Raw genomic sequence first — 128,342 nt, 5'->3', positions numbered from 1 at the left:
AATCTGGCCAGGTTTTGGATGGTATCCATACACTAAACACAACCTGAGTGCATGCTCTGCAAGGAGATTTCTCCAAAATATTTTCTTTGATTATGACCTGTGGGAGGACATTGTTAATTCAGTGAAGGGTCAGGGAGCTCCTGAGCCAGTGCAGCCCCACCTGCACCCTGTGCAATGACCCCAGGGCTCTCCCTGTGCTGAGCAGGCACAGAAGTTCACCTTAGAGGCACACAGCCAGGATTTTTCATTCAGAAGCTGCCCCTTCAAGAGCGCTTCAAATTTCACTCCACAGCAGCAGTGACAGCTTAATCTTGAAATTTAAGTCCTCCTGCCAGACAACCTGTTCTTCCACCTTTCCAGACACTACATGGAACACCCCAGGAAAGCACAGCCTGGACCAAGAGGCTTTGTTTTACTTTGTAAACAATTTTTCTGCATGTGCTGACTGCCTGTACCTTCCCCTGTCATGCAATGCCTTTTCATTTCTCCCCAGATACAACATGATTTCAGCTGACCTCACATTGCTGAGCTGTAGGAAACCATTGCTGTGAGAGCAACAGCTGGAGGCCAGTGCCAAACTAACTGCAGTGAAATTGCTCCATTTTTTCAGTCTGCCTGCCTCTCCCATTAAAGCAGCACACAAAATTATGAATATGAGAAGTAACTCTTGCTCCCAGCACAAATTAACATCATTTCTGGAAGAGAAATAGGACAGTGAGGCAAGAATACTCATTATTCCGTACTTCTCAATATCAGGTTAACAGTCTGGAAGCTGTGTGTAGTATTACAGCAAAAACAAAAACTACAACATGCACTCACAAGATTTCAAGCCTTCATCTGGACAAAGTGGTGTTTGTTTTGTGGATGTTCAGAGTAATTCAGATGTTGTGGTAGCAGTAATGGGCACTGTGAATGATGCATGAAAAGATGCAATTTCTGTGCAGTGCACAGAGGGAATACAGTAATTACTTTATTAGGCTTTGTGCCAAATTTTCCAAACATACCCATCCCTCCACTTCCATAAAAGTTTACCTGATCTCAGAAGTTCACCATTAAAATTCTGTGTTTGTTGCAGATTTCATTGTGGTTTTATGTCTTCCCTTCCAAGAAACCATCTCGTAACCTTCCAGAAAATAAACTTTGATTCTCACACCATTTTCCCTCAAGACTATTCCAGGGCAGAGGAGATTCTAGGAAAACAAGAGGTTGCTGGCTAAAGCCAAGGATGGGGAATTAGAAGGAAGCAAGAGGGCACATAGAGCCTGGAGTCCTTTGCCAGAGCTGGAGAGCAGGCAGGGAGATCTTTCCTGGTGGTTTTATAAATTGCTTCAAACAATTATGGAAAAATTAATTTTTCAAACATTAAGGGAAGGAAATCAAGCCTTGAGCTTGTTGTCTCACATGTCAGCAGCAAAATTTCCATGAGAACAGCTGCAAGCCATGGAGCAAAAGGCTAAAACTGCACTTTTCATCCATGGGCAATTCTGAGCAAATCAGCCTAATGCTGAATAAAATCTAAAAATTGTTAGAAATTGAGTAACTGGGGACAAAATGTCCCTGATTCATTCAAGCATCTTTAAAAATATCCCCAAAATAATTTCTGTTAGTCATAGTCTCAAGGAGGGTGGTACACAAAAGACAACTGAGATGTATTTAGTTTTTATGTGAGCAGGTATCAATGGAGCAATTTGACCTAAAGTAGAAAAAAATGTTAATTCAATACCATTTTTCCCCTTCACATCACAGAAGAAACAAAGTACCATTTTGGCCTTTTCTCAAGACTTGAAATACCTACAAAACAATGTGATATTTGATATCTCTTGAAAATTAAAATTTTTCTTATCCTTGGAATTCTTCAAGACCAAACACTGATAATGAAATCACAATGATAAAAGAATAATAATTTAAATGATAAAACACAAAGAAACAAACAAAAAAGCATTTATAATTTTTTCTATCAGCTGTCAAACATACTTTCTATGAATTATTTCTCAAATACCAAAATGTGTAGCTGGATATATTTTCCAAGTTAGTAAGGATGCCTTCTTCCAAATTTGTTTTCCTCTTTAGGAATACTCTTTGTGAATAGACTGGGAAAGAAGATTATTGCCAAAGATATTTTCTCTCCTTTAATTGTGATAACAATCACCCCAATTCAATCCCAGTTAATGAATAAAATTGTTCTCAATTTTTTGCTTTTATGGCTTTGTCAACAGTTATAAAAAAGAGGTGAAAAATGTTGATTATTCCTGTGTTCAGCATGACAAAAATAATTAGTGTGATCAGAGTGGCCAGGATTACCCTATTTCTTTTCATTTGTTTGCTTTTTTTAACTTGGCAGATTGTTACTATGCTTGGCTTGGGCTGTATTGCATCTTTCTGCACCTGAATTTCCAGAGGAGAAGTCAAATTTTTCTAGAACTAAATAAATAAAAAACATAAGTAACAGGAGATCAAAGTTTCTGTAGAACTGTTCTACTCTTTCCCTAAAAACGTTTCTGTGCTTTGAGGCAGGTGATTTAATCAAACCAAACTGACATTTTCTTAATGGCTCTTAAGATATTTAACATATTAAAATAACACTTGCATCTTAACATGTGTAACTTTTTAATCAGAGAATAATTTGGATTGAAAGGGAACTTAGGAGGTTCCTCAAAATGGAAAAATCACAAGGTCAGGGCTTTACCCAGACAAATCTCCAGGAACAAAGTTGGCACAACCTCTTTGAGTGACCTGTTCCAACACTTGACTGTCTCAACCCATTTGGATCCCCCTTGTTTTAATTTATCCCTCTTGCCTTCCCTCTATATAAAACTGTCACAATAAAAAGAAAGAAAATACTGCATTCATAGAATAATTGAATGGTTTGGGTTGGAAGGGATCCTTCAGACCATCCAATTCCAATCCCCTGCCATGGGCTGGGACATGTTCCACTATCCCAGGGTGCTCCAAGCCCTGTCCAGCCTGGCCTTGGACACTCCCAGGGATGGGGCAGCCACAGCTGCTCTGGGAACCTGTGCCAGGGCCTCACCACCCTCCCAGGGAAAACTTCTCCCTAATATCCAGTTTAAATCTCTGTCAGTTTAAATCCATTGTCCTGTCACTCCATTCTCTTGTCCAAAGTCCTTCTCAAGCTCTCCTGGAGCCCCTTTAGGCACTGGAAGGAGCTCTGAGGTCTCCCTGGAGCCTTCTCTTCTCTGGGCTGAACAGCATCAGCTGTCTCAGTCTGTCTTTTATTTGAAAGGTAAAAGGCAGCCCCCAAAATGCTTTTCTATAAGGAGAGCACACATTACCCCTTCTTCAGCCCATTTGGCTGCTCCTCCATTGCAGCCTACAAGGAACTTCTCCCAGGTCTAATTTCATCTAATTCCATAAATTTCCACCATCCTGTGTGTGCAGCCCCACTGAGATTGCCAAGGGAAGCAGACCCTACACCCTCCTTGAAATCAGCAAAACTGTGAATTCAGGGCAGCTAATGAAGGGTAAACACAGAGATTAACATACACACATGGAGAGTACCAAAAAAAATGCAACAAATTTTTCTCACTAGTGTGAGATAAATCCCCACTCTTTAAACTGGGATTTACTGTTCTGGGCTGGGGAATGAAGGTAGCAAACAGTGTGGAGCTTCACAAAATAATTCACCTGATAAAGCCAGTTAGCATTCATCCAGAAAGCCCCTCTGGGTGGGATTCATTTCACCTCAATGCAGACACCTTGGAGTTACACAGCTACACCTCCACGAGCTCCCACACTGCCTGGTGAGACCCCTTTTCACATTTACTTCAGGAAAGAAATGCCATTTGACTACAACTGATGACCTGAGATGTCTCAATGAGATAAATTCAACTCTTTACACCCATTACACCTACTCTTCTCACTGCCCCTGCTAATGGGCACCTGCTAAACTTCCAAAGATTGGTGATTCTACAGTCAGTGGTGGGACTGGGCAAACATCATTATTCACCAGCAGACTGTGAACACATAAAAATTCCATGATTGCCTAATTCTGAATTGTCTCATTAATGACTACTTCCAGCACGAGCCTTCTTAGCAATTAGTGAAGCGTTAAGTCACATTTTCTTTTGCCTGGTAAGGGGGCACTAATTTTCAGCTACTTTGCCATCATAAATAATTTAAATCTGTGCAGAGATCACTTTCTGTAAGTGCTTGAGCAGTCAATTGACAAGTTGTCAAATGGCCAGTTGCAAGCACTGAGGAAGCACAGGAACTCTGTGGCAGCACAGGAGTAAACCTGAGAGAAAAGAGCTGAAAAGCTGTTCATGACCATTGCTGCTGGAGTTAGGATGAGTTAGGTGTAATCACCTGGCCACCAACATCAGCCCATGGACTTTAACTGGTGGCTTTGGTGTCCCCAAGGAAATAGCCAAAGCATGGAATCAACCTGTTGGTCATCAAGAAGCACAAAAGCCTCCAAAAGTGGCCAGAACAAGATTGTAAAAGCCAACAGCAAATGTGGCAATGTGGTTTGCACTGAGTCATCATCATCCAGGCATTCCCTGCCCATCCCTGTCCCTAAGGAGAGTGGGTGTAATCAGAAGACAAGAAAAGATTGCTTGGAAAGTCCATGAGCCAACAACAGGATTTGGAATTATCTCTCCAACCTCTGAGGAGCCCAGGGAGTGGAGAAGACCCCAAGGAACCCCCACAGCTCCAGGACTATGGTTGGAACTGTTTTACAGGAAAGTTAACTCATAAGATTGCATGGATTTGTGGTTAAAGTGTGATAATATCTGAATGCACTGATCCTCCACACTGTGGCTTTACATGGTGGCAACTGCACAAAGAATTGAGATCATCTCTTATTGAGATTAATTGAGATTAATTGAGATACTCTCTTCTCTGCTGTTATCAAGCAAACTGGTCAGGTGCTGGTCAGATGACAGGAAAATAAACCTCAGGTGTGAGGATTTACAAAACAAAGAGAAGAAACAGGACAGGACCCAGCCCTCTCCTAACTTGAATAAGAAATTGAATCTATCTTGATTTAGAAGTGCCATACCAACAAACATCAGCAGGCCTCAGGGCAGATGTAAGAATTGTGACCAGACAGTGTGAATCATTCACTTTCATCACTCTGAAGTGGGGAAGAGGAGGAGGAGGAAAAGGAGAAGGAGAAAGGGAAATTCATTCATTTCACCCAGCTTGAAAGGGTGCTGCCCAAGGAGGACAGTGGAAGGAAGGAGAACGTGCTGCAGGTGACACTGGGCTGCAGGGAGGGAGGCAAACTGTGATCTTTAACCATAAATTTTCTACAGTGCTGTACTGAACCATCTGCAGATTTTATGGATACTCAAGCTCTGAAGCAAACAGGGAATCTGAGTTGTCTTCAACCCTGAGGAATGAGAGCCATGCTCTCCTTGCCTCTAACATCCAAGAGCTAAAGGACATCCATGTAAGAATTGCAATTGTTAACTTAAGTTTTTTAACATCTAAGATTTAGGTTTTTACAGGTTACATTAACAGTAAGTCAGATTTTTTGTCTTTCCACAGGTAAGCAGTGTTTCAAAAGTGGTTAATGTGATTAATATTTCTATAAACTTATATTAACATGACTTGATTACAACAAACAAAAGCTGTAGATAGTCATGGTTTGGATTTTGGACTGTTGCCATTAACAGAAATTAGTAAATGCACCAGAAGTATCACAGACTTGTAATTTTGTCATTTTGAAGATTCCTTTAATTGTGTACATTTTGATACAAAAAGGTCTCTCAGCAGCTAAATATATGGAGGAAAAATCTTAGGACAAAATGCAAGAGAAATATTTCTCCAAAGACCATTACAAAATTTAGCTGGGTCCATGAAAGAACACCCCTCATCTGTCACTAAAACACAGTGAAAAATGCTTTTAACTATAAGTTTTGATAAAAATGATTTTGAATGCACAATCTCAATTTTAACTTGGATTGCCAAAGGTTTAGTAGTTCCATAATTTAATGAAATTTTCAAATTACATGGTTTTTTGTCTGACAGTTTTCTAAATATATTAAAATGTATCTAATCAGAAGTTAATTCTGAACAAACCATTTGCACTAGGTGTATCATTTAATAGTGTCACTTAATAAGGACATGCATAATGTCATTAGGTTCCTCACTTTTCTTTATTAAATTCACTATTTTCCCTTTTGAAATTTTGAAAACTCAAATTTCAAAAAACTTTTTTTTGTGGATATGAAAAATAATCTCAGTCAAATAATTACAAGATAGTCAATTAATTACAAAGAAATCCAAAATGTAATACAACAAAAAAATTTAAAACCTTTGAGACATGGAAAAGGAGCAGCACCTGTACCACAGGGGGAACCTCCAGAACATCTAGTTTTCCCAGGTTTCACTTATTAATTTATTTTACCCCTCAGTTTATCATGATAAAAGCAATCACCAGGCACAGTACAGCATATTCCACAAATAAAACTGATGCAATTCTGCCTTATTCACACACACAAAAAGTATTTAAAATGAGATCCATTCTTAAGTCTCAAAACCGAATGTGAGTCTGTATCAGAACAATATTACTAAGCATAAACCTATGTAAAGGAGAGTAATGTTACAAAACTTAAGGTTATTGAAATTTTTCTGTCTTTGCTTTGAAATAAATATTATAACTAGAAAATCTGAAGTTTGTAGATAAGATATATATCTACAATTTTCATGCTCAGAAAAAAACTTCCTTATATGCCTATTCACTTTTCCAGGATTCTATTTTTGATCCTAGTTAACTTATTTCAGCCAAATAACAAGTCAAAAACACTGGGTAAACTCCTGTGTAAAGGAATAAATAAATATCCACTCCTCCCCAATTCCAATTTTTTTCATGCCACTCAGGAAGAAAAATTTGCTGCTCAGGTTTTTTAATGATTTTTAGGCAAATAAAAGGTGACTGAATCCTATAGAAGAGTCTACCACAAACCACCTTGGTTTTTTTCCTAAGAAAAGAAAGTGCAGTAAACCACAGGACTTACATTATTTTCCATCCCTCTAAGTGAAGGTTCAAGGAGTCACTTCTTTCTGTGCAAGAGCAGCATTATCTCAGCCCAGTTGAATCCCCAGAAATAGTTGGAAAAACCTCCCCGCTGCCTTTACCATCCCTGTGTCCCCTTGAAGCACTCTGGAGATGCTGTTCCTCCAGGAACTCTGCTATTTGTACATGGGGGTGTTGAGGGAGGTGTCTGTGAGAGCCATGGAAGGAGCTGAAGTGATTACACAGGATCTCCTGGGAGAGGCAGGAGCCTCAGCTGGGGAGGCTCCAAGCTGAGCATTTCTCTGTGATCCTGTTTCATCCCTGGGTTTCTGAGAGGCTTTCGCAGAAAATCGGGAGCGAGGCTGGGCAAAGGGGGTGGGAAACACGGAGGAAAATGTGTTTGTCAACCTCACAGTGGGGGATGTCTGCACTCTAACAGTCTGAAAAAGGTGCTGGCCTTTATGTTTCCTTTTATTATCTCAGTTTCAATTTTCTGCTTTGGTACAGTGCAAAAAATACAAGGGTGGATCTATGAAGTTGTGGGGGTACCGTTTGTCAGTTTTTCTGGGTCTGGATTGAAGGCACTTGAGATGCTGGTTCATGTTCAGACTCAAGTGTTTATTATTTCTTATCAGTAAAACAGTCTCACTGCTGTGAGTTGGGCAGCTTTTCATTAGAAGGCACAAAATGGCCAACAATCTCTTGTTCCAAGGGCTTTTCAGACTAAACTATCCAATTAAGAACTGACACCTGGATTATTTTCCATTTTAACCCAATCACTGATCCCACAGAGCTGCAATGGGGACTTTTCTGCCCAATTACAAAATGCCACCCAAACCCATGGAGAAGGAGGAAGAAGAAGCATGGAGCAGAAACCCAGGGTGACACCCTGTGCCCTCCATCTTGCTGCCATCCACAACACACTAAAACTCCCAAAACCTCAATTTCTCACCAAGTGACACACCTGCACTGCTCTCTATAATCTATTGCACACTTTTGTGGATTCCAGTCTATCTTGAAGTCTGGGAAACTTTCTCCATGGATGAGGGTCAAAGTCAGTGCTGCCCTGGGGGTCAGGGCACCCCAGAGCAGACAGAGAAACATTCCCAGTGCCCTGGGTTCACATAAAGTGAACTAAACAACTTTGACTGAAGCTGAGTGGAAGACTGGGAAAACTGGTGGCTGTTATCTTTCTGTGTCTGTGTGTGTACATTTATGTGTGTGTGCGTGAACATTTACACATACATAACCAAAATGTCAGTGTATATGTAAGATTCATATATATGGGTTGTTCAGGGTATATGTGGTTGTTCTGGGGTTGCTCAGCCTGGAGAAGAGACGACTCCAGGGAGATTTAAAGCCTCTCTCAGTGCCTAAAGAGAGCTGGAGAGGGACTTGGGACAAGCGCATGGATGGGACAAGGGGAAATGGCTTCACACTGAGAAGGGGCAGGTTTAGGTGAGATATTAGGATGAAATTCTTTACTGTGAGAGTGATAAGGAACTGGAACAGATTATCCAGAGAAGCTGTGGCTGCCCCATCCCTGGATGTGTTCCAGGCCAATTGGATGGGGCTCTGAGCAACCTGGGATAGTGGAAAGGGGCTTGGAATTGAGTGATCTCTAAGGTCCCTTCCAACCCAAACCATTCTAGTATTCTGAGAGTCATATTAATTTTATACAGATGATGATATTAACAAGAAGTGAGTCAGAAGCCTGGGAAAATTCTCTCACTCCTAAGACCTGCAACTCCTCCCTGGCTGAAGCCCATGTTGGGTGGGATGGGAGAGATCTTTGTCTTTACGGCTGTGCCTGCTCTCCAGGAAAAATGGGATGGGGCTCATTCCCTGGCCCTGAAGTTAATAGCATGGTAAGCTTCTGCCCATACAACTAAGTTTTCTTATCCTTCAAAAACAGGGAGGGAAAGCAAGAGGCCACCTCTCTGAGGAGGAACTCCAGCAATTTTAGAGGGTCCCCCCTCTCCTGCAAGGGAACCAGGGTTTCTCTTATCATTTCTCCATGTGGTTTGCTTAGGGACAGGGAGTGTGATATCATGATTAGTCTGGTCCAAAGGATCTCCATGTGGTTTGCTTAGGGACAGGGAGTGTGATATCATGATTAGTCTGGTCCAAAGGATCAGTATTTCTGAATTACACTGGCTGATGAACTTTTAAGACAGAAAGAAGGTATCGGATTAATGGGGCATTCAAATTCTCTGATAAAATCCCTTCACCCAGGAGTTTTCTCCTGGGAAGCTGAAAAACCTCTGAAAAAAGGAATACAATTCTTATCTCATTTGCTTCTCCTGTGTTGTGCTCATGTGGAATGTGTTTGGAGATTGTTCACCCACAGGTGATTGTTTCATTGGATTCTGCTGGGAGTTCTTTTTACTCATTGGCCAATCAGGGCCAAGCTGTGTTGGGACTCTGGAAAGAGTCACAAGTTTTCATTATTATCTTTTTAGCATTGAGTAAGTATCTTTTCTATATTCTTTAGTATAGTTTAGTATAGCATTCTTTAATATAATATAGTATCATAAAATAATAAATTAGCCTTCAGAGAACATGGAGTCAGATTCATCATTCCTCCCTGCCACAGGGATCCTTGCAAATACAATAGATTAATTATTAGATGCTAAAGAGAGAAGCTAAGAATGATACAATCATTGCAGATCATATTTCACTTTCAGGATGTCAGCACTGGTTAAAATGAGATGTACCCAAGAAAAGCCAACTGACCTCTGGGTGGAATTTGAGATTCTCCAGCAAGAGAATGCATTAAAAATGTGAGCACAGTTGTGACAAAGAAGATCATGGTGCTGGATCCTTCCCTATAACAAGTACTCTAAGAATCAATAAAATAATTTGTTGATTCTTCCTTATTTAATCCTTGGCAGCTTTGAAGCAGAGGTTAAGGTAGGAGAGCAACTTTCAAGGAAAGAAGTAGCCCTGCAATATCCTGAGAAAAATTCCATTTTTTTTTTTCTGTTGAATTTCAGTTTCTTGCTGAATCTTTAAAGTTACCTTCTTTCAAAACAGGCAGGGCTGTGAGGAATGGGGGAAAGAATCCATGGTGGAACACCAGATCTCTGCCTTTGATGTGCTGGTGGAAAATTGCTGTCTTTTGTGCAGAGCTTTGCTTCATTAGGCTCAAAATGTAATGAGTGTTGCTGTAAAAAGTTCAACTCTGTCTTGGAGGCTTTGGGCACAGAAAGTTTGAGTTCACTGGAAGATGCACATGTGAGATGGTGAGGAAGACCACCCACAAATGAAATTAGGAAATTTCATGGCAGGTGAAAGAGATAAAACACTTATTAATTCTTCTGACTTCCAAATTGTCACCACTATCCCACTTCAAAGTGGGATATCAGGTACAGAACAAATTAAATTCATGTAATCTCTTGTTCCCTCCAAGCTATCTTTCTGTCATAGCTCCAATATAGCTTTTAAACCATCTGATATTAATTTTATGAAGTGTGAGCTGTTTGAAGCTTAGGTATCAATGAAGGTGGGTGAAGTTCACCTTCTTTGTACAAATATCTGCACCTTCCATTCATAGGAAATGAACAGACAAATAATAAGGGAAGATTTTAAAATATGTTTATGCCCCCCAAAGAAATACATAGATGCCAAATTGGATTTTCAGTGAGAATGGCATTGCAATCAATGTGACTTAAGCTCCTGAACACTCTTGAGAATGACACCATAAAGGGTCTCTAGCACCAGTTACACAGACAGCTTTCCTGTTCATCTCCAGTGCTAACTTCAAATTACATTTAACATAAATTTAGAGATTTCACCTGAAGTTCATAAGTTCAAGTTCATAACATTTCATCCAAAGTTAGAGATGAATAGCAGACTTGAAGCAGCAGCTGGACTTGGCCTCCTCTGTCACTGTCCTATTTTCTGAAAAATCCCTTTGCCAGGATTTCTTCTCCTGGGAAGCCTCAGAGAAAAAGAAAAACAATATTATCTCATTTGCTCCTCCTGTGTTTTGCTGCTTTGGAATGTGGTTGGAGATTGTTTATCCAACATGTGAATTGTTTTAACTTAATGACCAATCATGGTCCAGCTGTGTCAGGACTCTGGAGAGAGGCAGGAGTTTTTCATTTAGTATCTTGTTAAGTCTTCTGTCTGTATCCTTTCTCTATTCTTTAGAATAGTTTAGTATAGTATTCTTTAATATAATATAATACCATAAAGTAATAAATCAGCCTTCCAAGAACGTGGAGTCAGATTCTCAATTCCTCTTCTGTCTAGGGACCCCAAAAATACCACACTTCTCCCCATGAGTAAATCTCCTGTACTTGAGGGGGAAATAGAACCTGCACTTTCAAGAGGCAATAAATAATTATTGTCACCCCTGGGTGAAGAAAGCAGGAAGGCATCTCATGTTTATCTCCCCCAGGTCCTTGTGCTAACCAGGAGATGGCCCAGACTGAATCAGAGATAAGATCAGCTCTCAGAAATTAAAACCATCCCAGGGTGATTCTGAAAGGAATTTTCTTTTACAGGTTCCTTTCCAGGCACATCCTTGTGTGCACTGAGCTATCCAAGCCCACTGGCTGCTCGTGGTCACTAAATCCTCCCTGGCAGCCAGCCTGGTTTATCCCAGTGGCTGCTTGGAAAATCAGGTATTTCCTGTTCTCTGTGAGGCAAAGTAGCTTTGGGTCACAGCTCCCTGCAAAAGGCAGCAAATGCATAAAAAATGCAGAGTTGTTGAATTGCAGGAGCTGAAAAAAATTTAGTTGAAGGTGAGAGAAGCAGAATTCTGGGCTCTCCTGGCTGTGCTGATGAAATCTGCCTTGGGAATAAACTGGAATTTAGATGTGTCCAACCTCCTCTTAAATGTGTGGGGAGAAAAGAGACAACCCCTGCTGGACAGGGAAGGGTGAGGAACCTTTGGCATTGACTTTTCCTTCCCTGTCCAAAATTAAATCCTTATATTTTCCTACTGGACTCAGGGCAAAGCTGTTTGAGTCCCCTTCACCCCATTAATAGGAAAAGTGAAAAATCTCCTCCACCCCCAGCAAATTCAAGTCCAGAGAGCAGCTGGAGGGGAATAAACCTCAAGCTAAAAGAAACTTTAAAAAGTAGAAATGTGAATGCTGCCATCACAAAATCTAAACCTTGCTAAATGAAGAAGAAAACCAAAATGCATTCCCCATTTGTGAAGAATAAATATGGAAATAGTCCATTAGAAATGAAGGTGTTTAGAGGGGAAACATGGAGAGGTATTTAAAGAGCTGAGAGATGTCTGCATTCACAAATGATACAGAAATGGCTTAATGGAAGGGGGCAAATATCTGATAGTAATGGATATTTGAACTTAAGAAAAATTAATACTTAAAGACAAGTGAAACATTCATGTGATGTGTGCTTGCTATTAGAAAAGAATATTCATTTCATATAAAGCAGTTTAATCTAAAATAAATAATCTCTGGTCAGCTTCAAGTGAGAGTCAAATTGTCCTTCAGTTTTACCCTCCACAGCTTAGCAATAACTTTGAGGTAGGGAATGGTTACTTAAAACCAATACAAAATAATTTCATTTCTTGGTTCTTTTAAAAATAACTGCCAACTTATTTCTATGTGATTCCTGATGCTGCTGTAATTGATATGTGTGTACACACCCATCTGTTATGATAAATAATGCTATTTTATGGCCATTTAGGAAGTAAGGAATGGAAGGTAGATTGTGAAAAATTAAATATGAAATCTGTATCTCTCCAGGTTCCTACATAGATTTCCTCACTATAGTAACAGAAACACAATGGTGAATACAATGGCAGCTTTCATTGGGAGAAAGAGGATAATTTTCATTACTGAAATATATTAAATTTATTTCTGAACTCTTACAACATCACCAGATTTGGTAAAGGTTAATTTCTGGCTTTTCCTGAGAAGTTAGATATGATTTGGAAATCTCAGCTGTAAAATCCTTTTACATTTCACAGTCCCCTTCTTTTAAGGATACAGTGTGGGGTTTTCTTTGGTAACTGATCCTCATTTTTCATGGCATAAGGATTCATCAAACAGAACCATTTCAGCTGCATGGTATGGGAGAAAGGAGATGAAAACCAAATAGGAAGTGTTAATGTCCAGTTTGTAAAAACAGATCTGAATTCTTCATCTGGAAAAGGAAAAAATATCAGTGTCATGATGCCTTTCCTTCACTGTTGGCTATTTGGGATATGCAATGTAGAATTACAGAGTCCTTAATCAAAAGGAAGCTTTCACATTCTGAACAGCATCCCTCTAACTAAAATAATAAATTATAGCTTTTGAATTGAGAGCATTGTAATTTCCAGTGCCAACCAGCACAGACTGGAATGAATTATTTCGCAACTTCAATGAAAGTAATATTTCAGTATAAAAATTATGGTAAATTTAGAATTGCTTAACTGACACAGTTTAACATAGATAAGATAAAGAACCTTATGCTTTTTTCCCTCACTAGGATGAGGTTTATATAATAAATTTCCATTTTTTTAAGATGTATTGTTGATTTTATTTGGTAATGAAGTCATGGTATGAAAACTCACCTCCCAAATGCTGCCTGTCAGCTCAGGAGTTATGTTCACCTGTGCATGTTGAAGCTTTTCAGTGTTTTGAGATTTTTTTATAACACAAGAGAAAGTGAGACCTCCTGGCCAAGAGGGGAAATCCCCATAAATTGCTGTTTATGAGTATTAACATCTGTGGGATTTGTGGCCCAATGTGAAACTGAGGGAATGCTGCTGCAGAGAGCTCCCAGTGATTTATGAAGGCTGTTTACTGCACAGAGATTGGAATAGCTTTTATCATACATTACACTGCTACTTTGCTTTAAAAGAATAGCTGAAACCCTTTTCTGACCCACATAATAGTGAAGTCTTTAATGGTATAAAGTAGCTAATTGACATTTTTGTCAAAATAAAAGACCTAGGATAAAGGAATCTCATTTCCTTTTGTCAGAGGATGAAATTATGTTTAAAAAAAATCATGATGATGTAAAATTCAGACTCTTTTGTATGGATAATAGTTATTACAGAGTAACAGGAAATTGCTTTCCCTGTAAGTATGTATTAAAATCATTCTGTTACACACAGTAGTCTCCAGCTTGCTAAATGGTCCAATGCACGTTTCCATCAGGAAAATTTGCTTATCACCTACTCAGATGGAGAAATATGGATTGCTCTTCTCTCTCTCCTCAGTGGCCTATCAGAATAATAAATAAGAGAATTGGAGTAGTGAAGGAAATAAAGTTGTAATATTAATATTCCTAATATTGCTTCATCAAGCAGCATTAGGTGTATCTGGAAATTTCTCTCGCTGTCCCAGACACTGGATATTTACATGTTGAAAATCCTTCTTTATTTTATATCCATTTTTTAATTAATGAAGAGGCAAAACCCAAAAATTTGATTATCTGAGGTAAACCAGAGGCAGCTTTAGGTACTTGTAGATATCACACCCTGGAATTAAGGTCCAGATGGGTCAGAATAAACCACAGCCTTCAGGAGAGGCAGATTTTAAGGACCTAAACACAGAGTACAGTGGATGAGCTATTTAATACATAATAAGATGATTGACTAAAGCATCTGTTTGGCAGAGTGTGGTTTTTTAGAGTCTGTATTATTTATCAGACAGGAAGAGCTGAAAAAAACTCCTGAGTGTCAGGCACTGTCTAGAAAATGAGGTGCCTGCCCTCTTTTACAACACAAAACAATTGTAAAGAAAGATCTAAACTGCACAGCCCCCAACAGATCAGTGTGCCAGGTGATGCACTGAGAACCACACCCTTTATTCTTTCCACCTTACCTGGAACAGAGGAGTTTCTCCCTGCCTGCTCTTTTCAACAGGACTTTTTCTGCAGGAATTTTCATTTTTTCCTTAGTAATCTTGATATTGTAATTCTGCACCTATGGCATGTTTCTGTGAGGTCTTTTTTTTTTTCAGCATCTCCACCTCTGGTTTTGTGGTTTCCTGTCCAGTTGTGACCTTGCTGGGTCTTGTAGTTTGTGGTACAACAGAACTGAGTGTATGTATTTTTTAAAGATTTTTTCCCCCAATTTTTGTATATTTTCAGTCTGTCTTTACACTTCTTGTGTAACAGGAGTGTTAAAAGAGGCCAAATTCATGGGCAAGGCATCAATTCATTACCACAAATCTTTCCAATCCAGTGTCTCAAAGCAGCTGAAGAGGCCCAGCCAGTGCTGCTGGTTTGAATTCAGCAGGTCTATTCCAGGTGGGATGTGCAAATCCTCCAAATGTGAGCCCAAATTCCTGCTGTGCATAATCTACCATTAAATCTGGGAACAGCAGCACAAATGGTTTGGGAAAGGAGAAAAGTTTTGTGTACAAGAAGCCACCCTAATCAAAGGATAATCCTCTGGGTATCTGCAAATTGTTATGTCCTTGGAGCCACAAAGTTTAATTAATGATATTAAAAATAATTAACTACCTTTTAAAATATATGAGGATGTTTCCTGTCTTTTTTTTTTTTTTTTTTAGTTATGCTTATGTGGAAATTAAGACCTTTTAAACATCAGTGATCAAGAACTTTCTTTAAAGAGCAGCAGGAAATGACTAATACAAATATACAGTGAAACCATCCAGTCATTTACACAAAGGAATCTTCCTGCAGCTCTTTAATGGACTAATGCAGGCTGGATTGTAATGGGGCTAATTTGCTCCACACCTACTTAAGGAGAAGATGCTGGGGTGCTTGATTTTTTCCCCTCTCTTGGGTCTGAAAAAGCAATATATTGCCTACATGAAAGCATCCGTGACACTTTGATAGATGCAGTGAGCTGCAGCCAATGCATAATTGGATGATGCTAAGAGAAGTGTCTGAAATTGCCTCTCAGAAGCCAGGCTTTAAAAGTCTATCAAATTCAGCAAACAGAATGGGAAAAAAATGCCTAGAATTTGTTTCATCACTCATCTCACTCTCACCTTTTCAAGCTAAAACTGGAGCTTTGAGTCTGTGGCAACAGGAACACACAGCTGGAGGGTCAAAGGGATTTTCTCCTGCTATGAAATATGTAATGTTCAAATCACCTGCTGCAAGAGTCTTTGTGTCAAAATAATATAAAAGCAGGAGGAAACAATGATCTGAAATAACATCAGTGTCTCAGCTGTGTCAGCCTAATATTTCTTAGGAAATATTTGGGCTTCACTGTCCACCAGAGGAGAAAGTTCAAGGCTCCTGTTGTCAATACCTGGTATAACATACTATGGACACACGAGACTATTTACACCTATAAATGCCAAAACTGGGTGTTTTCTTCCCAGATAAATCAAAGGCTGTGTAGTTGTGGGCACACTTTTATGTTATGAATATTGTTATTCTTATATACTTGCATTTGCTGGGTGCCAGACATGAAACACATTCAACAAAAATTTGTAGAGGTTGGTTTGATTCTCATATCTTGTCCATCAGGTTTTCATCATGCAATTTCTTGCAACACATAAAATATAAAGAAATTAAGGCTGGAAAAAGGGAAAAAGATGGTAAAAGGTGAGAGGGAAAGGGAAGGAAATGCTTGTATTTATCAACAAGCTTCATACAACATCCCACTCAGTTACTGAGCCTACTCAGTTCTGCTGAAACTGGATTTAGTTTCTTTTTCTCTGGGTGTGAGGTTGACTTTTGACATAAAGGATCTTCTCCTTTCCAAAAAATCATCAATTCACAATACCAGAGCTGGTGCATCAGGGATTACTTTTTAAGGTAGTAAAATCTGATGGTTTTCACAGACACACACACACACACACAGAAGGGTCCATAGGAACCCTTACAGCAATGTTAATACATTGTTAGTACATAAAAACTTTTATTTGTGAGATGTTGGGGCCATCAACAGTATTTGGTTTAAAATTCAAGCACAAGCTAAAGGTATGGTCTTAATAGCTGGGTTTGATTACATCCAAAAATCCCCAAATTATTGCAATTTATGGGAACATGCAAGCATGCTCCCACCTTTCATTTACAGTGCTGGACAACTTTAGGAATCTCTTTATTCATTTTTTGGGGTACATTATATATAATCATGTGATTCCTAAGTGCTTGGGAAGGGCAGACTTTGCAAGATTCCTGGGGATTTACTTTTCTGCCTGGAGTCTGAGGCCAGGCAAAGACTTTCCTCTCTACTTGGGTAAAGGACTTGAAAATTCAACTTTGAATTTAGCAGAACTGGCACCAGGAAAAGGCCACCAGCCTTATAAACTCAGTAAATTCCTCTGTGCTCTTCCACACCATAGAAAAATTGAATTAGACAAAAGCCTTGCAAGCAGGATGGAATAACATTTGGTTATGCAGGGAAGCGGGTTTACTAAATCACCTTCAGAAAACCAGAAGGTGTTTTGTGAGAAAATTACCCCTCACTTACCATTTTAATTTAAATTTAAATTTTATTACCCCTCACCATTTACAGAGATCCTCTGCTTTAACCCATGAGGGATGGGCACTGTGGCCACAAAGCCAGGTTTGAAAATGTGATTTTCCAGTGAGGAATGGCCCACTGGGCACTGAGATGAGTGGGGCCATGAGGTGGCACCTGGAAATGAAAGCCTCTGCCAACCCAGCCCGTTGTTTTCCCTTTACTACAGCTGAGTGTGGCATTCAAACCCATTAATTCTCATCACCAAACCTGGAAATATGGAGACAGATTTCAATTTTCTTCTTATATATTATTCAAGGCGTGCTATGAAATATTATGGAGTTAATTTAATTGCACTGCAATTAAAATACCTGTTTCTGTGTACATAGGTAAACATGCAAAATTTAAAACCTTAAATGAAGACAGTTGTTGTCACTGTTTCCATAAGCATTGAGATGAGGAAATAAGTTCTAAAATAATAATTTTTGCTTTTACCATTTCCCTGTCTTTAACAAATAGAGAAGCTTTGCTCTAAATGTTTGCTCATTTGTACTCTTGACCCTGGATCATTTTAGAAAGAAGAACAGCCATGCCTGGTTCTCAGAGACAAATAATCCAAACAAATTCTTTCAGCTGTTCCAAGCATGGAGCATGAGATGTTTAATGTCAAATTGATTTATTTCAATATATTTAATTTTACTTGGGATTTTGATTCAGCTGAATGATACATAATATCCTGAAATCTGTTCCCCTCCCACTCCCTCAGGCTGCACTGAGATCTCAGAAATGCTCGTTAGGGCTCAGCCTTGATGAAGAGCTCCTGGAACACTGTTGGGCTCCCAGGAACTTGGGCTGCCTAATGAGCTCCTGCTTTTTAACCAACAGCCTTGGAAACTTATTTATCTTGCCTGGAAAACAGCCCAAGTGGAACAACATGTTTGCTATTGAACTTTCCAAGAAAGTTACCAACCCAAATTTTGTCCGGGACAGAAAATCATTATGACTGAAGGCAAAACTCGTGCAATCTTCTAAGCAGTGTGGCATTTTCAGGGTTCCCCGTAGCAGGAAGGAAATGATGAATCTGACTCCATGTTACTAGAAGGCTAATTTATTATTTTATGTTACTATACTAAATTATACTAAAGAACAGAGAAAGGATACTTACAGAAGGCTTAACAAGATACTGATGAAAAACATGTGACTCTCTCCAGAGTCCCAACACAGCTGGACTGTGATTGGTCATTAAGTTAAAACAATTCACACGTTGGATAAACAATCTCCAACCACATTCCAAAGCAGCAAAACACAGGAGAAGCAAATGAGATAATCATTGTTTTCCTTTTTCTCTGAGGCTTCTCAGCTTCCCAGGAGAGAAATCCTTGCAAGGGGATTTTTCAGAAAATATGATGGTGACCAAAGCAGCATCCAAAGTGAGACCCTTTGAGCTCTCCTGGTCACAGATGGCTGTGACCAGAATCTCCCCCTGGAGTTTGTGGACTCTCAAGGCTGCTGTGCTCAGAGAATCACTGCTGAAAGCTGATGATGGAGCCTGGGCTGACACTCCCACTCCTCAAGACTCTACATTTCATCCTCTGAGAAGATGCAAAGGCATCTGCCCTGAGCACTTCACTGAACCTGAGTGGGAATTTTCTCCTTGCACAGACTCCTTTAGGTTTGTGTGTGTGTGAGTGTGAGTCTGATGCAGAAATGTGCCAGGAATGGTGCTCTCTTGCATTCATTAGAGTCCTGAGTAGGCCCACAAGTGAGTTACTGTTGTGCTTGGAGCAAATTCTATAGAATCTTTTGTTAAATTGTTTAAATTAGGTTATCAATTAAACCCTGCTAAATTCAAATATTGTTGAAACCTTTAGGCCTAAACTGTTGGTCAAGTCCTGGGCTAAATTTGGCAGGATGAGTCACTGTGAACCTTGTGACTCAATAGGAGAATTTCTCTTATTCCTTTTTATCCTTATGCTTTCCCAGCTTACTCTTGTTCTATCCACACAGGTCCTTTTAGGTTGATTTTAGTTCTGGACTGATTGATTTTGGGTTTTAGCCTGATTTTTCTCTGTGTGTTTTAACCACCCAGTAAGTAGTAGAGAGAACCTTGCTAATGAACTTCATCACACTTTCATTTTCATATTGAACCTGCTTTTGCCAGTGATTCTTTGAGCAGCCTAAAACATTCATTTATGGCAAAATCACAGTACAAACATAAGTTTACACTTAGCAAAATACAGCAACATAAGGTTTCAATCACAATACCTGTGTAAGCTCCATTGCCCTCTTGTTGGTGGATTCCCAGGTGTATTAGAAAGTGCAGCTTACACTGATTTTACCCAGTCTTGTGCATTAATTCTCTCTTTCCTATCTGGATTTATGGGGGTGTGTATTATTGGCTGTTTGTCAAGGGGTGAGCCCCCCATTTAGGAAAGGATGGGACATTAACTACCACCCATCATATTTGATGTTCTGGCAGCCATGGGCTTTGTCTTGTGCAGAGCTGGCAGAAAAAACAATTCATAGGAGGAAGCTGAAGATAAGTGCAATGGACATAATGGACATAAGCACAAGTGTTTTATTGAATGGGATGTCAAGAGAGCCTGATAAATGAGTGATGGGCACCATGTACGTTTAGGAAGGAAATGTCATTCTCTAAAGATGCTGTGGTGGAATCCTGTTGTTGTTTTTATTGAAGCTTACTCTTATCTCATTGAAAGGGGGAGAAATTTCATGTTCTCTCTGTTCAGGATGGGACTGGGGGGGAAGGAACAGCTGGAAATATTTTGGTGAATTTCTGTGCACAGATGTTGGAGAGTCTGTCTTCTCATGCAAACACAGGTTTCTGGCTGCAGCAGTTACAGGCTTCACTGGTAGCAGCAGCAAAAAAATGTACCAAGTGAAGAACACAAGGATGGCTTTTTATTTGCCTCACCATGTCTGTGTTATTACCTCAGCCACAAGCACAAAAAAGAGATAATTGGAGTAAAGCTATGAAATATTTGCTGATGAATTCTGCAGAGATTGCTGAGACTGGTAGCATTACTAAAATACTACTTCCAGTTCTACCCTCTTCATTTCAAAAAAGGTATGAATATATAAAATAAAACTTAAACAAGAGTTGTTCTTCCTGGTGACCACTTTAAATTGTCCCTAAGGACAAATTCTACCCAATGTTAGGGCAGCAAGGTAGGGTGGCTGTTGTCTGAAATCTAACCTAAGGCTATCTAACTTTGGAATGCTCCTGCACAAACCCAACTTCCCTGGAAACTGGAAACTTCAATTGCTCTCAGTCTGCCCAGAGCTAGAACAGCTCTGCATTAAGGTAAGGACTGTCATTAAAATCAGCTTGGCCTGTCTTAACTCCATGGAACCATAAAGCAGAGAACTGCAACAGATTTGCCCAAACAGCTATTTTTTCCTGAGGAGTTGCCAAAACATCTCTATTGCTCTTTCAAAAGTCTCTGAAGATCAATAAAACCACTTACTAAGTTGATGCCTTCACACATTTTCCCTGGAACTGGCAGAGAAAAGAGTCACAACTTGTGCCACCACATTCAGCTCTGACACTGCTCAGTGCCTTCATCCAAATAGATTTAATGGATGAGGGTGCTGAAGAAACTTGGAAAAAGAAATCTGAAATGATGCTGTAGATGTCACAGAGGACTCATAATTTAGTTTCTAGAGATGGGCAGGTGAGAAATCTCTCGGTAATTTGCCCTAGACTAGAGAATAGAAGTGCGTGTCCAAATATCAATATCAATATCCAAATATCAGTATCAATTGATAGACCCCCAGGTTGTTGATTAAAGTGTCTATTTAGCCATAATATTTAAGTTTGAAAAGCATCTGGCTGCTGTCAGGCTTGCTTTTAGCTGGTGGTAGCTAACAAAAGTATTTAAACACAGTTCCTGCATCTTTGAAACTTTCACCATAAATATGGAATAATTTGTTCTGCTTGGTTCCAACACAACAGATCTCTTCCCCACCACTTCTAGCCATGACCCTGACCTCTGCCTAAAGCTGCTCAGGTAGTTTGGTGTGCTCTTCTTATGGGAATATTCACTATAAACATGATTTACAAGAGCATGTTTTGGGATGTCTTCCTGCACCACCTAGGTGGTGAGGATTTCTCATGTTGAGAGAGAATGTTTAGCTCACTGATGGCTTTGGACAGTGACATTGCAGATGACACACTTGTCAAGTACAACAACCTCTGGTAGGTTCAGGGATAAGCTGAAATGATGAGATTCTCTTTCTGGTGCCTTTCATAGAATCACAGAATGATTTGTGTTGAAAGGGACTTTAAAGATCATCCAGTTCCCACCTCCCTGCCATGGGCAGGGAACCTTCCACTAGAGGATATTTCTTTTCAAATAACTTATTTTTTTACATCTGGGGTTTCTTTTGAGTCCTGAGGAAATAGTGGATAGTGCAAACATTGCAAGGTGAGCAGTAATTGAGGAACTCCAGAAAGTAAAAGGACAATTGTCACAAAAACTTTGGGGATCCTGCTCTGAGGGATACAGTACTACCACAGAAGTGGAAAAACCTCTTATTTCCCAGGGGTCTGTTTCATTCTATCTTGACAAAGGAACAGTGACACATGGAAATGTAAAACAGAGAGCTGCATCAGCACTAAGGAGGCAATGCTGGTTTGTACTGTACTGCTGACCCTCAGAAATTCCCTGGGAGCTCCACATTCCCAGTATTTCCTCACTGGAGGGACCTGATATTCCTTTGTTTCTGCTGTTTTCTGATTTAAGTATCAAACTTTACAAACAGAAAGGAATATTCTTCCTCTGTGTTCCAAGCATTCCTGAATTTCTCACAGAGTTCACAGAAATCCAGGCAGCTTTATCAGGAGGAATTCACATTTCCAGAGTAACAGAAATGTCAAAAGCTCCCACCTGTTCACTGCTTTAACTCATCACCATTTACAGACTTATTAAAGAAACTCTACATTCCTTCAGGAGCTGAACTGGCTTTTGGACAAATCCAGCAGGAAGAAGCTGCAGCAGCTGGATATCACCATTCTCCTTCCAACTTCCATTCTCCTAAGACAATTTTTAATGCTTAAGCAATGCTAAAGAATTAGTCAGACTTTTAAATTAGCCCCATGGTGAATTCAGGTGGGTTTGTATGTTGCTGAGGTGACACAATCACTAACGATGTGTTCAGGCTAGGTGTGATTTTGCCAAAATTTCTGCCCCTGCAACAGAAATGAAGTGTTCATCTTTGAAGTATTTCTAGGTATGGACAGAGAACCCAGTGTTGCATTCAAACAAATATTTTTTAATTGCAAAGATCAGAGTGATTAATGTTTAAAATCCTCTTACATAGTTTTTCCAATCTTCCCTTTTTTTCCAATATGCAAGAACAAAGCAGTCTTACCTCTTTTCTAAGAAACATTTCCTTTTACAGTGCTATAGAGAAATGCTTGAACTACCCATCTGGAAAGTCCAAGCACAGGAGAACAATTTTATTTTTTTTTCTCAACAATTAAGGTCTATCAGACACCAGAACAGTCAGCAAACATGCACTTACTAAGACCTGTGGCTAACTTGAAAGCCCAGGACAGGAAAAGAAGAGACTTGTGACACTTCTTCTGAACAATTTAGAATTAATTTAGTACCTCTATGCTGTAATGTGTGAGTTTCACCTGTTTCACTGAAGACTGGCCACATCTTAAACCACAGTAAATGCTGCCATCTAATGGAGCCTGATCGTTGAACAAAAGCTGTTGGCTCATTCCAGAGCTCATTCCAGCTCACACTGAAAAAAATTTATAGTTTCACCTGAGCAGCATCACTGTGCATGAAACAAGCCAGGCTGGACAGGAGACAGACCCACCTGGTATCTTTGCATCTCCTGAGATCTCTGCAGATCATTTTTTATGAACAGAAGCTGGTTCTGAAAACAGTCATAGAATAATTAAGGTTAGAAAAGACCCCCAAGATCATCAAGTCCCTCTGTTAGCATTCAGGAACACACAGTCACAGAATGATTATATGCAGGTGCTTTTGTTGAAGAGCTCTGGGTGTCAGGGGTACAGACCCAAATCTGACTCTGACATGGGTTCAGGATGAACACGTTTTTATACCCTTATCATTATATAGCTGCATATTAATTATTAAACTTATATTGTTCTATTGTATACATTGATTTCGTCCAAGCACAGATTTTGTAATTTCCATCAAACCCCCCCCAACACAGTTCCTCGTTATTCTTGTTGGGATTAAACAATAGTTATATCCAATTACCAAAAAATCATCACATTTAACAATCATATCAGTATCATAGTCATTAAATTACCATACAGGTGCAGCCTAACATTTTCCCATGGCCTACCAGGCCTAGCCTTCCTTTCTAACTCCCCTGACTATCCCATGATTTTAGAAACATTTATCCCTATACTATCACACTCTTTGATTGAACACCTCCATGCCCACCAAGCCACAGCACCAAGTGCCACATCCACTCATTTTTTGAACTCTTCCAGGGACAGGGACTCCACCACTGCCCTGGGGTGGCTGTTCCAATGTTTGACCATTATAAATCTAGTTCAGACTTTACTGTGTCTGAGCTCCTTAACTCTAAGCTTGCCTGTGCCTTTATTTGTCCCGAAAATAGCTTAGTCTTGACTAAATCTGTCCTATTTTAATAGTATTTAAAAAGGTAAATGACAATTAAAGTTCATTACCTTATTGTTCTTTATATTCTTGGCCTGAAAAATGCGAAATCTTTTCTGACTCCCTGTGAATAGCAAAATATTTTCAGTTTTCTTGTGCTAATAGGTATCTGCTTCGGGGAAATTCTATTACAATAATAGATTGTCTTGTAATAAATGAAATTGAAGATACTTCTTAAAAAATGGACAAAAACATATTAAGCATCTGAAGTCTTTATTGAAGAATTTAAACCAGTCATATTCCAAACTGCAAAATAAAAAAAATCAGTAAAATATTATTACACATTGTTCATATATATTTTTTCAGAATCAATGAAATAAATGCTGTCTCTAAATTTAATAAATGCTACCTCACAAGATACACCAGGAACTTCTTTTAAGATTAGTAAGTAGTGCTTTCTAGGGATAAAGTATAATGATGGAATTTTATTTACAATTATTCCATTCTGGAAACAATATTCTTTGATTTTAATTATGATTACAACAATTTTCATACACTGAAAGATACAAAGAACAAATTAGGTACAACTTTCAGGCACAGGCAACTGAGGATGATCTGTTAAATCCCTCTAGGTGGTTGTGTAAAGACACCTCAAACATTCTTAGACATAAATCCATTCAAAGATAATAGGAGGAGGATTGTCCCAAAAACATCAAAATTAGAGGCTGATTATACTCAAGTGTCTTGAGTGAGTCTTCTACAGAAGTGCAGTTATTACTTAATTTTGCTACAATAAAGCCTGTTTTGAAAAATTGGTTCTCCCTAAAGACATATACCTTATCCTATATCCTTGTGAATTTATAAATAAGTGCTTACAACTGATCTTTTACAGACTTCTTCTGTAAACACATGAACTCATATAAAAATGACAGCTGAAAAAATTAACTCACCAACTCCAGTAGCTGAGGAAAAAAATTCCATGGTTAGAGATTTTCCTCTAATATTTATGACATAGTTGTTCAAATCTTAAGTGTTTTAAGGAGCATTTTGCAAATCTGAACAATTACAATACTTGAAGTCTGCCAGTATTATTCTAAATTTAGAGTATTTGTGGGATCAAAATATGATCTCCATCTGAAAATAAGTGACATTGGTTTAACTGGAAATGCTGCAGCCAGGGGTGACCTCATGTGTCAAGCTTATTGCTGTCTGTCTCAGCAAAGCCATCATAAAATAAAGGGAGGGATATGGAAGAAGCAGGACGTAATTTATCTGCCTTCCTACCATGGTTTTCATTAAGCAGTGATTCAAGAAGACTTTGCTTGTCCTGTATTTCTCGTCCAAAGACAGCACTGTTATGTTTACAATGGTACAAGGATGTATTTTCAAGAGAACGTTGTCTCAAATACCTCCTGAAGGCCTTTTGAATAACAAGAGCTGACACTTCCTCTTGTTTTCTTTTAAGGGTAGAAGAAATTGGGCTGTAAGAACTTTTAGATGGATTGCCAGCTGTAATCTTTTCTTCCATGTCTAATTCAAGACCCTCCGTATCTCCAGCTTCTCCCAAGACCCTTTTAGTGAAAGCCAGCAGGATATCCAAGCAGTGGATCTTATCTCCACTAACTATGGGGATGTCCATGGCTATGAGCTGGATTTTGTTGGGCTTTGGGATGCGCAAGGGGTCTGCCAGAGCATCTGCAAAGTCTGAGAGAACAGAATAATCTATAAACTGTGTTGCCAGAGGGTCAAACTTTGCCCACGTCTCATAAAACATATCAAAGTCATCCTCACAAAGAGGATCTGTGCTCTCCTCAGTGGCAACATTGAAGTTCTCTAAAATGACAGCTATGTACATATTTACAACAATGAGGAACGATATAATGACATAGCTTACAAAATATAAAATACCAAAGCCCTTATTTACACAATTATTTTTCTCTGTTCCTTTTACATTTAATTGGAGAGCACATTTATCAGATTCCTTTAGCACAGGGGCCAGAAGACTATCCCAGCCAGCTGATGTGGTAATTTGGAAGAGGCAGAGAATGCTGCCACAAAATGTTTGGAAGTTGAAAATGTCATCAATCCCACCATCCTGAGGGAGACAGGCAAAGTTTGCCATGCCCACGATGGCATAAATGAACATAATCAGGAAAAGCAAAAGGCCAATGTTGACTAGGGCAGGAAGGGACATCAGCAGTGCAAAAAGAAGAGTTCGAATCCCTCTGGCTTGGCGAACTATTCTGAGGATTCGGCCGACCCGTGCCAAACGAAGAGTTCTCAAAACCGTTGGGGAGAAGAAAGAGCGGAACACTTCAGAAACTCCAAGACCTTTGAAAGGAAAAGGAAAACAAAATGTTGCCAGGTCAAGTTAGTCAAATTAATGTCTGTTTTGTTATATTCTGTGCTTTAGGTGTTGGCAGTAACACTGATCACGTTACAGTGGTCTCAATATAATCAATTCTGAAACTGCTCAGATAAAAGCTTAGGTAAAAAAAGAAAAATTGTAATAGCTTTCAATATAAAAGAGGCATCAAGATTTCTGCATAGTTTGGAAGCTGTGCTCTTCCCAGTTTCTCTAATTTGGGGAATGAATTTATGCATTCATTGCTCAAGTACCTAAAAAAATCCTTTAAAATCCATTCAGGTCTTGTGCTGGAAGTTCTGGGACTGTCTCTGAGCCACTGTCTGAGTGCTGCTTCTTCTTTAGGCCAAAGCCTAAATGTGAGACTTTGACTAATGCTTGGCACTCAGATGAGATCAGAGAAGAGCAAGAAGAAATAAAAGGAAAATTGTCTCTCAGTGTTTATCCTCCATAACACCTCATTCTATGACACAGTAGCAATGCAAATGATTACAAACACAAGAGTTAAGAAGTCATAATTTTTCTGGGTTGTACAGGATGGCAAAAGGCTACCATGCTTAGGCAAGAAGCAGAGAACTCAGAGCAGTTTCTTTCCCATCCTTTATTATATGATATGACCTAGGCCTGAGTAGGAAGGACAAAATAAATTGTACAAGAAACTAGAGTTGTATATGACCCTTTGCAGAGTCAATGATCAGCCTCTAGTCTTATTTAAATAGTCAAAAAAATACAAGCCAGTTTTAATAATTTTTTCAGTCAAAAACATTTGCCCAGGTTTAGTATGGTGTTGAGCAGCCAAATTTTCCTTAGCTTTCCAAATCTGCAACTGGACTCTACCTTCTTAAAGGGAAGTCCTGGAAAAATAAATTAAACCCCATTTTTGAAGCAAATGTATTTTTAACCTGAATTTTCTTTTCCTGTGACAACGTGTAAATTGAAAGCATAAAACCATTAGACAACAGTTTAAGTATGATAACTTTAAAAAGATGTCACTGAATTAAACTAATATTCTGTTAATGCCTTAATAAAAATCATACTTAAAAAAATTCAAAAACTCCATTTACCTTTTAGTACTCTGCAAAAATATAAGGGAAAACAAAAATGCATCCTTTTAGAAGGAATCACTTAGCAGATAGTTTGAAGTAGTACAATGGATCTGGAATTTGTTTATCAAACATATGTAGGTGGTTACTTCAAACTAGAATTTGCTTAATATTAGTAAGATACTTTACCTGACCTAGTGGTTGATACTTACTCACTATTGAAAGGATCACAACACTGAAATCAAACACGTTCCAGCCACTTCCAAAGTAGTAGTGCCTTAAGGCCAGTATTTTTAAGACACATTCTGCAGTGAATACAGCCACAAAAAAATAGTTGATTTTATTAAGAACTTCCTTGGTGCCTTTGTCGTTGTTTTCTGCCATCATAACGATCATATTGAGACAGATGAAAATCACAATGGTGACATCAAAAGCTTTGTGATTTACGATGTCAAACAGCAATCCTAGGAATGCATTCTGTGGAGAGAGAGGAGAACTACTAAATGCCAGTTCTGAGACCCAGCCTGCATTCAAATGTTAATCAGTAATTTGTGCTTAGAAAAGGAATTTAAGATAATATAAATTAACAACAAGCTGCTAGAAGCATTTTTTGATGATTTCTTTAGACCCTCAAAGAAAACTCACCACATTTTCAGTTTTTTCAGGCATTGTGCAAACACATTGGCTTAGGAAAAAATATGTAGCAGGAAAACATTCAGAGTACATTGTGATTGCTCCTTTAATAGAAATACTTATTGAAGCAGATATTTTAGGATAAGCAATTCTAATTAAAATGTCATAAGCAGGAAAAACTCTGAGTAGTTACTGTGCAAAGACAGGCCTGGAATTCAATTTAAGAAAATGTAAGAAATAAAGCATAAGATTATTTAAAAGCAAATAACAGCCATGGGGCATGTGCTGCTCTCTATTCATTCTAACCTGCAATAATCCAATCTAGTTGCAGAAGCAACATCATGCAAATTAAATAACCAAGGTCATGTTATGAATATCAAATATTTAATAAGAACTGGTTTTAAAAGTTTGTACATTTGAGTAGGTGATAAATAGGTTGTAAATTCACTTAATTAATACCCTCAAAGATGACTGTGTTGGATAGAATTTTTAAATAAAAGAGAGTAAAATCTAAATACTATATTGACTGAGGAAGATGAGGGGCTCTAATGTAAGGTTTATTTCCCAATTCCTGGCTACTGAGTTTAAATATCATCCTCTTTATATCCTCTGTCATATTCTTCTTAAGGTGGCCTCACCGCTGGTCTTGGGATGGGTTTTTGGGGTTTCTTGGATCCAAGTTTTTTTAGGGCACTATAGTACTTTTTCTGTTCCTCAGTCAAAAACAGATCTTTCCCACCTAAGTAAAGACAAAAAAAAAAATTGTTGTTCAGATGAAGTCAAATTAATACTGACAAATTTATGTTAAAGACAGTAAGTTACAGTTGTCATGAGTAGGACCTAAGAGAGCACAGAGACCAAATGTGTCTTCACCATCTCTCCTTTTCCCCTTGATCTTTGATCTGATCTGAGTTGATCATGAAAGTCAAGTCCAGGCAGTGATCACAAGTCAGTTCCCTCAAGTGTGAGAGACTTTTCAAAGTTTTGCAAATCTAGTTCCTATTTTAAAAATTACGTAAGATTAATTAAGAAGAAGAATATTTTATATTTTTGGGAAAGGCAGAAGCAGAAGTAGATTGCTGGACTAGCAAGTAAATAGAGTATGATGAATAAGAATTTTGGGACCAAGTTCTGTGGGGAGTTCCTGGCAATGAATTTCTTATTATCATCCACACCACCTGTATTACTGAGCAACCACTTGGAACCCAGTAATCAGAAATCACTCATCATAAAAGCATTGAGCGATCAGCACTTTGTACAACAAACACAAAACAATGTTCAGCAGGGCACCTGCAATTGGAATCACTCCAGCTAAACCTCTGAAAACTCTGCTTAACTTCTCTACATGGAATCTCATGGAAAAGCCCAAAGAAGCAGAAAAGAAATGAAAGAGAAAAATTAAAAAAAAAAAAAAAGTCAGTTACAGCATGTGCTAAGAAAAAAAGTGTTACATTCACATAAACTTCTAGCAAATGTTCAAGCTTATCAACTACTTAACCTTTTTATCTATTTGGATTATTGTAACTGGGACTTTGTTATAAAAGGATATTCTTACAGTGAAGTTGGACTGCTGTTCCTCAATCCCTACACATCTTTTCTCTGTCCAAATTCAGAGAACAGAAGAATTTCCTGTGGATTTTATTTCTATTTCTCTCTACCAAAGGCAGTGATGCTTTGACACTTGGTGCATAAATCAGCCTATGGAAACAATAAATTATTCCAGTACAAATTCTGTCTTCCAATGGGAACCTTGAAATTGTAAACCTCCTGTTGGGGTCTGCTTTTCTGTTATTTTTTCAATGAGCAAGATGCTTATTTGTTGTAAGACTTCCAAGTGGATTAATTGACCCAATTTCCCCCGATATTCTGGACACTTTAAACCCATTAATGAGTCAGGACTCAATTGATAAATAAACTTGGCACAAGGAAGGGGAAGTATTCCAGGCAGAGATGATTATTGCTTTTCTTTGCTGCATTTTCCATTCTAAGGTTTTGCCTTCCGGTTCTTACTGAATAACAAGAACAGGGAATATAACAACTAGGAGGAGAAAAGTGGAAGCAGTCATTGCTTCATAGGCTTTAAGCAGCCTTTAAATTTCTACTCAGCTTCCTCCTGGGGTCATGGCTTGGATCCCAATGAAGAATTTTTTTAAAACTTCACTAAATTAATATGTAGGTTTATTTTGTAGATGAATGACTTTGTAAAGTGTAGCTAGTTTTAGAAGAAATTCTATCGACAAGACCTTTTCAAGGTTCTTTATCAGGAAAGCAGAGGTTACTCCTTCAATGACTGCTTCTTCCATGACTGATTACCCTACTCACATTTGTGAGGTGTTCACTCTCAGCAAAAAGGGGTTTTCTGTTCCCCAAAGCAAATCTTCAAAGCAGAAGAAAATAATTCCACTCTCCTGTAGCAAAGTCTAGGTAACTTTTTTGATTTCTCATTTCTAATGCTACTCAGTGGCAACACTGAAGTTCTCTCCTTCCTCTTTGTCCTCTACTTAGAACAAATTCAGGACTTGGCAGGAAAATAGAATTCACAGGTAAAAACCTTGAGGAAGAGGGGATTCCTGTTTTCAAAACTTGGTTTGAAATGTTATTTTAAATTTATCTAGTCAAACACTTATTTCACAATGTTAGACCTCTAGATGTCAAGCCAGCATTCACTTAATCAAATTGGGATTACAGGACACCATGGGTTAGACCATGTAGTACTTATCTTTTTCCTTTGCTGGTTAAAATTGCTGATAACCACTCCAATGAAAAGGTTCAGCATGAAGAAAGATCCAAAAATAATGAAAACCACAAAGAACACGTACATGCTTAAGTGTGCTTCAAACTGTGGCTGTTGACCAATCTGTTAAAATTAAAAAAAAAAAAACAAAAACAAAAAACAAACCAGAAAAAAATATTGATAAAAATTAAATAATCTCAGCTTTAGCATTTCCAATTTATTATAGCAGATTTTTTTGTTATCATGAAGGATAAATTATTTCTGCACATTTAAGCCTTTATCTAGATGTATAAGTAGAACTGTCTTGCTCTATCTTGTTACTGTTTGTAAAGATAATGAAAAACAAAGCCAAATCCTGTTCTAGCAATTTTTTTTTAGTAATAAATAAACAGTTCCAATTAGAAGGGATCCTGTGAATGCTCTAATTAGAAAAACAGGATTAAACCTAATGGTGAATTCCCTCCTTTGGGATGCCATCCTAGGCAAGAAACAATTTAAACCAGCCATACAAAGAACAATATTGTTATTTAGCAGCTATTTAACTATAGTCAAGAGTACTGTGATGGAATGAGCAAGAAAATAGGCAAAGTCAACTAAATATAGAAAAGTTAAAACTCACTGCTAGTATGAGAGTGAGAAACAGGACATGCAAATGGGGAAGAAACAGTGAGGGTGTCAAATGTAGGGAAGAAAACCTCAAATAACTGATAAAGCTGAAGGCTGTTTCAGTTCTACTGCACATGTTTAAGAAGGAAGAGAATTTGCTTCAGAGGCACAGTCATATTCTGTTTCCAAATCAGACTTGTAAAAAATTATATATTATCTTGCCCTCTTTTTGTGTGGTATCACTCTATTGAGACCAGTTTCTTTTACCTAAGTTTCAGATATTTGGTACTCCAAGGATTATTGTTTCACTGTGCAGCTGGATAAACTCATCCACTTGTATTTTTGACCTGATGTTGCAAACAAAGCTGAAAAATTTACTGTATAGATAGAAAAGGGAAGAAGGAAAGGGAAAAAACTAAAATTTCATTTCAATGATATACCTCACGTGAATCCACTGCTGCATACATAATATCCATCCAACCTTTAAAAGTTGCCTGAAAGAAAATGCATTGTTTGTTACAACTAAGAAAAAGAAAAGCTATTGCTAATATAAATGTGTTAATAGTTGTGGAAAAAATAAGAAGTGTGCTGTAAAAAGTATGCATCAATTCTAAGATATGTTTGGAAGTATGATTCACTGGAGTTTATTGCAGAGACAAAATTATCCTGAAAAGAAAACAAAAGAAAAGTCATGATTCATGTCAAATGCTTTAATGCTAACTACTGTTAAATTGAAATTTTTGTAAAAAGTTTCAGCTCAACTAGCAAATATAACTTAAAAGGAAAAAAACAATTTCTAACAAAACAACAGATGGTTCCATCCTGCAATTTTTATCAATCATAGAACATTCTGAAGGATCCAGGTAAAGAACTTAATCTAGAAAAGATACAGGGATAATGGAAACTTTTTAACAAAGCCTTTCTCTCCTTTGTTGGGTATTAGGGAGCTCAGTGAATTAGCACCCCAACACTTCAGGATTTTTACAACAAAAGAAGACACAGAATTCTAAATAAATTGGTCCATGAGTTTTCTTTCTTCTCCACTATGAATTAGAGAAAACAAGAATAACTTTAAATACAGTAACAGGCGGACTATTTCGGGCTTATTTTGTTAATCAAAATTAAAATGGAAGTGAAATTTAAAACAAAATTGAAAAGCTGTGAAGGAGTTCTTGGTTTTAACATAAGGCTGCATGTGCCCAAGTGTTCTTTAGGAGGAGGTGAGCAGCTCATAGATGAGGAAAATATTAATGGGAGCTAAAAAAAACCCAGTTTCAGTGAGATAAATAGAACCACAGTGGTGTGGCCTGCTCAAACCATTCCTTGAGAAAAACAAAAATGAACATGTTTTTACAGAACTTACCACTTGGAGAAGGGCCAAGTAACCCATGCCAACATTGTCAAAATTTACAGCACTATTTGTCCATGTCCCATTGAAGGAAAGACAATCATTTCTGCCATGAATGTGATCAGTACTTTCTTCTTTGTGTGTGCATTTCCAAAATCTGCTTCCAAGCCATTTGACTCCTAGAACATTAAAGAGGAGCCAAAAGACAACACAGACGAGCAGAACGTTGAAGATAGAGGGGATGGCTCCAAAGAGTGCATTCACAACAACCTGAATGAAATTAACAAAAATAATTCATTAATTGAATTCAATAGATCACTTTTCCCAAGAAGCTACTGATTTTTACTTCTTCTGTATCTATTAAAAACTCTCATCCATATAAAAACCCAGACCTCCCCCTATATATTTACCTTTATCCCTTCAAATCTTGACAAAGCTCGTAGAGGCCGCAGTGCTCTGAAAGTCCTGAGAGATTTCAGGCTGGTCCCAGAAGAACAAGGTGAGGAATTTTCAGAAACAGAATTTCGTCCCCAGGAAACAAAGGACAGCTGTGTTCATTGAATTGGAACTGGCATCATTAAATGGCATACAAAATTTTATTTTGTCTATATTAGTAGACAGTCCTGAGATGAAAGTTACAGTATATTTCACCACTAAGTCAAATGAAGAAAATACATATTTAAAGTTGATATATACATAACAATATAATTTATAATAGAATATAATATATTATAATATAATATAATATATAGATAGATATAATTTTACCTCATTCTTTTCTAACATAAGAAAAAAATGGAATTAATTCTAATTTGACTTTTTTAAAAACAGTTGATATAATTTTGTTTAATACTAGTATAACAATCAAATTGGTAACTATGATATTGCCATACACTACCAGACCAGAAAGGTTTATTCAGATAAAATACTCTCATTTTCTACATAGTTATTCTCAAAAGTGTATACAGGAATTTATTATTATAACAGAGGATGGGGATGTGGAAACAATTTTTTTTCTAAAAAAATATATCTGGTTCATTTTTGTTATTTCTAAGAGAGAAATGAAGACATTAAAATAATTTCAATAATTAGGTTTTTTCATTGTTCATGATTTGTCTCTTCCTTCTTATTTGAATTTGCTGCCTCAATGTTCAGCCATTGGATATTTCCATGCTTATCCTCTGTTTTGGACTGCTATTCACATTAGAAAACTGTAACTGCTCAAGCATTCTTTACAAATAGTCATAATATTAGATCTTTCTTTGAAATTTCCTAGTACTTCACAACTTTCAATGCTGACTATCAAAAGCTACTCTGATGTCACAAGTTAGCAGTTTAGACATTCTTATTCTAAAATATTTAACTTCAGAACAGTCCCACTGTGATGTTGACAAGAAAAATGTTTCATTTTTATACAGCAAGATTATAATATTTAACATTTTCTACATTCAGAGCAAATGTATTGAACACTGCACTTACCTCACTCTTGGTAATTCCAGCATTTGTCTTTAGGGCTATACAAAGCAAAAGATACTTCCCTATCTTTAATTCCCTGGTAAATTATTTTTCCAACCATGTTTTTCAACTGTCGTTGCCATCTAAATTTCTTCTCCTTCAAGGAAGGAACTCTTTCTTTTTTTCTCTTTCCAAATGCCAGCATCCCAGATTTGGTTTGGGTTAGAAGGAACCTTTAAAATCATCTAGTTCCAAACTGTCATTAGCTTCACATTTTCTATTGTCTTAATCAATTTATTTTAATTTTATTTCTGATCCCTAATTGAACTCTCTCTCTACAATTGAAAAGGTTTTTAGAACCATCATGGTCCTCAATGATGGTGATACCGAATAAAATTTCCTTCAGCAACTTCTTGATTATTGCTGACAATTTCCATTTCAAGTCCTAAAACCTCTTTTGGATTGAAGGTTTTTATGTTTTGGAAACTGTCTTTAAGACATGTATTAATTCATAATCACAATTTACAGGTAGTTCTCTATATAGAAAATATCAAAAATTAAAATGTATGACAAGCTGAGTATAATACTTACACACACAATGATGAAGTCAAGCAAACACCAAGAATTTGTGAAATAACTGTGCAGACCAAAAGCTACCCATTTCAGAAGCATCTCCGTAAAAAAGGTGTAGGTAAATATGATATCAGCATAATCTAGGATAATTTTCACTTTTTTCTTTTCCTGCAGGTGAACATCTTCAAATGCCTGTAATTTCAGAATTCAGTTTTAAAACAGGTCAATAGTTTTATGAATGGAAGATTATTTTTGAATTGCACAAGAATAAATAGTTTGGCTTATTATAACAATTTCATATTAAATTATTGACAACCACCACTTATTTTTATACTTAAAAGTAAAAAGGTAAATTTTTAAATTACTACAATCTCATTTTCACACTAATTGAAAAATCTCATACTTTCAAGTTTTTATGTTCAACACTTCAAAAAATGTCTAACAAGGGTCAGTTGTGGCTAAAAAATTTTGACTTCCCAATGTAGTTGATAATTTTGAAAAGGTTGATCTAAAACTCTTCACAAAAAAGCCTGAATTGATTACATTAACCTTGCATTATTTTCTCACCAAGCCTTTGGCAATGTCTGTAATTTTCCTTTCATCCACATCTCCCCTGCTTTTCTGAGCATTCTCCCATGATTACCATCTCATTTATTTTGACTACAAGCCATGGACATGTGGGGTGGTCTGGTGCTCATTCATACTCATTCAGAAAATTTCATATCAGTAAACTTTATAAACTTGTAAACTTTGTAAAATTAACATGTCCCTTTCTGAAAGAGATCAAGTGTATCTTAGAAATGGGAAAGTTCTCAAGACTGCAAATCATCTTTGATGACAAGAAATTGTTATTGTTTTGTTATTTTGCACCTGGGTATCAACTAATTTTTTGTTCAACAGGACATTAAAAATAACTCAGGTTCCTTCCTTACTTCACTTTGGTTCCCCATGAACACAAAGGAGCCCTCACTGGAATTCCAGGTGTCTTAGGTTAGAAGATGTGGCTGGTGTGTATTCTATTGCCATCTGTCAGAGCTGGGGCAGTTCTCTCTGTCCATGGGGCAGTTTTTTCTTGATCTCTCCCACAGCCAATCCTCCCTGCAGGAGATCTCTGCTGTCCATGGCCACTGAGTGTCCCTGCAGGGCTGAGCCAATCCCAGCATCCCATGGGGAGATGCTCCGCCCAGGGGAGGAGCCAAGCATTCCTCCCTGGATCCAATCTGCGCCTGGCCCAGCCCAGCAGCCTTTGCCCAGTGCATTGCCAGAGGAGCAGCTTCTGCTGCCCTGCATGGCCAGAGGGAGCCCAGGCCCATCTGCAGCAGCCCTGGAGCTGCAGAGGAAAACTCCCCCCTTGTGCAGGATCCCTGCTCCAGCAGAGCCACAGCTGGCACTGCAGGAGGGCTGAGCCCCCATGGGATGGGGCTGTGCCACCCCCTGACACACAGGGGGATGGCTCCTCTTCTGACTCTGGAAGGGTTGTTTTGTATCACTGCATTTTTATTTTAATTTTCCTATTAAAGAACTGTTATTCCTATTCCCATGTCTTTGCCTGAGAGCCTTTTAATTTCAAAATTATAATAATTCAGAGGGAGTGGGTTTACATTTTCCATTTCAAAGGAGGCTTCCTTAGCAGACACCTGTCTTTTCAAACCAAGACACCAGGGAGTTCCCCTGGAGGTTTTGAGACTTTTAAAGCAGACAGTTCAAATTTACAGTTCATGGAACAACCTCAATGTAATGTACACAGAACTGACTTTAATTGGAAATTTTGACATCTGCCACATAGTTCACCTTCAGACTATTTGGTTATGTTCCTTCTGCATTATATAATATTTTATTGAACAAGTTACTCTCAGTAGACAGTGAATATACTTTCAAATAAAATAATTCTTCCCTTATTCTTCAGTAGAAATTGATATGATCAGGGTAGCAATAAAACACTACCTCACCTGCCAATTTACAGCCACCTTCACTTTTGGCTTCTGATCATAATGTTTGGATGATTTTCAATCTACATTTTTTCAGAGTAGTTAGTCTGCTTTACAAATTTAGAAGTGCTATTATTTTTTTCAAGCTATCCCAAGTAATATCAGACTCTGGTTTAGCTTTGTAATTAACACAAAAGTGTGAAGAACTATGTTCAATGAACAACTATGATTCCATATATTTAAATCCATCTATTTAAATATCTTATCCAAGTGAAGGAAAGCACTATAACTTCTAAAGGTTATATTTATTACACTCTTGTCTCTCCCTGGGGAAAGGAATGTCAGAGTAGGAGAAATCAATTCAATACTATTCCTTTACTGACAACAACTAATTCAAAAGTGGAGAAATTAAATGAAATTTACCAGTGCTGCACTGCTCAACACAATCATAAAAACCATAAAATATTCAAACCCACTATGGTTCACGATTCTGTAGCAGGTTTTTCTAAAGTTCCACCAAGTTCTGCCTGGAAACTTGGTGGTATCCACTACACAACATGGGAAACACTCAACACAACCTGAAAAGAGAGAGAACAGCATATTGGTTCAAGGGAAAATGTTGAGATACAGATTTAAAAAGTATAAAACATCTAAAAAAGTCGTTTTACATATTATATGAAGAATATGTTCTTTTATATATGAGGAGATGCTGTTATTGAAATGATCTGAAGCCAAAGAAAAGGTTTTTATGCCAAAATAATCTCTTTTAATAAAGCAACACATCCATGGAATACCAGACATCTTTTTGTGTCCTTCTGCAGAAAGGTTTGTGGGCACAAAAGAAGCCTTTGCTTCTATCTAAAAATGTGTTTATTTTCTGCATTTTTTCCCTTTTTTATTTTGAAAAGAAATATTGCCTTACTAGCAGGTCAGTAAATTATTATTTTTACTAATTATTTAACTTTATTGCACTGCAGAGACATTGCATCTGGACTCTGTTCACTGCCCTGTGCCAGAAACACTCTTCATTAACCTGTAAAGGCAGCAGGATTAAACCAACAGAGTCCAAGGAGAAGCTCAGGTGATCAAAGGCAGATATCCACACTGGGATGAGCAGACAAACAGTTCCTGATAATCTGGACATACTCCAAAGGGATATTTTTGAACACTGGTTCATTTGGCATTAGTGCAATACCAAAAAAAAAAAAAAAAAAAGACTCCTACTCTCTACAAAGCAGTCCTTAGGCAGCTGGGAGTTTTTAGTCTGGGAAAACATCTCCAGAAGAACAACTGGATCCACAGTGCTGGCTTCAGAAAAGCTACGAACAGAATGATATTTCTGCAAAGGAGAAGAATTTAAGAATTAAAGAATTTAGGAATTCAAGAAAAGAATTTATTTGCTTTTCATTAATAAGGGTAACAAACCTAAAATAAATGAAAATTATAATCTCCTCTCCCTCTCCAAAAGAAATTTGCAGTGTATAAATTATCTTTATGTTGCTGAACTGCCAAAATAAATTATAAATAATAGGACAGAAATAGCCAATCCCTACTTTTTGTTTCCATCACTTTATTTTAACAATAAATAATAATAATTTTCTTAGTTTCTTTAAGTTATCTACAGTGGACTTGAAGGAAGGTAAATGTTTAGAAAATATTATGCTACAGTTGTAGAGAAAATTCTGATTTCTTCAAGACAGTTCATCTTTAGAGATACAAATCATGTATCAAAAGGCTTGAAGAGGAGAAGGCCCAACATATTAATACAAAATGATAAAATTTATAATTACCTCTTTTTGATCTTTCTTTGGGTGTGTTACTGTGGATGAGTTTGCCGTTTCAGAAGTCCCAGAACTCTGATTGAAGCTGTTTGAATTCCGCCACTGTTCTCTGTGTCTTAATTTGTCTCCCTGCATGAAATGATGCAAATGATGCAAATCAGTTGATTTTCCACGTATTTTTTTTTCCTGACAGTGATTCTTGAAAGGCAAAATTATTTAACAGAATGTAAAATATCCATGAAGTTTAGACACATATAATCAAAGAATTATTTGGGTGTTTGGTTTGGAAGGGGCCTTAAAGATCATGTAGGTTCAATGAGAAGAGAATCTTTCACTAGTAAGTTTTTCTTTTTACAAATAAATGAATAATTTTCCTAAAATGCTTGTAAAAGATTTATGCTTTCAGTTATAGACAGAAGATCTAAGTGATCAGAATCAGTCCTCAGTCCTTCTGACCCTACAAATTCCAAGAAATACCAGATTCCACTGCAGCAGGGAATGAATTTGTGACATCAAATGCTTATGGGCAAGACATTTGAAACAGCCACAGATGATTCTAGGGTGATCAGTGATTTTTGCTTCTTTGACATTTTGTCCAAAGAGACTGCACTGATAATGCTTCCTAATATGACCAAAACCATACAAATCCATCCAAAAAAGATCCCTCCAACTCTTACAATTCTTTGATTCTGTGAAAAGAGTTCCTATATCTTCTGTTCCATATTTGACAATCCTGTGTGGATGTGACAGACACCTGAAATGTCTCCAGTATTCCTAAATGCCTCTGCACAGCTGTCATGGAAGTAAAAATGTCTCACTCACATGCAGAAAGACTTGAGCTTTATCCTGCCCAACACAACAAAATCAAGAGATATAAAGGGGAGTCAAAAGTACCATGGAGGTGAGCAGGTGATTAAAAAACCCCCAAATAATACCAAGAATTTATTTTTTAAGGTATAGCTTTTGTTTACATTCTCTTTGGATTCCATGCAACTGAGAAGCAACATATAATGAACACAAGAGGCCTGCCTTCCAAAAAATCCAGGTGCAAGGCAAAGGAGACAAAAAGAAAGAATGTCTTGATCGAGCTTTGTTTATCAATTGACAGAAATAAATGGAAACAAAACAGTCAGAAGCAGAATTTTGGCTGTCATTGAGGAGAATGATGAAAAAGTGAATCTTCAACATATCACTGAATAACCAAGACTATTTGGTAGCCCTTTTACTGTAAGAAGAAAGTAAATGTGCAGAGATGACAGAAAGGATAATATTTACTGTTGAGTCTTTGAGATTGTATTTACAGATGCAAGTTGTGGCATTCACATTCTCTGAAAAAAATTCCTTCACCCAGGATTTTTCTCCTGGGAAGCTGAGAAGCCTCAGAGAAAAGGAAAACAATTCTTATCTCATTTGCTTCTCCTGTGTTGTGCTCATGTGGAGATTGTTTACCCACAGGTGATTGTTTCATTGGATTCTGGTGTGAGTTGTTTTGGTTCTTTGGCCAATCAGGGCCAAGCTGTGTCGGGACTTTGGAAAGAGTCAGGAGTTTTCATTATTATCTTTTTAGCATTGTGTAAGTATCCTTTCTGTATTCTTTAGTATAGTTAGTATAGTATTCTTTAATATAATATAGAATTATAAAGCAATAAATTGGCCTTCTGAGAACATGGAGTCAGATTCATCATTCCGTCCTTCGTCGGGGCATTCCCTGCAAATGCAATAGCAAGTCACAATAATTTTTCAAATATCAGTATTCCTTACCTGTTTCCTGTATTCTACAGCTGTGTGCAAAATGTGCCCATCATCACCTTCCTTGAGGTAAGCCTCTGCTGCTGTAATGGGAACACAGGTACTGGGGCTGGTCAAAATTTCTTCATATTTCCTTGCTAGTGAGGAACTCTCTTCCATATGGCCACACTCTATATCAAAGGAGCTGTTGTCTATGTATTTCCTGACATCTGTCATGGGACAATTAGTAACCTCTATGCCCTTCCCAGAAACTTCTGCCAAAGTCTTCTTTTTGTCTGCTCTTCTGAGGCTTCCCCTCATTCTCTTGCAGCAGTGATCCCAAATTCTGTCTTTCACAGCCTTCAGGCTCTTGTGAATCTGTGCAATGGCAATCTGGTATTTAGTCCCTTCTCCAGGCTCCTCTTGTCCCTCTGGGCCATCAATGTTGAATGAACTCAGCAGCAAAGCAATGAACAGGTTGAGCACCTTAAAATAAAGTAAGTTGGAGATGCTATTGCTAACAGAAGAGACACTTCAGACTTGCTTTCATTAACCCCTAATAAATAATGAAATTATTTACTATTACTCTAGAATATTGCAATAGCATGATATGGCTCCTTCTGGAAGGAATGGCAGCAGAAAAAAAGGAGGGAAATGAGAGTTTGTGCATATCAAATATATTTTCACATGCTTTGATGTCCATATTGTATGAGGAGGCAGTTGTAGAAAAACAGCATGCAAAGATGAATTTTAATTACATCACCATCAAAAAGGATCTGATATAGACCAACAAACCAAGCAGATGAAAAAGATTTTGTCTGCCAGCAAATTTACAATTCATCTAGTAAAAACCCAAAAATCTGGTTTCTGTAAACTTTGATAACATAGGGGCAATGTGTTAAGCATTGAAAGAACTCAAAGAACTCAGAACTCATCAAAAGAACTCAGTTTGGTGATTTGGTCCCATCAACACAAAAGATGAAGACATCTGACACCAAATTATGATAAGCTCTGCACTCCTATACTCTGGCTAGAAGGAATAATTTTATTTTCCTTCTATGTCTTGTGTGAGAAAGAGAACGAAAGGGGAAAAGGGAAAAAAGGAGACAGAACAAAACCATATGTCAAATGACACCCAGAAAAGAGAATAAAGTGAACACTTTTCAAAGAGTTAAGTTTTCCTCCAAAGAAAAAAGTAACTGGATGCATTCAGTAGGGACTGAAAATGGACTTGAAACTCACCACCAGGTTTCCTAGCACCAGGACGAGCAAGAAAATGGTGACACATTTCCTTTTTCCAGCCACTTCCATGCATTCCCACATCGTTTCAATCCATTCTCCACATAATATTCGGAATATAATGAGGATTGAATGACTAAAATCTATCATATGCCAGCGTAATTTGCCACTGGAGCTTATTTTACAGGCATTTTTGCCATAATCACCACCCAAAATCTGCATTCCTACTACAGCAAAAATAAATACAGTGATTGCCAAAACCAGAGTGAGGTTACTCAGTGCACCAAATGAGTGTAGAATTATTTTCATAAGAGTGTTCAAGGCTGGCCAGGACTTTGCCAATTTGAAGATCCTGAGCTGTAAATAAAACACAGGGGAAAAAAAAAGTTAAAACGGCCCAGATAGCACAGCACACAAGAAAGCCAGACCCCACATTTACCATGATGTCTTTACTACAGTAATATCACTATTTTTCCCCAAAGAAAGCCTTTTAATTGTTTTGATGCAATTAAAATCACTCCAGTTAAAAGCTCATGTTGTTTTACCAATAAAGAAAACAGATTTAACATATTCATCAGTAAAATAATATGAGGGTATTTCACTATATAACACATGTACTTTAAAAAAAATAATTTTTTAAAAATAAATAATTACCAGCCTGAAAGGTGACAGATTTGTTCCAAAGCTTGCTAGGCCAATTAAAACGACCAAGCTATCAAAAACATTCCACTTTTCCTGGAAATAGTAGTAAGGATCTAGAGCAATGATTTTCAAGATCATTTCTGCAGTAAAAATCAGGGTGAAGACCTGGGAAGACAAAAATGAAATTCAGAAAAAAAGTCACTGAACAAGGCTGTCTCCTCATGGGAGTGTCCCAGTATGAATACAGGGTTATAACTCAATTTTTAATCTAATACAGACTTAACTTACCTTGTCACTCAGAGAAATCAGTTGTTGGTATTCGTCTTTCATGCCAGGGTACTCCATAGCCAGGAACAAGGTATTCAAGATAATGGAAACCACAATTAAGAGATCAACAAATGGATTCAAAATTACCAATTTCATCTTCTCTTTGACTGCTCTCCAGAATGGACAACAATTCCAAATCAGATACTTTTGAGGGAAATTTTTCCAAAATGTAGGACAGTTCAGTTTTGACTCTGTCAGACAAAGAGGGAAAGTGACATGTGAATAATCATTTGTAGAATATCACAGAATGAAGAATGGGATGATAATTCATTAAAAGGATTGAAAAGTCAATCTCACATGAGCAGAATGGCATCATTGAAAAAACTGTTTAGCTCATTCTGCACAAACTAATCACAGACTAATAAAGGTCAGGCAAAATTTACCCTTGGTAATTGCGAGTTACAGGAGATATGAGAATATTTATTTTACAGAAATTTACATTTGGCAGCACAATTTCCCCTAGTGGCTTTGAAAAGAACGGTGTTTGTGACAGTTTGATCTCTCAGGTCAAGTTACACCATCACCACAGGAACAACAGGAAAGAATCACTTACTTGAATTATCTGTAAGAATTGTGGCTGCACTCATTAACCTCTGTCTTCGGACAGGATCATTGATAGCATCCATTGAGACCTCATAGTCCAGCAGGATCTGCCTCTTTGGTCAGAAAGACAGCAGAGGATAATAGAACAGGGGACCATGAAGATATAATAATTACAATACAAATATTACAAAACTTGCAATACAAAAATTACATCCAGCATGAGATAAGTATGCCTTTTCAAATATACATTATAGCAAAGCTTTTACTTGCTGAAAGAACATAAAACAAAAAAAAACAAAACACTTGTCTCTTCTTTTGGAGACAAAGAACATGTCATCACAAGCAGTACAATATTTCAAGAATTTTTTTCTTTCTGAAGATATTTAATTAGCAGTTATATTTCCATTATAAAAGAATGTCAGAAACTTTAACAGGGGGCAAGGGAAGATAATCAATCTGTCTTTTCCAGTGAATGATAAAAACAACAGACAAAAAGAACACTGACCATCAGTTTGAATAAACTATTGGCTATTTAACTATGAACTACTGATTATTAATAAATAATCATGTATTAATATGAAAAATAGTCACTTAGTTAATACAAATTATTGGGATTTTTAGCCCTATTAAGCCTATCAAGATCTAACTTTGAACTGCATTTGAACTCAAGATCTAATATTGAACTGCCTAAAACCAGGAATGGGACTACTTTTGTTTTCATTAGAACTACCAGATGACAAGGAACCTGACAGCCTGGGAGTGGACAGACTGACCACATCACAATGCACTGTATTTTAGTATTCCCTCTCAGCAAAACTGGATTTACATAATTTTCTTTTTTGGGAAGGATAAATGAATAAAAATATATCATAATGTTACCTCAAACTCTTATGATATTATGATTTTTATTAACTTACTCTGTAAAACTGTTATTCAAGGAATGAAACTGATATCCTTGGCCTTAAAAGATTAATAACAATTATATCTTTTTTCACTCTGATATTTTAATGAAAATCTAAGCAAAACTTAGCTGATAGAGCTGCCAGAGAACAAACCTCTAAAATGAATTTATAGTACAGTGCTAAAATGCTCATTTTCTCCTCTTTTGTTCTGAATCCAAGAGGCTCCAAAGACTCTTGTAATCATGGCCCATGCAAGTCACCCTTCATCCTTTTCTCTAAGATTTGGTGTCCCAGAAAACAGAAACCCAGAATAATTTGTGTGCCACCCTGACTAAAGTTCTCAGTCTTCTTGTTGAAATCCACAGGTGTTAAGGAACCTTCAGAGTTGTGGTTTTGGAAAGGACAAGGAGATTCACTCACACTGAACTGGTTACTGCTGCTCATTGATCTTTAGCTGAAGGAAGTAACTGGGCATGAGAAGTCCTCTGACAAATTGGGATTTAAAATAGGGATGTGCACTAGAGAAATAATGTTTATAAACTCATTCTGTCCTACCAAAAAGCTTCTACCCAATGTGCTTCTCTCTTTGACTTAGCACCTTTAGCCTCTTTTTGTGATGGAAGTAGAGAAGACATTGTTTGAGGAGTCCTCAAACAGCAGAGCTTGTACTACCAGTAGTTGTCATAACACGGAATAAATTATTCTTATTTGACTAAAGGTAAAAATCTGCATTGGAGGAGCTCACACTGCTTGGATCATGCTTTAAGTTTTCCTAGAGATCTTTAGAACTTTGTCATTCCCTGGACACAGAGAGGGGAAAGGACCTTGGAAAGGTCTGAAGATGTTATTTCTGAGATATAAAAATCCAAATTACATTTGGCATCCATCTGTGCAGACTTTGTAGCCTTGCCAGAAGTAAGGTCTAGCAAATAATCCACATTTATCTCCTGTCTCATACATCTCCTGCAGCACAGTCACAGACTTAGAAGAATAAAGTTAAATAGAAATAAACAGCCATAAAAATGATTTTTATACTTACAGAAGATATGACACCTATTATGAATTTTTTTTTTTTTCTGAATAGGTACAATAAAACACTACCATAGGCTGTGACACAGCCTTTCCTTTAAGTGCAGCAGAACCAAACTAGGTCACAAAATTGAATTATATTCTTAACACAGCAGGGGAAACATTATTGACACAACAAGAAGCAAATGCTTTACTAAAGGAGTTGACAGGTGGTTGCCAAGTGGGTGATTTGGATTCGTTCAGCTCAAATATAGAATTTATTATAGCTGGGATTATAGAATTTAGAAGAAATTCTGACCATGATGACTGTCAGAATGAGACTTTAATCAATTTTAGCTGGGACTATATGCCTGAGAAAGACTCCCCTTCAAGGATACTTTTCAAACAGATGAAAGTTGGAACATGATTTCTCTTAGCTCTGCTATTGGAAAATTTTCATTTTCAGTAAGATGGGTGGAACACTTCTGATGCTCTCTCAGAAGCAAAAGAGAATCTGTCACAGGATGAAACCAGTATAAGGGCATTAGAAGCTTTCTTTTTAGATATTGTTGAAAATAATTAAGATGGATAATTGCCTGAGAATTATTTTGAAAGATTCAGCTCAAGATTAAAATATCTAAATATAGGTATCTAAATGAAGATGTTGACAAAGAGCCAGAGAAAGAATCAAGCTGGGATGGTCTTCTAGAAGATACAGTATTTTGTCAGTGGCAAAGGTACTGTGGAAAAAAAAATCTCCAAAATTAAGCAAAGAAAGAATAATGAGTCTTATTAGAAGTTTCTTAATGGACTTAAAAATGAGTGGTCAGCAGAGGAGCCAGGAATCACTGCTGTAAACAAGATGTGAAACAATATGTGTGGGATTCAGCCTAATGTTTTAGATATCCATGCTTAATTTATCCATGTGTGCAATGCATTTAAAATCCCAGTATATGGGACACATGTTTCTGATAAGTTTGATTCACATAAATAAATGTTTCTGAAGCCATTTGAGATGGACTATTGAGACATTTGGTAGCTGAGACATCCACAGCAGCAGACATGGCACATAACATCTGTGCCCTTCCACAGAGGAGGTGAAAGCCAAGTAAGACACTAGAAAAGCTCTAATGTCACTAGGTATCAATTTGTGACCTGAAGAATTAAATCTCCACTTGACTCTGGGAGTTTAGAACCTAAAACACACGGAGAAACCTTAAAAACCCCAAAAATTCACAATCTAGTTGCATAAATGTAGATATTTAGCAACATTTTAGGATGCTGTAAGGTTTATGAGATACCCACAAAGTGCTGGAAGATGTGCCACAGATATTAAAGATATCTAGAATATCCACCATATGCAAGAGCATCTACACTGGCACCAGATGCCTAAAGTCAGCAAGTGAATCCCATCCCAAAGATCAGAAATCTTCATACTGAACTAAACCCTACCCCAAATATTTCAATCAGAGAATTAGCTGTCTGTAGAAAGGAATAATAATTTAAAAAAATAAAATTTAAAAAAATAGTTAGGTCTTTAGGAAAACTCTTAAACTTAAGAATTTTATACATTTATTTCTGCAGCACAAACAGAGATATTGACAGATTTTACCACAGCTCTCAGAGCACAGGTCTATGATGTGCCATAAGTGACAGCCACTTCCAACTTCCCTTTCAGGTGCAGGTAATGCTGGCTCCCTCTGCTCCCAAAATCTCATCCTTGAATTGTCATATCACCTGCAAATCTAGTGAATGTATTTTCTATTTCAAATACTTACGAGCTTCTTGTGGCAGCGATCAGGCTGTGAACGAAAAATTTGCTCCTCATTTTCGTGGTCATCTGAAATTAAGTTTTGTCTTGAAGTAGGTGTTTCTTTATTACTCTCTTTTCCTTCTGAATTTTTCAAGTCAGCAACTGGCATTTCAGATGCAGCATGCAAGGCCTTACTGCTTTCTTCCACAGCCAACATCTGTAACAGGAAAAGCAGAACATCTGTCTATTAATTCAAGGTAAATTCCAATGCATGGACTAAGATCATATACATGTAATTATTATGGTATCTGAATTATTTGCACTGACAATTCCTAGGTTTCAAATGTTAAACTGTCACCAAAAGACAGGAGCACAAAATGCTATTCACAATTCTGAAAGACAAAGCAGGGTTACCTGTGAGCTACTCTAATTAAAGTCTGCCCTTGTCACTTTAAATATTGTATTTTGTATCTGATTTACAAAGTATGAGGGCTTATCCTTTCACTCTCCTTTTTTGCTTTGAAAAGGACCTTGAGTCCAAGACAGCAGAAGACTAAGGGCTCAAACTAAATCCTAAAATGTTAAATTTTCCTAAATCCTAATCCTGTTGAAAGAAAAATAGAAAGAAGAAAAAAGGAAAACAGAAGGAAAAAAAGCCTGTCAAGGTGGAATGTCAGGCACAGAAACATTACAGAGCTGTCAACAACTGTAGAGGAGGAACTTGGTAAAATGGTGATGCCTAACACTTAAATGATGAAATTTGATAATTGCTAGAGAATATTTGTTTGTCCTCTCACAAGTCTGACCTTTCTGACTGTGAGCAGTAAACCAGGGAAATCTTTCATTTAAGGTAGGAGATAAAATGTATCCACCAATGCTTCCTTCCTGCAGTAATATCAGGAAGGGATACCCAGAGAAAGGATTTTTTGGGCACAGTAATAATGGTACTGTACAAGAACAGGGCAAACTATGGAGTGCAGCATTCAAGCAATATCATAAAAATTACTTTCTTGCCAGAAAGACATTCCTGTACAATGTCAGGTCTGCAAATCCTAAAACTTAGTATATTTTAAGTTGGATTTATGATGGGTTTTTGTATCACAGGAACGTTTATGTATTTAAACATATATATACATGCATATACGCATTTGGAAAGACATAAAGAGAAATGCAGTGTCAGAAAGTATTTTAAGAAGCCCATGTTCAATTCAAAACATTATTTCCCTAATTCACAAACAGAAGAAAACAGAAGGAACTACAGATCATATATGATCATTTACAAACCTGTTCCTTCTCTATAATTTGTCTGGCATCCTGAAGCAGTTTTTCTTTTGCCTCTGTTTCAGCACGAGTAGCTCTGTTTTCCTCTTCATATGCCATAGTTACCACAGCCAAGATCAGATTGAAGAGATAAAATGAGCAGAAGAAGATGACTGCCATAAAAAAAAAGATGCAGGACACTCCAGAGGTACGGATGGTCTGTGAGGAAAAGGTAAAGGTGGTAATAAATTCCAAATAAACTAATATTTACAAAGCAATTTCAAAATAACTATAAATAATTTATTTTTCTGTGCAATACAAAAGGTTAATGCACCACAGTGTTTTCAATGAACAACAGTAGGATCTGCTTCTGGTCTAAGTCGTACATGAAAATGTCGCATACTGGAGAAAAGAATTAACAAATCTCATTCTTAAAATAAATCAAATATCTTCCAGCAAATCAGGCTAATGACCATCAGAGTTTAAGCTATGAGAAGACAACTTCATCTATAATGACATAGGTGACTGTGGAAGAAATTAATAAAATTCACTAATAAAGATGAAACCTAGGATTTTTTATATAATCATGACAGATGTTTTAATTACAGAATCAGAGGCAACATTTAGACTGATTATCTTATTCTTTTTTTAATGGTATCAGAGGAGATGATTCAAAATTAAGCTCTGAAACATTAAAAACTAAAAGTAACATGACCTGCAAATGGCAAAAGACATTGCATCCATTTAAAAAGTCCCAGTTAATAAAGGCTGATGGAAAAAAGAGCTAAAATGGATCAATATGAAAGGTACAGAACAAGGCAGAGAATATTGCTCCTGTCTGGAAAAGGCACTGCATGCATGTAGGGGATCCAGGAAGTTCTCTACAGGTATTTTTACATCATTTAAAAAAAAAAACCACAGAATTGAAAAGTTACATTCAACTCTCAGAATTAAAATATAAAGTCCCCAATTTTTTTAGTACCATGTTGTCAAAAATGAAAGTGTATACGTTGAGCCAAAAGGTTTGGTGAGGAGTCATCACTTAAAAGGAAGACAAACAGAGAATGTGACAAATCCTCACATTCCCTGCAGTAGCAGGGAGCTCCCTGGCTGGATCTGCTCCATATCTCAGTCCTTGGGTAGTTACATACAAATATTTAACTCTTATTTAGCTCTTAACCACCTGAGCGTGTTCTCCAACAAAACTAGGAGCATTCACAGCAGGGTTGCTCCCACCCAAGATCACTTGCAGAAGGTGCTACAGCTCAGTCACTTGATTCTACTTCCTTAATACTTACATTGATTTTAGGAGAAAATTGGTGTCAGTAATGTTAAAACTAATACAGACTTTTCTAGTGGACATAAAGCTCTGAATTGCACATCCAAAGTCATTCCAGCAGGTAAAAGAAGCACCCACTTGTCTGTAGAGACGCTCCCAGTAGTCCTGGGTCATCAGCCGGAACACAGAGAGGAAAGCCCAGCCAAAGTGGTCAAAACTTGTATAACCAAAGTCAGGATTTTTCCCAATCCTCTCACAGGTGTAGTTCTCTGGACACCCACTTCTAACCACAAAAGAAATGTTAAACAATACTTATGTGGAGATTCAATTGAATTTGAAAGAATCCAATACATGGCAACAAGTAAAGATTTGTTCAGTTTGTCTGAAAAGAGGTTTCATTACTCCCCAAAATATTCCTGCCAGAAGGGCTGATTCATATCTGACCATCCCAGAAAACCATTTGTCTAGTAAAGAAAACTAGACAGAAACCTTAGTTTGGGACTAGACAAAAACTCTCATTGATGTAGGATATGTCCTAACAAATACAGAGAGTGGGGGAAAATGGAAATACCTTTATTTTTAAATAATTCACCAAGGTGAAGAGAGCAGAATTTATTAATATCTAAAAAGTCTTTAGTGATCTGTTCCCCTTCTCATTTTTATCATTCTACCTTATCATTATATCCTAGCAGTTAGCAACAAAGTACATATAAAATTGGCTGCATTCTTGTTCTTCATTCCTTTTCTGGTGTGAAATATGTGGTTTTTAATTTAATTGATCCATTTCTTCCTCCTGAAAAATCATCACCATTCCTTTAGACCAAAAATAAAACCATAGTTCATCTGAAGGAAAAAATGAAGAAAGTACTAAAACTGCTTTGTTCACTTACTTGAAATCTTCACTGTACTCACACAGCAATATTTCAGAAGTGTCTTTCAATCTGAAGCATTGCTCTAATAAAAAAAAAAAAACAAAAACAAACAATCAAAGAATCATAAAATTAAAAGTTCTCAGTTGCCACAGCTTTCTGACAGTAAACCAAACATTACTACACTTTATAAACACTCTCATGGATCAAACCTCTGTGAAAGATCCTTTCCCAACAGGACTGAGTCTCAGCAGATCTGTCTCTGGCAATTTAAAATAAATAGTAACAATTTGCTGCACAACTAACAATGTAAGATTCTATTTGATCTTGGGTAAAAATAAGAATCTCTATGAAAAGTAGACAAAATCCATTAATTACAGAGTAATTGGAAAAAATCATTCTCTGTGCAGTAACACTAAAATTAATATCCCTGTGCAATGCACAGATAAGGAAGAAAATGCTTATAGAAAACTCAGTCCCTCTATCCCACAGAGTGCTGATCTTTCTCCAAATCCAAGATTCACTAATCTCATATTCAGTTGTCCTAGAGACTTCATACTACTACTTGTGCAAATGGAAGGACAAACCTTCTTGGCAGAAATACATTCAACTATACATTAACATGTCTGTGAAAAATCAATACAAACCTTCTTGGCAGAAATACATTCAACTATACATTAACATGTCTGTGAAAAATCAATACAAACCTTCTTGGCTGAAATACATTCAACTATACATTAACATGTCTGTGAAAAATCAATACATACATAGGAAGATACACAGATTATGTAAAGGGAGAAAAGAAAAAGATTTACCTTCATCATTTGGTACATATATCTTGGGATCCTTACATAATGAGTCATCGTACAGAGTTTTATTGAGGATACATTTGGATTTTAAATTGCCCATGAAGAGCTGAAGGCCTATTAGTGCAAATATACTCAAGCAAAATACAGTCAGGATCAGCACATCCAAGAGCTTCTTAACAGACTCAACAAGTGAATTTACAATGACTTTCAGACCTAGGAAGATAAGATCCAATAACATAGTAAGTGAGAAAAAGATTGTAATGATATTCCTATATGACAAGTCATGACAGCTGCAGGTTTGTTAAAGACAAAGTATGATATGTGGCTTTTTGCACTAAAATTAAACACCTTCAATGCTTCATTAATGCTATAATTTCATAAAAAATCAAAATATATTTGCAATTACATGGAAATGATAAAGTTAATATATATTATGACCATGAGATTGTAATTTATACATTTTCAAGCCAATTTTTGCAGTTGGACTCAAATCATTCTTTGGTACCCTAATTAAGGACACAACTTACAAAAAATATTAAATTCTGAATGGCATATGCAACACACTGTTGAAAGTATTACACACAATCTAGACAGTGGCTGTGGTCAGTAAGGAAACAAATGAAAGTCTCTCAAATTGTGAAATCAGCATTCTGGGAAATAAACCAGACAAGGATTAGCTAATGAGGTAGAACATGAAACCAGAAATATGGTGGTTTAGATATATTATGTTAAGAAATCATATTACATACAGTGGGCTGCTCCAAGAAGACAAATTAAAGAAACAAAGGCACTGGGCTAAATAAAAATGTACATCAGTAATGGGATAAAAAAATAATAAAATAATAATGCAGAATATAAATTTGCCTTTGTCAAAACCATTTGAAGGAAAGATGATTTAAAAAATTATGTTAGGGTGCTGCTGAGGGTGCAAAACTGTCACACCTTGGGGTCACAAAAAGTGACCAGAGAACTGGAAAACAAGAACAAGAGTGGAATTAGAATTTGCATTCTGGTGAAGCAGAGAGAAAATCAGTAAGGTGTATTGTTCCTTACCTGGTATTACTGAAATAGCTTTCAAAGTCCTCAGTACTCTGAAAGTTCGAAGAATTGAAACATTGCCAACACTATGAAACGCAGCCATGTACCTGCAAAATTAACCCATACTCAACTGAATGACAAAGATGGAGCTTTTCAAAGCATTTCCTTATGGAGCAGGCAGTAATGAATTCACTGCATAAAATATATCCTAAGATACATGCCTAAAATTAGGAATCTAAGTCAATTTCTAGGCATGGATCTAAAGTAATGGGGCTTTGGAGCAGTGCCTCTGAAAAAAAATACAGTAAGTTCCTACTTTGGGTGGATGTGGATGCTTTAACTTTGGAAGAGTTTATCCATCAAAATTTCAAATAAATATAAAACTGCCAATGTCATAATCACACTCTTACACTGAGACTTCTCTCATGAAAATACATGTTGCTGCTATCTCAAAACAAAATACACACTTCAGGAGAAGGAAGTTGAGCAATAGTGGATTTATAATGTGTTTATTCTGTACCACAGGGGCTCTCTAACCTTTAACAATCACTGAGAACTTGAGTATTGTGACTTGTTTCAATTTTAACATTTCAACAATTAGAAAATTTCATCAAATCAGTATTTTAAAGCATTGCATAGTCTATACAGCACTTTAACAGGTTACCCCAAATTTTCTAAGACTTCTTTATGTCAGATAGGACATGAATTGTGACTCATCTCATGACAAGCTCATAACTGGTAACAGAATTCCTTAAAATATTAAGTTTCTATAAAAAAATCCAAGACAACAATGGTTGAAAAGGCAACCTCCCCCTCAAAGCATGACTTTGTCAGCAGCAGATCAGAGCACATTGGCTTTGCCTATGAGTCTGTAAGACTGAATAATTATTAAGTACCCTAAGCAATAATGACACTTGAGTTAGCAGTTGAGCTAATTTCTAAATAGTTTTTATTGTTGTACTATAAGACATGGAAAAAAACAGGTGGAGGTACTATATTGTAAAGTTGAACATTAATTAATTAGGGATGCAGGTAGGGGAAAAGGACCATAATTTAATTTTTCATGCAACTGTTGGGCTGTCTTGTGATAGTTGTAACTATCAGTAACTATCTAGTGATAGATGCTGACAATCAACAGTATTCAAGTTCCTTAGCAGTTCATTTTTACCTGTAAGATTAATTGTTCATATACATATTGATGTGTGTGATGACACCTGGGTACGTATCATCTATTACTTACAAATGAGGAAAAACCTACCTGTAGTGCTACAAACTACTCCCTTCTTTTTTATTCTGCCACCTGACAACTTCATTTGGTGCCTTTAGCTCTCATTGTAGGAAGAAAAATATTATTTTTTCTCTTTTTGTCTCTGTGCTGTACACTTCAAGTGTGTTCCTGCTCTGCGATTGTCTTTTCATGCCAGTTTTTCTCTATGTAGTTTTTTGGTATGTGGAATTGCAGATATACATATTCACTGCAGCTTTTTTAATTCTGACATCTTTTGACATGTGAGGAACAAAACTACACAAGGTCCTGAATTAAAACACAGGCTACACAGAGAAATAATGTGTGTTCTGCTTCTTTACTTCTTACCCCCAATGTCTTCATTTTCTACCTCCTTCTCTGACCATGACTGCATGCTGGAGTGGTACTTTTACAAAACTGTCTGTTTAAACCCCAACATCATTTTCCCAACAAGTGGAGGCTACTCCAGAGCCCATTAATTTGCATGTAAAGCAATATGTGTTGTTCCTTGAGCATCATTTGACACTGGGATTTCATCAGTTATTTACCACCAAGTCATTCAATACCTTGTGACCCATTTTGGAACCTTCTCAAATGAGTTTCATCTGATTCAGAGTACAGCTAAGACAACATAAAGGGGCTGGCTTGGTTTGGGCTGTTTATGCAATTACCCCCTGAAAAAATTCAAATAAAGACTAAATTGAGAACAATCACACAGTTCTAAGATGAGCTTTTAATTTAGGTCTTACTTTAAAGTCTGTTTTTCTCATTGCAGGCATGCAAAATGTTATTCAAGCACAGTTTAGCAGAGAGGAGGCCAACAACTGTAAGGAATTTTAGCAACATCAAATGTTATTTTCTCTTATTTGTCCCCTGAGTGTAAAAGAAAAACTGAGTTTTACTTACATTACAATAATAATAGAAAAGTCCAAGCAGTTCCATGGATCTCTTAGAAAAGTAAATTCATTCCAAACAAATCCTCTTGCTACTACTTTAATCAATATTTCAGTAGAATAGACAGCAGTGAAAACATGTCTGAGGAGGAAAGTGTATATTAAAGTTACACAAATAAAAATATCAATGAGACTGATACACATTCAGGCACATTTCTATGTTTTCTCTGATTTAGTCCCTGCATGGAGATAAAAGTAGAAAATGTGAAGCAAAATAGGACAGGTTGCATTACTTTCAGAAGCATCATGGGAACAAGATGTCTTCCTGAATTTTAGTAATTTTTCCATATAAATCTACAAACACAAATATTCACATAAGCATATGATGCTATTTCTGGATGAAAGATAGCTCACATTTCCTTAGGAAACATTTTCAAGACTGTGTTTAAGTTCTAAAGCAGACTGGGAAAGTTCAAAGCCTCAGGCAGAACAAAAACAATAAAGATTTATTTCAGCCCGTAAAGTTTGCACATTTTATATATTTATTCTGACAAATACACTACAACTGAAAGAAATCCTACAGAAAATTAAGTTCTTACCATGCTTACTCCAAAATAAAAGGAATTAAAAATTACAGAACTTCTGAGGCTCCAGGCACATTTTCCAGATTTAATTCTGGAACATGAACTCAAGTTACACTGGATACAGTGCTCAAGTACCAAAGGAAGCAAGACATTACAAATAAGTGGCTTCCTAGTGGGAACAACAGACTTAGGAGTGTCACCAGGAAACAGAGGAAAGAACAGAATAAATATTTATTCCTTTATACCTTTTGCATGAGGCAACTACAACAGGCATTCAGGTTATTGCTCTAGAATGAGAGATATTACTGCAAAGTCTCTCAGAAAGATTTAATCCTCAAAAGGAAAAATGGGCCAACCTCCTATGTTACACCAGATGGCAAAATTAGGCCAGACAGAAAAAAGGGCATATGGTGAGAACCTCTAAGAAAAGGCACTGAATCTCCACAAAAGACTGGGTGATATAATAACAATCCTCAGCCTTCCTCAGGGGTCTATCCAAGAATTTTCAAGCCCCAGAATTAGACCACCACATTATTTAAATTTTTCAGTCCTACATGTTAGTATCCTTGGAAAAATAGTGAGCACATAGCCATTGAGGTACTTACTCAGTCCAGTAGGCTTCTACAAGAAGGTGAGGGATAGTCATAGCCATACAATTGAGTAACACAGTAAATGTAATAATGCCAAGAAAAACTGTGAATAGTAAGTCAAGGGAAAAACCTCTATATTATACAAAATGAGGTTCATGCAAGTTGCTGATTTCCACACACAAACACCACACAAGCATTCAAAAGATAACTTTTCATTTGAATATATTCAGAACTTATCATGTGTTTTCCAAAGAAAATTATAACAGAATCACAAATTATCCTGAGTTGGAAGGGACCCGCAAGGATTACCAAAATCCAATTCCTATTCTTGCTAAGGACCATCCCAAGAACCTCCCACCAAGATCAAATCTTCTCAGCTGGGTAAAATTCATGTTTTAAATTGAAAAATGAATTATCTGCACATGAAGATGGTTTTGGAAGTTAGGACACTAGTGGGGACATAACATGTCTGACATGTTCAGGTATGTTCACCTAAAAAGACCAATTTCCACTCATTAATAATTCCAAATAAAAGCAGAAGAAGCAGAAACAGAGGGACAGAATGACAGAAAATGGCACAGAATATTTTAATATTCAAATCATGGAAACCAATGAAAGGATATGAATGGATCAGAATTTTAATTGCCTTTTTTCTGACTGGATTAAAAGGACCAAATATAAACAAGGCAGGTGTGGCAGTAAACCGGAAAATAGTCCTCCTTTTATTTAACACCATAAAAGTCTATTAAAAAAAAAAAAAGATTCATAGTACATGAAACATTTGAATGAATTAAAAATTTCTGCAAAAATTACATGTTCAGTTTTTCAATTCTGCATCTTGAGCTATATCTAACTGCAGTTAGGAGCACAGCTTTCCTTTATTCTGACTTGGAGCTGTGACCTGATTATTCACATTTTGAAGGAAAGCAACTCTATTGAAGTTCATTATTGCCTGAGAGGAAGAAGCCATAATGGGAATGAATATGAAGAGCAAGTAATCATATTCATTTGGTCAAAGTAATTAAATTACTACTCTGGGACTGTAACAATGGCCTTAATACCTTACTCTTGGACAGTGTTACATGCTACAAGAGATTATTTACAAGATGCAGATTGTGCAGTACTGTCAAAATCCTGGACAGTCAAAGCAAATTTTTAATTTTGAAATATCTCTATATTGTCACATAACACTCTAAATTCCTTCTAAGCTACCTTAAGGTCCATGCAGCTCAGCACATTTGCCATATAGTAAAAATGAAATCTCTTGAATGAAAAACACAGTTTCCTAACTTTAATATAAATTTCTTCAACTCAGTCAACCTTAGTTCTTCTTCATCAATAGTATCACTTTGATTACTTTAAGAAAAGGGTATCTGGAAGATCAAAGTCTAAAGCATGTTCTCTGATAAAATTATTATGCTCCAATACCTTGTTGGCATACATTAAAACAGCAACTAGGACTGGATGGAACCTTCTGCTCTTCATATCAAGTCTTCTTTGACAGTAGTAATAATTTAAGTATTTAATTTAGAAGGGATTCCTAGACTATCTGCTTTATACACTGCTATAGTCAGCATCACCAACCACTTTGGAATAGCATGGAGTATGTGCAATATAAAGATGGAACAATAAACAAAACTCGTGAGACATAAAGTTACAGAAAATTAATTTAAGACAATGAAAGTACATAGGTTTGCTACACAGAGTAATGGAAACATCTCAAATGTGCCTCCCTTAATTTGTATAGTATTTGTAATTCAGTGAGAGCATCTGCAATTCCAGCGTGACCGACTGTTGGGCAGGCACTGTTTACACAACAGGGAGCTCAAGCCCACAGGCATCAGAGAAACTGCTCTGGAAAACAAAGCATCACTAATCCCAGAATATATTTACTATTAAAGTGCACCATTAACATATCATGTTTTCATAATTAACTTTGATTCTTGACTGGAATTTAAAATACCTCTTCATTCCATGATGCAGAACATATCTTAGAACTCCCCCCCAAAAGCTGTCAGTAATGTTCAAAGCTCTGTCTACAGAGCAATCAAACCCCAGCACCTCCTGAAGAGAGCTTTTACTATCCCTTAAGAGCTCAGTGGGCAAAAATTAAAAAAAAAAGAAGCTTTGGGAAGTTTTAACCTTGTGATCACTGTAGTATGGATCAAAATCCTCCAAGGGTTCCCCAACCAGCTCTGCAGGAATGTCTCCATACAGAGATGGCAACGTTTTGCAGATTTTCAGGTCAAGCTGAGGAGTAAGTTTATCTTCTTCAACTCCTTGTTCCTTAGTCTCCTTAGTCTTCTCTTTAACTTTGACTTGCTCCTTTTTTTTGTTGGCAATCCTTTCCTCGATTGCTGCCAAGGACTCGGGGGTGAATCGTCGAAACCTGTTAGCTTCTGACGGCCAAAACAAGGGATCCATTTTTCCTTCTGACTGTTTGTTTCCAGTACTAGAGGTAACTTAAGAAAGAAACTCTTGACAATTACAGAATACCAGAAATAACACACTGCTTTAATATCTATTAGATAAATTATTTTTTACTTGTCTGAAACTCCATGTCAAAATAGAATAAAATAGAGTAGAATATGAATAGACTATTTAAATTGAAAAGAATCTACAACGACCATCCAGCCCAACTGCTGACCAGTTCAGGGCTGACCATTGAAAGGTCTCGGGCACTGCCCAAGTGCCTCTTAAACACTGACAAGCCTGGGGCATCAACCATCCAGATGGTTGATGCCCCAGGCTTGTCAGTGTTTAAGAAGGAGCTGACAGGAAGCCTGTTCCAGTGTTTGACCACCCTTTTGACAAAGAAATGTTTCCTCATGTCCTATGTAAACCCCCTGCAGTGTGGCTTTGGACCATTCCCACATGTCCTATTGCTGGATCCCAGGGAGAAGAGCTCAGCACCTCATTCTCCACTTCCCCTTCTCAGGAAGCTGTAGATGAAGTCACTGACAGCCATGAGGTCACCCCTCAGCCTCCTTTTCCCAAAAGCAGACAAGCCCAAAGCCCTCACCAGCTCCTTGCAGGGCATTCCTTCCAGCCCTTCCACCAGCTTTGGTGCCCTCCTCTGGACACACTCAGGGACCTTCTCATCCTTCTTAAATTGCAGGGCCCAGAAGTGCCCACAGTGCTCCAGATAAGGCCACACCAACACTGGACACACTCAAGAACCTTCTCATCCTTCCTAAATTGCAGGGCCCAGAAGTGCCCACGGTGCTCCAGATGAGGCCACACCAACACTGGACACACTCAAGGACCTCCTCATCCTTCCTAAATTGCAGGGCCCAGAAGTGCCCACAGTGCTCCAGATGAGGCCACACCAACAATGGACACAGCAGGACAATCACCTCTTCTGAGCAGCTGCTCCTGCTGTGAGGCACCCATGATGAAAGGCAAATCAGGATATATATGAGGCACCCAAGATATAAGTCAAAACCAACTAGAATACATGGATTCAGAAGAATAAGTAATGAAAACCAGACCAAATAAAATCAACTACTTCATCTGGATCCACCACGTATGATTCAGGTTACAGAAGAGATACTTTTTTTCCTTTGCTTTTCCAGCTTGGAAGCATCAAGATCACACCTCTATCACAACTCTGACAATCATCTAATTGTTTCTCACTGTAAATTAAAGTACCAGCAGCCTTGCACCTCAGCTACTGCTCCTCTGTACTTCCTGAAAACAGAATTTAGTTCCACATGTCCCATCTTTAAGGCTCATCAGATCCATCCCTTCCACAGCAAGGCCAACACCAAAATCAGCTCAAGGCTTTTTCCAGTTGCATTTTCAATTACTCTGCTTGAGGTTTAAACCCCTGACAAAGGGGAAGGGTGGCAGTGAGAAGCACTGAGGTGACAAGGCAAATACTGTAAGTATTCAGTTACTAATGCCCAAATTTACCACAGAACTGTAGATGACAGCAATTTACATGACACCAGTTCTCATCCACAGAAGATGAAGAAAATTTTGACCCATTACAGAATGATTTGTCCTTTGTGACTCTCGTCAAAACCAATTACTTCCATTTAATAAACAATTTTGGTCACTGCCAAGTCTTTAAAACACTCTGCATTTTTGATTGCTGAGGTCCAGCTGTGCTGCTACTCCTTGTGAGCTCACATGTGGACCATGTTAGAAAATCAATATTCTCTTGCAATTACAGCTCTCATCTTTAGATGCAGATATATTTATTTTAAAAGAATATGCAAGCAAAAATGATTGTGTAATGATTTTGTTGGGGTTTATGGGACTTGGGAGGGTTTTTTTTTCTCCTCTGGGACCTTCCAAGCATGTTCAGATCTGACCAGGAACCACAGTCAGAGATCAGAATTCACCATGGTAACAAAATGGAAGTATATAACCAAAGAACTGTTACTTTGCCAAACCACACAGGCCCATTTCCAATTGAAAGCTCAAAAGATAAATTGAAATCAAGATGTTCTTTTTTTTTTTAATTTGCAATAACTCTAAGAAGATCAATTTTATCTTCAAAGTAGTTTTAAGGACAATAGAGAAACTCGGCTTTTAGGGAACTACGTCAGCTGAAATAAATTAAGCAAAGAAAATGGTTTTAGCAAATGCAAATATCAGTTTTGTACTAAGGATTTCAGAGCTGAATTTAAAAAAAAATTAAAAAAATGAGACAGAAGTATTGATCAAGAGCAAAAAGATGCAACACATTCCCTTCAGTAACTGTGACCAGAAGTCATAATTGGATAAACTTCCGTGGACATTCATGAGAGGATTTCTTCAGCAGACCTGTACCAGAAATGCACTGTGCTCACATGGAACAACAGAGTTCCTGGCCTTTGATCAACTGCCAAGTATTTATAGATTGTGACTTGGGTTAGGAAAAAGGAAGGTAAGAAGATGTACTGAAAAATCCTTCTAATACAAAGGACTAAAATTATATTAAAAAGACAGAGTGACAACTTGGGATTCCTGAGGCTCAGCTAAACTCAGCCACCTACCATATTCTGCTGAATTAATTGAATTTTTAAGGCAAGACTCTGAGGTAAAGTATTACTCTGAGAAATAATTTCAATTTTTGTGTGGGAAACAAAAACTTCCCTAGTAACTGATTCTAGGAGGGAAGATACAGAACAAGTTTTCTTAGTAGTAGCATAAGCACCAGCTTTATTCTAGAAACTGAGAGAAGAAACTTGGGTGTGTGACTACAAGCTAGAAAGAAATTGTAGGTCAATATGCACTATGTCAAAATGTTGCTGAGGCAGATGCAAGACTACTGATCTGTTAATTTCCAGTATAGAAAATGAAAGAAATTTGCATTTAAATTAAATTAAGAGTTGGAAATCCTACAACAGGTTTTGATATCTCTGGTCCTGTAGCAGAGACCAGTCCATCAATAACAGATACAAATGCACTGGTACCTTCAGTTACTAAAGGACCACTTTCTACAGGATCAGGGATGCATTAAGACATTTCCATTTTTAATTAAAGTGGAAATGACTTGGTTTTCTCATCTTGAGAGGAATTGCATTCAATGTGCAAAGTTAGGCATTGTTTGAGGTTAATCTAGTTGGTTTAAGGATGCTGTGAAAATGACACAGAATATTTTTATGTCAAAACCCAAGGGATTCCAGATATACTGATGAAATTTACGGAACAAATGACCTGCAAGGTACTAGAAAGGGATGAACAAATAGTCATTAAGTGAAACAGACACTGGGCACTACTAAAGTACAATTTGCTACTAAAATTTCTTAAGATAAAGAGTTTTTCTAGAATAGCAAAGCAATGCCAAAAATGAGTCTATTAATACAATGTTTTAGAGACATGAATTACAAAATGCTTGCTGGGGTACTGACTAAGTAGAGATGATAACTAACAAATTTAGACTTTTGGATTGAAAAGCAAAATACAAATTCAAGCCTTATATACAACTCCTTGATTTGGCTCCATTTGTATGAATTTCAGAACTCTTTTCAGCTCCCTAAAAGCACAGAGTTCCTTTTAAATGCAGCCACCAAACTATTGACCATAAGATATCAAAAATCCCCAAAAGTAGAATTGAAACTGATAAAACTGCTCAGTAAAATACTATAAAAGTCTGTAAGAGGCATTTATGAGATGTTTCTCAAAATAGGAAAATTAGTAGGAATGTAAATATAAAAATGTCCCTATTAGTGTTTCAATCTAGTTTTAGCATAGATTATAACCAATTCTGAGTGTCAAATTACTCAAATCAACTCCCTTGTCAAGGGCCACCAATTGAATATTTCCTGTGAGCACCTGGATCTGGAAAAAAAATAAAGAGTAAACCAACTGTAGTTTGGTTTTGGTGTGCATTTGGTATAGTCTTTCACACAGGAATAAAGAATAAAGATGTGTTCACCTCTTCACCTGAAATAAGAAAAAAAAAAAGAGAAAGCAGCTCACAGCAATACCTTATGAAACAGGACAGGAATTCCCTGTTTTCTATTCTGTACCTTGCCAAAAGCTTCTGCTATCATCTACTCAGTTTCAATAAGCAGAAAAAAAATTCTGTTTCTGATCACGATTTTCTTCTATTTAACTGCCAGTGATGGTGAACAGATCTAACAGATTTTAGTCCTTAGTAAAATCCAACTTGGACATTTAGAAGACAACTGCTGTTTCTAAAATACAAGGCCATTTCTTCCACCCAGCACTTTGTCCCCCATTCTCCACTTCTCACTCATCATCCCATCTCAAGGAAAAGTTTATGTTTGGATGGGTTGGATAAATATCTACCAATGCAGTTTTTGGGGGATCTTTTTCCTACCAGTGCAGTTTTCAGTGGGTTTTTTTTTTTTATTTTCTGGAGGGTTGTTTGGGGGTTTTTTTGGTGTTGTTTGGTTTGATTTTTTAACATGTGTAATAGACAAAGTTATTCACAATATCAATATAATATAATATAATATAATATAATATAATATAATATAATATACTCACTCATTACTTCCAAATTCAGAAATCTATGCAATGGGCTAGACTGTGCATTACTTAAACATCCTGAAAAAAAATCACTCACCAGTATTTTTGTGAGAAAAACATTCCAGACTTGTGCAGGTAAAGAAATTTTAGCATGTCAAGTTCAGTGTAAATAAGATTTGATAATAATAAAGCAAATTTCAGGAATACTCTGCATGAGGTGATATAACAACACAGAGCAGTCAGTAATTAATATGATAATAATTAACATGACACTAATTAATAGTAATTAATATGACAAATATATCAATGTTCAGTAAAATGTTTCACTGAGACATGTTAATTATAGGAAGGGCTACACGTTCACAGCAATGTAGTGGTTTTACATTCATGACAGATTTTCTTACATAGATGCTCCCTGTACCTAAAATAAAACCACATCTAATACTTGGAAACATGTCTGCACATATTTTATTTATATATAGACACACACATGTATACATATATCCCCAAATATTTTGATCAACTAGACATAGAATTAAATTAAGATAATCAGCAATTGAGATTTCTCTAGTATACAAATACTTAGCAAAAACAAAATACTTACAATATCCCCTTCAAACTAGACAAGCCTTCACACAGATTTCTGAAGGTAATGTTGGCTGGCTGTTATCTCCAAGGACACACAAAGTCTTGGTTTTTCTCACCTTCACCTTTCCATTCCCAACAACATCATTTCTCCTGAGCCAGCTCCCATGCAGAAAGTTTTCTTTGTAGCGGGATGCCTGTGGGAGGGATGGAGGGAGGAGCTTGGTTGCATTTCTGAAAACAGTAAATGAAATTTTGTGCTCTCACTGACAACACTGTAAGAAAGGGAAAAGCGTTTGGGTGATACTTTTGAAGAATAATCACTTAAATATTAATTAATTATTTTCTTTCTGCTGAAATCATAGTTACATTTATTAAAAGCAAAGATGGATTTTTGTTCAGTTGGAAATATATGTGTAAAATGGTAAGAAAGCAAAAGGTTTCCTATCTCACGTTTCATTCTAAGCTTTTAACCATGAAGTCATGCATTAAATATTGGCACAAAATTTGTCTTTCATTAAAACCTTTTGTTTAGAAATTAGAGTATGTATTACTATTTTTGTTCATTAATTTCCACTTTTTTATTATTCCCAGTCTCTGATATATGTTCATTATATCTTATACAGACAAAATCTGAAATTCAAATATACTATCTGTAATACACAAGACCAGAGCCCAAAATACATTCAATATCATGTCATAACCTCCAATAAAACCTACAAACCTTGTCTGAGCAAAATAAAAATCACAGCATTTATTCTCATATCTGAAATTACTTATTTATTTAAAAGTGATGTATAAAGCCTGCTAGCAACAAGTACTGGACAGTAACACACACCCACATTCATGGTAAGCCCTAATGGTAAGTACAGTTATTTCTCTTAATTACATCAACAGAACCCATTACTGTCTGAAATTTCTTTTCTTCTTTATTAAGTAGAATATAAATCTTTCCTATCATCTTTCCTGATGATTAGAGAGCTACTCTGGGTTTTGCATGAAGAATTCTGCTGGAGGAACTACGCTGTCCTTAAAAGCCAGGCAGCACTAATGCATGCAAAGAAACAAACAGTGATTAAAGACTATTCTGGATAAGTACAACTGCAGATAGTTTTAAAAGAAATAAAACTCCAAGTGTTCTGTGGTGCAAGCAGCATTAGGACATTTTAAGTGCCAGTGTAAGTTGTTTTTCTAGAAAGCAAGATTATGTTCTCAAGACAAGTTCAATTAAGAGAGCAAAATTTTCAAGATCACTCAAGCATCACTCTATAAAAGGTACTACATTTACAATGCTGTACCACTAAATGCAATAAAGATCCCTACCTGCATGTATTTATGCTGCTGTATCTTCTCCATCCATCTGGCCCTGTGAAAAATGGGGCACAGGGGATCAACACAGACCTCAGCACAGCAAAAAGGATTCCACTCCTTCTGGACACTGTAATGTTTAAAATCAAAAAAGGGAGAGCTCAGAAAAGAAGATTTTTTATCTGCAGCAGCTTAGGACTTGCAGCTAACCACAAAACACTCAGACAAGTTACTTCTCTTGTGCTACAGTGGAAAATTTCCTTTCTCCCATTAGGAAGACAGTTTCTTACAGTGGGAGAGGGCAGAAAACCAGCCTCAGAATAACAACACTCTGTTCTTCCCTTTTTCATTCATTATTCCTGTGGAAATAGGAGGAGGAAAATTGAGGAAATAAAAAAGCTGACGTTTAACAACAAAAAGATAATGTTTGTCATATAAGTTACTAAAATTAAATTCATTACAGAAATTACTGTTAATTTATTCACCATGCTCTTGACGTGGATCTGTTTCCTCCATTAACTGCAAAGTACAGCACTTTTCTTGTTCCTTTTTATTGCCAGAGCACAAGACAAATATTTCTTGTTGGTAGCATTAGCACACTACCATTAGCTTAATGACTAAGAGTGTACAGATGTCAAGAGCTGAATAAACCAGATTTTTGCATAATTAAATGTATCTTGTAACTGTGCCATAACTCTAAACATTAGTTGCTACTTTAAATTATGGATCAGAAATGCAGTCATGAAAGATTTCAAGGCATCTGACAGCTCATGCACACTTCATGACCCTCTCATCCTCAGGTTCCATCCAGCCACCTCCATCATTTTTCCTGTGTGTTTGAGACTTTCCCTCAATAGCTTGCTGACCATGGGACCCCTGCTGTGGGACACCTGAAATTCAGATCATCAAAAATCTCTTTATCACTACATAATCCTCCAAGATATATCTATATTATTAAGATACTCTGTCTCAAATTGGCTAAAATCACAAGCTGGACACAAGATCCCAGATGGATAAAAGAGGGAATGGAACAAGAATTTCAAACAAACAAATCATTGCCATCAGTTGATGTATCTGTAAACCTAATCCTGAAATGTGTGCACTGACCTTTCCAATAGTCTCTTTGTATGATTCATACAAGCACAGAAAGTTTGAGTAAAGAAGTGTTTTACAGAGACAAAATAAATACATTTACCAAAGATTTAATGGAGAAATCAACATTCCTTCACTTGCAAGTTAAAAACATCCAGTAACTTTGACCATAAGAGTTGGAAGGAAAACTAATAAAGCCTGAGAAACATATTTCATATTTTGAAGAAATGGCTCCTGCAAAAAAAAATCATACAATCCATAACTAGATCATGTCATCCATTGACAAAGAATGCTATTATATTTGATATAAAGTATCATTTTGAGTGTTTTAATTTAGGTCAAGATTCTCACAGAGGCAAATCACAACTGTTAATTACAGTTTATGGTTATGAGTTTATGGTTATGGTTCACTGTCCATTAGCCAGCACCAACCACAAGTGAGTCTGAGACAAACACAACGATGCCAATGATCTCCATTAGAATCAGCAAATGGAAATCACTCTTCACACAGAAAACCCCTCAAAACACAGAAAATTCAGCTGTGCACATAAAAGCAAAGAGGTGTGAACACAGACACCAAAATAGTCTCCTGAAAGCAAAATCTCAGACTCTGGAGAGCAGGGAATGGAAATCAAGTCAGAGCGAGCACAGGCAGATTCTGAGTTTTGTTAAAGATAGATCCACCACAGGAATAGAAGTTGTTTTCTTTGGGCATAATGAAAATCATAATCATAGTAAAAAGCTTTTATTAACAAAAATCAGTTGTTATTTTTGTCTCCTTACAAAATGCAAGGAAAAAATATTTCCAAGTAACTTAAGAGGTAAAAATCAGAAAGTTGCATTAAAGAGAAGGAACTGTTTAAATGTTGTAAACCTGAATAAGTGATTTTGTGACAGACAGAATTTCTCAACAGAAAATCATAAAGACTTGCAGATGAATGAGAGCTTTACTATTGGATGGCTTTTCAAGTTGAAGTTAAAACTAGTCAATGCAGACCAGTAAAATGGCACCAGTATTTAACAGGATGGATCATTTCCTACCAAAACAGCTTGTGAGCACCTGGGGCCTTCTCAAATACTCAAAATCAATGGTGTCTAATGGTCTTTGTTTTTGCATCCCCACCTTGCTTTATGTAGACAAGGAATTCACAGCTGATTTTCATAGGGCAATAATTCGTTATAACACAGATCTTGAGCACTGTGATACCTTAAATTTTAGCTTTCATATTTTCCAGATTCTGTACTGCATTGGTATATAACTCTGAACTTCATATCAAGTGTTAGCAAGTTGTCCTCACAGTTCAGTCACACAAAACAATCCTTTTCCAGTCCCAGAACCAAGGACACCGTTGAAGCTTCAGGCCCAAAAAGTAAAAACAAAAGTGAATTGAGGAGAGCAAACTGGGAGGATGGGACTGCATAACCTGGAGCTGTAATTGGACAATCAACCCCAATATGGAAATGGACCAAAACTTATAAAAGTGTGAAAACTCATGACTCAGAGTCCATCTTGGGTCCATCTTAGGTAGAGCCATGGCCAAGCTCTTGTCCTACCCAAGGTGTATCCTTTGAAGGCCTTTTATAAATCCCTACTTTATTCCTTTAACTCTGTCTAGCCTCTGTTCTAGGTAGCCTCTTTAGGCATCAAGTGTAAAAGTTACTAACTCAGATGCTAACAGCTCATAAATTATATTTATTACAAATTTATGTTTAAATATTCCTTGGTAATTCAAGGGTTTGCATTGGAGACACTTGCAATGAAAATTACCTGCAGAGATTTCTGTTTACTCTGGCTGCAGCTTCAGAGACTTTGCAATCCTCCTTCCTGTCTGTAACTGAAACTGGCACACAGGGAATGCAGTGCCCACAATTTGGGAAGCACTATAACCTCTGGAATATCACATTAAGAGTGATCTCTAAGTAATGCACACACATTTGTTACAATGCAAACTCAAATGTATCCTTTGTGGGCTGAACTAATTCAGCTGCTGGCCAGAAGTTTCGGGATTCCCCTTAATTTCAAGGGTGACTAATTTCAAGATGTAGAGGAGATTCCTGGAATGTCTTCTAAAACATCATAACCCTGGAACAAGAACAAAAGTAATAGGGAACATCAGGGAAAAAAAAAAAAGACGGGAAAATACAGAAATACATCTGCTTTGTTACACTTGAACACAGAATAACTAAATATTACATACACAGTAAAACCAAAACAATACACAGAGAAAATAGCATACAAAATCTCCAAAGGCACAAGTCCAGAAAAGAGGGGCTTTGGCAAATTATCTGTGAGATAAACAAAATGTGCAACTCAATCTTTCTTAGAAAAGATTCTAAGAGTCTAAAGGACATGCTGTATTTATCTAGACAATAATTTGCATGATTGCCATTTCCCTTTTCTCATGCTGCACAATGAAATAAGAAATCGACAGACATGAAATTTGGTATTTGGTAAATAGCTAATTGACTTTACAGAACAACAGGAAATAGCTTTTATGGTAAGTACACATTAAAGGCATTGTTACACAAAATAGCTTTCTGCCTAATGACCTAATGTACACTGAAGAAGTCTGAAAATGATCTCAGTGCCTGAAGTTCGAGTTATTCCGTCTGTTTCTTCTTAGTGTTCTGAAAAACAGGATTAGTATTTTTGAAGCATTTTACATTTCTCTAGAGTCAGATGCTAAGAGCAAAGTACTGCTGTTACAACCTCTGAAAGGTTTCCAGCATTCCTGATGTAGTCTCGTTAACACAGTTTATGAAGTCTCCCCTTCTATTGCATGGCCTCCAAACACAACCACGAAATGAGAAGCACCAAGAGGCCAGCAAAGGTTGAGATATTTGGTTTCACATCTATTTCTTACTGTACCTCCCTGTATGATTAAAGTCTAAACTTCAACATGTCAAGAGTGCAACTTGTAAAAAACTAAAATGGAGATGTTTTTGTGATTGCTGTGCAAGGCTTACACAGAGCCTGCTTTTCATATTGCCACACTGGCAGAAGAGGCTGGGGATGCATGGGAGGTTGGGAGGAGACACAGCCAGGACAGGTGACCCAAACTGGCCAAAGGGCTGTGGGAATCCTTAAAAATTAAGAGGTTTTTGGGAGAGCTGCAAAAGGTAGGACTCAGAGACAGCAGGACTGTGGTTAGAGCTAAGCAGTAGCCATGAGATAGGTCAGCAGAAAAATCATGTAAGAAGTAGAAAAGTAAGGACAAATAGAACAATGGTCTGTGTATTAACACTTGTCTAGAATAACTCCCTAAGCTGCAGAAAAGTTTATCTAACGAGATATTAGGAAGTTCTAAGCTTGATAATGGAGCTCTGTGCATTGTGTTTTAAGGCTTACAAGCAGGTATTGTATTCAGAATAAGCAAGCATTGTTTTAACCAAAGGTACCTGTGCTTATAGTGGTTGGATAGAACTACTGTCAATGTGCTTTTGCTTCATGTGATTGGTCAAAAAACTTTTAAAGTAAATTGTAACATGAAGTTCTTGGTCTGCTGCCTGGGATGTGAGCTGCTGGCATCTTCCCATTGTCATAACCATGTAATGAGGCTGATGCTGGAAAATAAACAGCTCAAGGCACGTTCCTAGCAGTCCCATCCCATTCATGATTTGCACATGGCCCCCAGCCAGTGATAAGGGATACTTCAGCCCATGTGACATCATGCTCAGGAAAAAGTGAGGGAAGAAGGAGGAAGGGGGGAACACTCAGACTGTTGGCATTTGTCTTCCCAAGTCACTGTTCCACATGATGGGGCCCCTCTCTCTTGGAGATGGCTGAACACCTGGCCAACCATGGGAAGCAGGGAATTAATGCTTTGGTTTTCCTTGCTTGTGTGCATGGCTTTTGCTTTCCATGTTGGACTGTCTTTAACTCAACCCATGAGTTTTCCAGCTTTTACCCTTCTGATTCTCTCCCTGATCCCGCTGGTGGGGGAGTGAACGAGTGGCTCTGAGGGGCTTTGGCTGTTGGCTGGGGTGAAACCACAATTCCTTATTCACCAAACACTCCACTCACTGAATCCATCTCTCTCCAGTTCAGATGATGCCTTGCCAAGGCTGCCCTAGAACAGAGGCTAGATGGAGCTAAAGAATAAAGTAGGGATTTATTAGGAGGCCTCAATGGATCCACCTTGGGCAGCACAACAGCCCAGCCAGGGCTACACCCCAGGTGAATCCAAAATGGTCACAAGAAATGGATGCCCAGTCATGGGATGTCTCACTTTTTTAAGTTCTGCTCCATTTGCATATTGGAGCTAATTGTCCAATTCCAGCTTTAGCCCATGCAGTCCCATCCTTCTTGTTTTTCTCTCTTCAGTCCACATTGTTTGTGTTCTTGGGCCTGAGATTTAGATCATTTGTCCTTGGTCCCCAGTTAGAGAAGGAATTGTTTTGTCTCCCTGCTCTGTGCAGAGAGCTCACCATCCCCTGAAGTGAAGCTCAGAACTACACTCTAAAGCAGCACAGAATCTGAAAAATATAAAAGCTAAAACCTGAGGCATAACAGAGAAAAGAATGTTGTGGGGACCATGTCAATGGCTTTACAGAAATGACATCCAGAGCCCTTCCCTTGTCCACTAATGTGGTCACTCCATCACAGAAAGCCACTGGGGTGGTCAGGCAGTGTTGTATCTGCAGGGTGCCCTGATGAAAGAAGGAATGATGAATCTGACTCCATGTTCTCAGAAGGCTCATTTATTATTTTATGATACTATATTAAAGAATACTATACTAAACCATACTAAAGAATACAGAAAGGATACTTACACAATGCTAAAAAGCTAATAATGAAAACTCATGACCCTTTCTAGAGTCTCGACACAGCTTGACACTGATTGGCCAATGAGTAAAAACAACTGACTTAGAATCCAATGAAACAATCACCTGTAAGTAAACAATCTCTAAACACATTCTACATGAGCAAAACAGAAGAGAAGCAAATGAAATAAGAATTGTTTCTTTTTTCTCTGAAGTTTCTCAGCTTCCTAGGAGACAAATCCTGAGCAAAGGGATTTTTCCAGAGAATTTGAATGCCACAAGGCAGGGCTTGCCCTTGGTGAAGCCATGCTGGCTGTCCTGAGTCACCTCCCTGTCCTCTGTGTGCCTCACTGCAGCTGCCAGGAGGATCTGTTCTGTGATCTCCCCAGGCCCAGAGGGAAGGCTGACAGGGCAGGAGTTCCAGCAGCCTCCTTTCCACCCTCTTTAAGGATGGGGGAAAATGTTTCCCTTTTCCCAGTTACTTGGGACTTCACCTGACTGCCAGGACTTTTCAAATAATTAGAGAGAGGCTTGGCAACTACATCAGACAAATCCCTCAGGCTTTGGGAGGTATCCCATCAGGTCACATAGACTTAGGTACATTCAGGTGTCATGAACCTGATTGTTACTCACACTGGGAAGCATTTTTGTTACAGCAGTGGGAAGATTATGATTTAAAGTATCTCCTAAGACAAACTTGAAATGTGTTCATTGTTTATTTTTTTTTTAAATATTAAATGAAGGCTTGTTTTTTTCAGTTTAGATGTGTGCTGGCTTCAGGCTAAAGGTAATTGCTGAAGTGTTTCAGATGCTGTCATGCACAAAGCATGGAGATTTACTGGATTCTGGCATGGAAAAGAATGAGGCAAAGTGAAGTTTTCCCTGTAAGTAAATACTGAGCAAAGTGCTTGACTACATTTCACTATACATTAGTCCATTAAGAAGCAGATTACTTCTTCTCATAACACAGTCATTTTCATGCATACACTTAAGTGATTTCTTGTCTTGTCTTAGAGGTAGTGAAATTCTGATGTTAATTTTGTGTTGTTCTTTGATAAAATGAAGTACTAATTTCATTCATAAACCATAACTTCATTATCCATAATCACCAATGGATTATTCATTTAATAAAGATAATACTGTGTCTTTAAGAGCAGTCAGCATCTTTTGCACATTTGATCTGAAATGGACTTTGCTGAAGTTTGCTTTTTACATTTCTATGCAATTAAAAAATGGGCTTTCCTCTTTTTTTTTTTTTTGTGCATCAAGGAACTTTAAGTATATTGTGGCTGCTATTAGTGTATATAATACAGTGTTTGTTCAACTTGTCAGGCCATTAAATTTAAGGAGAAGAAAAAATGTACAGTGATGCCTTTGTATCACAGAACCATTGTGGTCAGAAGAGATCTCTGGAGATTGCCTGCTCCAACAAAGATCACATAAAAAATATGATACTCATATTTTTACTGAGGGCAGCTAAAAATATGAGTATCATAATAGTGATAATTTTCTGGTTTCTGTGTGTATGTTTACCAAACCCCAACTAAAGGCAATATTACATTAAAAAAACATGGTGGGTAATGACTTCTTTGTTATGCAGGAAACCTTGCAGCCTTTCATCATGTTTGTGTCATTTCCTAGTAGGAAAGGGGTAAGATGAGCTGGTCTATAACATTAGCTGTTTGCTTTAGGTTTTGGAAGAGAAAGAATATGATGTTTATATGAGTCTAGGGATTATTTTTCAATTACCATGAAAATCTGATCTTCTTAGGCTAGATTGTGAATCTCTGAGAACACTGCAGTGAGCAAACTGCTGCTGAGTCAAAAAGGAAGTGGTGGAGAGCCAAACAGGTCTGGAGTGAAGCCAGGATGTTGAGACAGGGAGAGAAGGAAGAATGGAAATGCCCAGAATGTCAGCATTGAGTGAATAAACATTGTAATGAAGAGCAAGCAATGTAAGTAAGAGTACAGAGATTATATTTCCTTAATAACAGTGACTTCTAGAACACTGTGGAATTTCCCAGCTTCCTCTGTGTGCTGCTGCACTCTCTCTCATAAAGCTTGACAGTCACAGAATTAAAATGTTAAAAGATTTTAGAAATACAAGAATGCAAGAATGATTTGTAGCCTGAGAAGTATGATTTTATCCAGTGGAGAGAAGATGGAAGGAAACACAACAGCATGACAAATCATTAAGAAGAAATGTGGAACAAACTCATCTTCATGTCCACAAGGAGTGAACCAAGCAGTAACAGGCTGAGACTGCAGCTCAGGAATTCAGATGAAGCACAAGAAAACCCTTTTTTGGCAGTGAGAACAGTGAAGGAATAGAATATATTGCAGATGAAAGTATTGGAATCACCATCTGTTGCAACTAGGGACTAATCAGATATCTCCAGGAATTACATCAGTGGAGTTGATGCTGTTTTGGGATAAAAGAACTAATTGGTTTTAGGACATCACTCCCAAACCCATTTTTAAAAGGCATAATTATACAACTACAAGTAGAAAATATTTTTCATAAAAAAGGCCTCTCTAATCCTCCAGGAAAAGCTGTAATAGGTTCTCTACTTGGGATAAGAGCTACACAAATTCAAGAGATAAGACATGCATTTTAAGATCAGATAATCATGGAAAAATTACCCAAAGGAATGGTAGATTCTTCATAGCTTGAAACCAAAAGTGTTGTAGACTATATATAATTTATGGCATGACTCAGATGCAACTGTTTGAAAATACTGTATTTAGGTTGTGCTTTATGGGATGTGAAACTTGGTGAGCTAAAATATGATTTAAATGTTTTGTGTGACTAAAATCTCCTGAGATATCATATTCTAGTCTGCATAAGCAAGGCATTTGAGTAAAACAACCCACAGTTTTAGACTCCATCATGTCCAAAGTCTGCTGTAAAAGCCACAAAAATACATTCACATAACAATGTACAATGAGCCCAGTGTTTGCAGTGGCTCTCTGGAAGTGGTGTGTCAGTAACTGCAACTCTTGCTGCTGGATTAAAGGAGAGAAATTACTATTGTGGCATTAACTTTGTCTTAAATTTGCTTAATCTCACCAGTAAATACTGGATTCTAGTTCAGTGATTAGGAATAAATTCTTCCCTGTGAGGATGGTGAGGCCCTGGCACAGGGTGCCCAGAGAAGCTGTGGCTGCCCCTGGTGTCTGGAATTATCCAAGGTCAGGCTGGATGGGGCTTGGAGCAGCCTGGGATAGTACTGGATGAGCTTTGAAGTCTTTTCCAACCCAAACCATTCCATGATTCTGTGAAACACTGCAGTGAAGGAAGGGCTTTGGCCAAGGCAGATCTCATGTCACAACCCCACACTCCACCTGCACCTGCAATGAGGACACTGCGTTCTGCACTGCTAGCAAAAGTGATCTGCATAAAAACAAAAGTTTAAATCAGCAGAAGTGATAAATATCCTTATCTTCTACTTAGCCTTGCAAACAGCATTGAAGAATAGGAATACCTGAATGCATCATTTCATTCCTAACCCCTTACATTTTACCTCTCACAGCATTCTTTTTTCACTGATTAACTCTTAGCACCCCCACTGATCTACCACAAAGAAGTAGCTGGTCTAAGAAATGGTGTGCTGAGAATAGAGTCTTGCACACAACTTCATACAGATCCTCACCCAGAAGATACAGAAGGAGATACAAAATATTCTGAGTTGGAAGAGACCCACAAGGATGATCAGTCCAGCTTTTAAGAGAGTGCCCCATATGGGGATCAAACCCATGGTGAGTTATCAGCACCATGCTCTAACCAACATCCCTACTTCTTAATTGATAAGAATATCCCACACAGAGAAATCTCTGACTATTATTAATGAAGTATAAAACTACTGCTAAAAGACTGTCTGATTATTACTGTGAAAAATGTGCATTTTATGATTGGCTTTTCACAAATATTAAAGTGAATATTATATGTTATGTTAGAAAGTAATGCTGTATTAATTTTCTTAAGTAGTGTGTTAAATATAGTTTTAGGTTATAATATAATGTTAAAATAGAAACTATGCTGTGTAAGATACTTTTTTTAATGAAAGGACTCACAGCGAGATAGCAGCCACAGGACACCTGAATCTTTCAGAGAAAGAGAATTTTTTGCCCCATTATCAGGAGAAAAGAACTTCCTGCCTCGCTCATTCATGAAGACACCGTTTAGGATTAAGAGGAAGTTGACACTGCCCAGACAGAATCCTGTGTTTGAATGGAATTTATGCATCATGTATGAGATGTATGAATATGCAACAGGCTATTATTTTAAAGGGTTAATCCTCTGTTAATGTGTGTCCTTTTTGGGCTTATGCAGCCCAGAAAAGGTACCCAGACATCTGTAACTCTTTGTTTCTGTTGTCTCATATTCTCCTAATCCAAATTGTCCAAATTATTATTACTCTAATTATATTGCTATTTTTATAACCATTTTATTATCATTAAACTTTAAAAACTTTAAAAAACAAGTAATTGGCGTTTTTCACAATTACCGACAGCTGAAACTGCTGATTTAGTTTATTCAAGTGGGCCTTTCTTATTTCAACATAGACATTTCGCCACCACTCGAGACGAAGCAAAGCGGGACGAACACACCTCAGGAGCACCAGGACGCGAACAGGGACGAAGAAAGAGCAGCAGGACGGGGAAGGAGACAGACCTGACCCGCCCTGGGGCCGGGCTGAGGCGGTGCCTCATGAGGCGGCAACATGGCGGCCACCCCGTGAGGGCGGGAGCGACGGCCTCGCCCCCATTGGCCACGCCCCACTGGCCACGCCCACCCCTGCCGCTCGCGTATAAAAGCCTCGCGCGGGCCCGGTGAGGGGGCCGGCACTTCCGGTCGGACATGACGCCACAGTGTCAACATGCAAGATGGCGGCGCATCACCGGCAGAACACGGCGGGGCGACGGAAAGTGCAGGTGAGGGCGCGGCGGGGCCGGCACGGCTCAAAGCGAGCCCGGAGCCTCGCGGGCCGCGCCAGCGGCTGCAGGGTGTCAGCCTTTGGGGGTTTCTATGGCAGCGCAGTCGCCTCATCTGGCACAGCCGCGCTGCGCTGAGGGGAGGCAGCGCCGCACGCCCCCGGGGTCTCTCCCCCGCCTCCGCCGGCCGAGGGGGCGAGCGGCCGCCTGAGGCAGCAAGGGGGGGGAGCTGCTGCTCGCTGCCGGACCGGGCCGGGTTCTGCAGCCCGCAGGAGGCAGAGCTGAACCAGCTCGGATCAAAAGCGGCGGAGCACGGCCGGAGAGCGAGAGAACGGTGCCCCCAGACCTGCTTGGGTGGAACGGGAATTGCCAGCAGCGACAGAGCTGCGGGTTCCTGTCACGGCTGTGTCCGGTGCCAGAGTACTTTTAGGTTAGATAGTGGGAAGAAAGTATTTGCTGTGAGCATGATGAGACACTGAAATAGTTTTCCTAGTGAAGCTCTGGATGCTCCATCACTGGAATTTTTCAAGGCCGGGTTGGACGGGGCTCTGAGCAACCCGGCCTAGAGGAAGCTGTCCCTGCCCAGGGCAGGGGGTTTGAACTCGGTGATCTTCGAGGTCCCTTCCAGCCCAAACCATTCCATCATTCTGTGATCTGCTTTGCATCATGTTTCTGCTTAGTTTCTGTAAAACACTCTGTCCCTTTGCACACGTGAGCGAGGAGCAGGATTTTTTTCCTCTCAAGTTTCAGAGATATTCCTTGCCAGCTCCAGGCAGCATTTGTTGAAGGAAGCCCGTGGCACAGGCAGTCAGGTGGGTGTAGACTTTCTCAGCACACTTGAGGAAGAATTAAACCCTGTGGTTTGGGCCCAAGTGTAGCTACAAATGGGTTGTTGTAGCCTTGGTGGAGACTGGAATTTCCAAAGTGTGTATAAAAAGTCAAGACTTTCACAGTTAAAGTCATTAAAATTGGTTTATTTTATGGTTCTCAATGCTTTTCTTCTTGTTTGTGATACTGCCTGCCCTTTAGATGTTCTTACAGCTTTCACTATGGAAAAGATTTAATGCATTATCAATGTGCCAAGCTGCCTAGTGGCAAATGCCAGTTGCAGCTGTACCTATCCAGTGTGATCAAATGAAATATTGATTAGGCTTGAAATAGCATTAGGAGCTTTCAAAACAGAGGTGGGTTTGATTTTTGACATATCATTTATCACAGAGAGGAAATGGCCATCTTATAGAGCATCTAGTGTTTTCTGTGGTTAAGGGAAGCACTCTTTCAATTCTATATAAAGAATTCCCTTGCCTTGACAGAAAAAAAACTGGATATGATTTAAAATGTAAAGAATGCTTGTGCTGTGAACAAGTTTTTGCAGGTTACACCCCTAAGCAGGGGGTTTTTATTATACCTTGATATTTGTTTGATACACTCCTATTTATGAAGTAGTATTTCCCTGACAGCAGCATGCATCAAAGAGCTCACTGTTTCCTTTTGTCACTACTATTTTTTGTTCTCCAAGCATTGATTGGCTCAAAAGTTTGTTTTTACAGGTGGTTTTGTGCTGGTTTATGATGTTTTGTCTGTTCTCACTGTGCTGTGTGGTATTTTTTTCACCTCATGTACTAATGACACTTGATGTACATGACACTGGTCTGTGTCTCAGCAGTGCACTGTGATTTAGATCCACATTGGTTGTGTTTTCCAGAGAAGTTTCCCAGCCCTGGAAGTGTTCAAGACCACCTTGGACAGGGCTTGAATCAACTTGGCGTAGTGGAAAGTGTCCCTGCCCATTGCAGGGGGTGGGATGAGAGCATCTGTAAGGTCCCTTCCAACCCAAACCATTCCATGATAAACATTTATAAAGCTTGACTAGAAGCTGGATTTTTTTTTCTTGACTCTTATTATTTCACCTGCTTCATTAGTAACAGGACTTTGTTCAAGTAAATGAGTTTTAAGTGTCTGTTTTATCCATCAGCTGCAAATGGAAAAATAAAACCACTCATGATTTATTTTAATTCCTAATGGCTGAGCATTTAGGGTGCTTCTACAGAGTTTTTGGGAGAGAGACAGAGTTGGAGAAATTTGTTCCAAGCCTCTGAGGATGGAAGAAGAGGCTTTTACAAAAGACACATCTCAGGCATGAGGGAACATTGATTCCTTACATGGCAGGAGAGCTGGTTGAAATTTATGGAAATCAGAACTATTATTAGCTTGGATGCACCTGTTCTACTGGTAAGCAAAGCCATCCAAAATAGTCAGTTTAGGGTGCTTCTGCATATCATTTTAGTTTCTAATGGTTTAGTCAGAGTGGATGTTTTAGGCCTCAAAATAAATTCCATGCATAGAAAAAGAAGAGTAGTTAAACTCTTTAAATGGGGGTCAGGCATTTGAAGTGTCCAGGGGCAGGTGTTTGTGAAGCTTAGCCCTGCCTTTCTGAAGGCTGCAGGAGTGAGCTTGAGTGATTTGGGAGGCAGTGAGGGTGCAGGGCTGTGTCAGACACTGATTTGGGAAGGCAGTGAGGGTGCAGGGGTGTGTCAGACACTGATTTGGGAGGCAGTGAGGGTGCAGGGCTGTGTCAGGCACTGGTTTGGGAAGGCAGTGAGGGTGCAGGGGTGTGTCAGACACTGGTTTGGGAGGCAGTGAGGGTGCAGGGGTATGTCAGACACTGATTTGGAGGCAGTGAGGGTGCAGGGGTGTCTCAGACACTGGTTTGGAGGCAGTGAGGGTGCAGGGCTGTGTCAGACACTGATTTGGAGGCAGTGAGGGTGCAGGGGTGTGTCAGACACTGATTTGGAGGCAGTGAGGGTGCAGGGGTGTCTCAGACACTGGTTTGGAGGCAGTGAGGGTGCAGGGGTGTGTCAGACACTGGTTTGGAGGCAGTGAGGGTGCAGGGGTGTGTCAGACACTGGTTTGGAGGCAGTGAGGGTGCAGGGGTGTGTCAGACACTGATTTGGAGGCAGTGAGGGTGCAGGGGTGTGTCAGGCACTGATTTGGGAAGGCAGTGAGGGTGCAGGGGTGTGTCAGGCACTGATTTGGGAAGGCAGTGAGGGTGCAGGGGTGTGTCAGGCACTGATTTGGGAAGGCAGTGAGGGTGCAGGGCTGTGTCAGACACTGGTTTGGAGGCAGTGAGGGTGCAGGGGTGTCTCAGACACTGATTTGAGAAGGCAGTGAGGGTGCAGGGGTGTCTCAGACACTGGTTTGGAGGCAGTGAGGATGCAGGGCTGTGTCAGACACTGGTTTGGAGGCAGTGAGGGTGCAGGGCTGTGTCAGACACTGGTTTGGAGGCAGTGAGGATGCAGGGCTGTGTCAGATGCTGCTGTTTGCCATGTGCTGCAGTTTCAGATGTTGTCCTGGCAGTCAAGTCAAGGTGAAGCTTTCCCAGCAGGTGCCTTGAAGGAGCTACCCTGGAGGAGTTGCATTGTGACTGCTCTCCCAAACTTGCTCCCTGGCCAGAATAAATTTACCCCCACAGTCAAAACAACATGAGAGTTTTGCCATATAAGGATCAGCATCCTTATAGTATGATTGCATGAAGTTTAAGCACTTTTTAGCTTTACATCTTGTACAGAGTAAGAAAATCTCATTGTCCATTCCTGGGAGTGTTCAAGGCCAGGCTGGATGGGGGTTTGAGCAGCTTGGTCTAGTGGAAGGTGTCCCTGCCTGTGGCAGTGGTTGGAATGAGATGATCTTTAAGGTCCCTTCCAACCCAAACCACTGTGATCTTTTTGAACTGATTTTGTCATATTTGTGCACTAATACTGCAGCTTAGTAGGTGTGATATCTGTTGTTTTATATTTCATATATAATAAATGTAAAAATTAGAATTCTGAATATTTATTTATTTCATGTAATGCTTAAGCAAACACATAGCCAATATGTTGATTCCCTTGTAAAAAGATAAAATGAGCTTCTTAATGCCTTCCATTACTTTTATTCTGGAACCTAGATAAAAATTCAAATAGTCTCCTTAATTAAAAGCCATGTTTTTAGGAATACATATGCTGCACTAAGATATTAAAGCAATGTTCTTTTTTTTTCCTGGGTATTTCACTGCTGTTTATCTCATTCTTGATGCAGTTCAGAACCCTCTCATAGAACCCTCCCATTATTTGGAGAAATACCTTTTTTTGTTTTTTGCTCACTTAGAAACAAGGAATGAGTGTCCTCAGCTGGTTTCTATTTCCTCCATGTGGTTTGGTGGGATGTTTTAAAAGCAGATTTTACCCATCTGTGAAGATAAAGTCTGTTATAATGCATGTAATGTAACAAGGGTAACATGATCCCACATCAGTTGATACAAGTGTTTCCTGCACGGATAAGTGTAAGTCCTGCTAGAAATTCATTTGGCTTTGTGTGCCAAAATGTATCTGTGGGCAGTAGCTTTGTGTCTGGAGCTCTTAGGTAGTCATTAAAATGATTACTCCTGATCCATTTAGGCTCCTGAATCCCATAAACCCTTTCTAATGAGTGGATGTTTGTGCACTGCTGCTGTGGAAGATTCTTACTCATTCTGGGAGCTTATAAAAGCTGCAGCAGCGTCCATGGCAAAGCTTTGGTTGTTAGTAAAATATTTCACATGCCACAAGGCCTCTCCTCCCAGCCAATGAGGCAGTAAAGCAATGCTGATCTATATCCCAGTTTTTGTGTCTGTTTTTGTATCCCAGATTTTGCCCCTGGCTCTGTGCTCTGCTGGGAAGGGCACAGCAGGGATGTGCTCCAGCCTGCTCCAAGGAGCAACGCCCCTGAGGTCTCAGAGCCCTCACTTCTGGGGTCTCCACCCCACTTTCCAGTGCTTTATCTTCAGTGATAAGATCTGTGTTCTTCAGGAGCAGAAGTGAATTTTATTCACAGCAGTTTCTCCTCAGACACAACTTCACTGCATTTATATTGTTTAGATATGTTTGTGTACACACAGACTTGAAAATATACTTTGTTTTTGTATTTTTGCATACTTACTAAATCTTCTAATATTTCTTAAGTCTATGCTAAGTGACACTCAAAAACCCAACCAAACAAAAAATCACTTTCTCACCTTTTTCTCCTCAAATAAGAACATAATGGACAAACTCATGTGGGTTTTCAGCAATCTTCCAGTGTTCTTATTAGTGAATGTTTTGGTTTTGTGGACTTGGCTGTGTGTCCACCACTCTTACACAAGTTCCCCATGCATTTCAGCAACCTTTCAACAGATTTTTTGGGGCCCCTAATTTTTCCTTCTACGTTAATATGGAGTTAATGCATTTAAGTGCAAGTATCTGGATGCTTCTGGTGTTATACCTCCCTTTCCAAAGGGTTCCATGTGGTGTGCAACAAATGTCTCCTGGGGTTGTTTTTAGTTCAGCCACATGTGCTGTGTGTCTTGTTCTAGTTTTGTTAATACACAAGATGTTTATTTCAGCCCCAATGCCTGGTTACCAGGAGCAGACCAGTCAATATTTATTATTTTGGATGAGCAAATAAATTTATTTAAGTATTTTCAGTGTAAACAGCTGACAGTTTCTTGGATATCATTTGGTCTCCAAAATGAGTTGGAGAGTGCATTCTTTGCTGTAGTCCTTTTCAGCTCATACTGTTTTCAGGACAGATGGTTTGCCTTGTCCTTAGCCAGCTGCTCAAATTGCAGTGTTCATTTGAAGTGTTGGTGTTGTGTCCCATCAACTTGCTGACCACAGAATAATTTTCTTTGTTTGTCCTTGTAGTATCATAAATTTAAAAAAAAAAAAAAGAAGTCTGTATTTAATGTGGATTAGAATTACTTTTATGATTGAAAAATGTCTGTCATGGTTTCTCCCCATGACATGGAAGAAGTTATCATTACCTAATTAAATAGGAATTTCTTTTTCTTATTGTTAGTCCTTCAATTTTTAAGCAAGTTTATCAGGACAAGTATACTTGTCCTGATAAGTATATATATTCCAAATATATATATTCCTTCTGTGGGCAGTAAGTAACACTGTAAAATTCTGAGGAGAGACAAAAATAATTGTTTGAATTCTGTGCACAGTAGCCGTCACTGATGGGAAATTCTGTATCAAGCTCTTTTTGTTGTTTTGCTATATTTTTTTGCATCAAAGATCTCTTGTATTTATGCCAATAAAAGAAACACAAGATTTTAATCTTGTTTAATTCAGTTGTTACAGCAGAGTTATTTAATCAAGTTTGTCACAGGGAGAAAGAAAGATGATGTTGGATTTCCTGCTCAGCTTCTGCTGAGATCCATTTCAGATCTAGAAGGGAACAATAACACTGAAACAATATAACCCCTCTCTTTATCCCAGTTCTTTTAAAATAAAAGCAATACTTGCCAAGAGATGTGTGACTGAATTAATATGTGGAAGTCATTAAAGGCAATAGAGGGCAAATTAACTTTTGACTATTTCTGTTGATAATGAGAAATGGTTGTCAGTCTCCTCTGATCATGTCTTTTTGTGAGGGAAAAACAGCATTTGGTTGAGCTGACTTTAATTTCATCAAGATTAATGTAGAAATATGACTCAACTTCCAAAGTCCTGTGAAAGTCTTAATCATACATGAAAAGTACCTTACTTGTTAAAGTAAGCCATCATTTGGGGATTTTTTTGCATTTTTAAATATTTATGCCTGTGTTTTTCTTGACTTCCTTTAAACTAAAAAGTAGCATCATTATGTGCAAAAAGCATCAGCATTACCATGCTTAGGTGACTAACATAGTTTGACAATCTAACTTATGAGTGGAATGAAGAACTCTTAAATTATACCTGAAAATATAACAAATATGGGAGGTAACTGACAGAGGAGGAAAAAAATCCAAAAATTGAGCATTTCTCAAAGAATATCCTGGTAGCATTTGGGAAAATGAGAGATGGAGGGCCCTATCATATAACAAATATGGGAGGCAACTGACAGAGGAGGAACAAATCCAAAAATTGAGGATTTCTCCAAGAATATCCTGGTAGCATTTGGGAAAACAAGAGGTGGAGGGCTCTGCTGATCTTGAACCTGATACTGTGTCAGGAAAATATTGCTCTCTCTAATGAATAACATTAAATTTGATCTACTGGTTTGTGTCTTAGCTGGTCACATGTAGTATTTTTAACTGAGTGTATTCATTGGTTTTATGAGAGTTTGATAGCAACATGAATTTGATGGGCATCCCTTTGCCTTGTGTTGGAATCATGTTAAACCTTGAGTTTTGTGCACATAATCTGTGTGGGTCTTTCAGCAACAGAGCCATGATATGATTAAGCCCAGGTAAGGATTGGCACACATCTTGCTCCCTGCATCTCACAAAGAAATAATACCTCAAGTGCTTGAAGTGCTTTAACAGAGCACTTCTGTGTGGTTGATGGTGTCTCCTTGCAGCAGCATCTCTGGAGCTGTGTGTAGGTGGAAACTTGAGCATGGAGAGTGAGAATGTTATGGATGAGTCTGGAATGGGTGAGAGAAGCTGAAAGTATTGGAAATGAGGATACAATCTAAAACTGGCAGAGCTGTGGTACTAAAAGGCTGAGAGTGGCTGACAGAAGTTCTTTAAGAGCATTGGGGATATAATAATACACTTATGTGTATTGTATATATACAATTATGTATCATGTACATCACATTATTAAGTGTAGTGAAGGACTTGTGGAATGATAATGGAGAGTGTTGAGGCAGGAGGATTCAGGAGGCTCCTAATTTTGGCCCTTCAGTGTTGGTCTGTAAAGCTGCTGCAGCTGTTTCTCAACCAGAGAAGAGCACTGGACGTGTGTTTTTTGGAAGCATCAGTGCTCTGTCTGTGCTGCCTGAGGATGGGATAATTTGATGGAGGTGTTTCCCACATTCACCAAATGGACCTGTCAGCTCTCATGGTACAGAATCTGAGCTGCTGTAAAATACTTCTGTGATAAGGACCAGTGAACATCTTAATTTATTGGATTTATTTGGTGTCACTGAGATCTGATCTGGAAAACATTTTCTTTATACTACTTTAATGCAGTTACTGGAGTGAAAAATTGATTTCAGATCTCTAGCCCAGGACTACTCCTTGTAAGCATTTTCAAAACACTGGTGCTTATGTGTCCAGAGGATTCCTGTTTTGAGCAGGTTTGATTACACCAAGCATGAAATTTTACCTTGTTCTGGTTATATTTTATAGAATCTGGCAGGATGCATAACTGGCATCTTCCCCTCCTTTTCCCTCAGTGTGAGGGCTTTCCTCAGAGCAGTGTGTAAACCCAGGGATCAGGAAAGTGAGTGCAGGAGCTCTGAAGAAACTGCAGTGTCTTAGAATTGTATTTACTGAACACTAATAATGGAGACTGCTGTGGTCTTTCAGGGTCTCCTGAAATTTCCCTTTAGTTTTTCTGAGCAAACCCATGAAATAACCTTTACACACAGTGCTGTCAAACACAGAAGGAAAGAAACTAATGGAATAATTTATCTGAAAGAGCACCAAGAGTTTGAGTTTCTTATTATATTGGCAGGTAGGTATTTCTTAAAAAATTGGTTTAAAATTAGTAGTGACACCTATTGAATTTGTATCTGCAGTCTTTCAGTGCTTTGTCAGCCATGGTGACCATATCCTCTCCTTTGTGAGGCTGGGAAATACTGGCATTGCAGCTATGGAAACTGTGGAACCCCCTTGGGAAGTGACACACAGACCCAGTGTGTTGTGTAAGATCACCCAGAATATGCACACCCAGCAGGGAATTGAATTGAGGATTCTCTGGGTCTAACTCAGCTTAAGTTGCAATGATTAAAATAATCTACTGGGCTCCAGTTGTATCACTGCTAAATCTTCTCTGACTGTTCCCCATTTTTGAGGGCAAATAACTTTGGTGGTGCTGGTAACTCTCAAACTGACAGACAATGCTTGTAAAACTCTTTGTGTTTTCTGCTCAAGAACCTTACAAAGATGAAATGAGATGTTCAGATTTTATGGCCATGTCAATATCTTAATACCATAATTGGATTTGTGCAAATTGTTTTAGGTTTCCTATGTGATTAGAGATGAAGTGGAGAAGTACAACCGCAACGGGGTAAATGCGCTTCAGCTGGACCCAGCATTAAACAGACTCTTCACGGCAGGGCGGGACTCCATCATAAGGATATGGAGTGTCAATCAGCACAAGGTCAGTCAGGACAGCCTCCCTGGCTCTAAAACTACTTTTTTTCCAAGTTATTCTGCTGGTAGGCTGCCTACAGGGCTGTACCTGATGCTGTTTTTTAACAGCTGCCAATTATTGTGATCACAGAATCCTTTTGATATTGGTTGTACTGTGGCGTGTTACATAACTGTGTAGTTCTCACAAAAAGGGTTCTGGGAGAGTGATTTCAAACAACTCTGCACTAGGAAACTTTGAATCCATATGCAGGTTGAAGAAGGTACCACAACAGGATGTGATAGTCACAATCTTCTCCATTGGTGATGAGCTTGTTTTTTCTTAATTTGCAGCAAGACCCTTATATAGCATCTATGGAACATCACACAGATTGGGTAAATGACATTGTGCTCTGCTGCAATGGCAAAACATGTAAGTACTTAAAAGTTTCAGAACTGCAGTATTTAGAAACTGTATACAAGTAAATTATCTGCTGCTTTAATTATTTTGCATCTTCTCTTAGCATGTAAAATTAATTTTTGATGTATATTTTAATTTTGGTAAATAGTGTAAGCAGCTGTTCTAATGAAAATTGAAATGTTATATGATTTTTTTAAATTTCTTTTGAAAAACAAATTAGACTAGTACAAATATGCTCTAAAGTAATATATAAGCCATTAAAATTTAGTCTTTATTCTTTCCAATTTAGTGATATCTGCTTCTTCAGATACTACTGTTAAAGTGTGGAATGCACATAAGGGATTTTGCATGTCAACACTAAGGACGCATAAGGTGAAAAACATTATCTGTAAATACTGTGTGTGATCAGTGCCATTCTTACAATTATTAAGATGTGGACTTCAAAAGGATAACATTGATTCATATTGTTATATTTATTTTATTGTAGGACTATGTGAAAGCCTTAGCATATGCAAAAGATAAGGAGCTGGTAGCATCTGCTGGGCTGGACAGACAGATATTCCTCTGGGATGTAAATACTCTCACAGCACTGACTGCCTCAAATAATACTGTCACAAGTAGGTACCTGGGGAGGGGAGGCAAATGCAATCCGTTTTATTGAGTAGCATAATCTGTGAGGTCAGTGTACAACTACAGATGCCTTTTTCTGTCTGTACATAAAAAATGGGCAAGAAATTTGAAGGAGGGGTTTGCATGCATTGAGTCCATTTGTTGTGTTATGTAATAGCTGGAAATCTAGAGCAGCCAACAGTCATGGCATTTAGAATAGAGGACAAATCTGTGTGAACTGTTTCTCCTGAACTGTGACATGCTGGTTTCTCTGAAACTTGATGCAACTTTAACTTGGGAAGATTTTAACCTCTCAACCAGCCTTTTATAGAAATGTTCTCTTAGCTTATTTGTTCCTACATTTTTCTGTGTTTTGTGATTTGGGGTTGGTTTTTTTCTTGGTATAGATGCTGAAAAACAGGAAGTACAGCTCCTAAAGCAGGACTTGATACATTTGTCAAATCTGTCAGAAGAATAAGTTACTAGATAAACTAGACTAAAAAGCACACAGAGTTACACAAAGCACTGATTACATCTAAGGATAACTGACTGGTGAGATCTAACTCACTTGAGAATGGAAGGCAAGCAGAAACTGTCAATTCTACTCATCAGGGTTAATTGTCAATGTCACCCTCATCTTTTAGGAAGTCACCTGTTCTGCTTCTCTCCCAGAAAGGCATTGTAGAATATATAGAATATATATAGAGTATAGGGTTATAGAATATCCTGAATTGTAAGGGACCCTCAAGGATCATTGAGTCCAGTTCCTGGCCCTACATGGGACAGCCCCAAAAATCTCAGCCTGTGCCTGAGACTGTTGTCCAAATGCTCCTGGGGGCTCTGGCAGCCTTGGGGCTGTGACCATGCCGTGGGGAGCCTGTTCAGTGTCCCACCACCCTCTGGGGGAAGAACATCTTCATGATTTCCAGCCTAAACCCCTCTGACACAGGCTTCTCCATTGTGACAAAATGTGATATTAAATTATGATATTAGGTTACAAATCCTGTGTCGAAAACTTGGCTCCATCTTATAAATAAATCATTGTGTGAAGTTTCACATTTTTACTGGCCATGCAGTTTGTTGCTATTCTCAGCCTTCTTGGCATACTGATGGTATGGATTTGAGGCTTGATGAAATGCCTGATTGTGCTCTCTAAATAGATGATTTTCATTTGCTGTGTCTGTGCTTTTCTGAGTTGAAGGACTGGTACTTTAATCTCCAAAAGAGGGTTAGGCTGGTTGGTATAGAATTCCTCAGCTCTGATGGTAGGTGTGATGCTAAGGAGCTGCCATATGGTTTTCACAAGTGCAGAGGTAGCATCCCTGCTCAAATAACACATTTCAGTGCTGCAGAGTAACTTCTCTGCATTTTTGCTGAACTACAAGAGGCTTTAATACAAAATGTAGAATTTTACTGTTACTTGGCTTGGAAAAAAATCTCTGCACTTGAATCCAAATGCTGTGTGTTACAAGATCACAAAGAAGTGTCATATTCCAATGACACAGTTGAGCAAGAATAGCTTCATGGCCCTGGCACAGAACTGTGGTGCCAAAAGGTCACCAAAATTGTAATGACCATAAATCTGAGGGGTTACTTTGTTTTTATGCAGCAGAAGATTAAGAATTGGAATGGAGTTTTCCTAGCACTATGCTCACTATAGTCTTTCTTAAAGCAACTCTTTATATGGGGCAGAGTGGCACTATTTTCATGAGTCAAGGAGTATTAAAATACCAGTTTTGAGTCAATAAGTATGTGTTTCAAATAACAGCATTGAAATTGAAAATGTGAATTTTATTTTGAAATAGCTTCTTCCCTGAGTGGGAACAAAGACTCAATCTACAGCCTTGCAATGAATCAAATGGGAACAGTTATTGTATCAGGGTCCACTGAAAAGGTAAGCAAAATTTGGTGGGGTTCATTTCACTTCAGTTCAATTTCAGTATAAAGAGACAATTTTATTCATTTTCAATGTCATGTCTGTAGCAGCTTTTATGTTTTCAATAGTGAGGGCAGACACTTCTCTGAAGTGGGAGTGCAAGTGTAGGATACAAATCCTGCCTCAGTCAGAAGATGTGATGTATCCATAGAGCTTTAATACATAGGGGAGACAGTCAGATCATCTTGTGTAACCCTCTTTGTCAGGGATCATTACATTTCCCCACAAGAGCTCTGATTTTGAGGACAGATGACTCAGATGATTATCAAAACTGAAGCAGTTGCTGCAGGTAGGAGAGAAGGTGCCAGCAATTTGCAAGATCCCTGCAGGAGGTGGGAAATGAAGGAGCTAATGAAGCTCAAGTGTTCCCAAGAGAAAGCCCTTGCTCTTTGTTAAGGAAGGTAAAACAGGCTTATATCTCTGAGTTGGTTTTTTTTACCTAATCTAACCTTGAGAAAATTTTATTTCCAAGACAATATAAAACAGAAAATAGGATACACCAGTGGAGCATCTTAGAGGATTCTCAGAAGCATAGTTTATGCCCACATGACACTGTCCTGTTTCCAGTCACTTCCATTCCTTAATTTCTTTATGACAGAAGAAGCCAGAACAAATTAATTTAAATTAGGAAAAGATCACATCTGATTATTAGAGCTGCATGAGATATAGTTATGTCTGTCTTGTTCAAACATATATTTTCAGTGATGGATGTCCACATGTTTGGAATAAGAGTTGATTCATTTGGAAAGATCTCATTTCTGCAGAGGTAGCACATTGGTGAGAAGAATGGTGTTAATGTCATTTATCCAATGTCTGTTCCCATAGGTTCTAAGGGTGTGGGATCCAAGGACTTGTGCAAAACTAATGAAACTCAAAGGGCACACAGACAATGTCAAAGCTTTGTTGTTGAACAGAGATGGCACCCAGGTATGTGCTTTAACCTGAGACAAAGGCATTTTACAGAGAGCAGAAAAAAGTCATTAGTCCATTTCAATGTAATTATTTAATGTCATAGATTACAGATATTTAGTGGTTAAGGGGGAGAGGCTGATGGGTGAAAGTTGATTTTATTACTGTTCATTTAAGTGTGCAGTGGGTTCACATAAAATACATAAATACAGGATTTAGCACCATTTTAGAGGAAAAATATAACTATATGAGTGATCAAATCTTTTTATGGGGAAAAATGTTTTGAAATCCTTACCTAAGTGTTTGATTGAAGTGTGCTGGTTGTTGCTCAGTGTCTTTCAGGCAGCTCTGACGGGACGATCCGCCTGTGGTCCCTTGGGCAGCAGAGGTGCATAGCCACGTACAGAGTCCATGATGAGGGTGTTTGGGCTCTGCAGGTCAATGAGGCCTTCACTCATATTTATTCAGGAGGAAGAGATAGGAAGATTTATTGTACAGATCTAAGAAATCCTGATATCAGGGTGCTGATCTGTGAAGAAAAGGCACCAGTTCTTAAGGTAATTGAGTTTAATTCAGTGAATCGTAGAATGTCTGAGCTTGGGAGTGATGGCTGAAGATCATCTGGTCCATTTCTCTGCCCTGCCCAAGAGCACTGGATGAGTTTTCAACCAGTTTTCTACCCCCATCAAGATGGGTTTTGAGTATTTCCAAGAGTGGAGAATTCACAACTTGTGCCAGTGTTCTGTGACTCTCATAGTATAAAAGGATAATTGCATGTTTTCTTGTGAAACAGTGGCTTGAGGTATAAATTGATTAAAGAATTCACATTGGCTAACAAGTGTTTACTACACCACATCTTCAGCAGATTGGCTCTGTCTCCTAAATTGCATCTGAAGTTTAATTGCCTGAAGAAGATGGATGCCTGGCAGCTACTGAAAATGTGCAAATTTGAACATTACTGAAATTGAATATGCTTCACACATGAGAAGTTGGGTTTATCAGGCTCTAGTACAGTTTTAAGAAACTCAGCTGGCATTGCCAAGGTTTTATACAAAAGGGGATTTTTCTTAGCAGCAGCATATGTGCACAGGACTGTTTTAGAATCTGTTACATACTCATGGGAACCAGGAGTAAAGTTGTTTGTGGGTTTTTTTGAACACCTAAACATGATATTTGCAGGCACAAGTCTGAATCTTTCAAAGAGGCTGTTTTTTTAATTTTTTTTTCTGTCTCTGACTTTAGTGACATGACTTTAGAACCTGCAGGTGTATAAGGAGTGTGCAATTGAAACATATGCTAATAGATATGAGCAGCCTGGCTTTCCTTGGGAGTGAACTCTAGCTTAGAGTGTTAAGATAAAATCCTGGATACATTAATTTAGTTCTGGAAAAGTCAGGATGTGAGATTTCAGTTCAAAATGGAAAATGAAAGTGCTGGTCAGCTGTACAAAGGTCAGAAGGGGCCTCTAATCTTGGCTACAGTGATCTGAGAAATGTAATGGCAGAGCCAAATATATAAAATTCTGCTTTTTCTATTAGAACTTCTTACATTCTCATTTTAACCATATGAAGTGTCTGAATACAAAGTAATTCAGAAAATCCTGTACTTAGGAAGCTGTCCATAAGGGAAGACTGCATCATGCTGGAAGTCACTCTAGCCACTGTGTTAATACACATTGCAACTATTATTGCCCAAGTCTAGAATTCATTTGTTGAATACTTGTAACAATTCCTCTGGATTTTCAAAGTTTCATTTTAGGTACTTTTCATTTAAACTTTGTATTTCTGCAATAAACTGAAAGTCATGCTGTTTCTGAGATACTCTGTTATAGGAGTGGGTCTATACAAGACAATACAAATTATCAAAGGGAAGCTAAGTTAAGCATGACTGAAAATTTGTTCTATTATTTAGATGGAACTGGATAGATCAGCTGATCCTCCTCCAGCACTTTGGGTAGCAACAACTAAATCCTCTGTCAATAAATGGGTAAGTGATACATTTTACAGTCTGTGAATACAATGGAGTAGTCATGGCATTTGGATGTACTGTGATGTGTAAGTTTTCTTTAGACTAAATCATAAAATACTAACATTAAAATTGCTCAAAATGTATGAAGCTTAGAATTACTTTCTTTGCTCTGTGGTTATGATGCTTTTAGAAATAAATTCTATTCCTTGGATCTGAGTAGTTAACATCTAAATATCAGCATGAACTGGCAGTGGTTACTCACAGGTAACAGCCGAGTTTATGATTTTGAATGTGATGATTATGAATGTGTCATTATTTTCTTTCTTTCTTTAGACTTTGAAGGGAATCCATAATTTTAGAGCATCAGGAGATTATGATAATGATTGTACCAATCCCATACCACCCCTGTGTACACAGCCTGACCAAGTTATAAAAGGTAAACAGCTGTTTTGCAGAGGACCTTGTAAAATCTCTTTTCTTTAGCACAAGTGATTGAGCTTTAAGATTGACTCAGTTTTTTAAAAGCTTGATACTATGATTTCAACTAGAACAATGTGATTATTGTCTGTCCACTGTTGGTTACAGTTAAAATCATGTTTAAACCTTGGTGGTAGCCAAGGTTTACACAAAAAATTGAAACCAAAGAACAGCATATGTCATGTCATGCAATTTAATTTAATGTGATATTAGATAAAAATGACAGCAGTAACCTTAATTCTTGTTTGTTTGCCAGGGGGTGCTAGTATTATTCAGTGCCACATTCTTAATGACAAGAGGCACATATTAACCAAAGACACAAATAATAACGTGGCATACTGGGATGTCTTGAAGGTAAGAATGTAATTTCAGATTTTCTACTGTTGGATGATTGATTATTTTGTGCCACTTTTTTATCTGTACACTTTTACTGTTTGAGATTTCTGTGGTAGAAAGTAAATCATCTTTCTGTCTCAGGATTTCATGAAAGGTTTGCCTTTTGAAAAAGGAGGGGCATTTCTGAGCTTTTTTGTAGCTTTCCCTGAGGTGAGGTTGATATCTGCATTCACCTGAATTCAATCCACTATTGACATCTGCATTCTCCTGAAGTTCAGACCCTTGAATTTGTTCCAGGAAATACTAATGTATGTTTTGATGCAGTTTTGTTTCAAAGAGGGCTTATGTTTGCTGGTACCTCAGGAAGGCAGGAAAATGAACAGAAGGAAGCCTGGCTCCTGCCTGGTGTTGCCTGGGGAGACTTGGTGTCACATTTCTTTATGTTGTTTTACCCAATGATTGCTCAGAGGAGAGGGGAAAGAGTGCAGAGAGAAAGGACTCAAATCCCACATCAGTGAGGTGGTCAGCAATTTCTTCTCTGGCAAAAGCCTGTTTAAATTCTAAATATTTTCTTGTTCTTGAGCTATGCAGTGCAGCAGCCAAGATCAGTAATGAGGTAAAGCATGCTCAGCCAACTTACTGAGTTGTTGAATGAAGTGAAAAAGAAATTAAGTTGGAGGATACAGATATATACTAAAAATTATCTAGATTATTTTTGGAAAAGTTTTCTTTATGTCTGTATTTAAATGTGCAATGTTTGACAAAAGTCAAATGGTAATGGTAATTTTTACTTTCATTCAGGTATTTTTTTCTTTGTAAGGCTGTGAGTCACTTAATATATGTTTAAATACATATTCACTGTAGAGGTGAGATGATTTGCTAGGTTAGTGTTGCTCCCTGCACTTGAAAGCTGAGACTTTATTGAGGGTGCAGGAGGAAGAGAGGGAGGTTTTCCTACCTGAAGCTGCACCCTTCAGTCTTTGCTTCCTGTAACTTTTCCTGGATTTTGAGGGAATAAATTCCAAGGTTGCAGTCCTTAGTGTTTGCCTAAAACAACTATTTCAGGATGACTTTGCGGGTGGATTATAATAATTTGGATTTTAACAGAATTACTTAAAGGACTTTTAAAGTAAAAGTATGATAAAAACAGAAATAAAGCATCTGCACAGAAATTCACTCACTGCTGTTCCCATTGCAGTAGTTGAGCTGAATTAGTTGCTAGATGTGCTGGAAATACTGGTGTTTGATGGAGTACTGAAGTATTGGTACTGATGGGGAGAGAAATGACAGGGGCTATTAGAAGACAGCATTCTACTCAGTGTAGGGAAAATATTTTCTAATAATCTGAAGTAACATTTCCAGACCTCTCTACTGGCTTCATTCCACTCCCTCAGAGATAAATGAAGAATAAAAATGACTTACAATATAAATAACTGTTTGACTTTTTAAAAAAGATTGAACCTTTAACTTGGATGTTTTTGGACTGCAGTGTTCAGGAGAGATCATAAGTCACAATCATTCCAAGTGTGTATGAAAATCAAGGAAAAGTCTTGAGTGTTGATATGACTCAGTACTTGTACATTTCTTTTGGTGAACAGGCATGTAAAGTTGAAGACCTTGGGAAAGTAGATTTTGAAGAAGAAATTAAGAAGAGATTTAAAATGGTTTATGTGCCAAACTGGTTCTCAGTGGACTTGAAAACTGGGGTGAGATACAGCTCCTTCATCTGTTGTTTTAATGTCATGTTTTGCTTTTTTTCATGTATTGTTTGTTCAAAAAGGTTTTAGTTTGTTAACTTTAGGAGAACATTCATTGCTAATCTGATGGATTAAATTTATTTTCAATGAAAACAGCAAATTTTATTTCTTAATAATTGGAGTAACATATTTTTTAATTAATTTGTGGTATAGTCCACCAATACCAATTATGAATTAATATACAGTTTGGTAAACAAAGTGCGCTGTCATGCTTTCAGAAATTCTTTGATTTGTAGGAGCAAAGTTAGAGATTTATAGACTTACTTAATCCCAAACTATTACATTCCTCATGGTCTTTTGCCAACAGATGTTGACAATTACTTTGGATGAAAGTGACTGCTTTGCAGCCTGGGTTTCAGCAAAGGATGCTGGATTTAGCAGTCCTGATGGTTCTGATCCAAAATGTAAGTTTTAACTAATAATAAAGTTTTATTTTAACAAAGAAATCAGAACAAATTCCAGTATATATGTTTTGAAGTATTCCAGTGCCACCCATGTCAGTATCTGGTTGGATTTTGAGGCTTACTTTCTTAATATTAAATTCTGTAGCATATTCTCCAAAGAAAGTATTTCCTTTTTTTCTGAAACAGTCATGTTCAGGGTTTACATCTAATTTTGTTTTAAACTTTTAAGATGCAAAAGGGAAAAAGTAATGATAACCTAACGTAGAGAATGCTAAAGCAGAAGAGTGATCCAACAGCAGGGATTCTAAAATCAGCTTTCCTGAAACATTGTAACATGCAGCTCTCAGATTGTGACAAGCAGATTTCAGTGCCCATAAATAGTTTGCTCTGGGAACAGGCCTGCTCAAACTCATGGGGAATTTTCAGCTGTGGATCAAACGGACATTCTTGTATTGCCCATGTTTTTTTGTGTGATTGAAGTTCTGCCTCACTGTGTGTTGACAGTAAACCTTGGAGGGCTTCTGCTGCAAGCACTTCTGGAGTATTGGCCTAGAACACATATCAATCCAATGGATGAAGAAGAAAATGAGATAAACCATGGTTAGTATTTTAATATTTTCCTTTTTTATTACTTGTCCATGCATTGTTTGTTTATATGTTTCTTAAACAGAGACATTTGTTGTCTTACACCTATTTCTCTGTGCATTATAGACTTCATGTTTATTAGCACTTCTGAATTTGCTTTACACTAGAAATGTATTGTACTTCTGAAATTATCAGCAAAAATCTTAGATCTCTCTGTAAAAAAAAAAGTAGGGGAATAAATGATTCTGAAGTTATAGAAACATGATGAAAAATACTGATGAAAAACAGTTACTGGCAAACTGAGGCTTGACTTGGAAAAGAAACACTAGATAATGGCAGTAAATAGTAATAATTCAGTTATCCAACATTAGCAAGTATTCTCTTGACTTAATTCCAGTTTTCTTCTAGGTATTGTGAACAAAATAAAAGCTTTATTGGGAAAAATACTTTCAGTGTAATAATGCATGAAGTAATTCCATAGAAAACTCCTTAAAGTCGTGTTTAAGGTAATAATGCCAAGTCTAATCAGGCCTTAGATGAAAGCCATGTGAAATGTAAGGTAGAGGCTGAATTTGGCAAAATAAGAGACTCTGTAAGTCCTGAGTTGGAGCTCAATTCAGCCCAGGTCAGAGTTAACTAAGTCTCATTTTTGGTGATTAAGAAATTACTTTCTATAGATAGATGATGCAATTAAGAAAACTGCACATTCAGCATATCTCACTGCTTTGTGACAAGACTGTGCCAAGAATTGGTTGCTTTCTTCTTTCAAAACTGGCCTCCAAGGAGGTTTAGAGCTCTTGGCAGACTCCTCTGGATCCAGCTGCTGATTCTCAGACTGTTGTGGGTTGGCAGTTGGCAGCTTAGAGCCAGACAAGGTTTGAGAAGTGTCACTCACAGGCTTCTGTAGTGTTGGATTATTGATGCCACACTGCTTGTTCCTGTATAGAGGTGTGGATTAGTGGAATGTTTGGAGTATTCACCACAGAATATTTTCTTTGCTGTTCCAAAAGAAAAAAATTAGGAGATTGTCACTGAGCAGTGACTTGAGAAGGTGAAGTGGATGCTGGCATTTTTGTAGAGATACAAATTTAAATAAACACAAATTATGTGCAGTGTTGTTCCTCTCAATTGTTCAGAGAAGTGTTATGAAAAAAATCTTTCAAACTATAGGAGTTTTCAGTATCATGTTTACCCCTTCCAATACAGATTTTCTTTTTTTGTTTCTTTGCTTGTTACAATTTCTGACCTTTCTTTGCCTACATGTTTCTGGTTAGAAAGCTGAGGAATCATTCATCTCATCAGTCTGTGCCATTTAAATTTCTTAATGTTGCTTGAATTCAACATCTCTTCAAATACAGTAATGAGGTGCTACAGTGTAATGGAGATGATTTTCCCAAGTGCAAGTCAGGCATCCAAATTCTTCTACATTGTTTCAAGATACCTACTGATTAGAAGCTGCACTGTTCAAGAGGTGTATAAATAATGCTGATTTTTCTTTAATCTTGTCCTATCCCCCTGATATGGAATCAGGTTTTTCAGTCTTTGAAGACCATACTGCTGTAATTAGCTATAACGAATTGAATTTATAACACAGGAAGTTCAAGGCACTGTGAGTCTGAGCTTTACTAGTACAGTGTTTTGACATCTGGCAGATCCAGGTAGAAGAGCAGTGCAAACAACCCTTCAAGAGTTCTGTACTGTCACTCTAGAGGGAAAACAGTCTTGTCTCAGCAGAGTCTCATTAGTTGATTCCTAATTTTACTATTGTTCAGTTTGACAAAAGAAATGGGGGAAAAAACTCATAATTGGGTTTTGACTCCTGGCCTTTTTCCTTTTTTCACAGGCTTTTGAAACTGGCCTGCCTCTCTTTTATATACTTGCTGTATCTTGGAAATGGGGATTTTCTTGGTTTTCATGAGGTTATGAGTTTATTAATTTACAAAATGTACCTGCTGTAGGTGGAATGGGTGCCCAGTTTTAAGGCCTAGTGCAGTCTCACTGCTGTTTTATGTGGTTTTTTTCCAACAGTGAATGGGGAGCAGGAGAACAGAGTCCAGAAGGGAAATGGATACTTCCAAGTGCCACCACATACACCAGTTATTTTTGGTGAGGCTGGAGGACGCACTTTGTTCAGGTATAAAAACTTAGAAATTCAGTGGCTGAGCAATCCCTTTCTTAGTGGAAGCAGGAATGTTATCAAAAATGTTATTTTGCTCTCTTCTGTGTACATTTAAGACATAACCTTGCCAGGCAAAATAAGCAGCTGTTGATGATGATTTGTCCAACTGAGCATGTGAGTTTGAGCATCAGCAAAGTGTGGGGATTTAAAGCAGTAAGAGTTGTGTCTAGTCCTTAGTTGTGTGTGATATTTTTGGGTGCCCTCTTTCTGCAAACTGATAAATTAAACTGTGTTTTAGGATGAAATTGTGCTACTTTAGATTGTGTGTTGTGCTGATCTCTGAGGATGAATTATTCAGGAGCTGCTACTCACTAGAGAATTGGCTTCTGCTCCCAAAATTAGTTGATAAATCCAGTAGAAGGTCCTAATCTCTGGCAGGCAGGAACACAGGCTCTGTATTGTAAAATGTGTACTGGTTACCATTCTATTTCTTCTTGTTCTACATTGAAAAACCCAACTGTGATATGTGATACATCAGAGACATTTTAATAGTGCTGCAAAACAAGTGTTGATCTTGCAACACTGTAAAATTGTTTGATATTTACCGAGGTAGTGGATTTTAAATTTAAGGGGTGGGGCATGTTTGATTTGTTGGTTTTGTTTCCCAGGCTGAACAGGCCCCAGAATGATATAACTTTTAGTCAGTGAAACAAGGAAACCATTTTCAGCTTGGAGAACTGACTTTTTTCCCTGCAGTATCAATGTATTTATGTTACACCTGGGGCTTAGTATTTGCCTGCATTGTGTTCTGGTGGATCTTCCCTCTGATGCAGCTGCTCCTCCTCCTCAAGAGAACACTGGAAAGGCCCCATTGGAGGGAGCAAGGCATATTTATGGGACCTAAAAGGTGGCTTGCAGGACTCTGCCAAAATACCTCATTGCAATTTATAAAATGAAATGTGTCTTTTTTCCATCATTGCATGTGCACATTTCCTAAAACTGGTTTTATTCTTTCCTTCAAGTGAGAGCTTAGCAGATGCTTTACATGCAAAGCTCATTTTTCTCAAGAGGAGAGAATTGCTTTATGCCAGGTGCCTTTCCCCTTCTCCTGACAGTTCTGTATTTTAACACACAACCATAACACAATCCAGAGCAAAGTACTTTTATCTGTTTCCTGTGTCATAGCTGTAGTCTCCTGAGATCCTACTCTCTGTTTCTGGGATTTGTCTTCCTACAGCTCCTTCTGCTCTTTACAGAAAATAAATAATCTCTTCCCCAGTAAGTTCATGATCCTAACAGAGTTCAGGCTCTCTGCCCATTAAAAGGGCAGAACCTCTCCTGAAAGCTTTTTAATGGAAATGGCAATAATTGTTGTTACAATAAAGGTTATTTCTGTGTGTCTCAGGTTGCTATGTCGGGATTCAGGTGGTGAAACTGAATCCATGCTTCTTAATGAAACAGTGCCACAATGGGTAATTGACATCACTGTGGATGTGAGTATTGGGTGTATAAGTTTGGCTTGTTTTAGTTTTTTTTTTTAAATGTAGTACAATTAACTTTGCAGTATCTGAAATGACATTTTAAATTTTCGCTGTTTGTATTTAAAACAAGTGGTCTCAAGGTCTGCAATCAAGACCCTTTGAGATGCATCATTTTTTGATGTGTCTAGTTAAAGTACTTCTTGCTCAATTTCTTTTGACAGACTGTCTTAGATAAAGAATTCAAAGTCCTGTGCATAATTGGTATCCTTTCCTGGTGAGGAGCTCAGGAATAGAGAATACACTTCATATTGCTGCTGTCTTTTGATACTATCTAATTGCCTTTGAAATAAATGATAATTTATATTCAAAAGCTAGATGATCTGTGCATCATCTAAATTGAAGTGTCTCAGGAGTATGAGTAATTTGGAAGTTAGCTGTGGTGGGGATGTTGATTAGGAATCTCTCATGAGTTTTGATAATTAGGAGCTGAATATACTTCACATAGCAGCTGCTGCAAATAGGAGCTGATAATGGTTCATCCTAAATTAACACTTCTAAAACTTGTTTTCTTCTAGAAAAATATGCCCAAGTTCAATAAGATTCCCTTCTACCTCCAACCTCATTCATCATCAGGGGCAAAAACTCTAAAAAAGTAAGTAATGCAAATAAGACTATTAACATTGAATATCTAAATTGCAGAAAAAAACTGCAAGCTCAAGGGGAAAAAAAAAACCAAACAAACAGCAAAAAAACCACCAAGCCAATTCACTGATTCTTCCAGAGAATTGTTTTGTGCTCGATGTATTTGTAGAAGTTCTTAGTCATTTAGGAGCATTGCTCTAAAGCACTAAGTTATGTCAGAATATTTAAAAGCACTGTGGATTTGGGTTCAACAGGCAGTTGTTCAAGTTTATGCTAAGAAGTGTCTAAGAACTGCCTACTGAAATGGGACTTTGTCTTTTGTGGTATTTAATCAGAAAACAGATGAATTTATAGATTGCTGCTCTGTTCAGAACCACAGCTTTGTTTCCTGTTGCCAACAGAGATGAATAATTGCTTTTTGAAAGGAAAAGGACAAAAACTGCCAGTAGGGAATGCAAACTAGTTTGCCAGTCACATGAGCTGTAACTGGGAGCTGGGTTGGTTAGAAATCAATACAGATTTTTATCTGGCCTTTTGAATATCTCAACTCCTTTTTTGAGTTATTTGCTGTGTGACTCTTTGGCTAAATTGCTGTTATGATCATGGCATTCTGGATGATCCTGATAATTTACTACCAGACAATATAGAGATGATCTCTCTGTAGTTACATAGTTTGCTACAGCTAAGGAAGGGGTTGTGAAGATAAGAAACACAGTTTGTTTCTCAAGTTTTTTCCTGACAAACTCCTCTATCTCCTGCAGAGACCGGCTGTCAGCCAGTGACATGCTTCAGGTGAGAAAGGTGATGGAACATGTGTATGAGAAAATCATCAACTTGGACAATGAGTCTCAGACAACGAGCTCCTCCAACAATGAGAAAGCAGGAGAACAAGAAAAGGAGGAGGACATTGCTGTGCTAGCAGAGGAGAAGATTGAACTTCTGTGCCAGGACCAGGTAAGTTCCCTGCGATCAAAACCAGGCTCTAGCAGTGAATTGGTTGTGCATTTTTGAGTTCTGAGCTTATAATATGCTACAGATTACCTGTTAACTTTAAAACTAAGTAAATGTTTTGACAATGTTAACTTAGTGCTGACACAAGTTTCTGACAGTTGCAGATAGGCAGATGAAGGAATTTTCATAATAAACCTGTTTAATTTGGTCTGGCATGGGGCCCTTACAGGGTTACTTGCTCATGGTCAACAAATGGCCTTAATACAATTTCATACAGTTGTATTTTTAACATTTCTGGAATTTTTGAGTTCTGCTTTTTTGGCAGTTTTCAAGATTGGTCTGAAACCACTAATTGCCTAATAAGTGTAATGGAGATTAGGCACTGAGGAGTAATCTGAAGTTACATGTTACTCTGCTAAAATCTTTCAGTAATGCCTCAGGCTTAGTTGCTAATTGAAAAATCTGAGCTTTTGCATGGTGTGGCATTTTCTGGTGTCCCCTGTGGCAGGAAGGAGTTGAGAATCTGACTCCATGTTCTTAGAAGGCTAATTTATTATTTTATGGTATTGTATTATATTATATTAAAGAATGCTGTACTAAAACTATGCTAAAGGATACTTATAGAAGGCTTAACAAGATACTGATGAAAAACCTGTGACTCTCTCCAGAGTCCCGCCACAGCCTGACCATGATTGGTCATGAAGTAAAAACAATTCACATGAAACCAATCAATGACTAGTTGGCAAACAATGTCCAAACCACATTCCAAAGCAGCAAAACACAGGAGAAGCAATCAGAAAATCATTGTTTTCATTTTTCTCTGAGGCTTCTCAGCTTCCCAGGAGAAGAAATCCTGGTAAAGGGATTTTTCAGAAAATGTGATGGTGACAGCATGGCTCATCTTGGTATCAGTTTTCAGTTTGGTTTGCTTTGTATTTTTTTAATTTCTGCCAGCCCAGCAGAATTGTTGAGTAAAAGCTGTCTTTTTGCTGTGCAGGTTTTGGACCCCAACATGGACCTTCGGACTGTCAAGCACTTCATCTGGAAGAGTGGCGGGGACCTGACGCTTCACTACCGCCAGAAATCGACGTGAGGGCAGCGCGGACCCAGAGCAGCCATCTCTGACTTGACCTTGCTGTGCTGGTTCCAAGAGTAGTTCTAGAGCAGCCCTGAACCCCTAAGGTAGAGGAGACTTCTAATGCCTCAGTATGGATGGGAAGTAAACATTTAATTGAAGTGACTAATAGACCTGTAATATAGAGGAAAAAAAAAATCTATATGACTTAAACTAAAGTCTGTCCTAGTCTCAGTCAATGAGATGGGAGGTCCCTGAGTGGTTTGTGTTGTGTGAGGTGTACAGAGAGTGGATGATAACCCAGTGCAGACTTTTGCTTCCTCCTTTTTGCTTTTGGTTTTTTTTCCAGAACATAATCCCCTCATCTGCTCGTGTTCGGTATCAAACAGGTTTGGCCGTATTAGTCACTCTTCACAATGTCATTAAGAACTGCACACGAGGTGTTTTTAGTACATTCCATTCATGAAGTTCCAGCAATGATTTCTCACAGGTTACTTAAACATTTCTACCACTAAAAGAAATTTGGAAAAAAAAAACACCAGAAAATAGGTATTGCATACTTGAATGAATGGGCCCATTTAATTGCAAACCAAGGGTTAACATGAGAATTGTTTTAATTGCTTTAGAGAGCTGTTGACATGCAAGATAAGAACACTAGAAAAATATCAGAGCAATGTGAGTCCAGTGATGCTGTGCATCATAATAGAGTGAACATGCTTTGCAGCAACTTAGAGCTTTTTTTTTCTAAATATATATAACTTCTTCCTGCACTGTGTCCTAGGTGTTCTAAAGACACACTAGTCTAATTTTTGGTAACTGTGCTCCAAAAGTATCTGACATTTTGTTAAAACTTCAAACCATTCTGATTATAACTTCATATGTTTAATGTTAAACTTAAAAAACTTCTTAGCAGATTTCATATTCATGAGATAAAAATATTGATTCTTCTTTTCTGAGGTTTTATATGCAATTGTTCTTTTGTTAGAGATTTATGCAGATCTTGTTTTCACTGCTATTTCTAAAAATCTGTGACTGTCATAGGCTCATGGTAATCTTTTATAGAAGTTTAACTTATTGGGGGGAGGGAGGGTAAGGGCCTTTCAGCTTTTTGTGAGGAAAATATGGGGATATCCCAGAAAACCATTTGTAGCCAGATTTGAGCAAATTACAAATCCTCATAGAGAAATGGTTTAAAAATTACTCTTGTCTGAAGCAGAAGCACAAGTGCCTTCAAGGGGCAGTATTTTATTGGAGTTTCTTCAGGAGACACATGCTCTAGCCCTTCCTGTATCTTGTGATCAAGATTTAGGTTGAGGCCTAAGGAAAGTCCCAATAAATTATATTACTGGGATTGTATTGGTCAGACAAAAAGCAAAGTATTTTTCCTCATGTTTTATTTGAAAAAATAGTCAAAATACAGTCAAAATAGTCATTCCCTTCTGCACTTTAAACCCAGCAAAACAAATTCATTGCTTAGACAAAACCATGGTTCAGAATCAAGCTAGCATGTCTTTTCCCATCTTTTGAGAATCAGGTTCAGTTTTCTATCCCCATTTCTGTGTATGCTTAGTTTGACACAATTGTGCTTTAACTGCACATTTTTAGTGCTGTTTGTGAATTAAATGGTTAAACAGAACTGTAACTTTTATTGGTAATCTGTCCTGACTTGTATTTATTACTAGCAAGGGTCTTTGTCTGTTCCAATAGGCACTGTTTGGGTTATGTTTTGTTTCCTGGTTGTCTTCCTGTCCTATTGTATACATTGGAGTTGCTCACAGTAATTTTTTGTTTGAAATCAGCCCAAGGTTGTAACTTTCCTTCTGTTTTTTTTCTTTCTAACCATCCCAAAACACAGTAACAGGAAAGATTAATGGAAGAGTCTGCAATGCCAGAAGGGTAAATGATGTTTCACAGTTGTATAGAATAAAAGGCTTTAGTTAAAATATTTTCTAGTTGTTTTGTGTACTAGATAAATTGTGTGATTTTGGAGCTTGAATTTAACAAAGAGCTTCAGAGTGCTTTGAAGCCTCAAGTAATGCAGTGTCTGAAGGAATGGCAATGCCTTAGCAGAATCCTGTGAAGATAATCTTAAAATGTGGTTGAATGTAAGAATTTTTGAGGTGAGCAGACCTTCAGATGTGAGCACTGAGTCCTGTTGGGGGGACAATGTCACATGGGCAGTGCTGCTTTTGTACCATGGAAGTATTTTGTGCTAACAAGTGACCTGTACCAGTTGCTGCTGAGCTGTCTGGGTGTGGAAAGGTTGGAAGAGGCACATGGGAAATCCAGCTGGGTTTCCTGGTGTTGAAAATGCCAGGACAGAATGCTCAGAGCTTTTGCTGTGGGAATTGTCAGCTGAGCTGCTCTCTCAGAGCACACAGTAATTCAGAGCCCAAATGTGCTCCCAGATTCCCAGCTCTGACTTACATGGTGTATAAAGTGAGAGAAGGGTTTTTTTGCTATTGTCTTTAAAATTCTGTTACCTTTTCTGCAGTTGTGCTGTCTGTAAGAGTCCTGAAGGCAGAAGGAGGAGAGTGTTAAGTTAATATGAGAGTCACTGCCCCTGGGAACATTGTGAGCAGAGAGTTTAAGAATGCCAGAATCATAGAGAAGGCTGCAGATTTGCAGAAATGAATTAATTTCCAAGTTCATAATGGGAAGGAGTTGTAAATCTGGTGTTTAGTAGTGCAGCCTGTCTCCCAGAAAAGCATTTAAATTTTGTATGACAGGTAATTTTTTATTCTCTTTAGATGGGGTGGGGCTGAGAACAGGAGAGCTTGGCTCAGAACTTGTAGCTGAAGTGTAAGTATCATTTTTAGGATGAGAGGAACTGCTTGAATGATTTACCAGTAACTTTAAGAAACACTGAAAAAATATTCAAAACAAGCTCTTGGCAGGAAGGTGGTGGACTCCCCTTCCCTGAAAGTGTTCTAGGTCAGGCTGGATGGGGCTCAGAGCATCCTGTCATAGTGGAAGGGTGTCCTGGCCATGGCAGGGGGTTGGAACTGGATGAGTTTATTACAGAATCATAAATGGTTTGGGTTGGAAGGGATCTTAGTGTAGTTCCACCTCTTGGTGTTGGGATTTATTAGTTGGATTGTCCATGTATTCCCCAGGAGAGGGGCAGCCAGGGACTGGCAGGGCAGTTACTGGTGTAGAGACATTACACCAAGGTATGATTTTTCCTTTCACAGAGTTCCTGCTTGATGCAAAATTTATGCCTAGAAATTTATTGAACATGACATTTAGAATCAATCATTAAGCACATGCTCTTACACTGTAGATGTGGTGCTGGCTCCTGAACAGAGCCAGGAAAAGTCACTTCCCAGCTGGATAACAGAGCTTTTGGGAGCACACACACTTAACAGGAAAGTGGTTGATTGAAAGAGCTCCCTGTACTACAGTGGAGGTTTTTCTGTCCAGAGTTGTGCAAACACCATGCAGAGGAGATGTGCTGACTAGAGCCTGGGTGGGACATGTCTGATCTCTCTCTGAGGATATTGTGACACTCTTCTAAATTGTCTTTTTTGGGGGACTCTGAATGCTGAATTACATATTAATTCCATATTACACATGTAATAATTACATGTTGTTGCTTAGAAATGTAACTTTGAGCAAACAGTTGAAATTTTGCTACAGCAGAAGCAATGCCAGTTGGTGTTTGCTTAAGGCAAAAGCCAAGAAGGAAGTTGTGTGGGCAGTGCCCAAGAAATGGAACACAGTCTAATCAATGCAATGAGTAACCTGTAGCTGCTTTCTCTTAAGAGCCTGCTCTTGTGTTAGTGCTTGGAGGTGAAGATCCTTGCCCAGTTTTGGGGGAAGATGGAGAATGCATGTGTGAATGTGTGTGGTGTGATCTGTGCTCAGCATTGCACAGATCCATTTTCCTGCAGCATTTCTGAGTTGCAGCTCAGAGAAGTTCAGCCAAGTGTGACTGAGCAGCCTCTGCACAGAGCCTAGAGCAGTCCAGCAGGAGCTTCAGTAGATTGTCAGGCCTGCTTTGAAAGTTTAAGAGGGAAAATTAAATCATCAATGCCTGAATTTGATGTTACAATAGTTCTACCAGTAGGTGCTTAACTTAAAGACAATAAACACATCCACATTCACTCATTCAAGTTCAGCCAGAATTAGTTCAGCATCCATATTGCTGTTAATAATGAGATTTGCATGTTTCTCTCTATTTCCTTATCATGATCTTGGGGGTTTACAATCATTCCTATACAGGGTTATGCTGTATGCAAAGTCCCCATGGATCAGGTCAGCCTCAGCTGGGGCAGGGCTGGGCCAGCTCTCTGTGGCCTTTGCTGAGCAGAGGTTTGAGCACGCAGGTGGGAGGAATCCTGGGGCTCAGAGGCTCCTCCTGGCTCAGCCCCATCAGCCATCCCTGGGTGCTGTGGCAGTGGCAGCAGCAGGGCTCAGGGGAGATGGGCTTTGTCTAATCCTCACTCTAATGCTTGAGCTGCTGGGAGCCTCTGTGGATTTAATGTCTGCCAGGCCTGTGTCCTCAGGCTCAACTGGTAATTCTAGGGAGCAGCTCAGGTCTGGCAGCTCATCCTGTTGTGTCTGGCCATACAAACCACCCTGCTGCTGTAACATCTGAGGTGACCTCCTTCTCCTCCTGCCTTTGTTGTGCCCTTCTCCTGATGCTGCCCAGATAATCCTTCTCTGTCTGCAGAAGAGCTGCTGCTGTCGGGTTTAGGGAGCTCTCAGAGTTTACAGAGTGGAAGAACGGTCACATCCAGCTCCTGCTTACCTGGAAACAGATCTCTGGGAGAGCAGCAGCCTGAGTGGCTGTTTGCTATTGGCTCTGAATCCAGCCACCCTCAGCTGCTTCTCCCATTCTTTTTAGGTTTTATTTTGAAACTAAAATTACAGTCACTTTTCTCACTTTGCACTCACAAACAGGAGTACTCTTCACTTGCTGGGCTGCAGCTGGGAGGGAGTATCCAAGAGGAAAGAAATTTGATGAGGAGGTCCAACTCTTCACCTCATTTAGCATTTGAATGATCAGGTTTCAGGTTTGGAGAACACAACATTCTCTGGCTCAAGGTTTAACTACTTGGTTTTCCAAACCCCTTCCCAGAGCCAGTTAACATGACACAGAGGCTGGACACAGACTGAAGGAAGTTTAACCCATTTATTATGGTGACATTTGAAATCTAGCATGAGTTTTGACATTCCCTGCTCTTAGATTTCTAAAAGGTGTCTATGGTACAGAGTCACTTAAATAAATTACCATGTCATGGCCATTTTTGAGAAAGATTAAGGACTAGAAACAGTCCTAAATAAACAACATGAATAGAACACCACCTAGGTGTCTTCAGGCATCAGGCTCCAAGATCAAACAAACCTAGGAATAATTTAAATTACATTTATTTTTAGTGTTTGGCTGTTCACCCTTGTAACAGCTGGGGGAACAAAATAGGAAATTTATTTTAGCAACGTAGGAAATAAAACTGGCCCACAATTAACAGACCCTTTAGCAGACTAGAATCCACTGTCAATTCTACTGCCTTTAGTTAAAACTCAATACATTCTTTAAAGCAACAGGTACTTTGACAATCCTGTTCAGAACTACTGTGTTTGCAGTATTTCAGACTAACAACAGATCAAGGACAGATTTTTTTGTCAGGGTGGACTCATCTGAAGCCCTCATGTGCTGTGACTTTGCCTGCACCCTTTGGCTGAAGCTGAGCTGTCACAAGCAAACCTGTGGGACCCTGAGTCCCCCCTGCAGCAGTACCAGTGTCACTTACTGACAGTGCAGAAACAGAGCAGGAGCCAGGGCAGGGCAAAGGAAGTCAGGCAATATTGTGCTAAGAAGTGTACTTTAGTTTATAGCCTAAACACACACCAGCCTTGTACCCCATTCTCTTCATTTACAAAGGGTTTTCACTGCACTAGGTCTATTATTGCCTATCAGCAGCTTTGAAATTCCATGATAAATCACTGCCCTGAGGATTATAAAACCATCCCTGTCTTCCATTGTTTTTGTCATACTTGCCTTTACATTCAGAAGTGATTTGGAGACAGATGCAAACAAAAAAAGGCTACAAAAACCAATTGCTGGTGCTGCACAACAGCCCTGTTTTAAACTTAAAATACTTTGTATAAAAATAGTAATGAGTAAATAGGAAAGCACAAAGGAAAGCTACTTCTTGGTCACTACACGAGCCAAGACATTCAATCTTCACCAAAAAGATTCATCACCCCTACTTTAAAACCATCTTCAATTTATTCCAAGTAACCTCCATTATTCCCTCACTGTTTATTTAACTGCAAGGCCCCCACCTGGTCCGCTCAAGAGCAGAAGAGAATGACAGGACCCACCACCATGGCTTTGTCCCATTTGAGGCTGCAGTTTCAAACCCCATTGTATTTCTTTCCTGCCCAAGTAGGGATAAAGAAGGTACACGAAGGACTGTTGCAGAGAAGGGAATTAAACCAGGAAAAAGAAGAGTCTAGTAAGAGTACTAGAGCAGTAAGTAAAAGTATCTTAGTGTAACAAATGCCTTGCAAATCACAAAAACAGTCTAACCAAGATGTACCATTAGAAAAGCTTTCTAACAATTCAAAACTATAAATATTTTTTTTAATGCCATCAAGCATACTGATAAAAATCATCACTAAGTGTCACTCTTCAGGCACAGTGCCTTTGTAAATACATTCAGGAGCACTTTTAGGCAAATGTGAATTCCTGAACTTGACATTCTGCCAGTGTCCAACTTGTTTCTGCATCAATTTCTCTATTGATTGGGTGATTTTGGACAGCATTCAAATTCTGAACATAGATCAATCCATTAAACAGTGATTGGAAAAGACAACAGGCTATGTACTTCATGTGATTTCTTTTCTAGTATTGTCTACACTAACAAAATAGAGTAACTGTAATTCTTTCAAGATCAGAAAAATATTCAGCAGTCTGTAAACAGCAGCAGGGTCCATTTCACTCAGGATCTTGTGCAGCTGCTTCTCCTTTCTGCTCACTTGCTGCTTCATGCTCTGGTGTCTCTGGAGCAGTGGGTAACGAGCTCTCCATGCTGTTCACAAGCACCTTGGGCTCCTGGTTATCAGCATCAGTTCCTAGTGTTGTTTTTGAAGAAATGTCATGAGGAAGATCAAGAGAAGGTAAAGATGGAATTGAAGGCAGGAGGTTATCCAGGGTGGGCTGTTTGCCTGATCCTTCAGGATATAGGGTTAAACCTTCAGGGTCCAAAGCTGAGGTGTTTTCTGGGAAATTGAGAGAGTTGGTAAAAAACCAAAACATAGCAGGCTAACAGACAGTGCCTCAGCATTTTCATTTTAAAGAAATGCTATAAGCTTAGGAAAAGCACATTCAATTTTTCCATTTCTAAAGCTAATTTCTGCTACTTTTTCCATCCCATTTTTGCTGATTTTTATTAAAATCTGCCTGTTTCCAAAACCTGTGATGATGTTAAGTGAGCATGAGTTGGTGCCATTCCAGAAACAAGACCCAAAGGAAATCTTGACTGCACTTACCAAAATAAGCAGAGGCTTCACTCTTTGGCATGAATGTTTCAGAGCCTACAGAAGCCCCTGCTGCTGGCATGTTGAAGGGGGAAGATGAGGACAGGTTTGACACTTCTGTTAAGCTTGTGAACTCAGAAACTGAAATTCCAGACATATCTAGAAATCCTGAAGGAGAAAGCAAGTATTAGTTAGATGCAACACAAAATTCTAGATTCAAAGGACATGTTCAATCCAGACTGAAGTCAGTGAAGTCTCCTTCTTACTAAAGGCAAATAAATTTAACTTACCTGGTACCCAAATTCTACAGCTTTGAAATACAAGGAAGTCAAAAACCTCAAGGAAAACCACCACCAGTGCTCAGAGTTCTGAATTTCAATCTCTAGCTTGTTTAAGACCATATTAATTTATTTAGATGTGCTTTAAAGAATTGGTGAAAAAAGCACCCAAGAAAACATACCTGGATCCATAACTCTCTGGAGAGGGGGAGGAGGAGAAAGGGAGCTTTCTGGTGAGTAACCACTCATTTCCTGCTCTGTGGAATGATCCAAGTTCATAACTGCTTCAGAGCTGTCATTCTGAGAGGTAGGTGCCAACAATGGAGTCTGGAGTAAGACAGCAAGAAGTAAAAACATTGTTTTATGTCAAAAGCTTCACTTGTAGCTAAACCTGCAATGAAAGCATCCTGCCTGTCTCCACATGCACCAGTTCAGTGAGAAGCTGTGATGCTGAAACTGAAAGACAAACACCACTCAGGACATGTTCCAGCTCAGCCTTTTACAGCCAGTCTGTTCTCAGAACTTGCTTCCTGGAGGTGTATCTTTCTCCTAGTGAAGTAGGTGTGTTAACATGATCCCCATTGACTGGCACAGCTGTAGGATGCAAGACTTGAAAATAGGGAGAGAATATCTGGCAAGAATTTATAGCAGCTGCCACTGGTGATCTGGCACCTGCTCAGCAGCATCAGCTCTCCCCTTCCCTTCACCCAACTGCATTTCATTCAACAAAACTGAATGCTGTACTCAAACATTCTGTATTACCACTGTGCCAAATAGCAGAAAATTCTGAAATTCCAGAGAATGTGGCAGAGATTGGAATTTATTTTTTTCCTACCTCTGTGTAACCATTAGTGGATGGCAGAGGAGTTCCAGTTTCTGGTGAGGGTGAAGGTGATTTGCTTTCTGGCTTTTTCTTTGATGTTATGGACTGTGTTGGAATTCTGTGCAAATAGCCATATCCAATACCACATCCTAAACTGTACAAGAGAAAAAAATCAAGACACAAAAAGGTGCTCTTAACAAAGATAATATTTTAAATTTTGACTTTTTTAAACAAGAATAGTTTATGTCTTTTATCTATAGCAGGAAACACCTACCTGCAGGAATTTCCACTTAAAGAGTACTCAAGGAATGCTCTGCAATCAACTTTGAGACATGCACAGCTTAGCTATCAGTGAACTATTTTATATCTTTACGAAATATTTAATCTGACCTGATGTGGGTTTTGTTCTTGCTTTAGCTGAATGTTTTGACTATAAGAAAGCTAGATAATGAGTCTGCTAAAGGGGAACTCAAAACAGGAGTTCTGCCATTTGATTCAGCTTGGGCAGGATTAGATCCTGAATGTGCCCAATTCCTAGCTCTAAGCTGTTTTTTTATTTTTAATGTAAAGGTTAACAGTTTTGGGTGACAAGTGTGAGGAAACAAGGCTTAACATGGAAACACCAATAACTGGTAGCAGTAATACTCCTAACAGGAGCTCATTTACAGCAAGTGTCAAACCTGTCATCAAGAGAGATCAGTACCTTCCTTCTCCACCCCAAGCTCCATTGGGAGTCACAACTACCTCTCGGATGGAATCTGCCTCAGTGTTGTAAACCATCAGCTTCAGAGGCTTCCCCTCGTGGGATTCAATCAGGGAAAAGAAATCTTCTGACTAGGAAAAAAAAAAGATAAAAAATAGTAGTTAATAAACCCATATGTGCAAGTCAACATTTTACATAGTTATTTACTTAATATGAGATATTAAACACCCAGAGATAGAAAAATCACCAATGTAGTTTGATCTTAAGTGGCATATTCTTTTTATTGTCAGACTAAGAAGAAAGATGATGTTTATGTTTTTGACAGAAGGTAAGATTGTTAAGGTAAACATTAACCTTCCAAAATCCCTCATTGCCACCCCCATGTGTTTGATGAGATTTTATACAAAACAAGAAACAGTTGGCAGGCACAAAGACAACACTGCCTGCACCCTACCTCCTGCAGAATCTGATCAGATCCAACAACGTAGTCAGTGTAAGGCTGGAGACCAGCCAGAGCCGCGGGAGACGAAGGCTCCACGTCCTGTGGAAGAGTGACACAAGTCATCTGCACCCCCAGCAGGGTTAACCAGCAAGGTCAAAAAGAACTAACTCCCAGAGCAAGGAGGGAAAGAACTATTTGTTAATGGGATAAAAAAGAAGTTCTCAGATAGTCTACATCTACCTGTGACATCCTGTAAAACATGCTGAGTAAGAATGATGTAGAACATGATGAGTAAGAAAATCTTACCCATTTAAAATTACATCCTCTGAGGCTGCTGAGAAATTGCATTTACTTAACCAACCAGAAACATATGTGTTCTTTCCTATTCAGTTCTACTCTTTCAGCTCTTCCTCTTTAATTTTAAAATAAATTTGTGGTGCCTTTTGTAACACTAAAATTACTTCAGTGAAGTTTAGCCAACACAGAGACACCAATCAGGCCAGAATCTTTTTACTTTTGCCACTGATTCTTCAACATAAAAAGGCAAAATCGCTCCCCACCTATACTGTTTGGTCAGCTTGGGATGGAGTTCTTTTTGTCACTGGGAGCCCTGACAGCCACCCACTCCTTGTCCCTACTCAAACAGCTCAGACAAACCTTCAGGACAGTGTTCCCTTCCTCTGTGTGGCTGCACCACTGTACATTACTGCTAAACATTACCCAGTAAAACAAGGTTACACAGGCAATGAGGAGCCAGCCAAGCACTGCTGCTCACCAGAACGTGCCAGACGTGCTCATTGGCTCCCTGGAAGCTGCAGAACCTCACGCTGGCCCCAAGGAGGCCTTGTCCTCCCCACATGTTACTGGGGATCACCTCCACCTCACGGATTTTCATTGTTTTGATGTTGTACACCTCCAGCTTCACTGCTTTCTCAGCATTTGCCTTCAGCAGGTCTTTCAACATATTGTTCTCCTTGTTCTGTAAAGCAGATGCAGGATTAACATTATTTCCAGTTGCACCTGTAACATCTGTGGCAGAATTTGAATATAAAGAAGCAAAACTATCAAAGTTTAGGCTCTGTGGTTCACAAACAATCCCAGCAATTTCCAGTTCAATTTTCTTTTACTAGAAGGCAGTCAGTACTGTCAACACACATCCCTTTACATAAGTACTTCCTGGTATTCCATTTCATTCCTGTCCTTCACAACTGCTAGTAAATAATACCAGCAGTATCAGATGCCAGCTGCAGTCTAACAATGAGCAGCAACATTTCACTTCATGTCTCTGAGCCCCATCCTCTTCAACAGCCCTTCAAAGTCACTGCACACTGACTGAGAAAGAATAGCTTCATTTCTGTCATGTTAGAAGATGAAATGAACTTCCCCCAAAATCTGCCCTGATAATGATCACTTCCAAAAAAGACATCTCCTCTCATAAAACCAAGACAAACTTAATGAATTCAGCTTGAATGTGGTTATGGTGGAGCATACAAGGCACAGCCCTGACAAAACCCCAACCAAAACCCAAAAAAACCCATCAAACCAAAACTCAACTCTTCTCTCATAACACACAGGAACTGTGTCTTGGTCTCAGAAGTATAAGTAGAAATACTGATTCTTTTCCATGTTTTATCAAATGTTGAAACAAGTTTGTTTAAACAAATGTTGAGCTCTGACTATTGACTCACCAGTTCAGTATTCACCTTGTGGTAGAAAATATGTACAAATGAGCAATAACAAAAACATTGTGTTAACCTGCTAAGAAGTTAAGCTAAGTAAAGGCATAAACAAAACCTTTCCTTCAAACTTGGGGCTAGCCAAAGAGACTTTGAATAACTGCAAGTTTTACTTTACTTTTAATGTCCAATGTGAAAAGTTTCTCTGCTTGTGACAGTTTTGGTTTTTACCTTTCATCATCACTACAGTGCCCACAGTTCATGTAGGGTGGAAAACAAAATCATCTGAGACTTACAAGCCTCGTGTGTCCTATGGCAATGATGAAATCAAAGAAAGGTTCCAGTCCTCCTTGTTGGGCTGGGGAGTTCTCCTGAACCTGCAGAACACAGATTTTATTGTTATTCCACACTGACCTCCAGTTACATAAGGGAAAGTGTTAATCTTTACACTTGATTCAATATTTACTTTTGAGCTGAGCCAGAGATAAGGCACCAAATGAGCACCCTCAAGCAGCAGCCCATAATTAGGCTCTTACTTTTATATAACTATGAACAGATACCCAAATCAAGCTGTAAAAAGTAGGTTTTGAATCCCATATAAGACATAAATATTGTAATTCAGAATTCACAACCTGGAATTATTAAATACTGAATACTTTGCAGAAAGGTTTGGTTTTCAACGTGCTGCTGCAGGATTTCCTCCTGTGGTTCTAACAACCTGAGCACTGTGAGAGTCCCCACTTGCTTCAGAGCCATTTTTCCATGAACACAAGTGACAGCTGGGTTCCCACATTTCCAGCCCACTGGAACAGGAATATTTACACAAGCACACACCTGCCCACAAGTTCTGGTCAAGAAAACTGCCACCACTTACAAAAGATTAAGAGTTGGGACATCTCAGTTTCATTAGACCCAAAGCTGTCATAGAAAAGATGCCATCACTAGAGAGAGCACTCATAAAACACATTCATACCAGGAAAAACCCTTCCAAAAGTCTGCAATTACATTAAATCCACCCACCTCAAGGTGCACTGACAAAGCAAGATGGTGTTAAGGAATCACTGCAAACCTACTGACAGTTTGCTCTGGACTTCACTTTTTGTCACCTCTTTTGTTACCTTTTTGTTAAACAGCCCTTAACCTGAGATGTGTTTGACTCCTGAGAGCCACCTCACAATTTAAGCACAAAATTAAAACCCAGGCATCACCTAAACTGGGAAGTTCATTGCTAGGAAAGTTACATCTTATATTTGGTCTGGTGTTACCAAAATGCTATATATATATATGTATTTACTTTTTTTTTAATAGATAAAGTTGTATTGGTATTGGAGCTTTTGCTGGCAGAATTGTCTATAAAAGTTATAAAAACAAATTTAACTGCATAGTTATTTCAGTTAAAGCTTCTAAAGCAAAAATAAGAATAAAAATCATGCTTTATTTTTAAACAGTCAACACTGAGCACTGTAACCACAGCTGAAGTCGAAGTATTAACTTTTATCACAGCCCTGAACAGCATCAAAAGCAAGCAGGCAGCGTTATACTGATGCTGAGAAACACAGAATGCACATGAAGTGGAAACAGCACGTGGCAGCAACACTCCCATTCTTATTCCAGGAAGGGAAAATACCCACTAAAAGAGACGATAACTCAAGCAAACAGCGGTTATCTGCCCATCCTTAAACTTCCAGATATGCATTTACACCTCTGTACGGGCACACAATCTGCTAAAGAGAGGAGTTACATCAAACTTGCATCCGGGAGAGGCAGCCCCCACCGCTGGAGGGGGAATTGACCCCCTAACGTGATGTTGTGGGGATCCACAGAGAAGGGAGCAGGAAAGGAGGGAAGAAGGGGAATAGGGAGAGAGAGGAACAGGGAGAGAAGGAGAAGAGCAGAGAGACAGAGACCAGGGAGAGATAGAGGGGAGCCAGGAGAAAAGGAGGGGAACAGGCAGGGAAGAAGCGCTGCTCTGCTCTCGAACTATTTCAGGTTCCCCGAGGAGAGCCCCACAGGCTCCCCCGGGCTGCTCGGCACCCAAGTCCCGCCGGGTCGCGGCCCCGAGCTCGCTGCAGCCCCCGCAGGTACCGGGAGCGGCGCGGCCGCCCCGCCCCGCCCCTGCCGCCGTGGCAGCTCCGGGACGGAGCCAACAGCCGGCAGCCGGGGCGGCCCGGCCAGCACGGGCGGGGACCGGCGGCGCGACCCCGCCGGAGCCGCCCCAGCGCCCGCCGCCCCTCGCGGCCCTCCCAACCTCCCTCCGTCTCCCCGCGGCCGCCTCACCCCGTGCACGTGGAATCCCTCGGCGCCGCCGCCGGGGCCCTCGGAGCTGGAGCCCAGCCCCATGGCGGCCGCCCCGGCAGCGCTCCGCCGGACCCGAGCGGAGCCGGCCCTCAGGCGGCCGCGGCCCCCGGCAGCGCCCTCACGCCGCCCCCGCAGGCCCGAGGAGCAGAGCGCCGAACACAGCGCCGGGACACGGCAGAGCGATGCGGGAACGCGGCTCGACTCCGCGCCCTGGCGCGTGACCGGCAGGGAACGCCCCCTAGCGACGGGAGCGGGGCGGGAGAAGCGAGGCGTTGCTGCGGGGGGTGGAGAAGGGGCGTGGCAAATGATGGAGGCGTGGCCTATGATGGGGCGGGGCCAGGCCTGAGGGGCGAGGCCAGCGCTGGAGTCCCAGAATCACAAAATCGCTGAATTATGGAATATTTTAGTTTGGGAAAAATCTCTGAAGTCACTGAATCCAACCTATCAACGAACACCACCGTGGGGACAGCCCATGGCACTTCAATGTTCCCTCAAGCATCTCCAGGCACGGTGGCTCCACCACCTCCCTGGGCAGCCCCTTCCCAATGTCTCATTGACCCTCTCTGTGAGGAAATTCCTCCTGTGAAAAATGCGTATTTTATGATTGGCTTTTTGCAAATATTAAAATTAATATTATATGTGTTGTGTTAGAAAGTAATGCTGTATTAATTCTCTTATGTAAGTGTGTTAAATATAGTTTTAAGTTATTTAAAAAAAGTTAAAATAGAAACTATGCTACGTAGGATACTTTTTTTAAAGAAGAGACTCGCAAGTGAGATAGCAGCCACAGGACACCTGAATCTTTCAGAGAAAGAGAATTTATTGCCCCATTATCAGAAGAAACCAACTTCTTCCCACCTCAAAGACGCTGTTAGGATTCAGAGGAAGAAGCTGACACTGACCAGACAGAATCCTGTGTTTGAATGGAATTTATGCATCATGTATGAGGTGTATGAATATGCAACAGGTTATTGCTTTTAAGGGTTAATTCTTTGTTAACGTGGGTCCTTTTTCGGGCTCGTGCTGCCCGGAAAAGGTACCCAGACATCTGAAACTCTTTGTTTTTATTGTCTTTTTATTGTCTCATATTGTCCTAATTCAAATTATTATTACTCTAATTGTATTACTATTTTTATAACCATTTTATTACCATTAAACTTTTAAAATTGTAAAAAAACAAGTGATTGGCATTTTTCACACACCTGATGTCCAACCTAAACCTCCCCTGGCACAGCTTAAAACTGTGAAAAAATCCCCAAACTCACCCACTACTGTTCTCATTCTAACAGCCTTTAAAAATCATCCCCGTTAGTATAATCCAAAAAGATGTTATTGCTAATTTTTTACCAATATTGTGTTTCTGTTCCTCTCTGTTGGCAGAGAATTGTGCTCAAGAACAGTGTTTCTACCAGCTGAGATAACTTTTAGCATTAATTGATACTATTAAATCAATAGTCCAATGTTGCTGTTTTACAAGTGGTAGTCTGTGGTATTTTTAAGTGGGTAGGTATTTCTATTTAAGAGGGTTTTTTCTATTTAAGAGGTATTTGCACCTCCCTGACATTTCATGTCTACCCCACTCTGTTCTACTTAGGATGGATCCTTCTGATTCTGCCTTTAACTCATGAATGGAAAAGTTCTGAAAATTTTCAAAGTAGCAGAACTAATTGGAAGTGTTCTTATATTAATCTCCTTAAAATGTTTCTTAACTGCATGAACATTTTCATTTCAGTATAAAAGTACTGATTTCATTAAAACTCCTTGGTAGTACTGCTGTCACTTCCAAGATCTCATTTTTCAAAGGATCCATCCACATAATCTCTGTGGTTCAAGTGTGATGCACAAAAACAGGGAAAAAAAGGGAAAAAATAAAAAGCTGCTTTTTCCATTCTGTGCCTTTGCTTCCAAGTGAAATTCTTACATTCCCTGTCACTTCAGGAGCTATTTATGCTTGAAAATCCACACACTTTGGTTCATATTTATCCAAAGAAAGCACAGGATATTCTCAGGAGCCTTTTTAAGTAACTTTTCCCTGGAGTTGTCTCTAGGCTGTGACTGAAGATCTGTGCATCACATTCATTGAGCAGATGGGAAATAAAAGTATTCAGAAGAAAAAAAATTATGCCAAACGTTTATCTGAATTTTTTTGCTGTGTATATTTGGGAACCTTATCTCATAGCTCTATTTTGTATTAAACTGCTTTTTGTGTCTTTGTAACAGGTGAGCCAATGAGGAGCTGCAGTGTTGGCCATGTAATTGTATTTTTACAAACAATAGAAATGGGAAACATTTCTTCAGACTTACCAAAAGTAGCTGCCAAAGGAGAGAGTCTGATTCCAATACTAAATTAGTACTTAGGGGGAAAAATTTAAAAAAAAAGAAAGAAAGGTAATCTAGAGGAGTTCTTTGCATTTGTGTTTATCACAGAGTGCAATGAGGAGGTTCCCATCCTCAAAACTTTCTTTACATTATCTTGTGTTAAGGTGGAGGTGAAAGAGCCCATGAAGAGAGAAAATAAGCAGGAAATTTTCAGGAATAGGTGGCACTTGCCCCATCTTTCTGGAGGAGCAGGTGAATGAGCTGGCACACCACAAGCAGAGGTTTTGTACTGCTTGCTTCAAGCACTTTGGCTGCAGGGGACTGGGAAGTTCTAAACATCCAAATTTTTAACAAGGTGTCAGTTTGAAAAGACAGGTGTCTGCTAAGGAAGGCAGGAACCTCCCTTGAAATGGAAAATGTAAACCCCCTCCCTCTGAATTATTATAATTTTGAAATTAAGGGGCTCTCAGGAAAAGATATGGGAATAGGAATAACAGTTCTTTATTAGGAAAACTAAAAATAAAAAGGCAATAGTACAAAAAAGAAAACAAACCACTGCCAGAGTGAGAGCAGTCCCTGTCCCCTGTGTGTCAGGGGGTGGCACAGCCCCATCCCATGGGGGCTCAGCCCTCCTGCAGTGCCAGCTGTGGCTCTGCTGGAGCAGGGATCCTGCACAAGGGGGGAGTTTTCCTCTGCAGCTCCAGGGCTGCTGCAGATGGGCCTGGGCTCCCTCTGGCCATGCAGGGCAGCAGAAGCTGCTCCTCTGGCAATGCACTGGGCAAAGGCTGCTGGGCTGTCCCAAAGCTCAGATTGGATCCAGGGAGGAATGCTTGGCTCCTCCCCTGGGCGGAGCATCTCCCCATGGGATGCTGGGATTGGCTCAGCCCTGCAGGGACACTCAGTGGCCATGGACAGCAGAGATCTCCTGGAGGGAGGATTGGCTGGGGGAGAGAGAAAGAAAAAACTGCCCCATGGACAGCAGAGAACTGCCCCATCAGATAGGAACAGAATGCACACACCCATTTCCAACCTAAGACACAAGAAATTCTAGCACAGATCTGAAGGGGAGGTCTGCAAGCCTTAATAAAATAAGAGAAACTCCAATAAGTAATATTTTTAGTGGGTGGCTGAGTATGATATTCTTGGCAAGATACTGTATTTGCAGGGATTGCCCTGATGAAGGCAGGAATGATGAATCTGACTCCATGTTCTCAGAAGGCTAATTTATTTCTTTATAATACTATATTATATTAAAGAATACTATACTAAACTGTACTAAAGAATACAGAAAAGATACTTACTAAATGCTAAAAAGATAATAATGAAAACTCCTGACTCTTTCCAGAGTCCTGACACAGCTTGGCCCTGATTGGCCAAAGAGTGAAAACAACTCCCAGCAGAATCCAATGAAACAATCACCTGTGGGTAAACAATCTCCAAACACATTCCACATGTGAGCACAACACAGCAGAAGCAAATGAGATAAGAATTGTTTTCCTTTTTCTCTGTGGCTTTTCAGCTCCCCAGGAGAAAACTCCTGGGTGAAGGGATTTTATCAGAGAATGTGAATGCTACAGGAAGAGCCCACATGGCTCTGATAAAGGAATACCCTGTCCCACACATCTGGAAATACACAGAAAGGAGCAATCTGCTGGCTTGGATTTCAAAAACTCCCTCATCAAAGCTTTATCAAAGTTTTTTTGGTTTTTTTTAAGGAAACTAAGCAGCACTGCTTTGAGTTATATTCATATCAATGAGTGGCTAAAAGATAAATAGATTATGAGAGTGAATGAGCACTGGAATATCATTCAAAGTGTTATCAAAAATCCCAAAACACTGGTTTTCCTCCTAATCTAAAAGTCTGAAAAGAGAGATACACACTGACATGACAAAAGGTGTAAAAATATGGATAAGGTGGTCTTTTTTTTTTTTTTTTAACTTCTGCTTTTACATTTTGCTTGTCACAAGTTCCAGCACACTGAAATTTAATGATCCATTAGCCCAGTGTTTCATCCACCTCTGCAGGTTCAATGAGGAGCTGTAGGACCAAAGAAATCTAGGGGTGATTTGGTAAATGCAGGCATGTTTTAAGTAGCATTTTATCTCATTTACTAAAGAAACTAGCACCAAAAATAGTGCTGCTCTCAATAAATTATTGGAAAAAACCTAATCTGCCCTGTGCCACTCTTTTGCAGCAGTTTTGTTTGTTTGCAAAAATACTTTAGCTCATGTTTATTCAACACTTGAGCAGCACTTCCATATTAAATTTGTCAGCTTAGCCAGGGCACAGAGACTCCAATAAATTATTAAAGAGCAGCATTGCATAGCAGGATTTGTAGTGACACATTGTGTCTTCTCACAGAGAGAAATCAAGTTTTATTCTCATGTGGCTCCCTCGAGGATGATTCCGTGCTGCACTAAGGATTTATTTTAAATGGTTGCATGGGTGTTTCTGGAACATCAGCACAAGAGTGTTTCAGACACTAGAGAAAAAAGTTATTTATTCCATTAGAGGTAATAAATTTTAGGAAAACAAAGATCTGTCAGTGCAGAACTATATATATAATATGTATGTGAATATATATATATATATATATATTGTTTATTCAGTGTGGCTTTTTTTGCAAAAAATATTTAATTTTTTTTTTAAATATACTTTTTAGAGGAGAAAACTTACTGCTCTACTTACATCATTCACAATCTGGCAAATGATGAACAATTTTGCTTTCAGCACCACAATCTGAGAAGCCCTGCACATGTGTTTCAAGCACTGGGAGGATTTTCTTTGTTTGTTTGAGTCTTGTTGCTGTTACATCACTTTTCAAAATTTTACACATTTAGCACATTTTTGGTTCAGTCTTTAGAATTTGAATATTTTAGTTTTTAGATTTTGAGGCTGGCTTAGAGCTGGAAAATCAAAGAAACAGGAAGAATGTGGGGACTAGTTAATTATATTATACAAGAATGTTTTTATGGCTAATGGATAAAAATTATGAAGGACTTGACAGAAGGCTGAAAATGTCTCCTGGATCTTGAGAGGGAGTGTATCAATGGTATTTCACCCATAGCAAGGCAGAAGGCCTCACTGATTAAAAAGTAAAATGAGATCATTAGACTTTTAGTCAAATATGAATAAATATTAATATGCAAAATCTAATTTATACTGTACCTTAGTTTATAATTATCTAGATTACATTTCTTGTTTACTATAAATCTGGGATAATTCATTGATTTTTATTTTTTTTTCAGTAAATATTTCTATATTATTCCAAAACTTTTTCAGACAAGGAAGAAAGTTTATTTGTTTCTACGGGGGAAAATAAAATAATAGTTGGGGGTAACACTGTTTCATCATGTCTACTTACATTTGACTGCAACTTTGGAATTACTTTGATTTAATTATATGCCAGAAGCAAGGAAGCTGGAATTAAAGAGCTTTCTGAACAGGTCTTACTGAGTGTTCCACTAAGAGGTAAATCCTGACCTAGTGACAAAAAGGTGCAAGGACTTTCAGATTTTTCAGCCTCTTCTCCCAGTGGGTTTTTTTGTTGTTTTTGTTTGTTTGTTTGTTTTGTTTTGTTTGTTTGTTTGTTTTGGGTTTTTTTGGTTTTTTGTTTGTTTGTTTTGTGTGTGTGTGTGTAATTATTCTTTCCTTGTTGGTTTTCTTGCACAGGAAACAGTCTTCATTTAAAAGCTCAAGTTTTAGCACCTTAAAACGTTTCTGAAAACAGTCAAAGGAGAATTTTTGGTCCCACGTGACACTGAACAAAGGTGGCACATTCATGTCATAAAAACTGGTAAATCCTTAACTGGTTGCTGACAATTTTTGCCAAATTTCTTAGCAAACACCTTTTGAAATTTAAATTTTTAAAATTTTATTCTGTTAATTGTGTATTAGACAGTGAAAATAGAATTGTATTATTGGTAATAAATAGCTAAAATTAATATTTTAGGGATTCTCCAAAAGAGTTTGTCCACAGAAGATTTTCCTTTTCTAACAAAATCAGACCATGATAAAAACCAGATAATTGGCAATGCAAGGTTAAAACCATAACAACTGGCAGGAAATCAGAAATATATTGTGGTTGTTCCAGGGCTTTAACCCACTACAAATACTTCAGTGTTGTATCATTTCCACACAATGATATCTACATCAGGTCTTTGCTTTTGCAGGTATTGAATTTTGAAAGAAATGTCATTTATCATTCATGGCAATGGAACTAAAACAATGTCACACAGAGCTGGCAGATCCTGCAGAGAACTGTACGCTTTAAATGCTTATTTTTCAAAGCTCTTTGTGTGCTTAGCACTTACAGCTTGCCTGCAATATCAGTCTTTTCTAAAGGTTCCTATGTAAATGTGAAATGTGTGCTGACTGCTCTACATTTAGATCTGTAGATACAGTATAAAAAGCTGCAGCTGAGCAAGTTGTAGGTTTCTTTTTTCAGTCAGTGGAGAAAAACAGGCAATTCTTGACTGTAGCTGTTATTAAACATTTCTCAAGCCCATTGTACAAGTAATTTTTCAGTATGGCAGAAGGATTGTGTAGTAGAAAGATTTTGGCTTCTTTCAGAACTGTTTTACTGTAGAACTCAACAGAAATTATAAAGGAATAACATTCAAAATCTCAAAGGACTATTGTTTTCAAATATTGATTGGCCAAAATCAGTAAGCTTCAAAAGTAAGCTTGCAATGCAGAGGAAAATCTGTGAATGAGTTTTATTAGTTAAGAATTATGGAAAATATTAACAGAATATTAGTTCTTCCTTCATTATCAATGCAAAATATTTATGCAATGATACACCTATGATAAATTTTAGGATTATGAAATAAGTTGACTCTAAACAATGTTTTGGTAAAAATAACTGGGAGTAAAAACTCAACATTACAGAGGACAATAATGTTTACAGAAAGTCATCATTCAAAATTAAAAGGAAGAGCACCTCCTAGATCAAACCAGTTTAAACTGCATTTTCTTAAGGAGATTCATTTCATCTTCCACTTGTGCAGATGATTTGCAGGACCTTTACCATGTGAACAACTGAATTTAGTCCTGAACAATTATGTATCTGATGGAATTATCCACTTCACTGGCAAATATTAATAAATCTGTCACAATCCTCAATCAGATTTATTTATACCTCTTGGAAGGCATGAACAGGATGCTCATAAAGAGGAATTCTAACAGTGATTAGACAACATTTTCATATATGCATCATACATAAAGAATTAGATTATCATCACCTTGTTAACAATATCACCTCGTTAACAATATCACCTCTTCAAAACTTATAAAACATTGAATCTTTTAACCTTGGAGAAGCATAAAGAAAGATAATTCTACATTTAAGAGTTGCCAGGCAGAGGCAAGGGCTCAGCCATGTCCATTTTTGTGGATTTTGTTGTTCTGGTGTGTTTCAAGCTCCCTCTTGTATTCACAAAAGAGAATTTCCATTTCACAGAAATAAGATGTTGATGGTAAAGGAAGTTGTGGTGCTTCCAAATGCAGTGCAGCTCTATTCATTACAGTTGTATAGAGCATTTTATGAGTTTAACATCTGATTTTTCTTATGGCAAAGCCTTGCAGGGACTCCCCAGCTTATTCTTTAGTCTCCTTTACTGTGCCACTGTCCTGGTGCTATCAGAGCTGCTTGGGTTGGTAGGCAAAGATATTTCCTGTGTAAACAGAGCCCTTGGAAATGTTCCAGCATTTAAGATGGATGCAGGAGCTGCTCAGCTGGGTTGGCAGCAGTCAGCAATGCAGCCATCAGCACACTGGGATTACTGGGATTTTGGGATAAGTCACCTCAGAGCTTTGGGAGTGAAGTTTCCAGCCAGTTGTTGAATTGAGTGCTCTGGTTTGGACCAGGAAAAGGAGATTTCAATGTGCCCTCCCCTTCACACAGACACAAGTGAAACTGCTCTGAAAAACTTTCAGGAATTGTTGTGGTTGTTACTTCATTTTCTTGCACTTTTCATCATTGCTGCAGAGTTTTGAAACACAGCAGAGGACACAGAGCCCTGACCCTTCAAAGCAGCCAGGACCAATTTCTTCCCAGCAGAATTTGGCAGCACTGATTAATGTCCAGAACCATCAGCACCAGGACCATGTACAAGCTGCTGAAAGCTATAAAGATGCATCAATCTCTACTCCAACAGACAGTAAAAAAAGTATTTTTAAAAATCTCAAGCAGTATCTCACTATACAAGGTGAGAGAAATTGTTCTTTTGGTGTCACAGCCTCAAAAATGTATAAAAAGAAATATTGCTTAATTTTTTCACAACCATGGAATTACCATGGGGGCATTATTAAATGGTACTTCTGGCATTAAAATGGAATAACAAGCAAAAAGGAACATGAACTTTAAAAGGAAGTCCAGCCACGTTAGCAATATTTGTGCTTATTTATCCATAAAAAAAAATGAGTCAAATTGAAAAATATTTTAAACTTCACATGTAATACAATAAATCATCAGAAGAGAGCATCATATTACAAATATAAAAATCAGGTCACACTCAAGAAAAGGGAAAATTGCTCAGGTATAGTTTTCTACTTACAGTAAAAGCCAGTTCTTAAAGCCCATAAAGTATGGGTATGGAAAAACTCCCATTTACATTTGTGAATGTTTGATTCTCAGGGCCATTAACTGGCAGAAAATTGCATTGAATTAAGTATGAATTCCATCTACACTTTTACTGAGAATTAATGATATGCAACATATCACAAGCTTTAATGTCTTGCAGCTTCATTTAAATGGAACAGCCATTAACATTTTGCAGGATTGCTCTGATTTTCAAAGAGAGGCCATCTCCTTGTTATTTGTACTTGACTTCCTCTGTGTTTCCTCTACTTGTTTATTCATGATAGAAATTATGTTAGGCCTGTCACTTCAGATAATTAATGATGCACAAGGAAAATCAGTAAAAAATACCCTTGGCTGATTATTCATAATTACTCAGATACTGCAATAGTTGTGCTAATGGGGAAATCTATCTTTGATTTAATTATAAAACTAGATTGAAATTGTTTTGGAAAAAAAATTGATCTGCTCTGTTTCTGTCTTTTGTGATAGAACTCAGCAGAGAGAAAATAAAAGGCTCTTGATACTTATTACAATTGTTATCTAAATACTTCATTTTTAATTACTTCTTATTTTCTCAGACAATAATGAAGTTGGCTTATTTTTAATTTGGGTGATTGATTGTCAAGATGAAATAACTGTTTCTCCAGTCTGCACACCAGCACACTGTTTTTACATAAAAGCACCAAGCAGGAAATTGCTCCATGAGATAGGTTGGCATCACTAATTTTTTTCCAGAGAAAGTCATAGAAAAGAAGTAAAGAAATGAAATTATGAAAATGAGAGATCTGTATCCCCTAAATCCTGTCTCTGTAGGAGAGAAAAAATATTGACTCAATGCACACATCTAAAAAGAGAAGAAATGTTTGTGTTTTTCCTGTCGTTGTCACCAAAGTGGTGACACTGCTCCATCCATCCATTGCAGTGTGACACCTCAGGATGGGTTTGGAACTCTTCCTAAAAAGGGGAAATGTCCTACACACTTTCTGGGATGGTACTATTAGTTAATTTATTATCTATTCTGATAGAATTTAAAGTAAACAAATTTGGAATATTGTTTAATAGCAATGCATGTGTAGGGCTTTTTATTTGTTCATCTCCTTTCATTTTCACAAGTTTTTGTATTCTAGATGAGGAGAGATCTCATGTTTAAGAAACAGAAATATGAACAGGCAATAAACTTTTACCAGAATGTTGTACAGAAATCATAAATATATAACATTAAATAAGCTTAAAGATTGTGATTTTAGTCAGATTTCCACTCCAAGTTTTAAAAAACCAACTTATGAAAAGATGAAAATTCTGTTTTCTTAATCTTACCTACAAAATTTTCCCCTTCTGGGTAAATTTCACAGGCATTTCTGTAGTGTGACATGGAGAATTAATAGATTTGACAGTTTTGGAAGAGCTTTCTACTTCTAGAATCTGGAGATGTCAGCAGCATCTGAATTCCTCTTGGCTCTGTGGCTCTGCCATAATTTCTTTTAAAAACCTTACTCTTTTCCCAAAAGAAAAGCAGTATTGCTCTATCTGATTTTTTACAGACACAAAACAAAACAAAATTAAGTCTGCATGATTTAAGTCAGTATTTAAATTTTTCCAGATCTGATATAATCTGAGTTATTGTAAGGTAGTGATAAAATGTAAAGATGTACTTTAATGCCTTAAAATTTTTTGGTAACTTTTCAGCCCTGGAAATATTAAATTTTCTGAGAAGTAGCAACCTTAATAAAACTAGAAAATAATTTAATTATTTTTTTTTAATTCTTTGGAATGTTGAAGAAAAAATACATGTTGAAGAAAAAATAAATGTTGGAATCTAGCTATAACTACTTCAAAGGACTCTATTGCTGGTAAGGGATGTGGGGGAATGTTTGCGAATTGGGAATTTTCAGAGCAACACTTGTGTGCAGTTTGTGTGATGGCTCTAAGGCTCAGTTTGTAACCCAGATTGTAACTGGAATCTGTTCCCATCTTCAGTGATTTCCTCGTGTTTGCTCAGGGCAGCTCCCTGCAGGCTGGGATTTGTGTGAGAGTGGATGGAACAGATCTTTTATCCTGCATGGCACTGGCAGCACTGGATGAAAAGCACAGTAAAATGTTCATTATTTAGATGTACATCATTTTTACTTCTGTAAACGCTGATGTCCAACTAAAAAGCCCCTCAAGAACTTGCTGTGCTGAAATGGGGAGGTCCTGCTCCTCCTCCAGCCTTAATTCTCTCACAGGGTCTCTAATTCTGCACCTGATTCAGCTTTCAAAAACAACCAGCAAAAGTAGGAATACATTTTCCCTGGCTTAGTGACTCAAATCCTTTCACCCCGTGAGAGGAAAGACTCCAGAGCTCAAGGCAAGTGAGAGGGATCTGTTGCCAGGAATGGAGTGATAACAAGTCACTTCTTTTTGCAGCAACAAGCTGTTGGAGCAGCTCAGCACCCCCAGCACAGCTGATCATCACTTAGCAGTACCTGGAAATGGAGAGCCACAAGCCAGTGCCCTCATGCTCCTCTGATAAATAAATAAATTATCCTCCCCAGCTGCTCCAAGGGATTGCTCCTTCCAGTTGTTAAAGAAACGCTGTTCTTTATTAACACTGAGCTGGATTTTGTTTGTCACCATCACAGCCATGCAGGTGTCCCTTTGTGGATGGTGTTAAGCAGCTCAGTTAACACCTGGCACGACCCATAAAATCTCTTTCTTTATGAGATTTTCATAAAAAACAAAGGGGGCTTTGTGCACTTGGCAGAGCTCAGGGGTGTGCTGTGATTTCAGGGTGAGAGTGGGAGCATCAGCTTGGAGATTTCAGGGGGAAGTTTGGAGAAATGCAGGCATCTGTGTCCAAGGGAGAGATTTGGATTGGCAGCTTTCCAGCAACACATGCCATTGACAGAGTTTAAATTTATTTAGTGCCTGACAGAAGTACTTCATTAATTGCAGAAGCACTCCTTGTCTAAGCATATAATCAGAAACAAGGTACTTAAGCTGTCATGATTCAATGGAAGAGTTGTGGTACTTGGGGAAAAGTAAACAAACTAATTTTCCTCCCAGGCTGACTTCTTCCTTGGCAGGGTTTATATGCTTAGTGCCTGATTTGTCTCTTTTTTAAGAGTTGATTTTCCATTAATCTGTGCATCAGAACTGGCAAGCACATGCTCTGTAAAACTGTAAGAACTGTGAAGCTATAAATGGCATGTGAAGGATGGCATATGTATGAGAAAACCTGTACATTCATCAATATATTGTAAAAAGTTAGATGTCTATCTGAAAAAAACCATGCCATTATTTTTTATAAAATTATGTGCAGACCTATGCTTACTGCAAATATTTCAAAATTCTCTTTTTTTTGTAACATAACTTTTCTATTTCATGGTGCTTTATATAGGTAAATATGGAAACTTCATGTGGAGAAGATTGGTCAGCCTCTGTTTTTTCCAGATAGGCTCATGGACAATCTAATCAAGCTCTGGGATAATTTGGAAAAGCTGGAAAGGACAGAGAGCTATGAACAGTGTGCTTCAGACTGGTCCAGATCCTCTGGGGTTTTGGCTCTTCATGTGGAACAGGACCACAACTTCTCTGACAGATTGTTTATAACTTCTGGAAGGGATTTTTCTGCTCTGGTGAACTTAACCACTCCTTCCATTGTTTGGGATAAGGCTCTGTTCCCAAGCTTTGTCTCTATCAAATCCAACATTTGTACACATGCAGGCCTGTCTATAAGGAAGGTTGGTTGCTATCCTGAAGTTTTCCTTTGCATTTTCATTTAAGTGTCAAGTGCAGAACTCATTTGTCCAGTCCTTTTTCCGTGCTTGAAGCAAGTTCTGACCCTTTGAAAAGAACTAATTTGGTTCACCACTTCCAAGGAGTTATCCTGTTACTCTCCAGGGAGAGAACAATGTGCCACTGTGTCCTCAGCTCCTTTAAACTCACAATGTTCTCTTTGCTTCAGTCACTGTGAGCTCTTCAAGAGCAGCACGAGCCTTTCAGCAGCTGGCAGTACTGACAGTACCCTGTGCTTTCTGCTTGAGGACCTTGGCATGGCCTTTAACACCAAAACAGGCATTTTGAGTTTGTGTTCCAGGTGTCAAAGCCATTTTCTCTTTCCTTTCCATTCCCACCTTTGTGCATCAGCACAATGTTCAGTGCAAAGCTGTCAGCTCGGTTACCCCAGAGCTAAGAGTGTTCAGCATCCCACCCTGGAGCTGCACAGTTCAGTTCTGCAATCCTTTTCCTTGGATTTCTCAGGGCAGGAAAGAGATTCCAGTCAGGACCTGCCACTGCTGCAGGTGAACATCTTACCCTAAAATACCAAAACCCATCTAAAAATATTACAAGGGCAGAGTTTCCTAATAGCTGTTTGCTACTATTAAAGACTAGAGGAGACTGGGAAACCACTCAGGGTTTGAGAAACTTGAACACAGTCATTCAAACACTGTTATTATTTTCAACAAATAAAATAATTTAATAAAATAATTATTAAATTATTTTATTTATTGAAAATCCTCATTAGGATATTGGTTTACTATCTTCTGGTCATAGTCAGGTTGAATTATGTTGTTTACCATGGGTCAGAACCACGATCATGAGTAGAGAACTCTGTTGCTCAACTGCTTTACAGCATCCAGATTTTTAAAATATGTGATATTGCTCATCACACACTTGAGGGTGAAAAGATTAATTGCAACACTTTGCATCAGCATCAGGCTTACAAAGGAGGCATCTGAAGAGGGTTTCAGCTGATGAATAAATCCCTCTGAGTCTATTAGTAAACAAATGGGTGGCACACATTATTTATTCCTGAGTTCAGCTGGCAACACACATCTCACGTCCATGTGGTTAAAGCCTTTTATCTCTAAACAAGAGTGTGGGCAACCCAGTTGCCCACTGGAATCATTCCTGGCCCATATTATGCTCTAAAATTTGACCAAGTATTGTCTGGGACAGTGGTGGCTGACATGGGGCAAAAACACACCAGGAACTGTGCAAACAGTTTCACAAGAGGGAGCAGAAGGAAATGCCAAGCCTTGGGCTCTGGTGCAGTGTGGCAGTATTAGTTGTGGGTTTCTCTGGGTCTGCATTGAAGGCACTTGGGACAGTAGTTCATGTTCACACTCAGGTGTTTATTACTTCTTATCAGTAAAACAGCCTCACTGCTGGGAGTTCAGCAGCTTTTCATTAGCAGGCACAAAACGGCCACAATCTCTTGTTCCAAGGCCTTTTCAGACTAAACTGTCCAATTAAGAACTGACACCTGGATTATTTTCCCTTTTAACCCAATCACTGATCCCACAGAGCTGCAATGGGGACTTTTCTGCCCAATTACAAAATGCCACCCAAACCCATGGAGAAGGAGGAAGAAGAAGCATGGAGCAGAAACCCAGGGTGACACCCTGTGCCCTCCATCTGCTTCCATCCACAACACACTAGAAATCCCAAAACCTCAATTTCTCACCCAGTGACACACCTGCACTGCTCTCTATAATCTATTTCACACTTTTGTGGATTCCAGTCTATCTTGAAGTCTGGGAAACTTTCTCCATGAATGAGGGTCAAAGTCAGTGCTGCCCTGGGGGTCAGGGCAGCCCAGAGCAGACACAGAAATATTCCCAGTGCCCTGGGTTTCCACAGTGCAGTTCAGTTCTCAGTGTAGAAAGAGATCTGAGTCTGGAGATATGTGTGGAAAATTTCCCTTGGAGCCAACTAAACCTCTGGATTAAATCTTTGGTTTGGGATTAGTGATCTTGAAAATGCTGAGCATGGAGTTGGTCAGTGCACCAGCTCTCCTGAGCACTTCATCAGTTCATCAGCATGAATATTCCTCTTTGTACAAAGCCCTGGGCTGTTATTTCTCCATGGCAAACCTGGGGAAAGGATATCAGGATGCCTTTCAAATTATACTTGCTACTCCAGTTAACAGTCATGTTTGCCTCTCTGCCTGGTTGGAAGGCTCATCCCAGTGATCTGAAAGCTCAAAGTTTGTCATGTTTGGGAATATCCCAAAGGCCTACATAGAGAAAATCCATCAAATCCACACAGTAACAGGTAATCCCACTATTGTGACATCAACAGATAAGATACTGCAAGGTTCCCATCTCCTTTGCCAGCAAGCACTTACCATCAAGTTTAAATCAGCACTTTCACTGGTGTGTTTGGAGCTCTTGGAAAATAAATGAGTTCCTTGCTGTTGAAGTGCTGGCCATGAAATGGGGAGTGGGGGAAGGAGGGATGAGGAA

The 128,342-nt window shown here is 38.5% G+C and overlaps 3 protein-coding genes and 2 long non-coding RNA genes across 5 annotated transcripts; 2 read left to right on the top strand and 3 right to left on the bottom strand.

Annotated features, from left to right (window-relative positions):
- Nucleotides 1–24,415: 24,415 nt before the first annotated feature.
- LOC139590791 (sodium channel protein type 5 subunit alpha-like) lies at nucleotides 24,416–64,172 on the bottom strand. Its single transcript, XM_071428524.1, is given in 27 exon segments — nucleotides 24,416–26,311; nucleotides 27,601–27,865; nucleotides 28,660–28,760; nucleotides 30,737–30,878; nucleotides 31,802–31,855; nucleotides 32,725–32,979; nucleotides 33,120–33,189; nucleotides 34,691–34,929; nucleotides 37,089–37,243; nucleotides 37,890–38,004; nucleotides 40,208–40,660; nucleotides 41,417–41,770; nucleotides 42,068–42,220; nucleotides 42,344–42,580; nucleotides 42,931–43,038; nucleotides 46,614–46,805; nucleotides 47,873–48,067; nucleotides 49,266–49,410; nucleotides 50,018–50,081; nucleotides 50,776–51,018; nucleotides 51,859–51,950; nucleotides 53,996–54,124; nucleotides 55,172–55,261; nucleotides 55,780–55,898; nucleotides 57,299–57,618; nucleotides 62,691–62,868; nucleotides 63,995–64,172. Coding segments are annotated over 25 exon segments (5,397 nt in total). The 5' UTR covers nucleotides 57,581–57,618; nucleotides 62,691–62,868; nucleotides 63,995–64,172; the 3' UTR covers nucleotides 24,416–25,166.
- Nucleotides 64,173–74,641: 10,469 nt separating this feature from the next.
- On the top strand, nucleotides 74,642–106,732 carry WDR48 (WD repeat domain 48). Its single transcript, XM_071428521.1, has 19 exons — nucleotides 74,642–74,770; nucleotides 83,722–83,862; nucleotides 84,186–84,264; nucleotides 84,542–84,624; nucleotides 84,740–84,869; nucleotides 86,667–86,755; nucleotides 87,623–87,724; nucleotides 88,039–88,263; nucleotides 89,618–89,692; nucleotides 90,008–90,110; nucleotides 90,408–90,505; nucleotides 92,086–92,193; nucleotides 92,552–92,648; nucleotides 93,153–93,248; nucleotides 95,262–95,367; nucleotides 96,758–96,845; nucleotides 97,409–97,485; nucleotides 98,237–98,429; nucleotides 99,424–106,732. Exons 1-19 carry the CDS (start codon nucleotides 74,723–74,725, stop codon nucleotides 99,517–99,519), a joined length of 2,034 nt encoding a protein of 677 aa, XP_071284622.1. The 5' UTR covers nucleotides 74,642–74,722; the 3' UTR covers nucleotides 99,520–106,732.
- On the top strand, nucleotides 77,306–80,498 carry LOC139590790 (uncharacterized). The gene is made up of 2 exons (XR_011679437.1): nucleotides 77,306–77,368; nucleotides 77,611–80,498. It is a non-coding gene; the product is annotated as an uncharacterized lncRNA (long non-coding RNA).
- On the bottom strand, nucleotides 77,650–77,986 carry LOC139590789 (uncharacterized). Its single transcript, XR_011679436.1, has 3 exons — nucleotides 77,923–77,986; nucleotides 77,841–77,881; nucleotides 77,650–77,715 (listed from the first exon to the last, which is right to left on the bottom strand). It is a non-coding gene; the product is annotated as an uncharacterized lncRNA (long non-coding RNA).
- On the bottom strand, nucleotides 104,620–113,427 carry GORASP1 (golgi reassembly stacking protein 1). Its single transcript, XM_071428522.1, has 9 exons — nucleotides 113,189–113,427; nucleotides 111,208–111,288; nucleotides 110,011–110,214; nucleotides 109,248–109,334; nucleotides 108,794–108,924; nucleotides 108,103–108,244; nucleotides 107,450–107,594; nucleotides 107,002–107,157; nucleotides 104,620–106,731 (listed from the first exon to the last, which is right to left on the bottom strand). Exons 1-9 carry the CDS (start codon nucleotides 113,249–113,251, stop codon nucleotides 106,448–106,450), a joined length of 1,293 nt encoding a protein of 430 aa, XP_071284623.1. The 5' UTR covers nucleotides 113,252–113,427; the 3' UTR covers nucleotides 104,620–106,447.
- Nucleotides 113,428–128,342: the final 14,915 nt, after the last annotated feature.

This window comes from Agelaius tricolor, unplaced genomic scaffold (assembly GCF_023055355.1).
Source record: "Agelaius tricolor isolate 1412-34295 unplaced genomic scaffold, bAgeTri1.0.p SCAF_6, whole genome shotgun sequence".
NCBI lineage: Eukaryota > Metazoa > Chordata > Aves > Passeriformes > Icteridae > Agelaius > Agelaius tricolor.
The sequence above is the reverse complement of the archived record's forward strand: the minus strand, read 5'-3'. Positions and strand labels throughout refer to the sequence as shown.

Coding starts and splice junctions, on each gene's coding strand:
- WDR48 (XM_071428521.1), top strand. CDS start 74,723: ATGGCGGCGCATCACCGGCAGAACACGGCGGGGCGACGGAAAGTGCAG. Junction 83,863..84,185: donor GGAGTGTCAATCAGCACAAG/GTCAGTCAGGAC, acceptor CTTAATTTGCAG/CAAGACCCTTATATAGCATC. Junction 88,264..89,617: donor AAAAGGCACCAGTTCTTAAG/GTAATTGAGTTT, acceptor TCTATTATTTAG/ATGGAACTGGATAGATCAGC.
- GORASP1 (XM_071428522.1), bottom strand. CDS start 113,251: ATGGGGCTGGGCTCCAGCTCCGAGGGCCCCGGCGGCGGCGCCGAGGGA. Junction 110,215..111,207: donor CCATAGGACACACGAGGCTT/GTAAGTCTCAGA, acceptor TCTGCTTTACAG/AACAAGGAGAACAATATGTT. Junction 108,925..109,247: donor CTGATCAGATTCTGCAGGAG/GTAGGGTGCAGG, acceptor TTTTTTTCCTAG/TCAGAAGATTTCTTTTCCCT.